The sequence below is a fragment of the Apium graveolens genome, chromosome 2 (assembly GCF_009905375.1).
Source record: "Apium graveolens cultivar Ventura chromosome 2, ASM990537v1, whole genome shotgun sequence".
In the NCBI taxonomy this organism is placed as follows: Eukaryota; Viridiplantae; Streptophyta; class Magnoliopsida; order Apiales; family Apiaceae; genus Apium; species Apium graveolens.
This window is the reverse complement of record NC_133648.1, coordinates 1,377,890-1,522,068: the sequence shown is the minus strand read 5'-3', so window position 1 is coordinate 1,522,068 and position 144,179 is coordinate 1,377,890. Positions and strand designations below refer to the sequence as shown.

Below are 144,179 nucleotides of genomic sequence, written 5' to 3'. Positions count from 1 at the left end.
AGGTTTAAGCAGTTTGCTGAAAATATTTTTATACTTGTATTTTATTTGACAACGTGTACTTGTAATTTTTTTAACATGAGAAGTGAACTCATATTACAGTATCCCCAACAGATCTTTGATCGTATTTTTTATAAGAAACTAATCATATTTAAAATACTTGTGCATATAAACTTTCACATAATATTAAAAAAATGTTAATCTATCTTTCTCCGACACAGACTCATCATATAATACTTGTGTTGGGGTCTAAATCTGACATTAGAATAAGTTGGATGTTTATTTTTTGGTGTTAAAAATATAGAATATGTATGATGTGTTGAAATACTATTATAATGAATTATTGTCATTATGAATATGACTTACCGGCTATAAAATATATAAATATACCTATTAAATAAATCTTTAACTTTCATCTCATTTATTTATGTAATTTCTAAAATTAAATGGTAGGAACTAGGAAGTGAGTTCTTGGAGGAAACTATTATCTTGAAATGATTGATTGTTAAAGTCGTATTTCGTACATTTATATTTGAGAAAATGCCCAGAATACCCACATCAACGACCCAAAATACCAGATCTGAATTATATGGCTCTAAATACGGACGGGATATGCATTTTGAAAAGGAGTATTCAATTTTATAAAATACACACATTTATCAAATGCGCATCCCGGGATATGCATTTCAGATGTGCGTGTTTGGACTTACCTTTTTTATATTTTAACAAAAGTTAAGCATTACACAAATGCGTATCGTGTTTTAATTATTATTTTTTTAACTTTTTTCAATTTTTGGTTATTGAAATAAAAGGAAGATGCGCATGTGAGACATGTGTATATCTGGATACGCATATACTACATGCGTGTTAGGCGGGTATTTTGGGCCATCAGTTTCAAATTTAGGCATTTTGGATCATCTGTTTTCTGTGATGGGTATTTAGGGCCATCAACCTTTATATTTTATGACCGAGAATAATACAATACTCAAGATCATATTAATTCATGGTATGCATTGTTCTAAAAAGCGGAAATCGGCATTGTTCGGTAGAGTAACCTTTCAGTGATTAATCGGATAATCGGTGATTAATCGAATTGATTAATCGGAGCGTTAATCGGGTGTGTTTTGATAAAATATAAAAATGATTAATTTATTAAACTAAAAATATTAATTTAAGAAAAAAGTGGAGTGATTAATCGGATAATAAAATCGAATCGGCAGAGCATGTTGAAACGATTAATCGGGTGATTATCGGTAAAATCGGTGATTTTTAGAACAGAGATGGTATACGGTCATTATTCTATTTTTTTCAATCCTGGTTCCTCGATAAAGTTAACAATAAAAGTAAAAGTTATCCGATCCGAGCCGTTGCTTTTTGCATGTACTTCTGCTGGACAATATCATCTACATTTTATGAACTTTTAACCTTAAAAAATCATTGTAACCTAAAGGATTTCACAAGATAAGTAGGTCACTGAGAGATAGACAGTTCGGTGAAGTTTTTGTGTGAAAGGCCAGAAACAAACAATTTTTTTACAAATGCATGTTGAAGCCTTCAACTCAACAGTGATGATGCACAGGACTTTTAATTTATTCTCCCTTCACATAGTAATGTATATCTTAATGTTGTTCATTATTGATCTCTCTCACAACTCTTTAACCGGTTATTTGTCTGTGGATTACGTTAAGATTTGGAACGCAATGTAAGTCTGGCAGCCAAATATTGAACTATATATGAACACATAAGTCAAATTTGAAACCCAGAGTGCACAGTGGACCGAGTCATATGAGAGTTCGATAATACTTAAAAACAAAGATGTAAAGAAGGAGTACAATAAGAGTAACAAATTCACAGTATAGATTTCAGAACATTTTGGAAGTTTACAGGCTCTTCAGTTGCTTGACCTTTCAAACAATGAACTTACAGAACCAATCCCTCCTTCCCTAGGTAACCTAATACAGCTTGAATCATTGGACCTTTCACATAACCGGCTCTTAGGTTTCATCCCTCAACAGTTAGCAGCACAACTTAATTTTCTCGAATTCTTCAATGTATCTTACAACCTCCTTAGTGGTGCCATACCACAAGGCCTGCAATTCATGACATTCGACAATAGTTGTTGGAACTGTTGGAATTATTCAAAACTTACGAGGGAGACATAAGAACAGAAAGAGGTCAAAGCGGCCGATCATTCCCGACCAGAAGTTGTTGCAGGTTTGCAATTATAGGTAGCTAAAGATGTGATTATCCATTTTAGTCTATAATAGTTGCACTTTGGCAAGCATTGGTGGCTTAAGATCCTATTTGTGGATTGATAAAATAGGTTATATATATAAAATCACAATTCACAACATAACAGGAAAATACCATTTTTGTTTATGCCATGCACAAAATATCCAGAAATTATTGGTACAAGGTTCTGATTCAATGAAACTCAAATTTTCAATGAAGTAATCTATAATCTATATATAATAAAAATTGTTCAAACATTTATTTAAATCAACCAATTCTTCTGAGTACAAAAGAAATTGCTAAGCAAATACATTAGGTGTGATGTAATAGAACACTATTACAATGATTTCATTTCATTTTAAGATATGACTTGCTGCTATATAAAATCTTCATATTAAGTAGGTATTTAAATTTGATATTACCTCATTTATATATTTTTCAAAAAATTAATCTAAATAATAGTAGCAAATTATATATTGGAGTAAACTATTAAACGAAGATGGTAAGTAAGTTCCGTAGTAATTAGTATATAATTTTTATGTAGGGAAATAATCTAATTATCTTCAGGTATTGTTTTAAACCTCCTATCCAACAAGTACATCATGGCACTCTTCATTTTTGTTAACTTATATGTTATTCTCTTATCCATTTATTAAATAAAAATTTAAACAAGTAGAATTGATTATGAGACTGATATTCCTAAGTACAAACTCACGTCATTTAAATGAATACAAAATATTTTATAATATGAATGCACGATGATATCATTTTAATCACATAATTAATTTAAAAAATTACAATTCTGCCATTAAAATATATTTTGTATTCAGGAAGTGACTCTAAGTACGTATTTAGGGGTATTTTTCTAAAATATTATTTTAATTTTCTGATATTTTTCTAATTATGAAAATTTTCAAAAAAAAATTGGACAAGTAATATAAGTCAACTCCCAAAATAATTATTAAAACATTTATTATAATAATTATTAGTATTATGTGGATGGGTACAACACATAATAAGCATAAATTTTATAACTTCAACTTATTTTGATTGACTTAAAATTTTAATAGCGATGAACGGCTGCATTTACAACAACTATATAAATAAAAATATTCTAAATATGCCTATAAATAAACACTAGACAAGACCTTACTAAAAATAGGTTATGTGATTTAATAAGTATCACTAATATGTCTATATGTAAACCCTAGATAAAATCTTACTAAAAACACATTGTGTGATTTAATTAGTATTATGTATTCATGTTAAGAATAAAATCCATTCTAGTAAGAAGATTAAAAAATATCACAATGTTTTCAAAGAAGACGATATAGCGAGAGGGGAGCAGCAGGATAATATTATCAAATTTTCTCGGTAGATTGATCTTCATACATTTTTTATTTTTACGTTGATCAGGTTTTTTTTCCAAGCCATTTGCAAGAATTAGAACTACTCAATATCAAATAAAACCCGCCTACTTGATTGAACACAATTTAAGTTACTTTTTTTTTTTTGAAGAAAAATGAGAACTTTCATTAAAAAGATAGATCATACAAAAGCATCTCCTGCACACTAGATGGAGGAGTAGTAAACAAATTCTGGCAATTGAGCAAACAAGGAATTTTAGCAATTTCATGGGCTACTTTGTTTGCTTGCCTTTTAACAAAAGAGATTGAAAAACCCGCTCTAGATTGCATTATAGTTCGACAGCTTTCCAAAATGTGACCCAGCTCCAGCAAATTCTCGCAAGGCCTCCGAATTGCTTGGATCGAAAGAAGAGAATCAGACTCAACAGACACATACTGATACGACATAGATGCCAGCCACTTGAAGCCTTCCCAGATCGCAATAGTTTCTGCTTCCAAAACTGTGTGACAGTTTGTAAACGACGCGACCTTACCTGCTACAAAGCTTCCAAGATGATCTCGTAACACTAAGCCAATAGAAAAAGATGCCGAATCACTTCTAAAGGAAGCATCCGTATTCAGTTTGAAACACCCAATCTCTGGAGGAGACCAACTCGTTTGAGGGACAACCACAGACGAATTCACATTAGTTTGCGTTACCTTCCTGATGCTAACAGCGTGTTTCCAATCCAAGAACAACTTTGCACTCATATCCATAGCAGTACCATGAGTAACAGCTTTGTTCTCCCAAACTTTTTTATTCCGAACAAACCAAATTCCCCAGAGAACTCGAGCAATTCTAACCACTTCATCACTTGAACCTTCACAGATTTTATTCAGAATCCAATCTGGTGCATGCTCCACCTCTTGCGTATCATAGTTACCCCCCACATGGAGCCAACACTGACGAGCAAAATAACAATCAAAGAACAAATGCAAAACACTTTCGTCACAAGAATCACACATTGGACATGCTAAAGATAATTGAACACCTTTAGAGCTCAATCTACTACGAACAGGGAGGTTGTTTCTACATACCCGCCATAGGAGGACTTTTACCTTGTGAGGAATTGACAGTTTCCAGATCTGACCCCACCCACTAGATTGAGTGACATTGCTTGTACCTACATTCCTCTCATGCCACAAGTGATACCCTGTTTTCACACTATAATGGCCATTAGTAGCTTTAGTCCAAGCAATCCTATCTCTGACATCATTCTGAGGAATCTTGGTTTTTAAAATGCTATTGGCATCGACTTCACTAAATATATCCCTAACTTTTACAACATCCCAAACCTTCGCACCAGCAAAAAATAGAGATGAAACAGAGGTACTGTAGCTCTCGTATCTGTGGTTTTGATTCACCTTGAAGTCCGGATTCCCTCGCAGCCAAGGATCCTTATAAGCGTTAATATCAACACCATCCCCCAAGACCCATCGAAAACCTTCAGCTAAATTATTCTTGGCTGTTAAAATACCTGTCCATATAAAGCTTGCACCAGGTTTTGCAGTGGCTTTTAGCAGATGGTCATTTGGATAGTAACATGCTTTGTACAAGCGGGCTACCAGAGACAGAGGATTATGCAAAAAATTCCAACACAGTTTGCCCAGCATAGCTACATTAAAGCCATAAAGACTTCTGAAACCTAAGCCACCTTTTGTTTTTGACATAGACATCGCATCCCACGACAACCAGTGTATGCCTTTCCTATCCGTTGAACCTGAGTTCCACCAAAACTTGTTGAGCATCCTTTCAATTTCTTGGCACAGCGATTTGGGAAGTAAAAAACAAGACATGCAGTAGGAAGGTATCGACTGAGCTACATTTCTAATTAGAATAGCCTTGCCCGCACGAGAGATGGGTTTAGATTTCCACCCTTGAATCTTCTTCCAAACCTTTTCTTTCACAAAACTGAACACCCGTTTCTTTGATCTACCAACAAGAGATGGCAGCCCTAGATACTTACTATCTCTTAAGTCATTGTGAACCCCGAGAATTGCAGACAACTCCTCTCTCTTCTGATGACCCACATTGGCACTAAAGAAAATTCCAGACTTTTGCAGATTCACTGATTGACCTGACTTGTATTCATAATCTTTTAACAAAGCCACAATCCTGCTAGCTTCCTCATTCTTTGCCCGAAAAAAAAGGAAGCTATCATCTGCGAAAAGTAAGTGGGTAACTATAGGCGCTAAGTGACAAATTTGAGACCCATGGATATCTCCTACAGCAGCAGCATTAATCAAAGCATCTGATAACCCTTCTACACATAGTAGAAACAAATACGGGGATAAGGGGTCCCCTTGTCGGAGACCTCTTGAAGGAATAATTGGCCCTACATAAGAACCGTTGAAGCAAAACTCATACGATACTGTCGTTACGCACATCATGATCCAGCTTACCCATTTGCCACAAAAACCCATTTGAAGCATCCTTGATTTCAGAAAATCCCAGTCCACCCTGTCGTAGGCCTTGCTAATATCAAGCTTTAAAGCTATTTCACCCTCGGTCCCTTTTGATTTCCTGTTCATATTGTGAATTATCTCAAACGCCACCAACACATTGTCAGTGATATTTCTCCCTGGCACAAAAGCCGACTGATGCTCAGAGATTAGACCAGGAAGGACAAGCTTTAAACGATTAGCTATGACCTTTGCTAAGATTTTATAAAGGACATTGCACAGAGCAATTGGACGTAAATCTTTCATATTACACGCATTTTCCTTCTTTGGAATTAAGACCACATTCGTATCATTAAGATGTGCAGGAAATGAGCCAACTTGCAACCACTCCTTGCAGCAAAGAAAGACCTCTTTACCAAGCATAGACCAAAATTGTTGAAAGAAAGCCGGGTTTAGACCATCCGGTCCTGATGCCTTATCAGGGTGCATCTGTTTGATAGCCAACGAAAACTCATCAAAGGAAATGTCATCCACCAAACTTCTATTCTGCTCCTCTGATATATGGGCAGTACTAGCAACATTCTGCTGAACTTCACTGTTTCTCTGATCACCTTTAAAAACCTCTGAGAAATAATCTCTAACCATATGACACATATCCTCATGATTATCCACATGCTCACCATTCTCTCTTTCAAGGAACCCGATGCGATTAGTTTTCCTCCTTGCTGAAGCATTAGCATGGAAAAACTTAGTATTTTCATCTCCCTCAGCTAGCCAAAACGTTTTTGCACGTTGCTTCCAATAAACCTCCTCAAGACGGAGTAATTCATCGAGTTTCTCCCTTTCAGCAAAATAAAGACTCAGACCAGTTGTATCTGTACGATCAACCAGCTTTGACAACGAATCTTTAAGTTTTTTAATCTTCTCTCTAACCTTGTGAAAAAAATTTCTGCCCCAGCGAGCCATGAAGGACGAAACAGAAATGAGCTTGGGCAGGATATGAATGGAAGGTAAGTCCAACCAGTGATCAACAACATCCTTTCTGAAAGCGGGTTCTTCAAGCCACGTATTTTCAAACTTGAAACGGAACTGTTTTCTCGAACAATTCACAGAAAGAAGGTCCAAATTGATTGGATCATGATCAGAGTAAGTTACATGATGGACTATTAATTTGCACAACGGGAATTTCCTCAACCAAGAACTGGAGGCAAAAGCTCTATCTAGCCTCTCTCTAACCCACCTGTCTGTGCCTCGACCTTTTTCCCAGGTATATTTTCCTCCACCCAGATTAATTTCAGATAATAGACAGTCCTCCACAGTCAGCTTAAAACCATCCAGCAAATTTTGCGGGTGAGGAACACCTCCTGTTTTATCCGACTGGTAAAGGAGATCATTGAAGTCTCCAAAGATGCACCACGGCAAATTAGATACTCCAGCTAAAGTACGAATAAAATGCCACGAATTACTGCGTCTGTGCCTTTCCGGGAAGCCATAAAAACAAGAAAGACGCCAAGAAGCTACATTATTCTCATTAAAGACAACATCAACGTGATTACGCGAAAATCCAGAAATCTCACAATTTACTTGATGCTTCCAAAAAACTGCTAAACCCCCACTATGACCAGCAGAATCAACAGAGAAACATTGAAAAAAACCAAACTTGATACGAAGAACTTCAATCCTACTTGCATTTGAGAAAGTTTCAGACAAGAATAAAAAATCGGGTTTGCGTACCTTCACAAGGTCGCTAAGAACACGAATTGCTCGAGGATTACCCAGACCTCGGCAATTCCAGCTTAGGCAATTCATAACGACTGGCTAGTCTGCTGTGCAGACTTAGCCAATAAAGTAGAAGAAGAAGTCGAACAATCCATATTAGAAAGAACAACTTCTGGGTTTATACTAACAATGTTACCATCTGTTAACATAGCTACGTCCTGAATAGGCCCATTTCTTTTTCTCTTTTTTTCCTCTACAGTAAGCCCAATCAACTCATCCTCTGAGGGCCCAATAGAATTGTTACCTTTTAAATTTGCCGCTTCAACTTTTGAATTTTCAACTAACATATTTGATCCCAAAAACTTAGCACCCACATGCATGTTATTCCTATAATCACGTCGTTGCAAGATTTCCCTATCCTTTCCTGACCCTTGTCCCTCCGAAAATTGCTGCTGATAGTTATCACTTCCTAAATTACCGCCCCAATCTTCATCCCTCTCATCCCGTAACCACTTGCTCCTCTCCTGTCCCGCCGCCCTCCGTGGCGGAGCTCGAAGCCACGATCCCCACTCCCTAAGGCTGTCATGCTGCTGCACTCCCAATTTCTTGCTACAAAATCTTTCCGTATGAGAAAGTAGGCCACACACAAAACAAAAGTCCCCCAACCTCTCATACTTGCATTGAACAACACATTCAGTACCATCTCTTTTACAGATTTTCTTCTTCCTCTTCAATGGTTTCCTCACATCCATACGAATTCTCAACCTCATGCTCTCCCTCCAAATACTCGTATTATTATTTGGATCATACAAGAGGAACGTGCCAAAGAAATTCCCCAACTGCTTACCCACTGTCTCGTTCATAAGCCCAGATGGCAATCCGTGAATTTGTATCCAGAAATTCACATCAAATAGAGGCACTTTAACAGGATCCTCACCCTTTGGAATAAAATTATGAACAAGCAAAGCACCATCAAAAGACCAAGGTCCCCCATTCACAACCCAGGCCATGTCATCTGCATGATAAAATTGAAACAGGAAAATACCAGGTTTCAAATCCTTGATGTTGATTCCCCGTGCAGGTTTCCACACATCTGCCAGCTTTGACTTCATTGCACGAGTATTAATCCCTTTCTCGGTAATAAAACGTCCCACCAAACATAGCTCAAACTTATTTGAATCCTCCTCAACACCCTCATCAAAAATGATCTGTTCGTTCTCTTCATCATCTATATTCATTCCAGACATACGTTCGTTGATTTCCTCCAATCTTGCCATTAGAAACTTTAGGACACACACAGAAAAACTCTCACAGCCTCAGAGAAGAGATGGAGAGAAAAACAGAGCTCTCACGGAAGGAGAGAAGAGATTTCAGTTAGAAATCATTTTGTTCAGCATGTGACACATGTGACATATTATTTATTTAAGTTACTTATTCATTTACAAACTCCCAAGTACTCATAAACTCATAAATATATATAAATCTAAAAGTTGATAAGTTAAATTTTAGGAAAGACCTATTTTTTTCAACTTATTTTAATTTTTCGTTTTTTATTAGTTTTAGTTTTAAATTTATATTTTAAAATGTTTTTAATTTAAAATTCTTAAATTAAGATAATTTTATTTAAAAATTATTTATCTTAGTTCATTTAAGTAAAAAAAATTATGACTTATAAATAAAATTATCCACACTTATTTAACTCATAATTATCTATCACTTATAAATTAATTATTCATTTTAAGTAATAAGTTACTAATTTTAAAATTTAACAAACAAACACTTATTTTAATAATATGACCAAGTGTATGACAAAAATACTAAGGTCACTTGTAACGTGTGACTTGTTAAAACACTATCATTATGAGGACTTACGGCTATAAAACCATTCATATTAAGTAAATCTAAATATCATTTCATTTGATTTGTAATATTTAAAAAATATAATAAAAAATGGAGAAAATGTGTTATTGGAGTAAACTATTAAATTAATAAATTACGAGAATTGATCCGTGCCGCTTTCTTCCAAATTTACCTGCTTCATCTCGGGTAATGATAGTAACACATGCATTTCGGTATATTTTCGGTATTCGCCACTTTAAAAAACCTTATACAGTTAAAGTTTAACAATGATTTAGCTTGTATGTGTTCTTTTTTATAATTAATGTTTAAGAAAATTGATGTTTATTCTAATATATTGCATGGCGTACAACTTTTCTTTATAAACAATGTTTATTATAATATATTTTTTATCAATAAAAAGATATAGAGAAATTATCAAAAATACTACTTCCTCCGTCCCTAAAAACGTTTCCTATTTGTGTTGGACAGGTTTGCCAATGCACACTTTTGATTGTTAATATCTTTAATTTCGTATTAGTATTAAATATAAAAATTTCATGATATTAAAGTACTCATAAATATGAATCCAACAAGATCACTCATGATTATATTTGATCTTATAGATCAGACGTAAATTAATAGTCAATCGCTTATCATGAATAATGTAACAAGTCAAACCGGGAAATGTAATATGGAACGGAGGGAGTATCTTTTTTCTTTGGTTGCATTTTGTCGCAGAAACTCGTTAAAGGTTGTATTCAGTTGATTCTAGTTGCCAAAAATCATATTTTTGCCAAAAAAAAGTGAAAAACAATATTTTTCAAATAAAAAAATATTTTTACAATTTTTTTTCAAAAATGACAGTATTTTTATAAAAAAAATTTAGACTTAAATTTTGTTTATAAAAAAAAATTTAGACTTAAATTTTGTTTATAAAAAAAAAATTAGACTTAAATTTAGAGCCAGTAATAGGCGGGAAATGAACAGTAAAATACTGTAGCAAAAGTAGTCGTGAATAGTAACTAATGAATAGTAAAAGGTACATGAATAGTAAAAATGAAATAAAATTTGAAGGTTAAATGAGACCTCCGACAAGAATAAATAGAGAAAGGAATAAAAGATATAAATCTAAAATAATAGCAACTCTATTAATTTTATTTATAGTAGAAAACAAAGTAACACAATAGATGTGTAAGAAAATTTTATACAGACAATTAATCTGACTTATGGAAGATTTAAGGATACTATCAATTCAGTATATAGCTGATAAAGAACCAACATATAATAGGCTAATAAATCAATATATTGAAAGTTGTAAAATAAGCATGCAAATAATAAATGAAAAATTAGATATTATAGCTATATTACAAACAATGTTGGAAGAAAGAGATGAAAAAATTAGGAGACTAGAGGAAGAAAAGTTTTTATTAAAACGAGAAAAATTTATTAAAGAAACTAATTTAGAAATCGAAATAAAAGATTTAAAAGAAGTATTAACTGAACAATATAGACTAATAGACGATTTAAGACAAAAAATTAAAAAATGAATTGGACAAATCCAAATGCAATAACTAGAAATAATTGAAAACTAAAGCAATTAATAAAAATCAAGAAAAATTACAAATAGATCTGGAAAAATTACTAGAAAGAAAAAATAAAATAACATGGACAAGAGAGAATAACGAAGAAATTATGAGAATTTACCAACAACTTGGAAATATGATAATAACATTTAGAAATGATAAACTAAGAATACAAGGACTTAAAAGAATAATTTTAACAAATAATATAACTGGATAAAATATAGATGGATAAAATGTCATTAGAAGAAATAAGTGAAAAACAAGATATATATTATCAAATGGATGAATACGAAGGAGGAACATCACAAACCCTAAGTTTTAAACCAGATATATATAATCAAATTCAAAGTGAAACAGAAGAATTAACAATAAAAAAGATATTCAAGACATCATATTTTGAAAGAAATAAGGAAGTTAGGTATATAGCCCAAAAACATGAGAATGTAATAGATATAGATACAATAAATGGAAAAACAAGAATAAATTTAATAACAGATGAATTAATAAAAAGAGAATTATCCAAATTAAAATAAAAGGAAGCAAATAAACTAAAAAATATATATATTGGAGCAATAAAATTTACAATAATAACATATTTTCAGAAAAATATCGATACTCCTATACAGATATATGTATTGGATGATAGAATAATAGGAAATATACAAGATTCATTAATAGCGGTAATAAAAGGAAACTTGATATATCAGAAATTAAAATTTATAATACAACCCGATTTCAGTATATCACTAAGGGATGAAAATAAAGAAAGATCTTTAACATTATACTATAAGTTAGATGGAATAAAAATGCAAAAAGGAAGTAAAGTTATTAGTATAGAAACCAAAATGGTCTATGCTATGACTGGAAACCATCACGTAAAGAAACAAACGGAATTAGGAATAATAGTACCAAAGTTATATAATGATATATTAGAAAAAATTGAACATAAAGAAGAATCTCAAATAACAATCCCAGAAGAAATTACAATAGATTTTAGTAATAGACAAATGATTCCAAGGCAAAGAATTAAACCAATATTAGAAGGATCTAGATTAAGTTTTAGAAAAGAACAAAATCCTATAAGATTAATTAGATCAATGAGTATGACGAGTAGAAAGATAGATTTAATAAAAATAGATACTGATAGTTTGAAAATAAAAATAATAATATTTGACGAAACAATAACAAGAGACTGTATAGCAGAAATTAATACCGGAGCTACCAAAAGTTTTATTCATATAAGCAAGGTAAATGAAGAAAATTGTAAATGGATAGAACCTCAGACTTACAGATATGCAGAAAATGATAGAGAAATATTTATTACTAAATGTACTAATTTAAAGTTTAAAATATTAGACTTGGAATACAATATAAATATAGGAGTAATAGAATATGATAGTTCGAGTGAATTATTATTAGGAAGCGATTTCTTAAAAATGATAAATTATAAAATTAATAATAATGGAATAAAGATAGTAGATCAAGGAAAAGAAAGATTTATAGAAAAACTATGAATATACAAGAAAAATTAAAGAATAAGAAAGAAAAGTTAAAGAAAATACAGAGTATGTTAGAAAGCGAAATAGATTCACAAATAAAATACTTAGAATATAAGGAAAGACAAACAAAGTTAGAAAATGATATTAAGAAATTAGAAGAACAGAGTAAAAATACTAGTAAATATTGGATAGATGTTGGAAATGGTTGGAAGAAGCGAATCAACAAATAATAAAATGTCAGACTCAGAATTTATAAAAAATTTATGGGAAGAAATAATAGTTAAGGAAAAACTAAATGCAATAATGAGATTGGTAGAAAAACAAGATAATCAAGAAAATTTGAGACAAATAATAAGAGAAGAATTAACAAGCTTATGAAATAATTCTGAAATACTACTTTAAAAATGATACTAGACAAGTTAATAAAATTAGAAGAAGGAAAACAAAAAATTATACCAGAAAAAGAAATTACAAATAAGCCAGAACTAAAAGCCATAAATGCATGGAGAAGAGTTAATGAGCCAATGATGATAGATATAAGTAAAATGAAACCTAATATATCTGAACCAATAGGAAAGGTATTAGATAATTTGGGACAACTTAGTAAAAAAGGAAAGTTCTAATGGAAACTAAAGAACAAAAAGAATATAACGTGATAACATTTTTAAAGAATCATGGAAAAGAAATTTTTGAAAGAGAAAAATATAAGTATGAACCATTAAAAAAGGAAACAACTAGTGAAAACAAAGCTGAGTTTAAGATTGATACAACTGTGATAGAATATTTAAAGTCAAAATTAGAACAACAAAAGGAATAAGTAGAAGAAATAAGGACGGAGAATAAAAAACTATGATTAAATACTAATGAAGAATGGTTAGAAAAATATAAAAAATATAAAAATAAATATAAAGAAACTAAAAAGGAACTAAAAGAGGTAAAAAGAGATTTAAGACAAACAAAAAAGGAATTAAATGAAAAAACAGAAGAAAATAAAAAAGAAATAGAAATATTGAAAAGGCAATTAAATAAGTTAAAAGACAAAAAAAAGGATACAAGTGAAGTTTCTAGTACTGTATCTACAAATAATAATACAAGCACTAGTGAATCGGAACAAGATAATTTAGGAAAAACGGTGAATATAATAGAAGAATATAACAGTAGTTATGAGGAAAATTCTGAAATGGAAATAGAAAATAAAAATATAATAGAAGTTTTAGAAAGAATGAAAAATGTAAATGCAGTAATAAAACAAGAATCGAATAGTGACCAAGAAGATAAAAATAATTATACTGATATAGAAACTGAAGGAATAAAAAATGAGGAGATGGATAACTATCCAGAAGAAGAAGTAACCGACCATAATATGGAAGTTATAACAAGATATAGGAACACGATACCAAAACACATACCAATAGGACAACATAATGAATTTAAAGAATTCATAGGATCAATGTCACAAGGCGTAAACTTAAATGGATACTTTTTAGACTTAGATAATGTATATGAAGAACAAGAAATTAGCAGGAGAATAACTGATTGGAATTTAGGAATGTATATAGCATTAATGAATTCCACTCATACAGATGAGTTAGAATATACTTATAACTTGATTCAAAAACGTTAATTGGAAAGGTAGCATATTGGATAGAATCCATAGAATATCAGTTAAAAACTGAAGTACTAAGGTATGCAACGGATTGGAAATCAATGTTACAAATATTTGATATGATATTAAAAAGAGAATTCTTAGGAGAACCTTGGATAGTAGCTAGAGACCAAGTTCTAATAGAAAGAAAAATAGAAATAATAATGAATCTAAATAACATGAAATGCTGTAAAATTAACAAGTTACCAGAATATACTATAAGTTTTACTAAATTCTTTTATGAAGCTAGATTCTTACCCGAAGAAGGACTTATATACCAACAATTATATTATGATCATTTACCAGAACCTTATAATACTGAGATAACTAAGGAATATAATAAGTTAGAACCCCGTGAGAACACTCTGGGTGAAAGAATAAGAGTACTAAGAGGATATCTAATGAGAAAATGTGAAGAATATAGGGTACAACAGAAGGTTAAAAAGGATAAAAAAACTAGGATTAAGAGAAATATGTGGATTCACTAAAAGAAGACTAGTATTTGGATGTGAAGATAAAAAACCCTATAGGAACTATAAGAAGAGGTATAATAAGAAAAAATCATATGATAAGTACAGAAGCAAACAAAATAGAAATAATTATCCCTATAAATACAACAGATATAAGAGAAAAAAATTTAGGAAATTTAGAAATACACCAGAAAATAGGAGAAGATATAAAAATAAGAGAAAGTTTAGAAGAAAACCTTTTAAAAAGAAAGATATAAGTGAATGTAAATGTTGGAATTGTAATGAAAAAGGACATTATGCTAATAAATGTCCTAAACTGAAAGAAAAGAAAGTAAAATATATAAATACATCACAATTTATAATGGAAATAGAACAAATTAAAGAAGATGACAATAGATGGTATGCATATGAAGAGTTTTATATTAGTGAAACGGATAATGAAATAAACTTTATAAATTATGAATCATCTAGTGAAAGCAATTGGGAGGAATGGTAGCAATATACATAGAAGCAGATGTAGAATATAAAAAATATAAATTCCTAAAATAAAAAATATTTATAGATAGTGGAGCAGATCTATGTCTAGTAAAAAAGGAAGTTTTAGCTTCATATAGATGGGAAAAATCTAATGCACATAGAACTAGGGTATCAGGATTTAATGAACAAAAGAAGGAATTAGATGTAATAACAAAAAACATGAGAATAAAGCTAAATAAAACATTATTCAGTCTACCTATTGTATATCAGAATAAGATGAAGCAATCTATATTATTAGGAAATAACTTCTTAGATTATTTTAAAACACATATAGTAACTTCAAATACCCTATCATTACAAACTCCGTGTAATAAGTGGATAGTATTAAAAAGAATTATGTCAATAAGTACTATAAATACTATAAGAATAAACAATCTAAGAAAAAAAGAAATAATAATCTACAAGAATTAACTGAAAAATATAATAATTTATTAAAATCCAACTTCGGAGAAAATCCTATGAGTTTATGGGATAAGGAAAAGATATATGCTGAAATAAAATTATTAAACCCTAATGATATAATAAGATCTAAACCTATAAGGTATAGCCCTTCAGACCAAAAAGAATTTGATAATCAAACCAATGAATTATTAAAACTAAAATTAATACAAGAAAGTAAAAGTCCACATAGCAGCCCGACTTTCCTTGTAAGAAAACATAATGAACAGAAAAGGGGGAAAGCCCGTATGGTAATAGACTATAGAGAATTAAATAAGAAAACTATATTTGATGGATATTTCTTACCATATAAAAGAAATCTTATAAATAGACTAGGAAATAAGAAATGGTTTAGTAAATTCGATTGTAAAAGTGGATTTTGGCAAATAAAATTAACCAAAGAATCAAGACCTTTAACAGCCTTTAGTGCTCCGCAAGGACATTATGAATGGATAGTATTACCCTTTGGATTAAAAAATGCGCCACAAATATTTCAAAGAAGAATGGACCAAATCTTTAGAAAATTAAAAGATTTCTGCATAGTATATGTAGACGATATATTAATATATAGTGAAACTCTAGAAGAGCATATAAAACATTTAGAGCAATTTATAAAAACAATAAACCAGCATGGAATATTATTGTCTGAAAAGAAATCTGAAATCTTTAAGAATAAGATAGAATATTTAGGATACAAAATAGATAAAGAAGGTATACAATTACAAGATCATATAGTAACAAAGATTGTAAATTTTAAGGATAAATTAGAAAACAAAAAAGAGGTACAACAGTTTTTAGGAATAGTAAATTATGCCTCAGATCATATTAAAGACTTACCTAAATTAAGAAAACCATTACAGGAACTAACAAAAAATAAACCTTTTGAATGGACAAAAGAACATGAAAATTGTATAAAAATTCTTAAGGAAAAGGTGAAAGATTTACCAAAACATAGAATACCCATAGAAACAGATCATTTAGAATTATATACTGATGCTAGCGATATAGGATGGGGAGCAGTCCTAATAGCATATGAGAAGGATGACATAGATAAAGAAAAGCCACATATATGTGGATATGCAGGAGGAACTTGGAAACCTAATGAATCAAACTACCACATAAATGAAAAAGAACTATTAGCTGTAAAATATGGGATTAAGAAGTTTCATTATCATTTATTGCCTGTTAAATTTGTAGTAAGAACAGATAATACTCAAGTAAAAGCCTTTATTACTAATAAAATAGAATTATTACCAGAATTAAATAAAAGAAGAAAATGGCAATCTTTTTTCTGTTGTTATGATTTTGTAATAAAAAATATATCAGGAACAAAAAATGTGTTAGCTGACTATCTTAGTAGAGAAAATAAACAATGAAAATAGAATATACTAGCAGACAAGCTCAACCATGGAAAATAATATCGGGATCTTTAATAATATGGACTACTACTTTAGAAGCTGTAGAATTCATAAAAAATTTTGCTCTCGAAGGATTAGATGAAAATAATACAGAAAAACTAGAAGAAGCATATAAAGTGTTATGCCACGTTTTGGCATGACAAATACTTTTTAATAATTTCGTAATTTGTTAATTATTAATTACGGCTAATAATTAATTGCTTAAGCCCCAAGTTATCCTCTCTCCGAAACGAGGAAAGAATCAATCTCAATAAATCAATAACGGAAAATATCTCTCAACGATATTCTTCAAATCAGGAAGATATCACAACGCTCAGATTAAATCAGATAAAATCGGTAATTACCACATTAACGAAACTTATCCCTAAAGTCTCTTAGGGATAAGCCCAAATTTCACAGAACTGCGTAGGCTTGATCCAATATAAATTGGTACGCAGACATCTTGGCAAAGGGATCCGATACAAAGAGACAAATCGAGACACCTCCCAAGTCCAGCCCCTCTTTTTCATAAACCCTAATCTCACAATTATACACAAATCGCTCAATTATTCCAGCAACCCTCCGATTTCGTGTTGTTACGAAATTCCTCCAACAACATTTGGCGCTAGAAGGAGGGGTTATTATTCGAGGAGGACGAATAATATTACAAAACTCGTGGGTTTATGGTTCATCCATACAATGGGGGATCGATAGTCAATTACCGATGGTGAAAAAAAAAAAAGGGGCTCGTGGCAGATATATCCTATATGGATGTACAATAACACACAATTCAGCGGAGTCCAGGCGGTGCAATATGGTGCAGCAAAGGCAGTCTCATGATGAATAACAAGACCCAACGGCGGCATGCAAACTTGGCGAAAAAATAATATTTAACATGGAGCGACCCGTGGCATTTAAGAAAACCCAACGATCAGGCGTTTGTAGTCACACGCGGACGGACATGTTAAGGTAATATACACGCGCGGACAAGGAGAAATAAAAAAAAAGGGAAGCAACCATGGAGTAAAAAGAATGACGAATGAACATGTCATGTTGAGATTGCGGGGCCAGCAGAAAAAAGAAAAGGACAAAAAACTTGAGGAACACTGAAACGCACCATAGAAAAATGGTGACACTCGGAAATTCACAGCATGTTAGAAGCGGAAAATAAAGATAAGATTTTTCTTCTCCTGATTTATTTCTGCAAATTTATTATTACGTGATGAATGCATAGATATTATGTTTTTCTTCTAATTTTTTATAAGAAAAATATTTAGTGATAAAATTCGTGCGAGTCACATATTTTTATGATTGTAAAATTATTGCGTCATCTTAATTTTGGACGACACACATATTTTGGGAAAAAATCGTACGAGATATTTATTTGAGAGAATTGTGGATTTTTAGAAGATCGTACGAGCTGCATCTTTTGGAAAAATAAATTATATATGCGAGATGCATAATTTTGGGAAAATATTTAAGAAAGAGCATTATTTTTGGGAAAAATAAATATCGTGACAATTTTAAATTGGCATATTTATTATGTTTGAATTGCGTTTAAAATATTTTGCATATACTGTCGCGATAATACATATATGTCGAAAAATATTTTCAAACTTGTGAATGGGAATTGCTATGTTTGGTAGCTGAGACAACCACTTGGAATGATATACACTACCGATTGTGAACTTGTATTGTTGACACCTTACGCCTAGATAGGCAGAAAGATTACAAACGGAAAGATTGAAGGTATGAGCTCACCTTATCTCAAGTATGGAAAGAGATTCAAGGTGCGAGCTCACCTTATCTTAAGTACAGAAAGAGATTGAAGGTCGGGAGTTCCGCCTTATCTTTTGCTGAAGGCATGTTTGTTGATCTTGTTACATTCATATAATACTAGCAGTTCACCTCAATAATACAATTTTACAATCGGCTGTTATATCTATCTTGAAGTGTGTACGTCAAGGTCCAACTTAACATCATTGTTCGCAATGGATTTATAAATTTGTGCTCGCACAACCACAAACAAGGGAAATATGTATCTTTTTCGGATCTTGCATGGTCTCGCACGTGCATTCACATAATTGTTTTGAGCACGAAGGTGCTCTATGTTATTTACTAAACTCCGATTTTTAGTTGTTTCAGCGATTGAAGAATATTTAGTTCTCCACTGCAGCAAGCTACACTGAAGAACTGGGGGGTAGTTGTTATGCCACGTTTTGGCATGACAAATACTTTTTAATAATTTCGTAATTTGTTAATTATTAATTACGGCTAATAATTAATTGCTTAAGCCCCAAGTTATCCTCTCTCCGAAACGAGGAAAGAATCAATCTCAATAAATCAATAACGGAAAATATCTCTCAACGATATTCTTCAAATCAGGAAGATATCACAACGCTCAGATTAAATCAGATAAAATCGGTAATTACCATATTAACGAAACTTATCCCTAAAGTCTCTTAGGGATAAGCCCAAATTTCACAGAACTGCGTAGGCTTGATCCAATATAAATTGGTACGCAGGCATCTTGGCAAAGGGATCCGATACAACGAGACAAATCGAGACACCTCCCAAGTCCAGCCCCTCTTTTTCATAAACCCTAATTTCACAATTATACACAAATCGCTCAATTATTCCAGCAACCCTCCGATTTCGTGTTGTTACGAAATTCCTCCAACAACATAAAGGATTTCTAGAAATAGAAAAACACATTGGTTATTATTTCACTCCTAATAGAAGGTATATTGATGAATTATTAATATCAATTATTAGAAAATTAAATACCATTGAATGTCATGCATTTTGTTTTTGTAAAGGGAAAATTTAATTGTTTGTTGTTCTTAGCAGAATATGGAAAATTTTGAGAAATATATCACTGATGTCACTTCTCATATATCAACCAATAATGAAAAAATCACCAAACTCCAAAAGGAGATAGAAACCCTGGTTCAGGAGAACCAACATTTTCTGAAACAAATTATGGAAGCTATAAAAGACAAAACAACTCTACAAGCTTCAGTTGCAATCCCTACAATAAAACCTATAACATTTTCATCAAAGCTTGCAACCATGCCATCACCTTCAACCAACATATCAACTACTCTGTCAAATTTATCAATGAGTGATAGGCTGAAACACTCACCTGAGATAGTGAAAACATATGAGCAAATGATGAAATATTATGATTATAAATCTAACCCTGATGTTTGCAGACTGACAAAATCTACAAAATATCCCAGATATATTTGTTGTGAAAATGCAAAACCTGACATAGTCTATAACCTGTTTATACATGGTTTTGTTGACAAAATCTTAACAAATGAAACCATGTATTGTATATCAAAACTACCAAGTATAATTGTCAAATCCATGGAAGCTATGGTACAGGAAATGGGAGCAGGCTCATACGGAATACAAGTTTTTGATGCATCAACTGATCTGGTTGGAAAACCCATAGTAATATGCCAACTATTCAAATTAGGAAGGATTATGGCAGATATTGTGGGAGAAACCAAAAGCTTGAAATTGCCAAATCCCTGTGATATTAACAAATTCCAAGAATGGTTATGTGAAAAACGAGCTATTGGTCTAGCTACCCTCAGGTCCAAAATACAAGATATACTACGAGCTCGGAAAGTTATAATCATTTCTGAAAGCCATGGTGGAGGTTTCACCGAAAGTATAATAACCTTATATTATGATAATACTATACAAAATTCAGGTACTATGACATTAGAGATAATGCTTGATAAAATAGAAAACCTGAAATATAATCATGCAAAACATACTACTGAATATTATCAAAAAATAACAGGTCCTAGAAAGAGACCTATTATCAGTCTAAAAGATAATGATAAAGGGAATTCTGATCCCTTTGCATGATACAAAAATGGTGTGATACACCAAAACACTGTAAATTGAATGACGAAAACCAAAAAATATGAAAGAGCTATATTACCAGAAGATAAAAGATTCCTTTCAACAACAAAATATCAAGGCAAAATGACAAAAATGGAAAAAGAAGAAAAGGAAAAGCAGATTTCTTGGAAAAGATGACAGATCCTGCAAGATATCATGGCAGACACAGAAGATAAAGATGAAGAAAATATGAAGAGACGACAAAAGAAGAAATGACAGACAAAGAAATGGCAGACAAAGAAAATAAAAGATTCGTGGAAAAAACCTGCAAAAGAGAATTATTAGTAATTATGTAAAAGAAACCGGTTATCCCGGTAATCTGTAACCATATAGAAGGACTACTATAAATAAGTCCATACATAAAATGTAAAGGATATCAAAAAATTTCTAAAAGTTCAATTCTCTCTTTGAATATGTCTGACTAAACTTCTTCACTCTCTATAAACTCTACTAAAAATACATCATAATAATAGAAAAGATTATTTTATATGTATCATATACAATCAGGATTAATTCAGGAAAATAATACCTTGGGAAATAGCAATATGGAAGAGACCGTGTGAGGACTCCTGCATCCATCCAAGAATATCCAAAGGAGCTTGGAGAGCGTTGAGGATAATAGGGCAAGGGTGAGTTGAGACTTCCGGTGACCAAAAAGCTATTGTAAGAGGTAAAAATTCTGATTTAAATCTTATTGTGTATGATAGTATTATAAAATAATGTTCTCTAAGATTATGATGTTTAATTAGTATGAGGTTATAGGGATGATTTCATTTAAAATAATGAATTCGTTTTTGTCTACTGCTTACTACATGCAAATATTAATCGATATGAATATGTATTTTAATGCGCCTTCCCTCTTTAGGGTTCTGTGATATATAAACGATCCAGAAATTGGTTCCCCCAAAAATTGGATATATGGCCCTCAAATATTCCACAAAATAAGTGGGCGGCTCTAAGTTCTCCGAGTTGGGTTGGGCTGTGCTGGGGGTTTGGTAATGTAAACTGCTGCATCTATTTTGTGATATCAAGGACTTGGGGGAGATATTTGCCTTTTTGTGGGCTGCTCTTTATATATCTCATTTTTTATTGGACAGTTTCACTTGCCACTTTTTTTTTCAATCATCTTTGATCACTCTTTTTATAATTTCTTTTATTGAAACCCAAAATTAATAATATCACCCCGTAAGGGTTGGCTCAGTTAGTTAAAGAGGGGATAACTATCCTCTTGGTCACAGGTTCGACAGAATCTGTCGCTTAAATGCGGTTTAACTTGGTTCATGTGGTTTGCAAGGTATTACATGAGCCCGAAGGGTTTACCCGTGCGCACCCAAAGGATAGCGGCTGCGAGTTAACTACGATAAAAATATAATAATTAATAATACCAAGATTTCATTAAAAACTGAGTGAAATCCCGTTTCTTTTATTAAAAGCCAAATCCAACCTGGATTCGAGAAATGTTAAAAAATAAATGTGAAAATCACTATTTTAATGCAAGGTAAGATATAGGAGACCATGATTTTTTCCCAGGGGATTTATATATGAACGATCGTGGAAGATTTATTTTGCAAAAATAAATCAATTGAGAAAAAAAATATAGATGTATTTAAAACATAACCAAATAGAGCAAAATAAAGACAGAACAAAAAAATGATACAATACCTAGAACAATGATCTTTCTTACCAAAACTAATCCAATAAAAAAAAAATCCCGTAAATCAATTTTTCATATAAATTTAATCCTTGAATTTGGAGAAATGATATGATTACATGGCAATTAATGATGAACTATTGCTCCGATTTATTTCAATGTCCAAAATTTAAAACAATCATTGTATTTTCGTCGCGGTTGTTAAAATAATCCAATTTCGGAGATGAACGTGATAATAGTACATATCCAACTATCCAGCTAATATTTCCGCAACATTTCCTGAAAATCTGCACCTTCTATGTTGGTGGTGATAAAATAAATGGTAAAGAAAAAATTTAGCAATTTTAAAAACCGGAACAAGTATTTTTGAGAATTGAAGTGGGTAACGTTTATGAGAACTGATAGGGTATGAACACTCCGGCAAACACCCAATCCAGTTTTAGGGTGAGACAAATTCAGTTGGAGAGCCGAGACCCTGTGACCCGGAACAAGAAAATGAACAGGTGAGGCTCATGTTGATAGATGGGTCCAGACCCACCCGAATAGTAGGATTACCTCTGAGTTAGAGTTCAACATAGTCTTTAGTGAGCCGGACTCGCGTGGGTCCCCAAACACAAGTATACCCAATAACCCACCAAAAAAGGGCACATGATAACGAATGCTATCAACAAGCAACAACTGAGACACGTATAATACGTGTGAACACGCATTTGGTGCATATTAGAGGTGGTTTTTACCTGAACACGTGTATGAAATTCATCCAAACTAGGCGTCCTCCGCCTCCAACAACGAATTACCCTAATTTAAAGGTACCAACTCCTAAATTCTACTTTTATGCTATAAATAACCAAAGAATCTCTTAAACACGTAGCTCTTTCAAACACGTAACCACCTTACACTCTTGTCTATCTTCATATTTCGCGAAGTGAGTTCTTATTCTCACACATGAACCGTGGCGGAGCTAAAACCCCCTCCAATATTATTTTACAGACACTCCACAACAATTACATCACAATTATTACGAGAGTTTCGGCGTGATGTCGGAAGGAGTAATCCCACGAATCAGAGTTATAGAATATTCAGGAAAATTAAAGTAAAATTTTGAATATCTACATATTGCATGCGGGAGCTTGTTCCTTCCCCCTAATGTACCTTATCAGCAAAAGTTTACATTAAAGTTAAGACGGATAAAGTGACATAAAGTCGTTATATTTTTATTTTAAATTTATTGGTGAAATTTTTTGACCGATAAACGATTATATGCTTAATCCTAATTTGACACTATAGACTAAAATTAATATTATTGGTTTACCAATTTTTTTAAAAATGTGAATTAAAAACTCATACGTTGAATATTTAAATATCGAAGGGCAGATATTTTAGAATTTGATCACAAAAAAGAAAAGTAGAAACTTTATTTCAAATATACATATACATACACAAAGCAAACCGTAGGGGTCCACATCAAACATCAATAATATTAAATGTAGTTGTATAATTTATTATACTAGTCTCTGGGTCCCCCTTAATTTTTATTATAGAAACTCGGTATGCCTCATTAAATGTAGTTGTATAATTTTATTTTATTTTTCTAAATTAAAAATTAAATTTTTATTTCAAAAAAAATTATTTTTCTTTGAAATTATATCGAAAGAATGTCCAAAATACACCAGTTTTTAGCTTCTAGTGCCCAAAATGCTCGTGTGCGCGAGTGCCGTCCTAAATACCCACAGATTACGCATTATCCACATGTGTATTCAGGATTTTTAAAATTTGTAAAGAACACGCATTATAAGAATACACATCTTGAAGATGTGTATTCGCTGAAAATCAAAAAAGAAACCCGCATTCTGTACATGCATGTTTTTTACAAATTTTAAAAAAATAGAATCCGCATATGACAATGCGTATTCAGTAGGTATTTAGGGTGGAACTCCCCGTCAATCAGTATTTTGGGTAAATCTCCATAAATAATGGGTATTTTGATTTTTCACCAAATTATATTTATAGTTGCAATAAAATACGTGCAGAAAAAAGAGAGTAAACAAACGAGGTTGACGGGGTCACCGGGTCAGTAGTAAGTTGCATGAAATAAAGTAAGGGAAAGTGCCAGAAAGAGGCCTTTTTTTTGCTCTTCAAAGTTGTATCTATACCAGTACAAAGAACCTCATCATCTCTCTCCCTCTCTCTCTCTCTCTCTCTCAACATCTCTCTCCCTCTCTCTCTCAAATGTGTAAAAGCAAACCCTAATCCCCAATTTATCGAAAAGGTACACTCAGTTCCCAATTCTCAATCACCCCTTCTTTCACTTCACGTTATATTTTCTTGATTTTTTATGTTTATTTAATATAACTGTAAATGCTTCTGTTTTGTCTTGTTTTTGCATTTTTCTTGTTTAAAAGCCTTAAAAATCTAATCTTGGAACTGGGTTTGGTGTGATTATACCTGTATGTATACATACAGGTGTATTTATGGCGATTGATTATTATATTTATGTAACTGTAAATGCTTCTGTTTTGTCTTGTTTTTGCATTTTTCTTGTTTAAGAGCCTTAAAAATCTAATCTTGGAACTGGGTTTGATGTGAATATATGTGTGTATCTATACTTTGTAGTGATTGATTTTTATATTGATATGATTGTAAATGCTTCTATTTTGTCTTGATTTTGCATTTTTAATTGTTTTTCATACTTAAAAATCTAATCTTGGAACTGGGTTTGGTGTGAATACTTGTGTATAAATACTTTGCAGTGATTGAATTTTTATATTGATGTAACTGAAAATGCTTCTGTTTTGTCTTGTTTTTTGCATTTTTCTTATTTTAAATTCTTAAAAATCTAATCTTGGAACTGGGTTTGTGTGATTATATGTGTGTCTATACATACAGGTGTGTTTGTAGTAAATGGTTCTGGAAATGAACAAAGATCGCCCACCTGAGCCTCTTGATTTCTTCATTTGGACTGTTGAGGTACCCCCTCATTCTACTTTTTACTTTTCTTGATCCAAGGTTTTATCTTTTGCTTATTTTATCGATCTTTTTAACAATTCAATCATTTCGGTAATTTTGCTGGCCGTGTTTCTTAGATTTTTTTTGATTTGTTGCAACCGCAATTTCGAGAATTGTATGTTTTTCTTAATTTGGGAAATATTGTTATTTGTGATAGAAGATTGTTGATATCTGATGTGGCTCTTATATGGAAAGTTTTTGCCAAACTATAGCTACATGAAGTGACTGGGGATCACTAGTTAGAGAAATTTTTTAAGATAGCTAGATTTTTAGCCAGTTGTATATAAGATATGAGGGGAGCATGCGGTTCAAGAAACCCATTGATGATTCGTATCAAAAGTTTTATGATTACTTAAGTGGTGTTAAACTTGCAATTGGTAATAAGAAGGATGAGTGACCGCGGGTTTAAGAGATGAATTCTATGCTATTTGGATAGTGTGCTGCAGTTACATAGACTCAAATACACCTGTTAATTACTGTAGTTGATCATAGTACTGTGTAGATGATGCGTTGAGTACCATTTCTATTGGCAATAGTGTAAGATGATAAGGTTAACCTTTTACTGTTTAAATGGTACCAAGAATGAGACATGTTTTTGTTCAACAAGTTGACATAGTAAACTTCAGCCATTTTATCTCAGGAGACCCTATCTTATCTGTTAAGACGGAGAGAAACTAAACAAGTGACCCTTTTCTCCATGGTTTTGTTTCTTGTTTTGTTTATTGCCTTATAGGACAACAGTAATCTATATAAGGGTCAACGTACTGGGTTACGGGCGTCATCCCCCAACTTTTCCTAATTTGTAGAATTTGTTACTTGCCAACATTTTTAACATATAAAAATGTGAAATTTCCAAATATATATCTACATATGTATGTTTAATTGATTTATTTTATTCTTAAGGAAAGAGAAGAAGAATAGAATAGAATATAAATAAAGGATTCAACTTCTTTTTCTTGTCCTGTCGATAAGTACAATTTGATCCATGAGAATAAGTGCAATTTGTCTCCCCCTGGATAATTATTCTGGGTCTACCAATCAGCCATTATATATACCAGTAGGTGGCTAATTTGTTATGAAGAGAGCATGTTGTGGGTTATACATGCATGGCAAATGGTAGCTAGAAGTTAGAGTTAGAATATTAAGATAAAGATCGTGGGAAGTAAGAGTAAACATAAAAATTTGGGAATGAGATGTGAGTAGACAAATAGACAAGTAGGTTTACCTACTCATTCCAGTCCGGTAGTTTAAGATGTTTGGACATGCAGACAAACATTAGGTTAAGATAAGTTTAGATAAGTAGATACCAAAAGAGGGATTCTGTCACAAGATTCCATACCATTAAACGGTGTATCGATTGTTTGTGTTGAATAGACTATCATAACCTTTGTTGGTGCTTTATCTGTTATTTACTTGATTTTTTTTTCAGCACCTAATAACTTACAGACAAGTACTGCAAAATAACATCTTATCAATATTTATGAAACTGTGACAGGAAGCCATAAAGGAACATCTATTAATCTTGTGCAAATAATTCAATTGTGTCGTAGTGAAACTTGGTGGTACAGAGTAGTTCTTGATGAGCATAGCACAATGTAAAATTGTAGTTTGGTGACTAGCTTAATGTGTGTCTGCTTTAGCTTAATGTGTGTCTGCTTTTGTCTTGCCAGGATGTAGGTTTGTGGCTGGAAGAGATACATCTTGGTAGTTATCGTCCAATCTTCAAGGAAAATGGTGTTAATGGAGAATATTTGGAAAGTATGTCTATGTTTACGACGGAGCAAATACTTCGGTTTATAAGACGCTGCCACATGAAATGGGGAGATTTCATAACACTTTGCAAGGAACTCAGGCGAATTAAAGGTTTCGCTCTACATCTCTTCCTCTCTTTTTACATATGTATATAATTGAAAAACTTGCTAGCAGCCCGGTGAGGGTCTTGTTTCAATATTGAGTTGGTTAGTTGTCAGTATCTTGCACAGTTCCACAGCAGGCAAATAGTGGCTGGTATATTGTGTAATCTGATATACTGGGCTGTCAGGTAACTCCAATCCTTGCAGAACTTAATCAAGAGTTTCTTTGGTTGGAAGTTGTACACATTTTGCACATTCACATGTCAGTGCTCACAAGTCACACGTGGGCGTTATTGAAAGATTTAGTAAAATAATTGGCATATTAAAATAAAAGTAATAGTAAAAATCTGGTCCCTTACCATGTTTCTGTAGGCTAGTGAACTCTCAACTGACTGAATTTTTTCTCAGTGGCTTGCTTGAAAGGGGAGCAAAAAGTTCGCCGCCCTTGGTGGGCTCCTTCCTGCCTCTCTATAGTTTTCATTAAGGCTGCAAAACGCAACAGGCAAGCTCGAGTCGTCTCCTTGAAACTGGAAGCGTGACTTAATATCTGCCTATTTGTGCTTACTTTTTTTATATATATATTATATTAGAGGCAAAACAGACGAGTAGGATATAGCCTCTTTATATTTTTACCTCTCCTCTCTCCTGTAATTGTATGTAGAGTGTCAGGTTGGTGCTGTTTTTCTTCTTCTATAGAGAACTTTCATTTTGTGCAAGCCCTTGTATATGTTTTTGTTTGTTAAACATGTAATTCCGTTAGCCTCGAACTTTCATGAAAAAAGGATATAATAGAATGTTGCGCAATTCTTCTCTTCCTTTGATTACGGTATTGTTTCAGTTAAAATTGTGTTTATCTCAATAATTGTTAAAGAATATTCGATTACAATTTCGTGAAGAAGCTTGCTAGGGCAACTTTACGGATATTCATATCTATTGTCCATCTTTAATATTCATACATAAATTCAGCTAGAAGTGAACAAGGGGATCATTACAAGTTTTAATTTGCATCAAGGGTCCACATTTCCTCTAAAGTGAGAGCAACCTGTGTATAATTCAACTAACACTGGGTATGTTTGGCTCTTAGGTTGTCATTATGTGAATGGTCTGCAATCTAATAGATCATTTTCTTATCCTGTTTAGTTATCAGGTATGTAACTTCCAAACAAGCCAGACACATGGAACTATAATCGAGTGAAGAACGGTTGGCACCGCCTGCTCGTGTTCTGGTTCCGGAACCTTCCTACGGTTCGGATCCGGAAGTACACTAACTCATCACGGACGTCCACGCGTCCTACAGTCCAGAACACACCTACGGTCCAGATCAAAGTACAAACCCCTAAACCTTAATGGGAAGCCTATAAAAGGCTGAACAAAAGGTGTATTGAGTTACTTGATCTTTACTGCATACACATATATACACACACCACACCCGTATAATTCCTATTTTACCTCTTTCTTCTCCAAAATCCGATCTCATTCTCACACCGGAGGTGTCGCGGGGACGCCACCTCTCTCCGGTTCTATTTTGCAGGAACCCATCCCACAGCTGCATCACACGACGCCGTCATTTCTGTCCAAATGGAGTTTGAGTCCGTGTAGAATAAGGAGAGGACCCTGGGTGATCTGGAATTATCATGTATATACAGACACTATCGTCATTATCGTCGGAGATTTCAACTGAACTTAAGCTATGTAGAACAGTCATTATCGGACGCAGAGAGGCGTAAAGCTCTGGCCACTGTTGTTTCTCCGGTAGCCTGACATGGTTGTGTTCAGGATCATATATTTTTGAAATTCAAGATGTGTTTTTACGCAGATTTATTCAAGATGTATGCGTCCTCTCAAGATTTGTGCATTTATGAGATAAAATCAAATTAGGGAAATTATAAAAATCAATAAAAATCACCAAATTATAAAATCTTCTAAAATCTATAATAATTTGTGAGAATCGTAGGAAAATGCTAAAACTCTAAAAATATCTCAATTTTTTTAAATACTAATGTGTCAGGTGAATAATCATTAACTTTTTTAATAATACAATGTGATTTTGTGTCCATATATTTACTTTCACTAATTAGAAATTGTCATGTTTTAAAAGTGAATCCGGACACACTACTCAAAATTTGTTTTTTAATCTAAATCATACTAATAAGTTTTAATGATTTTTTTTTTCAAAATCTTAAATAAATGCGAAAAGACCCTTAATCTCACAATTCTTGAGTAAATGGTCCAAAATATCACAAACAAGAAAAATGACCTTTATTATCACAGAGAAACACAATTAAAATTTGCGTTTATCAAAAACAACTAAAAGTATTAGTTTTGTTAATGGGCCTTAAAATGGGACCGAACAAATTTGAAGGGAACATATACTACATTTTATGCGTTATTTATTTTGAAAATACCATAAACGCATCTTTTATATGCGTTTTCAAAATTTTATTTTTTTAAAATTTATTTTGTATTCTAAAAATAGTATTAACGTAAATAAAAAATGCGTTTTACAAAAACGTGAATAAAACATGCGTTTTCAAGTAATAAAAAGGACCATTTTTTCTGATTGTGAGATTTTAGGCCATTTTTTCTAAAATTATGATAGAAAGGGCCAATACCCAATAAATGCATTCAGACTTTTTTAAAATCTGAGTCAAAAATCTTGAAAATTAAATTCATTTTCAAATTCTTACAAATACATCCCAAATTTAAATAAAATTCAAAATTTTGAATTATAAGCACTTTTTCTTTCCGACAATATGTCATCGCACAAAAACAAAAATGTTCTAAGAAATTTTCGAGATTTGAAATCCAAGCGGTCCCGGTATAAAAACATCGCATCTTGGTTTCATTTAAACACTTTGACTTAACTTGACTACAAATCTCACATCCCCAAATTCAAAAATTCTAAAACCCCCAAAATTTCTAAAACCCTAATTAGAAATCACCCCCAAATGTTTTCTCCAGGAACAAAGCGATCCAAATTGATTGCTCGCAAAGATGAAGCGCGTCCAGCTTCACCAATCACACCTGTAGCTCCTCCTCATCGTAATCAAACAGATTCTCCTTTGATTCCTAATCGCCCTGCTACTGGCACTCCTGCTCCTTGGGCCTCTCGTCTCTCCGTTCTCGCTAGGTACATTACGTTCCGTTCCGTTACGTACGTTCCTCGATAAATTAATAATCTCGATAAATCAATAACGGAGTCGGTGTATGTATTTTTAATCTCGATAAATGAATAATCTCTGTGCTCACTAGGTACATTACGTTGCATTCTCAGTAAATGAATAATCTCGATATATCAATAATGGATTCTGTGTGTTTTTAATCTCGATAATTTAATAAACTCTGTTCCGAAGCTAGTGAAATATGGAGGTTTAGTTGTATACTTGTATTACATCTGCTTTGTTTATACATTATACATTACAATCTAGATTAATGAAAATTTGATAAATTAATAACAGATGCCGTGTATATTTTATTTCGATAAATTGAATAATCTATGTTTCGAGGCTAGTAAATTATCGAGGTTTGGTCGTGTCAGTTACTTTTTTTTTAATATATTTATATATATATTACAATCTCGATAAATGAATACAGTATTTGATAAATCAGTAACAGAGTCTGTGTGTTTTTAATTTCGATAAATGAATAATCTCTGTTCCGAGGCTAGTACATTATTGAGGTTTAGTTGTATTACATTTGCTTTGTTTATAAATTACAATCTAGATTAATGAATATTTGATAAATTAATAACAGACAACGTGTGTTTTTAACCTCGATAAATGAAAAAACTGAAATTATTGAGGTTTTGATTGTATCGCATCTGCTTTAAATACACATTTTTAAACTACTATATATCTATGCATCTTCTGTGTACGCTTTCTATCTTTGTCTCTGTAGTTACTGTTTTTTTGTACTCGTGATTTGTTGCAAGTAAGATTTATGTTTAAGTAGACTCAATGTAAAATGTTCTTGTGTTACTGTTGTTCTAAATTTTGATTATAATTACTGTAACTTGTTTAGAATGCACTAGGACAGAAATACGAAACTTATTTTTGAAATTCCTTATTGTTGAAATTGACTTGCTATTCTCGAGGGATGTGTAATTAATAAAAATGGGTACCTCCGTGAGAGCTAGATGGACAGACTTAGTTTTGATCTGAAATGCTTTATAGTAGTCAAGCAGGCACAGACACGATAGTTTTTAGAGGATACTCTATTTTTTTTTAATTTTTCGTTTGTATAATAATACGAGGGGATAATTCTGGATATATTAGAGGAGGATATAACTGATGGACCTGCTGTGTAATCCTTTTTGATAAATATTGTGGCTCATTTACGCAGGATTTCTCCCGGGAAGAATAGTGAAAAAGATGAGGATTCAAATAAGCCTATATATGTCGGAGAGTTTCCTGAAGTAGTTCGCAATGAGCAAGCCAACCTAATGCACAGGCAGTTACATGGTTTTTACACTCGACTCCACCTTTTCTTCAAATTCCTAAACTGTTACAGTGGGCTAACATTTTGTCTTCACTGTCAGGTGATGCATTTAACTCTGGCGGGATTCACAAGGCATCCTCCCTGGCATGGATTATTTGTGGAAGTAAAGTTTTTTTATGGGAGTACTTGCCATCTGCAAAATCAAGAAAATGTGTTGTGCTTGATATTCCCTCAACTGTAGCAGATGTTGGAGGTTCAAGCATAAATTCGCGGCACGGAAATAACTGGTCGCTTCATATTGTTCCTAGGGATAGCACTTCTAAGCGTTCAAGTAAAGGTCTGAAACAGTGTAGCTCCATTGGTGTTATTTTGTGTAATCTGAAAACTCGAGCCATAGTGTATTGGGTAGACATCTATTCTGAAGGAAATAACCCTCCAGTCACAAGTATTGATAATCTAGAAGCAACTATTTCTTCTGGTCAACAGAAAACGGGTTCAAACTCTTTCAATTCTTTTATTGCTTCCGCTGCCTCATATCCATCTAATATCTGTCTGGCTCTTGCATGTAGCTCTAGTGGTGATATCTGGCAATTTATCTGTAGCTCTACTGGTATTGAGCGTAAGCTGGCTATTAGTGATGTCTTAGACTTATCCTTTCAAGGAAGTGATGTTAACCAAGTTAATAGAAATAAGGGATATCCGAGGTCTTTAACTTGGCACTTTTCTGGTCATTCTTTGGAGGACTCCGATAGACAATTTCTTCTGTTAACAGACCATGAGCTACAATGTTTCACTGTTAAACTTAATAATAGTTATGAAGTTTCCAAGCGCTGGTCGCATGAAATAATAAGCCCTGATGGTGATCTTGGTATTAAGAAGGGTCTGGCTGGTCAGAAGCGAATTTGGCCTTTGGACCTGCAAATCGACAATTCTGGAAAGATAATTACTGTTCTAATTGCCACTTTTTGCAAGGATCGGATCACAAGTTCAAGTTTCATAGAGTACTCTCTTCTGACTATGCAATATAAATCTGGGCCAAGGATTTTGTCAGAATGCATTGAACAAACAGATGAGAAGGTCTTGGAGAAAAAAGCTCCTCTTCAAGTAATTATACCAAAAGCAAGAGTGGAGGATGAGGATTTCTTATTTTTAATGAGATTAAAGGTTGGTGGTAAACCCTCTGGATCTGCAATTATACTTTCTGGTGACGGTACTGCTACAGTCTCACATTACTGGAGAGATTCGACAAGACTTTATCAGTTTGATCTACCCTACGATGCTGGGAAAGTTCTCGATGCTTCAGTATTGCCTTCAGATGATGGTGATGATGGACCATGGGTCGTGCTCACTCAGAAAGCTGGATTGTGGGCAATTCCTGAGAAGGCGGTTTTACTTGGAGGTGTTGAACCACCCGAACGAAGTTTGTCACGCAAAGGAAGTTCTAATGAAGGATCTGCACAAGTGGAAAGGAGAAACTTTCCCTTTTCTGGGAATATTGTTCCCAGAAGGTCTAGTTCTGAAGCATGGGATGCCGGAGACAAACAAAAAGCAGTTTTTACAGGAATTACTCATAGAACTGCTCAAGATGAAGAATCAGAAGCTTTACTAAATATTCTTTTCAATGATTTTCTTCTATCGGGTCAGGTTACCGGTGCGTTTGACAAGCTAAACAGTTCCAGGGCATTTGAAAGGGATGGGGAAACAAGTGTTTTCACTAGGCTCAGCAAATCAATTGTTGACACGTTAGCTAAGCATTGGACAACTACTAGAGGTGCTGAGATTGTGGCTCTATCTGTTGTTTCCAACCAACTCAATGATAAGCAGCAGAAGCATCAAAAGTTCCTGCAATTCCTTGCTTTATCAAAATGCCACCAGGAGCTGTGTTCTAAACAGAGTATAATTTTTTCCTACTTATTATTTAATATTATGTCAGTATCTTGTTTTCTTATTTTCCTCGATATCAAACACTGATTGTTGCTCATACTATCATGTTATACTAAAACAGAATCTATTTTTATGTTCTTTTTTCATGCAAATTATGAGAACTAAATGTGTCCTTATTTACTGTTCTCAGATTATAATTGCTTTTTAAACTCCGTTCTTGGGGTCTATCCTGTTACACCCTTTTTACTCCAAAAAGAATGTGGGCAATGCCCATGCGAGTTGGCATCAGTATATTTACAATCAACTTACAGCAGCTAACTTGTATGGAAGATCTACACGCAGATTAGATGATATATGCACACTTTTCATCGTTGAATTGCACTTACTAATTTGAACCTGAATTCTAATATGATCGGTGTTATGTATTTACTCAAAAAAACTTTCCTGTGTTTGTTCTGACGGTTTCTGATATTCTGGTACTGATACTGAGGTGGTAAGATAGATGCATTATATTTCAATTAATTTCACGTAGTTAAGATATAAAAGCTGCACTCGTCTAATATGAAAAAATATGGCCTGTTAATACTTATTGAAATCTGCATCAGAATCTGTAGGTGAAAAAAACAGCTTAGCTATCCTGCTATTTCCATACATGGTTTATTGTTACGTAGAATTCTATAATTTTCTCCTATTTACAGGACAATCATTGCAATTCATAATGGAACATGGTGAAAAACTTTCTGCTGTGATTAAACTGAAGGAGTTCCAGAACAACCTTAATCACCATTCAAGTGGACTTGGTGGTACCTACTCTACAGAAAATAAAGTTTCTGGCCCGCTTTGGGATCTGATTCAGTTGGTTGGTGAGAAATTGCGAAGGAATACGGTCCTTCTGATGGATAGGGACAATACTGAAGTTTTCTACAGTAAGGTTTCTGACCTTGAAGAAATATTTATTTGCTTGGATAGACATCTGGAGTATATAATTACTGAGGAGATGCAACTACCTATTCAGTTTCAACGAGCTTGCGAATTGTCAAATGCATGTGTACTCTTAGTTCGCACTGCACTGCATTACAGAAATGAGCATCATGTGTGGTACCCGTCTCCTGAGGGTTTGACACCATGGTATTGTCGAATTGTTGTACGAAGTGGGCTTTGGAGCATTGCATCTTTCATGCTTCAGCTTTCAAAAGAATCAAATCGCCTTGACAGGCCCAAAAGATTGGAGTTCTATTCTAACTTAGAAGTTCTAGCTGAAGTGCTACTTGAGGCATATTCTGGCGCAATAACAGCTAAAAATGAGCTGAAAGAAGACAACACAGGTCTACTAAGTGAGTACTGGAATAGAAGAGACACACTTTTAAGCGCACTTTATCAGCAAGCAAAAAGTTTTGTCGAACCCATTTACCAGGTTAATTTTGACATTCAGTCTTCTTCTTTGTCGAGTTAATTTATAAAAGCATTTTTTTGTCTGTACAATGGATAAATGGGCAGTGATGTTTAAAATTTAATTTCTATAACTTTAGAAAATATTGATTGATACTGCACTCGGCTCTTCCCTTTCTAGAATACGAAATAACAATAGTGAGTTTCATTTGCATCTTTTAGTGGCCAGAGTTGACGCATTTCTAGTGCTTAGTGGGTGAGTTATGAAAACAATTTCTGTACCTTAGGCAAAGATCATTGATGCTCTCCTGGAATGTGTCACATTCAAGGTTACTAAATAGTAAATATTAATAATCTCCATTCATCTCATCACTTGCCTAGACACAATATTGAAACATAGTTGTATAGTTGTCTGCCGTCACATTTTGTTATAACATTTGATTATTTTGTGGACCGATGTTTGCATCTCCTATGTACTAGCATCCAAGTCTTCTAATGAGAGTAGCAGACATTTCTAGCCAATTATTTATTTTATCACATATGTAGCAACTCGTATTTTAGTCTATTCCTACTGTGGTCTTCTTAAAGTTACTGTTGAGGCATCGTATTTTAGTCTATCTCTACTGTGGTCTTCTTAAAGTTACTGTTGAGATATCCATGGGCTGGTCAATGAGCTCCAGATATATGTAGTGGTGTGGTTGCTTCTCGTGACAGATTTGTGATTTTAATCCCTGAAAAATTTTATCAGTCTGTTTGGTTTCTGTTAGAAATATGATGCCAAGTGAAAACACACAATTTGTAAAGTACTTGTTTATTGTTAAGCATATATTTTCAGACATTAAATCGAGGCAGTTGTCTTTTGCACCAGAGATTAGGATTTGGCAGATACAGAGTACATTTCTTGGATTAAATATAGAGAAATTGGGTTGATCTAAGAAGAGGGTTGGTACTAATGCGGAGATTGTGAAACTGTTTTAATTTTACTGTTACATAACTTGAATATATGAATGTCAGGATGACATAAGAAATGAGCTGCCGACAACTCCACAGCCCCATATACCTAATTATTTCTTTTTGCTCTCAATGTCCAACTCCATTTTTCTCTGCCTTGAAGTGCTCTCTTAGTATTGTAGAAAAACATAACTAAGTCTTTGTGGCATGGTCATAATTTCAGGGCATAATTTAATCTTATAAACATGTTCTTCCTTTTGCAGGATTTAAGTGAAGGAGATGAAGAGCAGGGTGAGGAGATATTCAGAAATCTTTCTTCTCGTTTATTGTCAATTGCCAATCGCCATGAGGGTTATCAAACACTATGGACTATATGCTGTGATCTCAATGATTCAGACCTTCTTAGAAGTTTTATGGTAGAATCCGTAAAACTATTGCTTCAGCTTGCATATTGGTTTTCCTCTAACCTTATCACTTTTACTCAATAATCTCTTAATTTGCAGCATGAGAGCGTGGGGCCAAAGGGAGGGTTCAGCTACTATGTTTTTGAGCAACTGTACAATAATAAACAATTTTCCAAGCTAATTAAACTTGGGGAAGAGTTTCCAGAAGAGTTACTTACTTTCTTAAAGCTACACAATGACCTCCTCTGGCTTCATCAGTTGTTCGTTCATCAATTTTCCGCTGCCTCCGAAACTCTTCATAAACTGGCTTTTTCTCAAAATGCTGGGTTTTTTCAAGAAAGTGAGGTGCTCGATTCTCAGCATCCCATTAGTGAACCTACACTGGCAGACAGAAAACGTTTTCTGAATCTCTCAAAGATAGCTGCACTGGCAGGTTTTTACTTCTGAAACTTAAGCTTTTCTCATTTTTGATGTCTTTTCTTCTCATCTAAGATCTAAGACCTCCTTTCTGGATTGGCCATATAAGGATTTTTCCTGGAATGAAATTTAAAAGGATTAGTCGGTTTAGTTACATTGAAGTTGCATTCTATATTTGAGAATAATTTAGTGCTCTTTCTGCTTCTTTATACTGAAACATATAGTTTTCTCTTATTGTTATGTTGATAAATTATCACTAGAGTAATAAATATCTGTCATTTAGATACTCTATTGTTACTTCTCTGCTCAAAACTGTTGATAAATACCTAAAATCTCTCAGGCAAGACTGCTGATTATGACACAAAGTTAAAGCGGATCGAAGCTGATTTGAAGCTTCTGAAATTGCAGGTATGTTGCATATAAAAACTGAGTCTGTTCTTAAATACATTTTAAAGTGTACAGCTGTTTTTAAATTTTGTAAAAGTTTGCACAATATTACGCCTATTCTGTGTATTACAATTTTTGGCCAGGGAATCGTAGTCTCATGGTTAAAAAGATGCTAGGCTATGTGTTTTAACTATTTATGGTCATTTTGCAGAACAATAGAACTGGAAAATAATACGTGGTTAACGAAGGACATCAATTTCCCATGAAACATATTTACTTTGTAATTTTTATATAACAAACCTTTATCTTAAAAAAAATCAATGTGAACAATGCATACATTATTATTATCTTTTAAATGCATAAATGCTCTATATTGCAGGTCATGTCCAATTATTGTATAATATACTCTATATTCGCAGCCAATAATCTTATGAGTATTTGTTTACTTGTATTTCTCTCTTTAAGAACCTTGTTGAAAACTGTTTTTGACAACATGGTGTTCCTCCCTTTTGCATTTATATCCTATATATCCTATTAAATTTGTAGAGGGACCTTTTTGACAATGTTTGCTTATATTCTACTATATTAGGAAGAAACATTGAAACTCCTTCCTGAGAACGAAGAAACGCTAAAGATTGGAGAGCGTCTTCTCCCTTCACTTGAGCTTATTCAACTGTGCCTTGGAAGTCAGCACAGAGAGCTCTCTATTTTGGTTTTTGATGTGTTTGCTTGGTCATCTACATCTTTCATTAAATCCAACGCAAGCCTATTGGAAGAGTGCTGGAGAAATGCTGCTAATCAGGATGAATGGGGGAAAATTTATCAAACTTCTATGATTGAAGGCTGGAGCGAGGAAGAAACCCACGGGTATCTGAAGGAAACCGTTCTTTTCCAGGCATCTCGTAGGTGCTATGGACCCAATGCTGCAACCCTTGAAGGAGGTTTTGAAGAAGTGCTTCCTGTGAGACAAGAACATTCCGATCTTTTATCTTTAAAAGAAACAGGCTCTGTTGAAGCAATCCTTATGCAGCACAAGGATTTTCCCGAAGCAGGGAAGTTAATGTTGACTGCTATCGTGCTGGGAACTGTCCAGGCTGATTCGACAGTGGAAGGGAGTCCTTCCCCAATGGAGGCATAATGAATTAGTGATGATTAAATTTTTTGTAATTGTGTTTGAATGAATTACGGTATTGTCCATCTTTGTAACTATAGTGGTTTCCAATCATGAGTTGAGTTCCAAAAAAGAAAAAAAAGGAATTCTCAAAGATTTAGCCTGTATTCATATTACTTCTCCTGGACCTGGAGTTTGACAAAGTTATTGATAAATTTTTATGTACAGGAATGGTAATGTCAAACGAATGTGTAAAAAGAGTGAATGTGTTGCAACTAGCAACTGGCTGGGAATCTGGGTTTGTTTTTCTCAACTGTAGCCGGTGTGGTAAAAATCGAGAGGAAAATCGGTCGAGCTACCGATTTGGGAATAATTGAAATCGGGGATTAATTGGAGTATAAATTGGATGTATTATAATATTAAATTATATTTAATATATTATTATGATTATATTAGTTATTTATTGACAAATATATATTTATTATATCATAATTTCTATAATAATTCATATTTAAATTAATATAGTATTTTAATTTTAATAAATGATTATACATACTCCAATAAAAAAATTCGTAAGAATTAATCGGATTTCAAAAATCTAATCGGTCAGGTACTTTGCGGGGAATAATAGGAGATTAATCAATTGAATCGAGGATTTTTAAAACATTTTTGTAGTTGGAATTTTTTTTATAATTGCGTGTGATTTATTATGTAAACAAGTTCTCGTTATGTAAACAAGTATTTATTCGGTCCCAACTTCCAACATATTGTTAACACTTTTGTTTTTAATAAATTTGATCGTTAACATTTCGTTAGTTTTCACCAACTTCCCGTCCAAATGTCAAACATAATGTTGACACTTTCATTTTTTGGGATTTTTGATTTTCAACATTAACTAAAAATATCATTATTAATTTCGGTAGTTCTCACCAACTCCCATTCAAATGTTAACAATCGGGCGGGACGGACTGAGAGAGTAACAAATATGTGGGTAATATAGGGGATAAAGTCACAGAGATACCTGACCTACTGCAAAGCAACAAGTCAAGAAGAACCACAAGTTCTTGAAGAGCCACCAGCCACATGGCACCACAGCTACCTCAACTCAAGATGAAGAGAATCACACTGGAAATCCAACTTCACCAAATGACCAATCACATGTTGCCTACATGGATATTTTCTAAATCCTAATCCACATTGTATGCTATAAGACCCCTTCTTCAACATCCTGCTAAACCATCCCTGCACTAAGCTTCTTCCTCACACTAAGAAAGCCTTTTGTATATCTAAAATTAAAAAAATAAGAACCATGGCAACTTCTGCTATCCAAAACTCCGCTTTCGCCGGCCAAACAGCTCTCAGGTCACAGAATGAGCTTGTTAGGAAGATCGGCAACTTGGGCGGTGGCCGCATCACCATGAGACGTACTGTTAAAAGTGCACCAGAAAGCATTTGGTAACATTTTTTTTTTAACTACCATCTTCTTATATTTTTATTGTCGTGCGTTCAAATACAAACTAATTTAGCCTATATATCGTAAACCGATGATTTTTAATACTTTAAATATGCACTTTTTTTTGTCTGAAGCTGCATTATAGTGATAAATCTTGACCGTGAATGTTGAGTAACTAGTCGTTCTACATCCCTAAGGTATTAGACGAAGGCCAAAACGGATCTTTATATTGTATTTTAACCGTTAAATATATTTTCAACTTATGATTAAGAGGTACGGACCTGACCGTCCTAAGTACTTGGCCTCATTCTTTTTTTTTCTGAAGCTACATTATAATGATAAATTTTGACAGTTAACGTTGAGTAACTGGTCGTTTTAAAATTTAAGGTATTAGACGAAGACCAAAACGGATCTTTATATTGTATTTTTACCGTTAACAGGTATGGCCCCGACCGTCCCAAGTACTTGGGCCCATTCTCTGAGCAAACTCCATCATACCTTACTGGTGAATTCCCCGGGGACTATGGATGGGACACCGCAGGGCTATCAGCTGACCCCGAGACCTTTGCCAAGAACCGTGAGCTCGAGGTGATCCACTGCAGATGGGCAATGTTGGGTGCACTAGGCTGTGTTTTCCCTGAAATTCTTTCCAAGAACGGTGTCACATTTGGCGAGGCTGTGTGGTTTAAGGCCGGATCACAAATCTTCTCCGAAGGCGGCCTTGATTACCTTGGCAACCCGAACCTTGTCCATGCTCAGAGCATTCTTGCCATCTGGGCTACCCAAGTTGTGCTCATGGGACTTATTGAGGGATACAGAGTTGGAGGAGGTCCTCTAGGTGAAGGACTTGACGCGCTTTACCCAGGAGGGGCATTTGACCCTCTAGGTTTGGCTGATGATCCTGAAGCCTTTGCGGAGTTGAAGGTAAAAGAGGTCAAGAATGGAAGACTAGCAATGTTTTCAATGTTTGGATTCTTTGTCCAAGCCATTGTCACCGGAAAGGGTCCAATTGAGAACCTTTACGACCATGTAGCCGACCCTGTTGCCAACAATGCCTGGGCTTTTGCCACCAACTTTGTTCCCGGAAAGTGAAAATATGTAATTTCTATTACTCAGCTGTAAATGTGTGCTTGTTTCATTTGACATTCAAGTCCTGTAATTCATGTTTTTGATCCTCAAGGTCATTGCTAATATAGCTGAGTGGCATATCTGTTTCTGGTATAGTTTTTTGTCGCTTAAATTATCAGTTTTGCATCATGATATTACATCATTAAGTAACTCAGACAATCTATATGCTTTGACATCACCAATGCCTGGAGATTGGATACTAAGAACCTATGCTGTTTGGACTCGGCTAGAAGTGTCCGACATGGACACATGTGAGTATCGGACTTGGCAATCTTTTGAAAATATGCATGTTTTTGGCTTAAAATTAGTGTCCAAGTCCTAGTGTTCATTTCCGAGTGTCGAGTGTCCGACACCGATACTCGAAGGTAAATTGAAGAGTCCGAGTAACATATTTCATTTATTAGCATCTTCAATATACCTGATGAACACATAGTCATCCACATTATTAGCTCTGTCACAAGTTAGATCCTGAAAGGAGAGCCAGGACAAGTTCTTGGTGCCTAAACTATGAAAACCTTAAACCTCTCTAAGAAATTCTGGCATTAATGTCATGCACAAACAACATGTTTTTCCAGAATAAATAATACTCCCTCAGTCCCGTTTTTTTTGTCCATCAATCAAAATCCACCTTTTATTCAATCAAACCAAATAAATTAATAGTTGTCATAATATAGACCTTGAAGAACCATATTTACCTTGTTTTTACCTTTTATTCATCTTTATTTACCATAATTATTAAAAGTGAACAATTTTTTTGGGACAAGCGATAATGGAAATAGTGGACAAGAAAATCAAGACGGGGAATAGCTATGGTCCCTGTATTTACATAGAATACATATTATAGAATGCAACTTGATAATGCAAAGATTGATGCAATCACAAATTAAAGGAAACAACTATGACAGAATCATAGCACAATTAAAACAAAGAAGCTACCATTCTCTAAACCAAAAGCCTAACTATCTCAAGAGATCTGAGATTTGAGTTCTCTCAAACAATAACCAAACTATCTCTCAGGGGATTGTAGCTTTCGCTGTTAATCTGATAATTTGTTTGATTAACTATGAATCTTCACAATGTCGTGGCACGTAACATATTTATATCACACTCATGTAGTCATGTATAATGGTATAGATTTGTAGTTTTAATTTGATATGGTACAACGATTTAACTGATTTTATGTGATTGAATACAGACTTATGTTGTGAAAGTGGACGCGAATATGAGGTCAGAGGCATGCAGAAGGAAGCTGATGGAAGTTCCAAGTTCTGTTTGCGGTGTGTATAGTAGGGTTCAGTAAATTTTTAATTTTTGAAGATAAATTGATAATTGTATATGATGAGTTGTGAGTTTAGAAAGGATCACCACCATTGCAGACATTAAGAATGCACCGGTTCATAATAAGAGCAGGATATGAATGAAGAACTTCCCAAGTTTATGATCTGCATAGAACTATATCTAATTAGCTTCTGGTCTATTCAATTTAATATGAACTAATTTGGACAATACTACATTAGTTTATCATTTTTTCTTAGTTGATGATTGATTAAAATTTTGGGTCTATTACTATGTTTGCATTGCTTCTTTTCTGTTATTTGTGTTTTTTTTATTATAATTTGAGCTACTAAACATAGTGCTGGTTGGAACTAAAGTATGTTGTAGTTCTTTCTAATGCGGTTTGTGATGGACTATTTAACTAGGACGGAAAATGACAATGCAGTCGCAGACATTATGTTTTGCATAATTGCGTGTTAATGCCAACTGGTCGGGATTTGCTACTGATTGCGCAGGCATCCAATCCTGTTATTTATGGAGCTGGGTTCTTGGCATCAGTTCAGATGCTTGCTTGAGGCAGCGAATAAAACATATTAGATGTTTAGATGTCATCGTCAACTCAGTTATCTTTTCTCACTGGTGTGGAATTCTCAGACCCAACTCTATATCGCAGTACCATGGGGGCATTGCAAATTTGCAATACCTTTCTATCACCCGACCTGATGTGGCTTTTGCAGAGTCAACAAAGTGTTTCAATTTATGCATCGTCCTACTGATATTCACTGGAGTGCAGTCAAGCGTATTCTTTGTTACCGTTAAAAAGGACAGGCCTTCATCTCCACTTATATCTTACCGTTACCTGGCTGTATATTTTATGTGGTACACAATCAGCTGAAGATCACAGCCAAAAGATGTCTTAAAAACATGCACCAGAGTGGTCTCTACTCCTGACCATGCAAATCAGAGAGAAAATTCACAACAAGCACACTAACCAATGAGAATGTGCTGAGCTGCACACTATCCTAATCAACATATCTTGATTAGTTACCTATAAAAAGGCCTTCCTAGTCTTCTTTAATTTCATCAGCTTCTCAAATCATATACAACCTCATTACAAAAGGCAGCCAGCAGAGTTCAAGTAGCTTCAAACAACTTATGGCTGCTTCGAGTATCCAGCAGTCTACCTTTGCAGGCCAAACAGGTTTGAAGTTCAAGAATGATCTTGTCAAGAAGGTTGGCAGCCTTGGAGATGGACGCATTACTATGCGAAGGACTGTGAAGAGTGCTCCAGAGAGTATTTGGTAAATGTTGCAAAATCTTCATTTTCTTATAGTTTGATTTACTAGCAGCTATAATAGAAGTACTCATAAACATGTCAATAAGTAGATAAAATTGAATGGCTGGAGTATAAATCTTTACCAGTCTTTGCATGCTCATAAACTCGCAAAAGTAGGCAGTAGTAAACAATGCACAATTATATACTAACCCTGATACAGGTTCCTGGACTCTGTTTGTATATTGATTACCCGAATTTGATCAGCTAGTGCTTTGTTTATCAACAGGTATGGACCTGACCGTCCCAAGTACTTGGGCCCATTCTCTGAGCAAACTCCATCATATCTCACTGGTGAATTCCCAGGTGACTATGGGTGGGACACTGCTGGGCTATCAGCTGACCCTGAGACCTTTTCCAAGAACCGTGAACTCGAGGTGATCCACTGCAGATGGGCCATGTTGGGTGCACTGGGCTGTGTTTTCCCTGAAATCCTTTCCAAGAACGGTGTCACATTTGGCGAGGCTGTGTGGTTCAAGGCCGGTTCCCAAATCTTCTCTGAAGGTGGCCTTGACTATCTTGGCAACCCAAACCTTGTTCATGCTCAGAGCATTCTTGCTATATGGGCTAGTCAAGTTGTGCTCATGGGACTAATAGAAGGATACAGAGTTGGTGGAGGCCCTCTTGGTGAAGGACTTGATGCAATTTACCCTGGAGGGGCATTTGACCCACTTGGATTAGCTGACGATCCAGAAGCATTTGCAGAGTTGAAGGTGAAGGAGATCAAGAACGGAAGGTTGGCTATGTTCTCTATGTTTGGATTCTTTGTCCAGGCTATTGTTACAGGAAAGGGCCCAATCGAGAACCTCTATGACCATGTTGCTGATCCTGTAGCCAACAATGCATGGGCCTTTGCCACCAACTTTGTTCCCGGAAAGTGAAAAAACATGTAGTCTGTAATCTTTTTACACTTCTTTGATTACATAGAAGTTCTGTATTTGTACATTAAAGCTTTCATATTATCATATAACCAAAAGCATCCTAATGTTTCCAAATGAGAGATCTGCAATTTCACAACATTCTTGGTCATATTATTTTGTGTCAGATATATAATCCCATTAATCCCCTCAACAAACATCTTAAGGTTTTGAGAGAGTTAGTAATTTAACATTGTGATCAAACTTCACGTGGAAGCCCGAAGCCTTGACACAAATTCTAACTCAGTCTTCAATGTCCAACAGCTCAACATAACTATGAATTGCAGAACTCCAGAAGACTCAAAACTTGTCAAGCAATCTAGCAAACAATCAAAGGAGACAATCTATTCTAATAGGTTTGTTACTATTTTATCACCATTTTATGTTATACAATGTGTCTTTTGCCTTCATTGTAACTGTCCATAAAAGTATCGAGTATATTCAAGCAATTCGACTGGGGGCAAAACATGTTCGAGGCTATAATCCTACCTAGCGGCTGTTATTAAGTTAATGCTATTGTAAAGATCGAGCTACAATGAATCCTTCATCCCACCAAGAGTATCTAGAGACAGACTATCCAATCGGTCCATGTCCTAAATGTTCCCTTCTTTAATCATCGACACTTCAGGAAGAACTATCAGAGAAAAACTTTTATTCTGCTAATTTGGTTGTTTGTTCTAGTCTTCCAGTGCATTAAGAATCTATTAGTACTACAATTTTTAGTATATGGAGAGTGGTATATGTTAAGTGTTGAGTCAATCAGTCTATCAAAACAAAAGGGTGGTGCCACAAAAGCTGTCTGATGGTTCCCTCTACATAAAGCTATCAGCAGAAAAAATAAAAGATTTTTAAACTTATTAGGAAACAGCTTTCTTGAGCTCTATGTTGAGCTTCTAGGCTTTACATAAGATGTTCTGTCCTTCTCTTTGATACTGGAGGCTCATAAAATTCTGCGACTCGTGCTTTGTTGGTCATTGCATATACTCCTATAGAAAATGAAGGGGAGAATTTAGAAGTCAATTTACATCCTCCAAATGTAAAAAACAAAAGGGCTGTATGATCATCATCAACGAATCATCGTTACTAACTACTAGACAAATCGTGCATGGAAGGCTTGATTACATTGTTAGAATATACACCCACCTGGCCTCATGTATAATCAGATTATGAAGCATTTAACACAGTTTCAAGTTTCACCAGATACATTGAAACCTTTCCACAGTTCCACCAAGCTTACAGTTTATCGATTATTGATGTGTTGCAGGTTAGGTATGAGGGATCCATGTGTGTCTAGAAATAATAATGTTTTTCACATTCATATACCAAGTATGAACACAGTTGTTTGGAGAACATGTTAATCTAAACGCAACAAACAAAGCTCAGGTAGATGACTCTATATTGATAGTATAAACAAAAGCTTGCTTCCATTATAGTTTGTAACAATCTGCATTGCACTGATCACAAACTAACATCTCATGCTCAGCATTTTCCTCGAATCAACTAGCCAGTTATCTAATAGAACATCTTTCGAGTTAGTAATCTCAAAACATAAAACGGCGAAGGAGAAAAAAACAGCAAGTAAATATTGAGGAACAGCTTCAAGTTTATTAGGCTTTTCTGTCTTTTTCCACTACCACAAAGTGAACCTCCAAATATTCACTACAAACTTTTTTTGTCAAGTTCTTTGCACCAATTTATCTCATGTCCGAACCATGCTCAAAAGGACAAATGGATAAATTAACTCAAAAGCACATAGACATATAATAATGGTATTGGTTTTCAAGAAATTTGCCCTCGGCTTCTAGTTGCTAGGACTTGCATGAAACGAACTACATTGTCATACTAACACATGATTTGTAATAAGCGTTGTACCCATTGCACAAGACTCCATCATCAGCACGGGATCTGTGAAAGTCGTGATGCATGCAACCTTGCCTGAAACAAGTAGACACTTGACCATGGTTATCTTTGTTATACAATTGCAGGTCCTCTGCAGGAAAGATGAACAGACATTAAAGTAATGAAATAAAATTAAATCAAAAAGTTCATGAAAACCCAAAACATGATAGTTATTGTGCAGCAGTTTTGTTCAAAGATTAGCATAATTATGCACTAAAAACAAACAAGTTTTGCAAGGCATGACCTAACCACATATTCTATCAAAAATCAACAGCCGACAATCTTCCAAATGCTATTCTCCACTTTGATTTGTTGTTATATTCTCAACAGTTTGCTTCCTTTATTAAAATCCCTGCTATTGCTTTCATGTATACCAACTCATGTTAAACAATTTAACTTTTCTTCTTGTATTTAGTTTCAGAGTAGCCGATTCTTCAACTGCATCCACAGAAAGGACCAGAATCACTCACAAGCAAGAAATCAGAAGGTAAAACCGATAGAAAAACATTTTCTTCCCCTATAAAAGCACATAGTAGGAGGCTAGCTGTTCAAATTCTCAACTGAATATACAATTAGTACTCTAACCAATCAAACACGCGAATTATCTGCAGGCACAGCCACAGAGTCCATGGCAGGGCAAAGGGGTGATAAAATCTCAGGCACTTCGTCGATCGCTCTACTTCAAGAAAGATTCAGACAGTTACAGAAGATGAGGGAGAGAAGAGAGGAAAAGGAGCATCACAGGCTAATATATCCGGAACCTGAACAAACATGCATTATGCCAGCATCAGTACCTTCTGATCATGCAAACATGAATTTCCAGAAAGACTCGATTTTTCCATCTAAAACACCTCAGCAAGAATCACCGCCACTTCATCTTGGACTTGAATTGCACAACAAACACGGAAATTTACAATCCTTCAACAACACTACCTCTTCAAACTTATGGTCCAACAATGCAACACTACCAGCATCAACAACAGCAATAAGCCCATCATATAATTATGATAAATGGGATGTTGATACTTCATTACATTTGTAAACAATCTACCTTATAGCAATAATATTGTTTATAAAACCCCCCCTGTATCAGTTTGTCACTGAATAATGTACTATTGGTCACATCTGAAGCACACATGCCTAGGCAACTGCTATGAGCAGGTTTTTCAGGATAATTATAAGCTTGTTAATTTGTATCTTAAACTTCTTATTATGTAATTAAAACAACTTAACACATTCCAAAAAACGGCAGCCTCAAATGCAGAAGTGCTGCAGTGGCTTACCCCGAGATTTGTCACAACAGATAACGACTTGTAATGCACATAGCCTAATTATTAAAAAACAGGTCAGTGTAATTTTTTGTGTTTTTTTGACGTATATCAAAAAATTACATCTTTATATGAAAGAACTGAAGAAGTCAAATTGTTTTTTTGAAATGCCAAATTCATTAAAAAGAACCTCCAATTATAATAGGATTTCAAAGCATTACAACGAAGACATGAGAAGAAAAACACTACAACAACTAAGACAAGCAAGAACTAGAAGTAGTCGAATTCTATTGCACAAATTTTGGTTTGGCTAAAATAGATTAAAGGTTGGCCTTGCCAATGTGATCACAAATTTTGAACTTGAAGTGTCAGTGATCTCTTCATCAATAACCACCGCGTGCTGAGGCATTGTATCAGCAGGAAGTAAAGAAGATCCCAGTACATCCCTGATGTATGATTCCTGTGAATTTAATATCTGTTGAGACTTTGATGCATCTTCATCTAATGATCTGAAGAACACCTCTACCATGTCTGTAGGGTCTAAGCCTGCCTTCTTCCGTAACTTCTGGATCCTATTTACAACCTCACCAGCGAATCCAGCCTCAAAAAGTGATTCATCTTGCCTTAAATCCAATATTACCAAAACATCACCATCTCGGGCTGCATCCATCTCTGCTTCTGTCCTATCAGAGGGTCTTTTGAATTCCCGAACGATCTTGATATCACTCAGTTTCAGGCAATGGGTGCCCAAAGTTATTTCACCAGAATTTTCAAATGCTAATATGTCTTCTTGTGACATTGCCTTAACTTCTTTGGAGACCATTGTCATTGATTTTCCCAGCCTCTTACCTAACACACTAAAGTCGGGTTCTGCACGCAGAGAAGCATACTTCAGAGGATCATTACATGTCACAACTGACTGCACATTAAGCTCCTCCAGCACATACTCTTTAAGTTTTCCTGCAATGTCATCAAGGAACTCAGCATCAGGATGCACAACAATCATCTCTTTGAGCGGTGTTTTGAGAGGTTTACTGTTTCGCTCACGGATATTTCGGGCTAGATCAATAATTGTCATCATCCTGTTGACACTTTGTTCAAGGCGTTCCCCTCTCTTTCCTTCTACCTGGGGAAAAGTGCAATAGTGAATGCTTTCTTCTGCCCCACTGGAAACTTTTCGCAAGTTCTGGTACAGAAGTTCAGTAAAGAAGGGTGTAAATGGAGCCATCACTTTGCAAAATGTTAGAAGCACATAGTAAAGAGTAGAAAGTGCTGTTCTGCAGTCCTCTTCTGGTGTTCCTCTTTGGCCTTTCAATCTCCTCCGGTTGAAACGTACATAAATATTCGTCAAATTGTCTAAATATTTCAGGAGATATGGAACGACAGTGTACAGACGATAAGCATCCATCTCTTGGCGAACAAAATGAACTAGACTTTGAGTTGCTGAATTGATCCACTGGTCAAGAACATTGGAAGACTTTTGAAGGGTGGCTTGATCCAAAGGTGCAAATAACGCAAGGCCCTCGAGTTCAAGTCTTTTTACATTCTGAACCAGAAATCTATAGGCATTGTACCATGGCAAGAACACATCTTTGACAACACCATAAACTCCTTCCCTTTTGAACCGTAAGGGCTCAGCACGTACAAGTGGGGAGTTTATAACGTATAATCTCAAAGCATCAGCACCATAGTCATTAATAACTTCCATAGGTGATGGATAATTCTTCGATCTTTTACTTATCTTTTTTCCATTGTCGTCTAGGACTAGACCATTACATATAAGATTTCTGAAAGCAGGTTTGCCAAATAATGCAGTAGATAGGACCATAAGAGTATAGAACCACCCTCGAGTTTGATCCAACCCCTCGGCCACAAAGTGACCAGGAAAATTGTTCTCAAATAGCTCAACATTTTCAAATGGATAGTGAAGATAAGCATAAGGCATGGAACCACTTTCAAACCAACAATCAAAAACCTCTTCCACACGTCGAAGTACACCATGGTTCTTAGATGGAATTGTAATATGATCAATGTTGTGACGATGCAAATCTTTAACCTCTGTGCCAGAGAGTTTTTCAAGTTCCTCAACAGAACCTACAACTACGATTTCCTGACCATCCTCACTAGCCCAAACCGGGAGTGGTGTGCCCCAAAATCTACTTCGACTTATAGCCCAATCTCTTGCAATTTCTAGCCAATTGTGAAAGCGTTTTTCCTTCACAAATTCAGGAACCCAGTATGTTCCTTTCCTATTTTCTAGCACTTGATCTTTGAATTTCTCCACTGCAACGAACCAGCTAGGAACGGCTCTGTGTACAAGTGGAGTATCCGATCTCCAACAGAACGGATATGAATGAGTAAAGCTTCCAGATTTAACAAGTCTGCCCTTCTCCTTCACAGCTAAAATAATATCTTTCTCTGCCTCCTTGACATAGCGGCCCTTGAAGTCTGTAATTCTATCCGTAAAGAGACCATTGTCATCAACTGCCACAACCAGAGACTCCCCCTTGGTTATAATTTGATTACTAAGACAAACTAGGTAATCGTCTTCCCCAAATGCTGGAGCACAGTGTACAATCCCAGTGTCACTGTCTGACATAACATAATCACCTGCAACAACCTTGAATACCACATCCGAAAAATCCTTGAAGTAATCAAACAATGGGTACATACTTGGTTCCTACAAGTAAAGCCCCTGAAAATTTGTCCAACACCTCACAACTCACAAGTATCTGTACCATTTTTACTCTTTGCTCCAGATGATCCTTCATTTTCACCCTCTTTATCGGCCTTGTCAACCGGAAGCTCTGACAGTCGCGTATCAGCCACAACATAGATTTTCCCAGTGACCTTGTTTCGGACCTTGACATACACAAAATTAGCATTTACGCAGAGGGCAAGATTACTGGGAAGCGTCCATGGTGTAGTCGTCCATGCCACAAAGGCGGCACCATCTGAATCATCAACAATTGGGAAACTAACCATCATCTCGTAATCAGACACTTCCTTATAATTCAAATTTGCTTCAAAGTTGGAAAGATGCGTTTTGCAGCCAGTACTGTATGGCATAACCTGCAATTTAATCAACAACACTCTTAGAGTAACACATTAATAATAACAATAACAAGGCCAAATTACGCAATTTTAAAAACACAAACTAATCCTAAAAACAATTTCATATCATTCATCGGTTTTTCTAGTCTGTGCACAATAAAAGATGAGTTGAAATTTGATTGCTTATTAATGATAATGGACCTCTCCACTAAAAAAAGAAGCCACCATGTAAGAAAAATAGCATGAAAGTGAGTGATTAATCATAACCGAAACTAACAAAACACACCATTACATATTATTCATCGGTTTTTCTAGTACGTTCACAATAAAAGATAAGTTGTCAAATTTTGATTGCTTTAGATTATAGACCCCCCACCCCACCAATAATAAGAAGCCAGCTCGTAATAAAAATAGCACGAAAGTAAGTGACTAATCATAACCGAAACCAAAAAAACACACCTTAAACCCGCGATAAACGAGTCCTTTCTGATGCAACTGCGAGAAAGCCCACCACACCGACTCCATGAACTTCAAGTCCATAGTCTTGTAATCATTCTTAAAATCAATTCACCGTCCGGTCCTCGTAACAACCTTCTGCCATTCTCCCACGTACTGCGTAACAAACTTCATGCATGCCTCATTATACTTGGCAATCCCAATTTCCAACGCATCTTCTTTAGTCTTAATATCCAACTCCGAATCGACCAGTTGTTCTACGGGTAATCCATGACAATCCCAGCCGAAGCGACGCGTAACGTGATATCCAGTCATGGACTTGTAGCGTGTCACAATGTCCTTGATAGTGCCGGCTAGAATGTGGCCATAATGAGGCAAGCCAGTGGCGAATGGAGGCCCGTCGTAGAAGATGTATTCGGGTGATTAGGGTTTTGATGATCTTGGAGCAAGCTTGTAGTTTTCTCTGCAGTTGTTTTCTCTGCAGTTCAAACGTGAGCTAGTTGTGAATTATGAACCAGCGGGAGGAAATATTTATAGGCGTGGTAAGAGCATTTCCAACTGGAGTAGCTACATTCATTAGCTATATTAGTAGAAAATAGATATTATGTAAATTCATTATATAGTAGAAAATAGATATTATGTAAAAAATGATGAACCTGTAAGAAATTCTGCTTCAGTGGTATTAGCTATAATGATTAGCTATATTCAAAAAACAGTTTTTATTGTTATTTTCAAATTTTAATAGTTATGTTTTATCAAAAAGGGTTGGTAAGAAATTATTAAAAAAAAATATTTTTTTAACTTAAATATAAGTGGAAATAATATATATATATATATGTATAAAATAAAAATATTTACTGATGTTATTATAATATTTAAATCATGAAAAAAATTAGTTAACAAACATTACTTTTTTATATTATAAAATATTTAACTAATTTTTTATCCAAGTAATTTTTAATAGTTTTTTATATAAAAATGTAGAATAAAAAATAATATAAGTAATTAATAAAATTGGTTAACATGATTTTTTTACAGCTTTTTGATATTAAATTTTTACAATTAATATTACATAAAGTTAAAATATTAAATTAAATTAATAATTATATATATATTAAATGTAATTATTATATATATAAATGTAATTTTTTGTAAAAATTCACTCAATTCTAAAATCCCAAACCTTAATTATATATATTTGATGAAGCCCAGATGTTCTAGCAGGAAGTTGTACCCTGGAGGGAAAATTAGCAGCCGGAGAAAAATTGTAGAGAGGTAAATTAGCAGCCGGAGAAAAATTGTAGAGAGGTTAACAGGTGCTTTCCCTTGGAGAGGTTAAATTTTATATTTGATTTGGGATATGAAAATTTTAGCGGCCCATATTTGAAGTCTGATATTCTAATTCTAATTTATATTGAAGTTCGGCATATTTAAATTCTAATTTATATTCAACTTTGTATTATACTAATTGATATTTAAGTTAACATTTTCTATTAATTTAAATTTTAATTCATATTAAGTTATAGAGAAAATTGCACTTTGCACCCTCTTATTTTGTTTCAAAAACAAATGTGTATCAATAGTATTGGAAACTCAATTTGCACCCCTCAACTTCAACCCGCCAATTCAGAAAGCACCTCTTCGACGGTTATTATTAAAAAAATAAGGGGTAGAATGGGAATTTCAGTAAAATATTAACTAAACTAAATTTTTTATTTTTCAGATTATATTAAAAATTGAATTTATTATTATAGCTATAAAATAATATCTTTAAATTTTTTGAATAATATTATATGGTTGAGTTTTGAATTTTAGTAATATTATTAATGCCAAAAATTATATAATTCTACCAAAATTAAATTCAAAATAATTATATATATATATATATATATATTATATATATTTAATTTAATGTAATTATTTCATTTTAAAGTCTTTGACGTCGTTATGATTTTAAAGTGCATTTAATGAAAATTTTCTGATCAATATTAATATTTAATATACAAGAAATCATTTTTATACATATTTTAACTTATTTTTGAAATTCTGACTAAAATTTATTTTACATTTTAAAATAAAGTTCCCTTTTTACCCCTTATTATTTTAATTATAATCTGCAAAAGGGTGCATACTGAATTAGTAAGTTGAAGTTGAGGGGTGCAAGTTGTATTTTCGAAAGTTCTGGTACAAAATTGTTTTTTCAACTTTGTTTGAGGGTGCAAAGTGCAATTTTCTCTAAGTTATATATTACTAACTTATAACCCGTGTCATGCACTGTTTTTTAAATTTTAAATTTTTACTTTTTTAAAATTTTTTAAGACACATATTGATAGGGTACTAGTAACCCGGATCTAGGATGAGACATGCTCAGTTGAAGGACCAAGGCCCTGCTCACCCAAAACAGACAAGTGGAGAGATCCAGGGCCAACCCAGGACCAGGATCACCTCCCAGCTAGGATCTAACCCAGCTAGAGCAAACCCAAGGGGGTCCCACCAAGCACAGGCAGACCCCACAGCCCGCCAAGGAAGGGCATGTGGGCACGTGACGGTAATAGCTATCAACAACTAACACCCGAGACTAGCATGAAGAATGTCAACATACCTTTGGTGCATCCTAAAGGTGGTCTTTACCTAGACACGTGTATGTGATCCATCCAAGTCAGGCGTCATCCGCCTCCAACAACGAACGACCCTGATCTAGAGGTACCAACCTCTAAACCCTACCTCTGGCTTATAAATACACAAAAGAGAAAGGGTTTAGGGGTTAGACACATTTTTACACACACTCTCCCTTGTACACAAGTATACACACACAGCCACCTTCCTTTCCTGTCGATCTTCATCTTCCCCAAGCAAGTTCTCATTCTCACACCGGAGGCGTCGCGGGGCTCAAACCCCCCTCCGGTGTTGTTTTGCAGATACCCTACTGCAGCTACACCTCGTCCACCGCAAGAAGGTCCAGGCACGGCGTCGGAAGGAGCCGCCCCGCTCACCGGAGTTATCACATATATATCGTTATCTCCGATGTTGTTGCAATATCTTTTTATTTTTGATAGTTTGTTATGATATTGTTGCAACAAATATGTGTTCCCTCTGTCCCTCCCATTTGTTTACACTTTTATTTTTGAGATGTCCCTTCCAATTGTTTACATTTCAAAATTTTCTAAAAATAGTAAAGTTTTTATAATTTTTAATATAATTACATCCACTAATTCTCTCCATGACTCCATTATACCCGCTTTATATATATAATATTAATCGGTCCCACTACTTTACTTATTTTTTTAACTTTCCTCCACTATTTTATCATTTTTCTTAAACTACGTCTCTAACCCAAATGTAAACATTTAGGAGGGACGGAGGGAGTATATATTAAGAAATATACGGATATATAGTAAAATATTTAATCATATTCAATCTACTGTTGTATAATTGTATCATATTTTGGTGTTTGAATAGTATTAATATAATGTAATTCTTTTATATTTATGATTGGTAAAAAAAAATTATCATATTTTATTCAACATTATATTGGGACATTTTATCGCAATTGGTGTTTGAATAGGATTAAAACAACGTAATCATTTTCTATTTATGGTTGTATTAGAAATATAATTATTTTAATAAGATATAATCTTAACCGTATATTTTTAATTATATCAGATCAACGGTTGAGATTGTTTTGGTAGTAAAAGACCAAAGTTTTGGATAAGAAGTCGATTACGCTTATTATATATAAAGAATATAATTTTAATTGATATTGAAGTCAACTTAGTCAAATATAAATTTTATTTAATTAAATTCTAACACAATCTTTATTATAACAACCAATTTAATTAATATTAATTAAAGTATAAAATAGATATTAAATCTATTAGATATTATAAATATTTATATCCATACAGTCAGAATATAACTACTACCTTGAGATAAAACAAAATAATTTGCGGTTTTCATTCAAGTTAAAATTAAATTATATTATTGAATTTGTTGGATATTAATATATATCGGGTCAAGACAAAATAATAAACACTACTAATCGGGCTAAAAAAATATAAAATATTTTGAACTGAGTTTAAACAAAATGTTCCATTCATATTCGACATTTATTTCAAATTCTCCACCGTTTCATGACAAGGCAGGAAAAGTTGATGCTACAAGTCAAAACGATACAAGTGATAAGGCTCTTGAAGAATCACCTGAACCCAAAATAATATATATCGAAAAATTCATAATTGCTTGTTATAAAGCTAAAAAATAAAAGAACCATGGAAGAATTCTTTCTTAAAAAAGCATAAGAGAAGAATGTTGATAATTCTTTAAATAATGCCAAATTTTCAATTGAATATTACCCCTTCGCTAACTTGTTTTTTGACCATGTCTGTTATTGTTTATCTGTGTCCCCCAGGAGTTTCCAATATACGTGTAGTACATATTATCGTAGGGATGTACAGACGAACTCCTCAACCGCATCCAACCGCTCAAACGCTTGGAACCGAACCGCATTTTACGGATAATCGCGAAACGCGGGTTGGTTGTGAATATAAATTTTAAAAACCGCTCATTCGCGGGTTGGATGCGGTTTTAAATTCTTGAAAATCGCAAAATCGCAACCGCAACTCGCAACATATATTTATAATAAATTATATTTCCAAAAATGTAGTTGATATCATATAAATTAATAAATATACACATTTATTAATTAATTTTAAGTTAATGTTAAGACTTTGTTTTGTTCATAAAATTCACAATCATTATAAAATATATAACCAAACAAATGGAAAATATAATCGACATGTATTATTTTTTATCCTTTTCTTTTTTGTATGTTTTTAATATACTTGCTTCACACAGAGCATTAGTTGTATTTTATTTTTGAATAAATTTATCACATAGATTAAACATGAATTTATTAATATTCCGAATTTTTTTTTTTGCAAATTATTAATTATTTTAAAATAAGTGGTTAAACCGCAAATCTATCCGCAATAACCGCAAATTCGCAACCGCAATTGATGCGGTTAACCGCAACTGCGGTAGCGAACGACAATCTTTAAAAACCGTTCTTCGCCGTTTGGTTCGACTTTTGCCCCAAAACCGATCTGATCCAAACCGCGTACACCCCTATATTATCGTAATAATTTGGTAATAACAAAACTTGAGCATCGTCGCGGGGATCAAAATCTATAATGGTGGTTTTTCGCAGAAAAATTTAACGAAGTGTGATGTTTGTGTCTAATTAGTGGTTGAGATTGATTAGGATTAGTGGTCCTTTCTGCTCTCAACTTCTAAACCTTTACGATTGGCATATGTTTCTCTATGGGAATCAAGCTAACATAGAATGCAGTGGGCTTAGATTTCGCAGTACAATACCTGACAGGAAAACCTAATAGACCGTCTTCGAATATCTTTAGAAATGTTCGTTGATTAGGTCTAACCACGAAAGCCAAGGCTCGACCACAAATTTGGAAATTCACGTACAAGATATCTCCCCGATCAAGGATAACATTTCTCCATACCCTGACCGCATGTATAGCCATAATTTATCCCAAATGTTGGACGCATCTATGTCCCTCGAATGAGAAACACCGACTAGTGAACATGACAAGTGATCTCAAAATTTTAGGTGCAATACGCAAGATAGCACAAAGTTTCCCAACAAGCACACCCGTTGATAGTAAAAACGGAGCTCTTAAAGCACACACTAAATTCAACACACATCTCCTATTGAGTATATTCCATTGACTACACCAAATTCATTTAAGGCATATTCCTGGAGATCTTTTATCACGGACAACAGTTTCCTAAAATTACATCTTGTGAAGGAGTTATATGTGCAAAAATTACATTCATATTTGAGTTTAGTCTACCCAACTTTGACCTCGATGATTTCATGGAAAAAGGGCGCGCTCTTATGTATTCCACCAAAATCTAATTCTTCTATTGTCTCCTAATTTGAGTACGTTTAGTCGACCCGACTTTGACCCGAAAATATCCATTTGACTATACAATTTCAGGGCGACTTATGCTTTTAGACTAGCCGTCTATGAGCCATATTATTTTCCCAGAACATGTTGATCATCCCATCTATAGAAATTATAATTTTAACAACTTAAAATTTTAGGATTTTTTATTCATGTTTTTTCAATCTTATCAAAAATTAATAAAAATGATATTCCTTACACTTGAAAGTTCGACCAATAAAATTACGAAACTAAGTAATTCGAAGGTAGATTTCAGATAAGTTTTTTTATTTACTTTGTATATATAATCAATTTGTTGAAAAATGCACAATAACATAAAAAAGTAATTCATAATTTTCCCCGCCTCCCCTAAATATAATTTTTGCTCCGACACTAATCATATATACAAGTGGGACCATACTTGCATATCTGGTATATTGTGTAATATGAAGGGTGATATTTAAAAATATTCATTTTTTGGGTATAATGGCCGAAAATACCCATTTTTTAAACACATGGCTGAAAATACCGTTTTGGTTACACATTTTGTAATTGGGTAAGTGTAATACGCATTTAAGAATTGGGTATCTAAGAAAATTACTAGAGATAGACATTTGTAGTTTGGGTATTACCATTGATATACGCATTTGTCAAATGTGTATCTTTAAAAAAATTGAATACCCATTTGACAAATGCGTATCTATATCTAATACAAAACAGGATACCCAAATGATAAATGCGTATCCAAATTGGTATTTTCAGCCATCCACTTCTAAAATGAGTATTTTCAACAATTTACACCAAAAAATTGTTATTTTTAACATTTTTTCTAATATGAACATATGGCTTGGCCCTCCAATTTGCTCAGATGGAACTAGTTCTATTCAGGGCGAAGAAAATCTTTGAAACTGGTTTATAGAAAAACGAACTCGTAAAGCTACGAAAAGTACTCAAGTCAGTTGCTTTAATAACAACTTACAGGTGTTAAAAGAAGACTAGGGCTGTTCACGAATAGCGTTGTTTGCGAACAAGCTCGAGCTCAGCTCGGTACGAGCTCAGCTCGGTAAGAGCTCGAGCTCGAACACAAAAATGTGTTCGTTAATAAAAACGAGCTCGAGCCGAACTTTTGTATGTTCGGCTCGAACTCGGCTCGAACTTGTTCGACTCGAGTTCGGCTCGTTAAAACTCGAAAAAAATATAACATTTTCAGAATATTTTTCATACGAGAAGATCTACAGAGCTTAGCCGTGATGAAGAAATGTAGAACAGAAGGACATTAATGCTATTAAGGATGAAACAAAGCTATATATATATATACACTTTCCCTGACCTTTATTCATTTCATTGATGAACATTGCCTTCAATTTCATTGGATGGCTTAAAACTCACCAAGAACGTCACAAACCTCACTGAGATTGAAATCACCAGAATCTAAAATCAAGTCTCCAAATCAAGTCTTTCACAAAAATATACATACAAAACTCAGCACACAATATACATGCAAAACTCACCAAGAAAATTATACAAAGAAAACAAATAAACATAACAAAAGAAATATTAGAAATTCTATCTTACTAAATAAAATGGGAATTAGGAATTTGGGGATTTAGGGATTTAGGTGTAAGGTCAAATTAGGAGAGAATGAGATTAAAGATTTCAGCCGATATTGATAAGTGGGTTGGACTTTAATTAGTTGGTTTGGGCAAAAAAAAAAAAAATTAATCTCTTAGTGAGCTGCTCGGTTATCGCTCGGCTCGGTTCGGCTCGTTTTTGTTCGCGAACAAACTCGTGTTCGGCTCGTTAGTTAACGAGCTCGAGCTCGAACACGATTTTTTGTTCGATAAGAAGGCTCGGCTCGGCTCGATTCGTCAGAAAAAAATAAAGCTCGGCTCGATTCGGTCAAAACTCGACTCGGCTCGGTTCGTGAACAACCCTAAAGAAGACCAAAGGGGCTCAAGGAACCGGCTGCCACCTGTTCTTTTCTCTTGTGTAATTGTACTTGCAATCTGCCACCTGAAATGCGAAAAATAAAAATTAGACCAAGTATGGAGATTGAGGAATTACCTTGCTCAGGAGGAGGAAACTTTGCAACTTACATGAGCCAACAAAAGGTCGGTGCGGTGGTTGAGTTAGAGTTGTTTCGTTAGCGGAAGTAGTAGCCAACAAAAGGTTGGTGCAGTGGTTGAGTTAGAGTTGTTTCGTTAGCGGAAGTAGTAGTGTCATACGAAAAACAAATGAAAAGTGTTAGCTAGACTATGAGACAGGCGAGGCGATGATTTATGAATCTCTGCTCAGTTTTAAACCCTAGGAGAGAGCTATATATATATATATATCTTTCACCTAACACGCGTGTTCATGCGTGTTCATCTAGTCAAGGAGACTGGAAAACAAATATTCTTGTTCAATCAAGACATCTAATAGCATCCACAGTGCTGCTAACAACTTCAAAGTTGTTTACATCCTCCACTCCAGACAAAAAAAACCCTATTTTATATTATATCTCATCCCCTCATTTCTAATAACATTTAATTATGCTAAACGACCTGTACAAGGTTGTTACAATTCATACATGTAATTCAATAATATGAAAGCAGTACAGAAGTGTGAGTTTGTGGGACTACATGTTAATATACTATTGCCAAAAACCAGTAAACAAGCGTTGTTCAATTTTGTCTCTCGAAATCAAAGTTGACTGCAAGCAACTGCTAATGACTAATAACTTCAAAGGTGGAATATGTTGTCTACCACTGGAAAACAAATAAGGACTATGTCAAAGACCCCACGGTGATCGGGAAGGCGAGAGCGATCCAGCATGTTCAAGTGATTCTTCAGTCGTGCAGCCTGACAACTTGTTTCCTTTTGGCTTGGAGCATCAACTTTCCCTGCCTAGTGAGGACCTCCTCACGGGAGGTCCAGAGTTTGACTCCTGGTGTGTGCGGCAGCTTTAAACAGTGTTTCTGCCTGGGTTAAGAAGTAGAGCATCATAACTCATAAGCTTTGGTCTTTGTTTATTAGAATTTTGTGTGACTCTTGGTAAAATGATACAACCATTGCTGGAACCCAGATTTAAAAATGCAGACATGCATTTTTAAATATTTGATCTGAAATATTTGATTATCTCAGAACAGTCTACTGTTTACAAAGTCATCAAAAGAAGCCACAAAAGTTCTAACCTAGAAGTTAGAACAAGGTTTTTCTCTGCTATATCAACAAAATATTTCCCATTATGACCTTTTAGGTATAGTACTGCATCTTCATCAATCAGAAAAAGCTTTTGTATCACTCTGTTAACAACCAGAATACAGGATAAATATTGAGCTTAAATAGCATTAAACATGCAAAACCTGAAACACTTCAACATAGCACGTGTAAGCAAACCTTAAAGTTCGGAAAACGCCAGAAACAATTAGTAATAAATAGTGACATATCTCGGATTGAACAAAAGAGACCAATTAGTATACTGTAGTTGCAAAACCTGATCTGTTGAGGCAAACATGACCATAAATATTTAGCAAAAAAAAAAAAAAAAAAACATGACCATAAACAACTTTAAAGTTTTCATATAATGGAGCTCGGGGCATTTAAAATTTTATGTTTTGTTATTATGTATGGAAATGAGATTAATGCATAATAGATATATACAAATTAAACAAGACTAGTAGAAACAGCAAACAGAGGACAAAATATCATCCGATTCCCGAGTTTTACAACACTGTTCCTGGAAATAGGCTTCTCAATGAGTGGTAGGAGTATTAACGGAGATGATAGAAAAACCAAATAAAATGAGGTAAAATATTAGGACGAGTCAGCTTCGTTTATCCTTTTTCTCACCTTCCATTATTATTTTTCAAATCTGAATATGAATAAATAACAGTTATGGTCCTTGTATTCACAAAATAGATATATATTTACATAGAAATATATAAAGAATGCCTGAATGCGTATCACAGAATACAACTTGATACATGAAAGAATTGGTGCAAAAGAAAAAAAAAACAGATGACAGAAAAGAAGCAATGCAAACATAGTAATAGACCCAAAATTTTAATCAATCATCAACTAAGAAAAAATCATAAACTAATGTAGTATTGTCCAAATTAGTTCATATTAAATTGAATAGACCAAAAGCTAATTAGATATAGTTCTATGCAGATCATTAACTTGGGAAGTTCTTCATTCATATCCTGCTCTTATTATGAACCAGTGCATTCTTAATGTCTGCAATGGTGGTGGTGGTGAAGTGCACATCCATATCCCCCATGGCATTGATGGTGGTTGGCGCATCCAATTCCCTCATGGTATCGATTGTCGTGGCGACAGTGGTTTATACCATGTTGGTGGCGGAGGGCACATACATTTCTACCATGGCAGCAGTGATGGTGGTGGGTGCATTCGAGTCGATTGTCCTGGTGGCAGGGTGGCAGTGGCCGGTGACAGTGGTTTGTATGCAGAGGGTAGTGAAGGGCACCTTCATATCTATCAGTGTAACTGATTTGACTGTCTTGCTGGCCGCGAGACAATCCATATCCATAGTAGTCACTTGAAACAAATAAAATGGCAAATTAGATATGTAATACTAATTACTGAATACTAAATTTTGTAAATTAACCAAAGTTATGAACAATGTCAACTGATGTAACATACCCTACATACGAAGAATCATCGTAAGCAACGTTACCGGGTTGTGGCCTCCTCTGACGATAAAAAGTAGGATGTAGAAGCCCTACGGCCGGAGAAATTGTACGAACCAGCTTTACTCTGTAACCGGACTTGGCTAAAGTATGCAGCACCAAGTCTATGTCCAGTGAATCTGTTATATGTATTATTCCTGTTTCCGGATCTAGATTTATGGAAGTTTCTGCATGTAATGTAACATTGTGTTATTATGGCAAACAAATCCTGTGATCCTTTATAAACTCACAACTCATGGTATATATTAAACCAAACTAAACATAGTCAGAGACCCAGACTTAGTGCAAGATAAGATACATGTGTATATGTGCGATACAAGGCTTAATAACCTTTCGGCCCCTAGCTGTTATACCTATCAGCCCTAAAAGTATGAAGTCTCCGATATTACCGATACGTTGTTTTATTGCCGAAAAGGGCTAAAGGAACTATATCTACTACTACAAGGGTTAAAAGGTATGACTTCATACTTTTGGAGCTGATAGATATAACGGTTCATATTTCAGGGACCGAAAGGTTATTAAGCCGCGATACAATCATTGAAGATCTTCCTCACAACTCATCATATACAACTACCAAAAGTTATCTTCAAAAATTAAAAATTTACGGAACCCTACTATACAAACGCACCGGAAACGGAAACAGAAGATAGAACTTCCAGCAACTTATTTCTGCTTGCCTCCGACCTCAGATCCGCGTACACTCTCAACACATATATCTGTACTCAATCACATAAAATCAGTTAAATAGGCATACCATATCTTAAACAAATTCAAATTGAAACTACAGAAAATTCAAGTTGAAACAACAAATCTTTAGCATTATACATGAGCGTGATACAAGTTATATGTTTCGTACCATGACCTTGTGAAGATTCATCATTAATCGAACAAATTCCCGGAGAAAGAGTTTGGTTCTGCGTCTCAGAGAACTTGAATCACAATTTCTTGAGATGTTAGATTTTTGGTTTGGAGAATGTGAATCACAATTTATAGGGAATTATGTAACTATATGTATGGTAACTTCTTTGTTTTAATCCTTTCATGTATCAAGTTGTATTCTGTGATACGCAATCAGGCATTCTACATATCTATGTAAATATATCTATTTAGTAATTACAAGGACCATAACTATTATTTATTCATATTCAGATTTGAAAACTAATAATGGAAAGTGGGAAAAATATCACAACTATAGCATAAGATTTCCTTTTGAAGTTAATTTGGGAGTAATTGGCAGTTCGTAACCCACTTTTATTTTCATTTTTATGATTTGGGTCTACATTATTTTCTCTGTCAACATGCACCCCATAAAAATTAATTTCGCTTCTATTTGCACCCCAATGACGACTTTCGATCCAAGATAACTGTTAACCTTAACGGAAGCGGGGGCGTTTCAGTAAATTACTAATTAAAATAGACGAAAATAAGAGTAATTGACACTTTTTAACTCATTTCTTAGGAAATTTTTTCAATTCAGGTCTATATTATGTTCCCTTGCAAGTTATATCATGAAAGATTCGATCATGGATTCAATCTGATAAAAAAATCTAATTATAAATGGAGCGAATATTTAATAGGTCGGTCCATATTCGCTAAAATAAAAAATTCAACTCGATTCTAGGATTCTTATTTCGAATTGGGGGTTTGATTTTTTGGCATTTTTCATGAAATTTGATATTACAAATAACTTTTGCTTGTTATTTGCAAATGGGGCTGAGCATTCGGTCGGTTCGGTCCAAAACCGGACCGAATCGAATAGACCGAAAAATTGAATTATCATTTTTTCTTGGATCGAACCGGACCGAAATTTTATTATGGACCGGACCCAAATAATTCGATTCGGTCCAGTTTTGGACCAAACGGACCGATTTTTTTTTAAAAAGAAAATTTTATTAAAAATTTCAAACCAAAACGTAAAAAATCTAAAATATAATTAAAGTAAGGAGATATGTAGAGTTCTAAGAGTGTAACAGTATAATTAAAAATTAAAAACTATGATTATAATTTTTAGATATATGTAAATATATAATATAAAATTATAATATTTATGATTTGGTCTATTCGGTCAATTCGGTCTGGACCGAAATATTTTTTAAAAGAATCGGACCAAACCGAATTTTGAAAAATCAGGACCGAACTGAATTAGTACGGTTCAGTTCGGTTTTTCAGTTTCGGTTCAATTTTCTCAGCCCTATTTACAATCGATTTATGTATTTTTTTTGTTGGTTTTGACCGGGAAATCTAAGGATCCGACGATTGGCTCTTGGAAACCAGAAATTTTCGATTTTACCCATGATATAAAAGTTAAAAATGGTCCAGGTGGTGCAAAACAAAGCGAAATTCAAAGTTAAATGTGCAACTTGCAAGGAAATATAATATAGACCCAAATTGAAAAACGCCCAAAGAAATGGGTTACAAAGTGCCAAATACTCTTATTTTCTTTTGGTTTAATTAGTGATTTACTGAAATGCCCCCGATTCCATTAAAGTTAACGGTCAACTTGGGTGGAAAGTCGTCAATGGGGTACAAATAGAAGCGAAATTAATTTTATGGGGTGTAAGTTGACATAAAAAATAATGTAAACCCAAATCACAAAAATGAAAATAAAAGTAGGTTACAAACTGCCAATTACTCTTAATTTGGGGTGCTCCTTTACTAGGAAAAAAGACAAAAACTACTCATTGAAAAGCCTATTTTTACGAACAGTGTTTAAAACTCGGGAATCGGACGATATTTTGTCCTATGTTTGCTGTTTTTACTATTTCATCAAGTATTCAGTTTATTAAGTATAATCATGCTGTCTAGTTTAATTTATATATATCTATATTGCATTAATCTCATTTCCATACATAATAACAAAACATAAAATTTTAAATACCCCCGAGCTCGATTATATGATAACTTTAAAGTTGTTTATGGTCAAGTTTGCCTCAATAGATCAGGTTTTACAACTACAGTATACTAATTGGTCTCTTTTGTTGATATGTCACTATTTATTACTAATTGTTTCTGGTGTGTTCCGAACTCTGCAGATATAACAACATATCTAAATGTGACGAATAACACTCGGCTCAGAGCTGCTCAACTCGTCGAAAGGTTCATGTTCGCAACAAGGGACTCACTCTGCAGGAATTCTGCAATGTAATTGTTGCAATAGTATCTGTACAGCTCCAAGTTACTTGGCGAAACTCGAATTAATGAATTCGATTTACTAGGTGAAGCTCGAATAATGAACTCGATTTATTCACTCTGTGCCAGGATTGTTGATCAAGTTTCAAGTCTGACTAATTTTTATCCAAAACTCTAAAAAGTCATCAGTTCAGTATTTTTATGATCTCCATATAAGTTCTCTCCATAAAAACTATCGGAAAACATTTATCTAAAATACAGGTTTCATAACGAAAACTGAAATACTATTGGGGATTCATCCCTTAGTTTTCTACTCCTTGAGATTGGGTATCGGTCCATTGAATCAATGTTTGGGTCATAAGGAATCCCATTATTACGCGACCGGCTTCTTGGTTTTGTGACTGAAAGTTGTGGTACTTCAATGATGGAAGCGACAACTTGAGTTGTAGATGGTAGATCTTGATCGCTTTATGATTCCGGATCTTTTTGGGGTTTTGGGATGTGTGCTTCATGAGCACGGATCTTCTTCTTTATGATTTGGGCATTCGCCCTTTCACGTCTTCGGGACTAAAAACACCATTTGACAACAAATTCATTGCTCGGCTATACCCTTCTTGGGGTGATCTCCTCTTCATATGAACAATCACTATCCTCGATGTGGGGATCATATAAATCGTAACGTCTCCCTTCAATAAAGTTTAACCCTTACAAATACCAAGGTTCGTACTTCTCATGTACTCGACGTTGCGTTCCTCCTCAAAATTTTATATCCCATAAGGTGTGTGATCTTTCACCCTTGAAGGAGGCTCAATTATTAACATCTGAAATTTAGGTGTTCATTAATGAGAGCATCATCTATAGTTTGGGACTCTTCCCTTAATTATGCATCCCTTGAGGTTAGAGACTATTCTTTGGATCAGCTATTGGGTAATGGGGATCTCCGTCCCTGAGAGATCAGCCCCCTAAGCATGAGGATTGACTGTGGTAGTATATCAACGGTGGATATGAAGTTGTGCATCGCAACAAGTGGTTTCTCGGTATTTCTTCGTGCTTTCATGTTTGTCATCTTCTTCCCACAGACGGCGCCAAATATTATGGATAAAAACGTGGATGTATTAATTACGCGTATTTAATGTTAGAGTTTGATAAGCTTCGAGCTTTAATGGTTGCGCTTGTGTTTCGTGACTTGAATATGCCCTTACAAGATGCCTACGTACCTTGGCGTATGCCAACCATCAAGCCAAAACATAGTTCTTGGTGATGTTTGACCTCGGACCTATGGCAGCGAGAGCTCACGAAGGACGTATTGAATTTCATGTTCTTCAAGGGCTGAATCTAAAACGTCGTTCCAGGTAATGGCCTAGTGGTTTATAGGGTGTTCTCACGGAATCGTGACGTGTGGAGCTCTTGTCCAAAAAAACCTTCTTTCGAAATTGAAGGGGTAAGACCCTTTATATAGACGTTGAGAGTCTAGGAATTAGGGTATAATTGGTGACTTGGTGGGCAAGTCTCCACCTCTGATTGGACTTTGGAGTCCTAGAAAGCATGAATTAGTTTTCTTCTAAATTTAGGTTGCTTGGAGGATACTTCTTATAGAAGTAGTTACTTATTTGAACACATTTATTGGGTTGTTTAATTGCCCCCTTATTAATTATGAAATTAATAAATAATTAGGGTTTGGGCCTCATTAATTGGGCTTTTCCCTTGGACCAAATCAGGTCTAACTAATGCGACATTAATTATTTTGATTATCCAACGGATGATTTTCATCATTTGTCGAGTCCACATCTGTCAACAATCCTTCAACCAAATTGGACTCAAGCTTCTCTTTACTTTTCTTCCAGGCTGTATCGTAAAATGACTCAATACCTTGAACTTTAGTGCTTTGAGCAAGAACATCTCTAGATGATTTACATGCCTTAATCACTTCCTGTTCTCGTTCAAGCTGTTTCTTTAAAATCTCTTCTTTCTTCAAGGACTCAGTTAATTCATCATTGGCAATCTTACACTCAATTCTCAATTTCTCAAATTCAATAAATTGAGACTCTAACACATTATTCCTCTCACTTAAAAATAAATTGTTTTCTTTAATTTTAGCATTTCCTTAGTGAGGGACTTAAGTGTAACACGCAGGTGATATAATTTTGTGGACATGTCATTTATTACATCATTACACTCAGCTTTAGATAAATGTGAGGATGTTGGTTTCAGAGGGGTGGTGGGGGTATTATCTGCTGCCTGGTTTCTGCAAAGCAGCAAAGGAAAAAATTTCAGACTTATATATGCTTCCTGGACCATTTTAACCTATTTTTGTCTTACACTACAAAAATATATATAAGTACTGATAAATTAAGGGGTCATTTGGCAAATCTGAATGCTAATTTCTGAATGATTGAGATATTTGAATAATTAATGAATAATTTTGTTTGGTAGAAAAAATCTGAAAACTTCTGAAGGACATTAATATTTTATTTTAGTTTGAAATAACTAACATTGTATGTTGAAAAATTAATCTAAACTTGTTTCATTATTTTATTATTATTATTTTTGTGAAATTATTATTTTAGTTAGTTATTTTTAAATTAAATAAATTGTCATCCTAGTCTACAGGAGATGACTTAGTCATGAGTTTGTTTTGAGCATTATTAGGAGGGTTCAGTGTAGTGGAGAGTTTTTAGGAGTAGTGGTTAGCAGCACTACGTCTGCTATATATGCATGTATCCCTTCCAGTTTTAAGTATGAAAGTAATAGATAGTTTGTTTTGTTTTATTCTCTCTACGTAATACATATAGTACTATACACAGGATCAGGCTCATCACATATATCAGTTTTTTTTCGCATTTGGTATCAGAGCTCCAGGTGGTGTATGCCCGAATATCAACCCAAACACACAAACGTAACCATGGAGATAACCAAGATAAAAGAAGGCTCTGTGGGTTTAAGCTATCAAATGTTAACGAAAAGTAACTATACAACATCGTCCCTGAAAATGAAGATTTTCATGAAGGCGCAAGGTGTTTGGGTGCGATCGAAGGAGACCCAAAGATTGTTGTTGATGAGAGGACGGTACAGATAGCTCTTGCAGCTATATACCAAGGCGTGCCAGAAGAAGTGTTGCTGACTATTGCTGAGAAAGAAACCGCAAAGGAAGCTTGGGAAGCTATTAAAATGATGTGTGTATGAGCAGAGCGAGTGAAGGAGGCTAAGTACAAACGTTAAAGGGAGAGTTTGAGTCTCTTACCATGAAGGAGACAGATAACATCGACGATTTTTGTATGAAGCTGAGCGGGATAGCAACCAACATACAGGTTCTTGGAGAAGTGATGGAGGAATCAAGCATTGTGAGGAAGATCCTACGTTCAGTCCCTGATAAATTTTTCCATATAGCTTCAAATATCGAACAGTTCGGAGATATGAAAGCTATGGCGGTTGAAAAGTTAGTGGGTCGTCTTAAAGCTCCCAAGGAGAGGATGAAGGGCAGGTCTGAGAGCGCAGACAGACAACAACTTCTCTTGGCATCTCAGAATCAAAGAACTAGAGGTGGTTATTTCCGTGACCAGAGTAGGATCAGGTGCTACAACTGTAACACCTTGGGACACTATGCGTCAGAATGTAGCAAATCATGACGGGAAAGAGAGAAGAGGCGGGAAGTAAACATGGCAGTCGTCAAGGATGATGAACAAATTTTGTTATAGTCATAAGTTTAGCCAAACGGGCTCAGATTATTAGCCATACGGGCTCAGTTCAATAGTCATGTGGGCTAGAAGGATTGCATGAGATAAGTTTAGATTAAGGGAGAGATTGTTGTAAAATTAATCTAAACTTGTTTCATTATTTTATTATTTTAGTTAGTTGTTTTAAATTAAATACATTGTCATCCTAGTCTACAGGAGATGACTTAGTCGTGAGTTTATTTTCAGCATTATTAGGAGAGTACAGTGTAGTGGAGAGTTTTTAGGAGTAGTGGTTAGCAGCACTACGTTTGCTACATATGCATGTATCCCTTCAGTTTTAAGTATGGGAGTAATAGATAGTTTGTTTTGTTTTATTCTCTCTACGTAATACATACAGTACTATACACAGGACCAGGCCCATCATATATATCAGTTTTTTTCCACATTGTATATTACCTTTCAATGTTAATCTAATATGATATTAAAAAATAATTTTAATAATTTAAATGTTTATTCTGTCTATAATACAATAACTAAGTATATATCATTTTATAATTAAATTATTTGTCATACATATAATAATTGATTTAGAAATTTATTTTATGTTCTTTTCAAATATTTGAATAAAAAAAATTAAATTACAATAGTAAGATTGCAACCTATGTTAAAGAATCATAATACCTTACCTATTTTTTTATGTTTAGGCTGCACACAACGAAAGTCAGGATATTGATATTTATTTACTTACGTTTTATACTCATGAATCATTCTGCTGTAGTTTTTGACAGGAATCGCTCAGCATCTTTTGAATGGTTCAGACCCTTATAATTTATGGCCAAATAATCTGAATATATGAGCGATTTATATCACCGTTCATTCAGCTTCATTAAGTTAAAAACAAATGGCCTCTAAGTGTATATATTAGAAACTGAGAAACAAGAACACCAGTAATGCAATGTCAAAGACTTGCTTTTTTTATTAATGACCTACAAGGTACATATAAAGGACTATTGCAACACAAACATCTAAAAATTAGGAAAGAAATAAGGAAAACTCCTACTAAACTTCTATCATTGATTTGTGGATCCAAAAATCACTCAACTGATTGTCACGATCAAGCTGTATGTAATCTCTTCCAACACTTATTACTCAAAAAAATAAAATCAATTCGCAAGCAATCAAATATCAAATTAAAACTCAACAATCTCCCCCCTTAATCTGAGATTTGCTTGCCTAAATTCTTGACCTCCAACAATGCGCGCATCCTCTCGAACTTAACTGTTGTCAAGGCCTTTGTCAATATATCCGCCTTCGGTCCTTCACTGTTAACATGTGTGATAACAACTTTATTACATTCCACACATTGCCTAATGAAGTGATAACGGATGTTGATATGTTTGTTACGCCCATGAAAAACCGGACTCTTGGCCAAATCTAAGGTTGATTTGTTATCAATGTGAATGATGACCGGTCCAATAACTTTACTTGTTATTAGTTGCAGCACATTTCTAAGCCAAATCCCTTGGCAGGCTGTAGGTGTAGCTGCCATGAACTCGGCCTCACATGAAAACAACGCCACACAGCGTTGTTTGTAAGAAATCCACGTAATCATCTCTCATTGAGATAAAATACCATGCCCCCCGTACTTTTCCTGTCGTCTATCTAACATGTTAGATCACTATCCGAGTATCCCAAGAGCAGATGGTTTTTACTGTTCCTTGAATACACCGGGCCATAATGTGTTGTTCCCTTTATGTATCTGAGAACTCGTTTGACAGCTTCCAAGTGCAGTATTGTTGGTTGTTCCATATAACGACTAACAACTCCCACATCAAAAGATATGTCAGGTCTTGTGTGAACCAGATATCGTAGGCAACCAACCAAGCTTCTGTAGTCTATAGCATTCACATTTTTCCCACCTTCATCTTTGTTAATTTGCACACTTGGATCCATGGGATATTTCGAATGATGGTGGCTTGACATTCCAGCTTTCTCAAGCACTTTTTCGCATACCCTGTATGTTTCAGCTCGATAAAGTCGTATCCTCGGTGTACTTCAATTCCCAGATAGTAGCTCAACTCCCCCATATCTATCATTTCAAAAATTCTCCCCATCTGGATTTTAAATTTTTGATCGCAGGACTATTTGATCCCGTAATTAGAAGGTCGTCCACATAGACACCTATAATCAATGAGACATCACATTCCTTCCTCATATACACAGCGTTTTCATAAGGGCACCTAGTGAAACCAAGATTATCGAGGCACTTGTTTAATTTAGCATATCATGCTCGAGGAGTCTGCCTCAAACCATACAATGCTTTGGCCAATTTGTATGCACACTGTTCCTTTCCTTCACTTCAAAACCTTCTGCTGGCATACATAGACCTCCTCATTGATTTCACCATTCAAGAATATCGTCTAGACGTCCAAGTGATGCACTCTCCATCCATTTTTAGCTGCAAAACTAATAAAAGTCTCACAATTTCTATACGTGTCACCGGAGCGAATATTTCGTTGAAGTCCACCCCTTTCTCTTGGACATAACCCTTAGCAACGATTCTGGCCTTGTATTTCACTATGTTCCCATCAACATCTCTTTTAAGCTTGTAAATATATTTCAAACCAATAGCCCTTTGTCCCTCCGGGAGTTTAGTCAGATGTCAGGTGTTATTTTTCTCTATGGAATCCATTTCTCGAACCATAGGCTCCTTCCATTCCTTTGTCTTAGTTGCTTGTTTGTAACAAGTTGGTTCTTCAACACACATCACCAATAGCTTCTCGTCTGTCTCAACAGGGTCTGTATGATTGTATATGTCTGATAGTACTCTAAACTTTCTTGGTGGTTCACTAGCGTCGTAGCTGTCACTGTTTAGCTGAGAGCTCTATGTCTGTGCAGATGATGGACTCTGATTATTATTGGTTGTTCCTTCTTTATTACTATGCTCGTGCACATTTCCACCATCAGATTCCTCATAGTACATTTCCCTTCTCTGACTTCATCAATAACCGAGAACCAATTATCTGATTCATTGTTCCTTTCTTGTTTGTCCCACATCCAATATTTGTCCTCCTCGAATACCACATCTCTACTAACGCAAACACTTTTCTTCACCAGATCATAAAGTCGATAGGCTTTTGTTCCTGGTTCTTTTCCAAGGTTCAAAATATTAATACTTCTGTCATCTAGCTTCCCAGTTTTGCAACTTGGTACCTTCATGTGTGCAAGACACCCAAAAACACGCACATGACCTACATCGGGTTTCTTTCCATACCAGGCCTCGTAGGGAGTCTATCCCGTTAAAGCTCTCGTTGGAAATTTATTCAATATATAAATGGAGTGTCGAACGGCCTCACCCCAGAATTTCGAAGGTAGTTCAGTCTCTTTTAAACAACTACGTGCCATTTCCATCACCGTTCGATTTCATCTTTCTACTATGTTGTTCTGTTGAGGTGAATAAGGTGCAGTGTAATGCCTCTCTATCCCTTTACTCTCAAAATAAGTTTTAAATTCCTGCGAGCAAAATTTCCCCACCTCGATCCGTTCTGAACACCTTGACTTTCTTTCCTGATTTATTTTCGACCAAGGTACAGAAGCTCTTAAAAGCACTCAGTGCTTCATCTTTACTTTTCAACAGAAAGACCCACATAAACCTGTTGTAATTGTTGACAAGTAAGAAAAAAATACGTGTATGTAATTTACTAATTATTTGTATGTAATTTAGTGATGGCCACTAAATTGTTAAATATAATTTATTTTTATATTTTTTGGTTTTCAGTATGTAAATTAGTGAATTTGTGGAGGTTTCTAGTTTGTATTTTAATTTATATTATAAAATTTACTGATGAGAAATTGAATTATAGCTAAATATAGTACAATATTTAATCATACTTAATCTAATGATTGTATCATTATATCATATTTTGGTGTATGGATGTAATCCTTTAAAATTTACGATTGGTTAAATCTCTAATAATATTTTGTTTAGGATTGTATTGCAACCGGTGTTTGAATAGTATTACAATAATGTAATCATTTTTTATTTATGATACTATTATGAATACATTTATTCTAAATATATATTATCTTAACCGTCTATTTTTAAGTATATCAGATTAACGGTTGAAATTATTTTGGCGGTACATGACCAAAATTTTTAATAAGAAGTACCTCCCGCTTGTTATATATAAATGATATAATTTGTAATAAATATATGATTTGAGAGTTTGTAAGATAACCGTCACAAATAGGTAATTTCGTGCTTGAAACCTCTTATGCGGTATATTTAAATTGTCTGGCCATGTCACGAGCATTAGGGGACACTTGTAATCATGACTATTGTGTTAATGATTTGGTCATTTTGGAAGATTTTGCTTATTGCATTGCGATGAGCCCTTTATAAGATATTGAGATTTTGCTTATTGCATTGCAATAAACCCTTTACAAAGATTAAATGATAAGTTGAAGAACATAACTTGATATTTAAATAAATAATAATAATAATAATAATTGTGAATGAGACCATATAAAAAATGGGTACTAACTCAACTGACAAAACGAAAATAAATGCTACCGCCAAAAATTTATCGAACTCTAAAAATTATCAAAAAGCATAATCGGTAAACTTTTACTTTGAGTTATTTGAGTTCAATTAAATTATGACTTTCATTATTATATTTTCTATGTGCCAATTTACTTGTTTTATTTAAACTTTTATGAACAAATTTTTAAATAAAAATCAAATCATTTCTTCATAATTTTAAGAAACCGGAAATTATATTTTAAATTAGATTAAATATAATTTCCGATGATATAACTTTTATAATTTTCTGGTAAACTAATATATTTAAATTATAGTCAAAATTAAGTTAATTTGATCACAAAAATTAAATAAGACGGATAAATTGAAACACGGGAAGTAATTCTTTTTGGATTAGTAAATTTAATTCATGTAATTTGTTAAGACTTACAAACGAGATAAAATGTTTGATGAGAGAGAATAACCACAAACAAGGTTGCAAAGTCCATCAATTTTATCATAAAGCCCAACATGCAATATTGAAGACTTGAAGCCCAATATCCATGCATGTTCTCTTTCAATCTCGATTCTCTCTTATAGTAGTCGCTTTTGTGAAGCATTTTAATTTTATTTTTCTCTTTTTTCAAGCTTCGAGGGTTCTAAAAATCCCTGATTAATCCCCGATTAATCGCCTACAAAGTATCCGACCGATTCGATCTTTAAAATCCGATTTATTTTTACGAATTTTTCTTTATTGGAGTATATATAATTATTTATTAAAATTAAAATACTATATTAATTTAAATATGAATAATTATAGAAATTATGATATAATAAATATATATTTGTTAATAAATAAATAATATAATTATAATAATATATTAAATATAATTTAATAATATAATATATCCGATTTTTACCCCGATTGATTCTTTCGATTAATCCCCGATTTTCAGTTAATCCTAAATCGGTAGCTCGACCGATCTTCCCCGATTCCCGATTTTTACAACACTGAGTGCTTCCCAAAAACAACTATTATAATCGAGGGTCGCATATAAACTATTAAAATAAAAATTATTATATTTTTGAAGAATCACGTTAACATTGTTGTAATGTATTGAATTTTCTTATGTGTATATAAGACACACAATAAAAGATAAGTTATCAAATTTTTATTGGCTCCAACTTAATGATAATTGTTCCGTCAGAAGAAAACTTAATGATAATGGAGTATGTTTGTATGCACAAAAAACACAATTAATAATAATAATTCCTCTCAACAAAATTACATGAAACTAAGGAATTAATATGTGTACATGAACATATATCGGACAAAGCCATAATATATTATTTTATTAATATGTAAAATATTATAAATAATATGATAAAAGAACTGAACATGTGATTTATCGAATAAAGAAAGCTTCATCCTTGTCGGGAGGATCTAGTAAGGGGCACCGGAAAACACGTGTCTCCTATAAAATCAAATTTTATGTTTTTTTATTATTAAATTTTTTAAAAATATATGAAATTATTTCTTAAAAATTCAAAAATATAAAAAAATACTGTCAAAATTTATCCGATATCCCTTTAAACTAAAATTTCTAGATCCGCCGATTCTCGCCGTTGTTGCTCGCATATTTCAGCTTGTCTATCATACAAAAAGGGGGACCCCATGACATACAAAATGACACATACATGTTTCGACATTATTTCTTGATTTTCTTGACTGAGGTTGATGTTTGTTTACTTGTCGCTTAACTAAAAATTACATACACACACTCTTCTTAATTTATAGTATTATTATATTTACAACAATAAGAATTTTTATATGTGAAGCCAGTTTGGTTTATTGACTTGAAAAAAATCAACTTCTGATTTCCTCAGCTCGTTGTCATCTTTGCGTCACTGCCTCAATAATACTACTTGTTTAAGGAAAGCAGGCGCTTAGCTGGATTTTGATTAATAATAATATTCAGGGCGGCATATATAAATTATTTCGGAAAATTTAAAATTTTGCACTAAATTTTTTATGATTTTGGACGGTTAATGAACTCACCTCTGTTTTGTATTTGCGTTCACATCATATTTCAGAAATATTTTTGTAGAGAAAAAAAGGGTGATTTCCCTAAATGTCCACCGCAAAAACAGATGACCCAAAATGTTCATATTCAAAATTGATGTCTTAAAATACTCACATGACGCGTACATAGTACATGCATATCCAGAAACACACATTTTTAGAATGCGGGGATACACATGTCACACATGTACATCTTTCTTTTTATTTCAGTAATCAAAAATTGAAAATGTAAAAAAAAATAATTAAAATTAAATGCATATTTGTGTAATGCGTATCTTCAATAAATATTTTTTTTAAAATAAATGAAGACACACATGTTTGAAATGCGTGTCATGGGATGTGCATTTAAAAAATGCGTGTTTTTTTAAAGTTGGATACTCCTTTTCAAAATACGTATTCTGTCGATGTTTATGGTCATGCACTCCGAATCTAAGTATTTTGGCTGGTTGATGCTGAAATATGGGTATTTGAGCATTTTCTCGAAAAAAATGTAAATAATTAATTTCTTCATCTTGTTCTCAAATATTTTTTTGGAATAGGGAAATAAAATTGTAGATTTAGGAAGATTTTTTTTTGTCTTCAAATTCTTCGTTCCACTTTTGAAAGAATTAGAAGAGAAAGAAAATTAAGTCATTTTATATATAAAAAAATTAGAGAATTTACCAAAAATACTAATTTTTCTAAGTTTTTTTGCAAAAAATACTATCTTTTCAAATTTATTGCAAATATACTATCTTAATTGCAAATATACTATTTTAATTATTTAATAATTATACTATGTTGACTGTACCTATGCTGACTGTGCGCTGACTGTACCTACGCCGATTGTGCGTTGACTATACCAAAGCTGACGTGGCACTTGGGTCCCCACCCAATGTTGACGTGGCACTTGGGTCCCACCCTAACGCTGACATGGCAGCTGACATGGCACTTGGGTCCCCTCAACGCTGACGTGGCAGCTGACTGTGCAAGTTGTGTGACTGCAGATGTGGCAGGAGGCCCCGCAGGCGCAGCAGCAATCAAAAGCAACCTTAAAAAAATATTTTTGCAATTTTTTTAAAAAGTGACAAAATATTTTTGTAAAAATATTTTTAGCCTTGGGTATTTTCCAAAAAATCCCAAAAATTTATCCTAAGCTCGGGAACACATTATTCAGGATTTAATTATTCTTGATCTTTGTTTAATTTTTCATCATTTAATAATGACTATGCGATTTTCATCTATATTATAAGTAGTTATAGATTATATGAAAATAATTAATATTCGAATCATAATTCTTGATCTTATAATTTAAGTCGGTAATATAGCACTCTATTTATTTCAAGACGATGCTGTATAATAAAGTGAAATTAAAATTAATTAAGGTTTAATTATGTCAAAACGGCACCAACCAAGTTTCTAGTGGTTATACCTTCTTACCATAATATATATTTTTTAAAAATCTGTTTGACTAATCAACATTTTGGTGTTAAAATAGGGATTAATCAATCAGCCCATAATTCTAAATCCGGTTCATCTAAAATTTTAAGTTTGCAGAGAAAATCCTCAACAAGATATTTTGCATTTCAAGACGTGAAAAGCCCTAACATGATCTCCCCCGTACGATACGGGCCGTCACGATTGATAACAACAAATATACAAATTATAAATTCAATATTTAAATTAAATAAATGGAGGTGGGAGTACTCGAATCTGAGTCCTTCCGTAATAGGATCTTATACAGTACTCCTCAAGACGAGAAATGCCCTAACAGGATCTTCCCCCGTATTTAATAAAGCATTAAAATTTTAAGATTTTAGAATAAGTTCCGAACATGATTTATATTTTTAATACTTTTTAACAAAACAGAGAGCGTATATTAATCAGCATTCATCTTTGATACTCATTTTTAACGGCATTACTCCAAATAAAATAATATTATATTAGTAAGATAAAATAATGAATGTGACCAATGGATTTGCTTTAGTACGTGGAAAATTATTCAATAAAAAATATTATCACATGTGAAAAAGCGACATGTAATAATCGTACCTTTTTTAACTTTACACTTGTAGGTATCTTACACGTATTGTAAAATTAAAATATAAATAAATACTTAGAGTTAGAATAAGAAAAAAGAATCTATAAAGGCGAGCAAGAATGTTTTGTTTAGATGATGATAATAAAATGACACCTGGCCCTACATGGCTAGTTGGCCGCAGCTGATTGGCTATCAAAATATTTAGATTATTTGTTTAATTATTTTTTCTTTTAGACTTATTGTGTTAAAATAATCTCTCATGGCATGATTACAATTTACAAATGTTCTAAAATTGAAACATTTTTTTAGTATTTGGTAAGTCATTATTTAAACTCGGTGAAATTGAGTTTTTCATCCAAATATACTTGACATTTATAAATGAGTAGTGTTAGGTTCTCCAAATATCGTTCCCCAAAATTTTTATTAAATGATGTGGCTGACACATGATTTATTTTAATTCATGGGCGCATAATGCACGCATGTCCCATTTTATTATTAAGAAGATACCAACTATTCATGTGACACATCAGTTTTGAGGAAATTTTTGGGATAAAAATTTGAGGTATTTAGTATTTTCCTTTATAAATACGATAGATAGATTAACAATAATTCGATCATATGTTTTTCATGATTAAATAATAATTTTTGATAAATAATCCAATTTTTAAAAAATTGTCCCATAAATTACAGTATGTTGCTAGAGTTCATAAAAATGTGGATAAGAATTTAGATTAATTACTGATTTAAATTTAAAATTTTGGATCAAAACAGTTGAAGATAGACCGGACGTATTGACGTATTTAAGGATACGAGTAGTTGTTTTTTGTAAATTTATACAAGTAATAAAGGGCTTGATTTGCCATAATATTCTCTATCACCTGATCTGATTGCATATATCCGCTGATTTTATAATTAAATAAATTTAAATCGGCTTATTAAAAACTCATATAGGATTGGGTAGTGAATAGTGATAGGTTCAATTATAACAACGTGTTCCAGTTTCATATCAGAATCTTTTCAATTTACAGGCGTTAAACTTTGATGATTGAAAAATAATTTGGAAATTGTAACATAATCTTTATTACTATATATATATAATTTTTTTTGATTTTGCAGTTTAAAACAATAATAAGAATATCTTCAACGGTATTGTTAAAACTGTTAGGTAAAATAATTTAAAATTGAAATTATTTAAAAATTTACCGGAACTATAAGATTATTTACTATTTTTAAAAAGTAGTATGTTGTTATTATTTCAGATTATTATAAATAGAATGTATTATTTGAATATGATAACATATTATGTGTGATTTAAGTACAAGTTGTTAGACATTCGATAAATATAACCAACGCAGAAAGATGAACTAAATTTTTAACTAAAGGGACGGTATCATTGGCGTGGATAATTTTTTACAGAATATATTTATGATATATTTGACACATTTTAGTTAAGAACTCATTTCCATTGGAAATGCTTTAACATATATATATATATATATATATATATATATTTTAACTTGGTGTTAAGTGCTAACCAACCATTAAAAGTGAATTAGGGAAAGATAAATGGTTAAACATCAATGTAATCATCACACCAATTTAAGTGATTAGTTAAACTTTCTTCATCTCAAGTTCCATAAACATACTTGGGTTTTACAAAATTTAAATTAAATGGTAGTAATGGGAAGAGTTAGCCGACACACATTAGTTCGTCATTGGGGCCCACAATCCACATCATAAAGCAGTACAAGTAAACATATACGAGTACTAATTTTGTTCACCATTTTTATCTTCGGTTAATTTCCACTAACAGAGTACTCCCTCCATCCCGTATAACATTTCCTATTTTGACTTCGTATACTGTTCATGATAAGCGATTGACTACTAATTTACGTCTAATCTATAAGAGGAAATGTAGTCTATGTGATTTTGTTGGATTCGTATTTATGAGTAATTTAATATAATGAAATTTTTATATTTAATACTAATAAGAAATTAAATATATTAATAATTAAAAGTGTGTATTGGTAAACGTGTCCAACACAAATAGGAAACATTTAAGGGACGGAGGGAGTAGTATTAAAATTCCCAATACTTTTTGTATGAATTTGAGAGAATTAGAAATATCAATTTTTTTTTCGGTCTTTCTAATGTGAGCCATTGGGCACACATTAGTCACTAACTCTAATAAAAATAAGTTCTTTTTATTGATGGAATTGATGTGAATGCAGGGGCCATTAACATTTATTATTCAACCACCAATAAGAAGAGCCCATTTATATGAGAGTTAGTGACTATTGTGTAGCGTCGGCCACAATCCTAGGTGCATGTTAGCAAGAAACCCAATTTTCCAAATGATACAATCCTTTTTCTTGAGTATTCTTAAAAGCATTGCATAGATGCCCCTCTTTCACATTTTTAATTTTTTACTGATTCCTCTGAACTCAACACTCTGCTTTCTTACAACTTAGGTACTAGTACTACTTTTTACTACCATGCCTCTCTCTCTCTCTAATCTCTCTCACATTCTCTCATAAAAATCTCTATCCCTCCCCCCGCTCTCTCTCTCATTCTCTCTTAAATCTCTCTCTCTCTCTGTCATTCTCTAATAAAAAAATCTCTATCTCTCTCTGTACCTACTTTATGTATAGCACTGCATGTCTATATATCTCTATATCTGCCAAGAGGCAGAAAACCAAATACCCCAAATCTTTTACACGCTGGATGCTTCTGTCTTTTTCAACCCAACCCCTCTCTCTCTCCCAAAAGCAAAAGATAGCTAGTGTAGAGAAAATAACAGTTCTTATCTTTTTCTACAGACACACATTTTCATATACATACAAACATACTTACATCTAAAATCTTGCATTATTATCCAAGTGTGTCATTTTGTTTCTTGTTACATTTTTTTAAATCAAAAATAAAATCTTCCCCACTAGATGATGAGATAATGATATACTTGTACTCAAGGCCTTAACAACATAAGCTCAAAACCAAGAATATGAGAGAGAGATAGAGAGAGTTGGAGAGAGAGAGTGAGAAAGAGAGATAAAGAGGAAAATAAAAGTACTATCTTTTGAACCCATCATTGTTTCCAGTTGGGTTTTATAGTGAAACCAACAAGGTATCATTCAATTTTTATTAATCATCATTTTCTAGGAAATAAAGTTTTGATCTTGATACTTCTTTGGTCCATATTGAGCTGTAATAGATAAGTCCATGTTTTTATTTCTATCTTTTTTTCACTTGTGTTGTCATAAATGATTCTTTTACAGCTTGCTAAAATAGTACCTGGTTTTAACCAGCTTATTTGCTTTAGCATGATTGCTTCTTGTTGTATTATGTGTGCTTATTTTTAGACAAGTTTTTTAAGTCTTTACTGATTGGAAAAGTAAAGAGGAGGATAATAGATGAAATAGGAAAGAGATTTGTGTATATGTATGTAGATGCTGAGAAGTGTAATTGTACCCAAGATTCTTTTCTGGGTTTTTTGTAATTGGGCTTTCTTGGTCATTTTATCCTTGTATCTTATCTAAAAGATCCATCTTTTTGAGTTCTTGGAGGTTTTGTTGGAGCTAGTCTTGTTGTTAAGTCACTTTTTGGGTTGAATGAGTAGAGGATGTTTCGAAAGGTTTGATTTTGATGAGTTCTCTTGAATTGTTTGGAGTTCCTCTTAAGCTTTCCAGGATCTTTTTGAAGATATGTAAGTGGATTTTGTTGAAAATGTCTTTGAATTGTAAGGTTGTTGGTTCGAATAGCAAGTTACCTGCTAATTTTAAGCTTAAAAAGGCAAATGAACCTCAACATAGGTTTAGTTATGGCTATGTATGGAAGGCACTGCTTTCCTCTGTGTTTCTTGTTGTTCTAGTTGGGGTAGTTTGGTTCTTGTTCTGCCCGAATGATGGGAGATTTCAGATGAAGATGGAGACTACAGATTATTGTGATAGGAAATCTGGTGTCTTGCATGAACATTTTAATGTTAGCAAAGAAGAATTTGAAGTGTTGACCTCTTCTTTCTATGAATTGGATCAGGTATTGTTTCAATTTGTTTCTTCAAGTTTAGTTTTCTAATACTCAGGATGTTGAGGAAAAAAATTATCTTCTGAACATTTGTTGGATTACGAAGCACATTTTCGATGATTTACTTATCCAAGTTCAAATACAATTCCTAATTTTTTGTGACTAAAGCATTTATGTTGTCCGCGAGGAGTTTTCATTCGTCTCTTAAATTTAATTTCTTTAGTGATTGAGAGTCACACGTTAAAAAAAATTATAGCTGCCTTTTATAATTGTAGTCGTAGTTTACATTACTTGCACATAGGGATTTTGTTCCTTACTTGTTAACTATTGTATTGCAGATGGCATGCTTGAAATGCACCAAACAGTCAAAACATGAAAGTTACCATCGTAGTAGTGGCATCAACTGTGAATTTGTTATGCCAACTTTAGATCACCAAAGATTTGAGAAACAACAAGAGGGGGAAGTAACAAATGTAGGGTTGCAAGAGCAATGCCCTGTCCCAGCTGAGAACACCTACTCATTATTGAAGGAGGGCAAGTCGGTGTCAGAGGTTTTACATTCCACATTTTCATCTATCAAGTCAAAGTTTCAGAGTAATGAAGAGGTATGGACATCAAAAACAACTATTGCTCTTTCTTTTGTCATGTATTTGTGTAAGTTGTCGTGTTACATTAATGTAGATGGCCAGTAAAATTAACAGTTTCATGTTTATGAACTTCAAGAACTACCAGGTGCATGACCATAGTAAAAGTCCTTGTCAACATTGTCAAATCATTTTTTAGGACGTCTTCTATTGTTGGCAAAGAAAAAGCTGTCCTCTTTTTGCTTCCTCCTGTTCCTTTCAGCACTAAAAATATAGAGATTTTGAGGGTTGTGAGTTAAATGCTTGTAATCCAGACTTCTGACTTTGGATGAGTAGTCCATAGATTTGAAAATTAATTGGCCTTTTCTTAAAATCTAAAGATTGCATTCGAAATTATTATATACCTCAGTATTATTTCTTATAGAATCCGAATTCCCCATGGATCACTTTTATTTACATTTTACTCTTAACCGACTGAGAAGATTTTCGACCTTATCGCTATAGGTTATTAGGTGAGCAGTTCAGCAATGCAGCAGGTCCAGAGGAAAATGTGCATATCTAGATCATTTTCTGGTTCCCTCTTTGGTTAGTCAGTTCTGGCTGAACTGACGGGGACCAAATAAAGTTTAAACGGGCAATTGTGAATCTCTGTCTTTAGTTTAGTTACTACATGCCTGGATTGGAGCTGATTTTTTTATATTTTATATACTAGGATTTATGCACAGGGCTGGGACCTGACTATGGTTTTCTTATGTCAATTCAGATTTAATTTTCCAATCTATGCTTTGGTGGTAGAGCTAGTATATTATATTTACTCATGTCATTGTTTTGACTTTGATCAGTATATGCAAATAAGGGAACCGGAGAATTCAGCAACAGAGGATTGCAAGAGTTTTTCTTTTTGTTCAGCAAATTTACTCTTGTGTGCTCTTGTTGGATTAGCAGTCTGCTGTCAGATATCTGGCTTTAATTTTAAATTTTGGAGGAGTCAGGAGGTGATTCCCCCTCAGCAACATCCAGTGCATCTCCAAAAGGTCCAGCAAAAGCAACAACAACAATCCCAAATTTCTTCCAGAAGTGCTGGGAAGTGGAGGATGAAGCTCCTGTGGGCTTTTGTCTTTGCAGGGGTAACAGGGTCTATTTGGTTATTCTGGCACCTGAATGAAGATATTGTTTTCAGAAGAAAAGAAACGCTGGCAAATATGTGTGACGAAAGAGCACGTATGCTACAGGATCAATTCAATGTGAGCATGAACCATGTTCATGCGTTAGCTATTCTTATCTCCACGTTTCACCATGGAAAACAGCCTTCTGCCATTGACCAGGTAATGCTCTTACTATTATACAGTGACTTAAATCATAGACATCATTAATACAATAAATCTGATGAACTGTACATTTTCATCGATTATGTTTAAACTTGACAATTATTTCTTTAATCTCCAGAAAACATTTGGAGAATATACTGAGAGAACTGCTTTTGAAAGGCCTCTTACTAGTGGGGTTGCTTATGCTTTGAGAGTTCCACACTCTCAGAGAGAGCAATTTGAGAAGCAACATGGATGGAAGATTAAAAAAATGGAAACCGAGGACCAAACATTAGTCCAAGACTGTATACCGGAGAATTTGGATCCTGCACCAGTTCAAGATGAATATGCACCAGTCGTATTTTCTCAAGAAACAGTCTCACATATTGTTTCTATAGACATGATGTCTGGAAAGGTATGCTATACATGTCTTATTTTTCCACATTAAACAAATTCTAACATGTAATGCTCCAGATGATGATCTAATCTTATGTTCTACGTTTCTGTATATGATTTTGACATTAGAGTTGTTAGAGAATAACCTCGCCTTAGTATGTCCAGCTGTAGGCACAGTGGCGGATACAAAGAAAGAAGGGATTGTGTGTGTGGGTGGAGGGGGGGGGTTAAACTTCTGCTCAGCACATTACCAAGTGGTGATAATAGTTATTTATTCTTGTCACTAACAGTTTGTATATAGGAAATTTTCTGCAATGGTATACAGTTTGTATAGCAGGATGTTTGCAAGAAATAAAAATCATACGAACTACTAGAAGAATCGTGCTCGGAATTAAGTATAATAGACTGATGGTCATTGACCCAGTTCGGTAAAAAAAAAATACATATAGAAAATAAATTAATGATGGTAGTGCTAAACCATGTGTTCCCTGTGCGTTCCATAAATAAATAGCCATCATAAGAAAACATATTTTTTCATTGATAAGAAGGTACTCAAGAACTTGAAGATTCTAATCTGAGAAAAGCGATACAAGTACCCATGTAGATAAAGTAAACCAAAAAAGAGAGGTGACATTGTAATTTAAAACTATAAAAAAAAACTTGTGCAGTTCTATTTATGTTTGTAACAAATTCTTTTTTCATTGATATACAGGAAGATCGGGAGAACATATTGCGAGCAAGGGCATCAGGAAAGGGTGTCCTGACTTCTCCCTTTAAATTATTGAAATCCAATCACCTGGGTGTGGTACTTACTTTTGCCGTCTACAACACTCATCTTCCTCCTGATGCTACTGCTGAGCAATTTATTAATGCTGCTGTTGGGTAGGTTTATATCATTGCCTTTCATAAGTTTTTTGGTGGTTTTACTCATTCAGGACCTAAATGAAATATAAGTAGATATTTTTAAATTTTAAAACTGGAATTTCCATTTGTAACAGGTATCTAGGTGCATCCTATGACGTCCCTTCACTAGTGGAGAAGCTTCTGCATCAACTTGCTAGCAAACAAACCATTGTCGTGAATGTTTATGATACAACAAATAAAGCGGCTCCAATAAATATGTATGGTACCAATGTCACCGACACAGGACTGTTGCACATAAGCACACTTGATTTCGGCGATCCAACTAGGAGACATGAAATGCATTGCAGGTCAGATATTTCTGCAGTCACGTATCAGTATACACAATAGGAGAATGCTCGTCTTTCACTCGTAAAAGACAATTTTTTTTCCGGTTTTTCTCTCAGGTTTAAGCAGAGGGCCCCTCCACCTTGGACAGCAATAACAGCATCTGTTGGTGTTCTTGTAATAACTTTGCTTCTGGGTCATATATTCCATGCAGCCATAACTCGAATCGCTGAAGCTGAGCTAGGGTATCAAAATATGAAGGTACTTATGCATCGTGCTGAAGCTGCAGATAAAGCCAAATCTCAGGTGCGTTCATACTCGATTGCTGGTTTACGAAAGTATTTAATCTGTAGCACTGTATTTAAGGCAATATGCAAAACCTTTATGTCATTATAGATTATACGGGACCCGCTAGTTATTAAGTGTGCCTTCTTCTTTGGGATTTAAATGCATTTTCACTAGATCCTCTAACTAAAATGTTGGCTATTGCAGTTTTTGGCAACAGTGTCGCATGAAATCAGGACTCCAATGAATGGTGTTTTAGGTGAATGAAATTCATAACATACCTGAATCATCTATATTAGGAAATTTGGAATGGTAGTTGATGTACTAGTTTTTCTGATTGACTTCAGGCATGCTTCAGATGCTCATGGACACAAATCTTGATGCAAACCAACTAGATTATGCACAGACTGCCCATGCTAGTGGTAGAGATCTAATATCACTTATTAATGAGGTTCTTGATCAGGCTAAAATTGAATCTGGCAGACTTGAGCTGGAGGCTGTTCCTTTTGATCTTCGGGCTGTTCTTGATAATGTTTTATCACTTTTCTCCAGCAAATCTCATGACAAAGGAATTGAGGTAAGAAGTGTGTTACCAGTTCACTTCATGACAGAAATGGAACTTTCCAAAGCAGATTAAATTTTAGCTGCTGATCAGTTTATTCAAACAATAAAATTCCATGTTAAAGTTTACATGTATCACCAAAGCCTCAGGGTTATGACTTCTAATACAGTGCCCTTTATTATAATTTACTATTATTATTTTTGTGAAGTTATTTTATTAGAAAATATATTGAAGATTATTGAATAATTTCAAAGGAACAAATATACCAACCATCTTTAGGTAACTGACAAATTGTTAGAAATTTAGGATGAACCAATTTTTTTACACTCATAATTTAATAATAGTAAAAATATTTTGGAATACAATTTTTGATATAAATAGTATTATTTATAGTTGTAGTTATGTTAGTTGTGCTTGTTCATGATATGAATTATTAAAACAGATATTGTGATTAAAATTTAGAGTTTTGTTTTTTAAGGTGTTGAAGTACAGTATTTGTTATAAATTCAACCAAATTGACAAGATGAAATCAAAACAAATTTAAACATAAAGGTGGTACATTATTTTAATATACCCAAGTATAATATACCCAAGTATAATATATGTAAAATAATAATTATAAGTACCTTTAACTACAAGTTGCCTCATGCTCAACTCATAGATGAATCTAGGTTGATTAAATAATTGATCAGCGGCTTAGATTCAGTTTGCTGTAAAATGATCCAAGCAAATAGTTTCTGTAACTAGGACCCATACATTTGTTATATCGATTCTTACAACCTTTTGTTTTTTATGGAAAAGTTGGCCGTCTATGTTTCTAATCAAGTTCCTGAAGTTGTCATTGGAGACCCTGGACGGTTGCGGCAAATAATCACAAATCTTGTTGGAAATTCAATTAAGGTTTGTTGAGCTTATTAGATATTGGGTTTCAGTCTTCTGGAAAATGCATGCGCTAGAGATTCATTAGTATGCATGTTTTTGGATATTTTTAAAAACAAATTGAATGCTGCAGAGCTTGCGGGTGAATGCTGGTAAAAACTTAGGATTTCTTTTAGTGTTGAACCTTAATGTTTTAGACAAAGTTCACCTTTTTTAGTTTGTTTCTTATTCTAATGTAAATCTATCACTCAAATATAATAACCTCTTAATTGGTAAATTGTCATTCTCTTTCATCATTTCACCGGTCACTTGATTTTATGTCATTTCTCCCAGTGGTTTATGTTGTGAGTTTAGGGTGTGGAGTTCAACGTTTTCAGGATTTGTCGTTGAATCAATATATGATTCACGTGTACAAAAGATCCATGATTAATTACTCAACATCTTATAAATGTTTTTCTTTTGAATTTGTTTTGTTTGCAGCATTTTAGAATTTAATGTGTTTGAAATGCAGTTTACACAAGACAGAGGCCACATTTTTGTCTCGGTGCATCTAGCAGATGAAGTTGGGCACCCACTTGAGGAGCAGGATGAAGTGCTGAAACCAAATTTTACTCTAGTTCAAGATCGTCTAAACAAATCTTGTAACACACTGAGCGGGTTCTCTGTGGTTAATAGATGGAAAAGTTGGGCGGATTTTAAAAATTTGAGTGTTGGTGAATCGTCAAAGGAGACGGAAATTGTCAAAATATTGGTTACTGTTGAAGATACAGGGGTTGGAATCCCAAAAGAGGCACAAGATCGCATATTCATGCCCTTTATGCAGGCCGACAGTTCTACATCACGAACATATGGTGGAACTGGGATAGGATTGAGCATCAGCAAGAGGCTGGTGGACCTAATGGGCGGAGAAATTGGCTTTGGCAGCGAGCCTGGAACAGGCAGCACCTTTTCATTCAGTGTAGCTTTTAAGAAAGGAGAAAAAAGAACTCCTGATTTAAAGTCTCCACAGTACCATCCAACTGTTTCAGAATTTGCGGGATTGAGAGCATTGGTAGTTGACGGGAAAATCATTCGAGCGGAAGTCACAAGGTATCATCTTCGGAGATTGGGAATTTCAGTAGAAAAAGCTTTGACTCTGGATTCTGCTTACTCTTATCTCTCTAGTAACTCCAAGACAAGGTATATTTCATTTACTTGGCAGAATTTTCCGATATATTTTTAATGGCTTGAAGGGGCAATATTTATTGGCCTTTCTATAATCTTATTAGGTGGTTGAACTTATCTGCATTAAAGGAAGAGAAAGATACGAAAAGTTGGTCATGATTGAAGAACAAAGGATAACCTTTGAGAAATTTCGAAACCTGCTTGCATAGAGATATTCTTTAATTAAGAAACTAAAGCATATACCACGATTTACTGTATATAAAGATCTTGTTAATCTTAACACACAATCACATCTTGTTCCAAATACATGTTAGAAGCTGATCAATCTTTTCCACCTGAGCTTGTTCGCATTAAAATTTCATGTATCTTCTAAATATGCTTTCCTCTAATGTGAAAATGCTAATATCAATAATTAAAATCCCGTATTAGATTATAAAAGTTTGCATGACTAGACTGTTTCATATATTGTACTCTTAATCATTACTGTGAAAATTGGTTTATTTCTGCAGCATATCAGGTCAGTTGGCCATGATTCTTGTTGACCAGGATGAGTTATATGAGAGGACTGATATTTCCCACAACAATATTCTTAAAGAATTGAGACCAACTAGCAGTTCAAGCATCCTAGAATTTGGTCCAAAAATTCTTCTGTTGGCAAACTCCAGTTCCTACGAAAAGTGCAACGAGCTCAAGTCGGCTGGGTTAGTGGATGCTGTTCTAACAAAGCCACTTCGGCTAAGTGTATTAATTCTCTCATTCCAAGAAACCCTTACTACTGGAAAGAAGAGGCTGCCTTCAAAAAGTAAACCATCAACTCTCGGGAATCTGCTCAGAGACAAGCGTATCTTGGTGGTAGATGATAACGCTGTTAACAGACGAGTTGCTGAAGGTGCCTTGAAGAAGTATGGAGCAGTTGTTACCTGTGTAGATAGTGGGAGAGCTTCTCTACAGATGCTTAACCCACCCCACAATTTTGATGCTTGCTTTATGGATCTCCAAATGCCAGAAATGGATGGGTAATTTACCTTCTTTTTGTCTTGATAGCTTTTAAACATATTTATCTATTAATATATTTTTTTCCTTTGAGATTTAAATGTACAAGAAGCTTGGACAGCATATAAGATAAACATAGTTTCATAGCTTATAAATGCTTATAGAGCTTTATTGTTTCAATTATTTTCAATCTTTTTGTATAACTACAATCCAACGTGAAATTTGTACTATCCATTTTTTCTTTAAATTTTTTTAGATGAATGCTTTCTTACTTTACCCAATTTCTACACAAGCCTCATCTTAAAAATTGCATTCTTGTTTGTTACTCTTTCACCTTTATGTTTCTTCAAAGTTTTCGTTCCAATTCCGATTCTATTAAAGCGAGCATTTGTTGTCTTTGAGTTCTCTAATCTAGTTTACCCAGTGACGCCTCTGATCTTTAATAGCGACCCGTGACAATGATATGCTAGAACTGTGTTATTTATAACCATAGATTCACTTGAGTGTTTAGAGGACGATCGAGAATAAGATTAATTATTGGCGGTCTTGATGCTTTTGAGATCTCATTTTGGATTGTCTCTTGGTACTTCTAAAGATACTTTTTGACATTTTGTTTGTGACATCATAGCTATATTAACATTTGTCAACTGTACAGGTTTGAAGCTACACGGCAGATCCGCTGTTTAGAGAGCGAGGTAAATAAAAGAATTACTTCGGGCGAAGCATCGATTGAGATGTTTGGTAATGTGGCTCACTGGCATACACCAATATTAGCAATGACTGCTGATGTAATTCAAGCAACAAACGAGGAGTGCACGAAATGCGGGATGGATGGTTATGTGTCAAAACCATTTGAGGAAGAAGAACTATATTCAGCTGCAGCACGCTTCTTTGATTCGGGTTAATAGATTTGAAACCAGCACTGACCTGGAAACCGCAAGACTGTATTAAAAAATATAGCCTGCTAATTAACTTGACATTTTATTAAAATTCAAGCCTGAAGCAGTCTGGTTTTCTGATGAGTGAGACTGATGCCAGCCACTGCTACAGATTGCTTGATAACCCCATCAAACACGTTCTTCTTTCTGACAAGGTATTTTTTAAGATCATTTATTTACATATTTTATAAAATTTCATCATGTAGCACATCAAAATTCTTATTAAAGCCACTGAACAATTTGTGCACTGCTGTTATTTACAGGAGTTTCTCTTGTAAATGTTTGTGACATTCTAACCACGTGATCTGATCTTGACCTATAATTGATTTTAGTTTTCAGGTGTGTTGGGAGTACAATTTATGAATGGTTAGTATTTCGTTGTCACAATGAGCTCGATACCAAGGTTACTTGCCTGCAGAGACCATTCAACATTAACTGATCTTTGTCTTTATTAATCAAATAGTAGCATAGAATCCTGCTTGTACAAAAACCTAGCTATATTATTTAGTATTACACCCAATGACTATCTTCAGTGTGAAAAGCATGAAGCCTTGCCAATATTATACAGTTGCATTGTGGACTTTAGCTGCCCCAGGTTGATTGATCACATTCTTGAAACAGGGTGAGATTTAGTTAGTATAGATATGAAGCTCCACGGAAATGTATATCGTAGCAGCCCGTGGAACTAAGCATTATTCTCGCAAGAGTTTTGTAGTAATATTGGTCTGCTGTTAGTCTGTACTTTCTTGATCACAGTATTTGTAAAAGTTTAAGAATAGGAGGTGCTTGTTTGAAGTGTATATGCTTGTTAATTTGTGAAACAAGGTTTGTACCATAACATTTGAGGCATGTAATGAAAATTATTTATCTTCCACTCTTGCAAGTAGTTATTAAGGCTGATGGGAATTGAGGTGCACTTTCATTCTTGGAATTCATTGTGTTAGCAGGCTATTGCATGAGCCCGTAGAGCCCGTAGGGTTTAGGCTATTGCGTGAGCCCGTAGAGCCTGTAGGGTTTACCCAGTGCGCACCCGAAGGCTAGCGGCTGCGGGTTACCTACGATAAAAAAAATAAATTACAGTACAGTAAATAAGCTTTTTATATACATGCAATCAAACTGTATTCAATTAGATTTTAAAAAACCGAAAAAATATTAAACGGATTTCAGAATCTCCAGAATTTTGGTGAAATTTCAAAATTTTTGGAGCACATTTTAAAATTCATGAATTTAAAAGATCCTCAAAGTGAAATGCCCAAGTCTCCGAAATCGTTCCCAAAACGGTTTCGAATGTCATTTTATTATTCGTCAATCGTGGAACAAAAAAATGTCACGTGCGATTTGTGAGTAAATTTGGGATCAATTTCGGATTAGATAGCATTGCTTGTAACTTCTTTAATATCACCAAATTTGATATTTTTTATAATCCATAATGAATTTTTTCAGATTTCAAAAGATAACTTAAAAATCTGATCTGAACCACCGAATTTCATTAAATTGTTTATAATCCATAGTATATCTCTAAATTTTAAAAGATTATTTTGAATATTAAATTGATACCGGAATTCAATGACATCGTTTTTTATAATTTTTATCGAACACATGCAAATTTTAGTAATTTTTTAAAATCCAAAATAAATATACCGACGACTTTTTGATATTACAAATATCCAAATTAAATACACGGTGTATCCAAAACAATCCAATATAATCCATATCTAATATACAGCTTTTAAAAAATAATAAAAAGACGGGAGTTCTTGAACTCTCCGTCTACATGATGTTAACAACTTTGTTCTTATACAAGACTTTTGATGTTTATCCTACCAACTAATATTATCAGTTTTTACCAGCTCTTCTTGTTCTACACAGCCTAATAATTCAACATTTTAGTTATGAATTTTATCATGGAGAAACCAAGCAAGAAAAGAGATTGCAAATCACAAGAAAATAAGCAAACAAATGAGCTTGCCAGTTTGCCTACTGATATTGCACTTGATATATTTTCAAGACTTTCCATCACATCTGTAATTCAGTCCAGGTTTGTCTGCAGATCATGGCAAAACTTGTCACTAGACCGAAATCTCGTTAGCATGCATTTTTCTCAGGTTGCGAAACGTGATCCTTTGCTCATCTTTCACAGTGATTTTCCTATTCGAAACCAGCTCTCTTTTGCAGAATTTTGTGGTGCTGATAATGATACTAAAGGAGTTGTTAAAAAGATTAGTATTCCTTTTTCTGCTTCCATGTCGGAATTTACTGTTGTTGGATCTTGCAATGGCTTACTATGTTTATGTGATTCCTTGTTTAATGATACTATTTATATTTACAATCCTTTCACTAATTACTACAAGGAGCTGCCAAAAACCATGCAATTTGATGATGAAATTGTGATGTGTGGATTTGGATATCATCCGGAGACTAAGCAGTACAAGGTTGTTAAGATAGTTTATTACTGGATTACAAATATTGATCATCGTGGTGTTCGTAGGATCAGGACTCCACGTACATCAAAATCAGAAGTTTTTGTACTAGGATCAGAGGATAACAAATGGAGAAATATAGGACAAGTATCTTACTATATTGAAAGGAGGTCAAAAGTAGCTCTTTTTACAAATGGAAGGCTTCACTGGCTGACTAGAGGAGTGAGCAACAGTGTTCGTGGTTTAATAATCATTTCATTTGATCTAGCAGATGAAAAGTTTAAAGAGGTTCCAAGACCTGAGTTTAGTTGTGCTGCTGATGGTCGCAAGTATTTCTTAGCTAGTTTAAGAGGATGCCTTTGTGCGGTGGTTTATAAATATGGATTAAGCAGAGACTTGGAGATATGGATCATGAAAGAATATAATGTGAAGGAGTCTTGGGTCAAGGAGTTCAAAATTGGAGGTAATGTACCAGAGTCACCCTCTACCAGGTTGCAGGCACCATTACGGATTTGGAGAAACACATATAATAGGGAATTTGTTCGAGTTCTATGCATATTAGAAAATGGTGAGATCTTGATAGAGTATAAGGTTGGAAATTTGGCTTTGTATGATGTGGCAAGCGGAAGATATAAAGACATAAAATTTAAGGGGATGCCAAGTATTTTTCAGACAATCGTGCATTTTGGAAGCCTGAATGAGATCGATCTCCCAGCTAAGAATTAGGATATTGCCCTCTGCTGCAGACTCCTGTTTTGTTTAAGGTTTTGTAACAATAAGCTTATGTTCCGTAAGATACTTGTTTTTTCAGTAATGTTTTGTTGTTGCTTCCTCAATGTGTAGAACTAGAATGCTTTTAAATGGATTGTAATTACTTCTGCACATTTTGTTATATGCTCCCTTTAGAAGATTCACCAATGTTAGTACAAGTATGTTCTACATGATCACTATTACACTTACAGATGGAAACTAGTGTGGAAGTCATCTATATAACTTGATCTAAAAGCATATGCTACAATATCAAATTCTACATGATCTGCAGAATATATGAGTTCATTTCAGTGACTAGTGAAAACGAAGAATTTATTTACTTAAACTCTAAAAGATATTGGATACATAAACGTTGTACATTCTAATTGCTTGTTGGTAACTTGACAAAATATATGAAAAAAATTACCGGAAAGAAGGTATACTGACACATAAGATTAGGCCAACATTCAATTTATCATGACTTCTTGAAATCTCCGTCATTTTGATGTTAACAACTTTGTTGTTTTGTCTATCTTGTAAGCCTAAATTTATCAGTTTAAACCAAGTCTCACTGTTTTATATTGCCTTGCAGTTCTACATCGGGTTAATGGATTTTAACATGGAGAAGCCAAGCAAGAAAAGAGATCGCAAACTGCAAAAAAAAAAACGAGTATATGGGATTTGATAGTTTGCCTCACGAAATTGCACTAGGTATATTTTCAAGGCTTTCCATCACTTCTTTGATGCAGTCCAGGTTTGTATGCAGATCATGGCAAAACTTGTCACTTGACCGAAATCTTGTTAGCTTGCATCTTTCTCGTGTTGCAGAACGCGATCCTTTGCTCATATTTCACAGTGATTTTCCTATTCGAAACCAGCTCTGTTTTGCAGAACTTTCAGATACTGATGATGGTGTCAATGCAATTGTGAAGAAGATTAATATTCCTTTTTCTGCTTCCATGCCAGAGTTCATTGTTGTAGGTTCTTGCAATGGATTATTATGTTTACGTGATTCATTGTATATGGGTTCTGTTTATATTTACAATCCTTTCACTAATGAGTACAAGGAGCTGCCAAAAACAAAGCTATGATGAAAACGAAGTGGTGTGTGGATTCGGATATCATTCAGAGACTGACCAGTACAAGGTTGTTTAAATTGTCTACTACTGGAGAGTAAATTTTGGCAAAAGTAGTTTTTGTAGGTTCAAGAGCCCACAAAATTCAAAATCAGAAGTTTCTGTACTCGGTCTGGGAGGCAATACATGGAGAAATCTTGGACTAGTACCTTATTATATTGAGAGGAGGTCACAGGGAGCTCTGTTTACACGCGGAAGGCTTCACTGGCAGACTCGATGTATGTACAATGATCGTGGCCTGATTAAAATTTCATTTGATCTTTCTGATGAGAAGTTTTATAGGATAAAAGGACCAGATTTTAGTAGTGTTGCTGATGACCGCACCTATCATTTAGCTAATCTAAAAGGATGTCTTTCTGCAGTAGTTTATAAATTTGGATATGAAGAGTTGGAGATATGGGTTCTGAAAGAATATAATGTGAAAGAATCTTGGGTCCGAGATTTCAAAATTGGAGCTAATATACCTGAGTCACCCTCTACCAAGTTGCACTTGCAACAACCATTACGGATTTGGAGAAACACATATAATAGGGTATTAGTTCGAGTTCTATGCATTTTAAGGAATGGTGAGATCTTGATAGAGTATAAGGTTGGAAAGTTGGCGTTGTATGATGTGGCGAGTGGAAGATATAAAGACCTAAATTTTAAGGGGATGCCAAGTATTTTTCAGACCGTCGTGCATTTTGGAAGCCTGAATCAGATCGATCTCCCAGCTAAAAACTAAGATATTGCCCTCTGCTGCAGACTTACTTTTTGTAACATTAAGCTTATGTTCTGTAAACTATATTTCTCATTGATGTTTTGTTGCTTTCTCAATATGCAGAACTAGAAATCTTACAAATGGATTGTAATTACTTCTGCACATTTGTTTTTACGATTAGCATTTTAAAATGCATCCAATCTATTATTTTAGAGAAAAGAAAGATACATTGGCTGACTAGAGGTGTGTACAACAATGTTCGCGGATCAATAATTGTTTCATTTGATTTTGCAGATGAAAAGTTTCATGAGGTTCCTAGACCTGATTTTGCGATTAAATAATTATGAAGAGTTCTTGAACTCTCCGTCATTTTGATGTTAACAACTTTGTTGTTCTCCAAAACTTTTATTCGCGATTAAATTATTATCAAGTGTTCTTGAACTCTCCGTCATTTGATGTTAACAACTTTGTTGTTTTCCAAGACTTTTGTTTATATTGCATTCTTGCCAACCAAGATTTATCAGTTTATACTGGACTAATTGTTCCACTTTGAGTAATGGATTCTAGCATTGAGGATCAAAGCAAAGATCGCAACCTGCAAGAAAATAAGCAGATATATGGGATTGATATCTTGCCTCATGAAATTGCACTTGATATATTTTCAAGGCTTTCCATCACATCTGTAATGCAGTCCAGGTTTGTATGCAGATCTTGGCAAAAGCTGTCACTTCACCAAAATCTTGTTAGCTTGCATTTTTCTCGGGTTGCAGAACGCGATCCTTTGCTAATCTTTCGTTGTGATTTTCCTACTCGAAAGCAGCTTTCTTTTGCAGAACTTTCTGGTACTAATGATGATGTTAAAGGGATTGTGAAGAAGATTGAGATTCCCTTTTCTGCTTCCATGCCAGAGTTTACTGTTGAATGTTCTTGTAAAGGATTACTCTGTTTATGCGATTCATTGTACAAGGATTCTGTTTATATTTACAATCCTTTCACTAATGACTACAAGGAGCTGCCAAAAACCAGGCAATATAAGGAAGAAAGAGTGGTGTGTGGATTCGGGTACTATCCTGAGACTAACCAGTACAAGGTTGTCAAGATAATCTACTACAATATTACAAGTACTGGAGGTGGTCCTTTACGTAGAATCAGGACGGTAGATAACTTAAAATCAGAAGTTTTAGTATTTAGTTCAGGAGGCAACACATGGAGAAATATTGGACAAGTACCTTATTGTGTGTACAGGTTACAGGATGCTCCTTTAATTCATGGAAGGCTTCACTGGATGGCTCTAGGCGTGTATCAAAATATTCGCGGCTTAATAATCATTTCATTCGATCTTGCAGATGAAAAGTTTGAGGAGGTTCCCAGACCTGATTTTATCAGTCCTTTTGATTGTACCAACTACGGGTTACTTAGTCTTAAAGGATGTCTCTCTGCAGTAGCTTATGAGTATGGACAATATAAAGACTTGGAGATATGGTTTATGAAAGAATACAATGTAAAAGAGTCTTGGATCGGAATGTACAGAATTGGAGGTAGAATACCAGAGTCACCCTCCACGAACGTGCAGCGACCGTCTGAGATGTGGAGAAATAGTGCTATTAGGCCATTAGTTACAGTCCTATGCATTTTGAACAATGGTGAGCTCTTGATAGAGTATAAAGTGGGAAGGCTGGCGTTGTATAATGCGAGAAGTGGAAGATATAAGGACATTACTTTTGAGGGTATGCCAAGTATTTTTGAGACATTTGTGCTTCAGGGAAGCCTGAACCAGATTGATCTGCCAGTTGAATTGTAAAATGTACTGTTTAGTTAGCTGTATGAATATCAAATGCTCATTTTAGTTGTAATTTGTGGAAGTTGCTCTTATAACTTGATAACCAGCTACAATATCAAATTCTCACTACTTCGTGTTCTTGTTTTCAAGTATTCAATCACACTATCACGAGTTCTTGAACTCTCCATCATTTTACGTCGGCTAAAACCGATGTCTAAAAAAATTGTGACCGATGTCTTCGCATGTGTATGACTATCTGAAATTGACGGCAAAAGACAAAACAAAGAAGGAAACTCAATTATTCATCCATAAATTCCGAACTTGCCTTCGTTTTGGTTTTCAACTGATGGTTGATATACTAAATGAGTAATATGCTAGTCATTGGTTGTCATTGGATGTATTATTTAGCACTGGATAGAGAATTGATCAGATGTGTAAACCAAGCATGGCACACCAGTATAGCATCTTAATATGGTAGGTGTGTACCAGAAGGCTATTATATCAGGAAGAAACTACACACTGTCAAAAAAAGACTCAGAATATTTCTTATAAATTAAAATTTGCCAAGATTATAACACATTAACAATTGCAAAATAATTCTCAAAGATTGCAATCCAAAAAATTAAATCCACTCACTCTGGCTACCTACCAATGTTTCGGTATAGACATAAAATACCTAGTAACTCAACATAAAAAAGTATAATTTATTCAATAAAATTTCCTCATGGAGAGCATTTTTTGGGCTTCTCATTGTCGACATCATCATTCACAAACCTTTTCCAGAATGCATGTGACTTCCATACCATTGTCATATCTTCGATAGGAATACCTTTAGTCTCAGGCAACAAGTAGTGCACGAACACGGTCATTACTACGACGAAGAATGCAAAGAACACGAAAAGGCCAAATTTCATCCGACATAGCATCATCAAAAAGAGTTGAGCAATGACAAATGTGAAAAACATGTTCACTGAAACTGTGATACTTTGTGCGGCAGATCGAATTTCGAGCGGAAAAATCTCACTCGGTACTAACCAGCCCAGTGGCCCCCAAGACCAGGCAAATCCAGCTACATATATGCATATGAAAGCCACAATAGCAATAACATACCCCTTGGATAAGTTATCAATGTCCCCGGATATTCCAAATTCTTTGCCAATAAGAATTGCAACAATAATCTGTAAAAAAAATACATACACAATAAAGTAAGAGCTTGCATCTCAAAATAGGTAGAGCTAAGTCCATGACATATAAAAAAATAGCATCGTTTATGGAATTGAATATGTATACCTGGCATATAATCATCTGAATACCTCCTTCGTAGAAAAAAACTTTCCGAAGGTGTGATTATGATATGACAATGGTTTATACACTAGAGATGAGCAGCATGAGCCAGTGATTGCAGAATCATATAAGAATTTATAACATCATAATATTCAAAAGTAGACCACCTGTTAATTTGATTAGGAAAAAAAAAATATTACCTTCCACCACATGTAACAATATCCCATTGCTCCAAGGGCCGCCGCTGGCATTAAATATGAAGAACAGCTTCCTGTGAGAAGAATTGAGAAGTTCAAACGCAAGTGCAAATTGCTCCCAAGTCCTAACCTAACAACCTCAATATCTACACAAACGCTGCAACAAATCTCGTATACTATAATCATCAAACTAAACCACAAAATCTAACCACAAGTAATAAAGCAACATCAATTACACGAAACTCAACAGTTCACTCCTTTCAAGAGGAAAATGAGAGTTTGCCTCAACGAGTGCAACACAAAGGCAGACCTCAAGTACTGAAGCTGAAGGTAAACTAACAAATATATTAGTTTTCTTGGTAATCAGATACATATATTTAGCACGCTATAGTAGCAATGCAGAACAAATCAATTTCTATAGACAATTAAAGGCAGCATACACAATTGATTATTAGTTAGCAATTAGCAGAGAAATTAGAAGTGCAGACCTGCCGCCTGAATCAAATAATGAACCAATCACCATTCCCAATTGTGTAGCTTTACCATTCTATTTTATCTGAGATACTCAATACTGCCATCTTGCAGGAGGACTGGGATGATAGAACCGTAAGCAGCAATATATCAAAGCTGAGAAAGCAAAACAGATTGGAAGCAACAACAAGGCGTGAAAGAGCATTATAATATGCCTTCTCGCAACAGGTAAATTGTCAAAATATACCACTAAATAAAATATAAATAATTTGTGACAAAAAGAATCAAATCAAGTTCATAAATCATAACTGGTGTTTGATCTTTTAGCTGAGAGTCTGTTCTAAGAAGAAACACACTAGATCTGAATCAAATGTGGAACTAACATGGGCTGGAATTGGCTCGAACGTTGGATGGCAACCCGCCAGCAAGAAAATTGCTTAACAGAAATAACTAAGCAATATGAGCCACATAACAGAAACCAAAAATCAGCTACAAGGAAGAGGTTTGATGTAGCGGGAGAAGAGGAAAGTTGTGGATTAAACGAAGTATCTATACAACATGATAATATTTCTGTCTCAGCATTCTCAAAAGAAAAGGAAGATTACACAAAGCCCCTGCAGGATAGGCGAAAGCCCACAAGTGTTTCAAGATGCAAGACTTTGCCAAGCTACCACTATTCAAAGGAGACTGTTAATCTAGATGCTCAAACAAATAATTCAAAGGACAAGGTTAAAGTAGATTCTCAAACAAATATATAATACTAACTAGAACAGTGCAGTAATTTCTGTCTGAAACAGATAATTTTCTGCTCAAATTTCTCAGACATAATGAAATGGACAGTACTAGATCAGCATTCAGCAGCATTAACATAACTATGTCATCTGATACAGGTCTTCAAGAAATATTCTGAAGGGGAGGATGAAATGGACAAAAAACATAACAAGCCAAAACAGCCTTCGGAATTAAAGAGAGAAGCATAATGTAAAGATGCTACCACTAAAGCATCGCCAGAGCTCTGAGATTTCACATAACTACTCCAAGTATTTCAGTAGCAGAATGTGCGTATGATTTGCATAATAGTGTTGTGGCTTCTTACTATATATAAGTCGAGGTTGACTTGGTGTAATAGGGTCATACCTTTCTAGAATATGTAGTGTTTTGTTATCTGCCTACATGTACAGGTTATAACTTTCAAGGGAAAATAAGTTAAGAGTGCTACATTGGATGTTTTGAGATGTGTAAACCAAGCATGGCACACCAGTGTAGAAAGAATCTTAATATGGTAGGTGTATACCAGAAGGCTATTATATCAGGAAGAAATTACACACTGTCAAAAAAAGACTCAGAATATTTCTAATAAATTAAAATTTGCCAAGATTATAACACATTAACAATTGCAAAATAATTCTCAAAGACTGAAATCCAAAAAATTAAATCCACTCACTCTGGCTACCTACCAATATTTCGGTATAGACATAAAATACCTAGCAACTTAACATAAAAAAGTATAATCTATTCAATAAAATTTCCTCACGGAGAGCATTTTTTGGGCTTCTCATCATCAACATCATCATTCACGAACCTTTTCCAAAATGCATGTGACTTCCATACCATTGCCATATCTTCGATAGGAATACCTTTAGTCTCAGGCAACAAGTAGTGCACGAACACGGTCATTACTACGACGAAGAATGCAAAGAACACAAAAAGACCAAATTTCATCCGACATAGCATCATCAAAAAAAGTTGAGCAATGACAAATGTGAAAAACATGTTCACTGAAACTGTGATACTTTGTGCGGCCGATCGAATTTCGAGTGGAAAAATCTCACTTGGTACTAACCAGCCTAGAGGCCCCCAAGACCAGGCAAATCCAGCCACATATATGCATATGAAAGCCACAATAGCAATAGCATACCCCTTGGATAAATCATCACTGTCGCCGGATATTCCAAATTCTTTGCCAATAAGAATTGCAACAATAATATGTCAAAAAAAAAATCACATACACAACAAAGTAAGAGCTTGCATCTCAAAATACGAAGGGATAAGTCCACAACATATAAAATATAGCATCGTTTATGAAATTGAATATGTATACCTGGCATATAATCATCTGAATACCTCCTTCATAGAAAAAAACTTTCCGGCCGAACTTATCAACAACATATATAGCCACAAAAGTTGCAATCACGTTTACTAAACCAGTGATCACAGCAGATGTAAGAGAGGCGCTACTCCCGAAACCAATAGTTCTAAACAGAACCGGGGCATAGAACATGATAACATTAATGCCAGTAATTTGCTGAAAGAATGGAATAAGTATAGCCATTACAAGGTGTGGCCTATACTTCCGTTGCAAGAGGTTTCTCCAAGGATGCTCCACTTTCTTAGATGCTTCACTCGCTGCAACAAGATCTTCAAACTCCTCGTCAACATTATCGACACCACGAATTTTCAGTAATTCTGCTTTAGCCTGATCTTGCTTCCCCATTTCAATCAATGAGTTAGGAGTTTCAGGGAGAAACAATGATCCAACAATCATGAAGAGAGCAGGAACAATCGCTCCTCCTAAACTCAAACGCCATCCCCAACCTCCTTCAATCTGTGCAAACCAATAGTTCACAAGATTTGCGATGAGGATACCTAGAGTGATTGATAATTGAAAGCAAAAATTGAGGGCTCGTCTGTACTTGGACGGTGCCATTTCAGAGAGGTAGAGTGGCACTGCCTGTAGTTACAAAATAACATAATAACATTAATATGACTGATTTAAAGCAAATAGCAGAGAACAAGACAAACAAACAAAAAGTATAAACATAACAAAGTATTTGACAAATTAAAGTGTGTATTTATCATGAACATTATATATACCAGATACACCAAGATCATAACCGAAGATCATTCCGTCCATAGCAGCAACAATGCATGCTACCACAACACGTGTGGTGAGCTTTCCTGGATAAACTTTCCCGTTGCTAGAGCTTACACCACCACCGCCGGCCATATTCACCGTAAAGTATATTTAGATTTAAGATTTTAGATGAACTGGTTTCGTGTATAAGACATGGGTATATATAGAGATTTTTTATGTTGATCTTCTATTCCTTGTCGAACACTTTTTTACATATTCACGGTAGAAGTCCAGTTCAATTTTTCTATTTTGGATAATAACATTTATCTTGTGTCCTATCCGGAGAAGGAAGCTTGTTGTCTGTATGTCTGTCTTCTTTTTCTACTCGGAGTACAATTACAGTTATAACCGTTTATTAGTTTGATTATTATATTTTTGGCATTTGCAGTTTAACTTATAACTAGCTTTATTACCCGTGCCTTGCACGGGCAAACTTTATTTTAAAAATTATTGCTATTTTTTTGAGTATTTTTACGATATTTATATATTTTATATACAAATATTTAATATTTATTTATATTTTATATATTTAATAGAATAAATTCGAGTATAATCTATCATATTTCAATTTTTTGTCAATTGGTAAAATTGATTCAACCTTTCAAGTCGATCTCGAGGCTATTGGACTATTTACGACCTGAGTTTCAAGCTTGATTTACCTATCGAACTTTTTACGACACGAGTTTCGAGTTTGAAATTTAAGGTTCGGTTGAACTGGAGTTGTGCTCGAATCCGAACATTTTTAATCGAGTTCAAGCCTTACAGTTTTCGACTCGACTCGAATTGATTATACTCCTAATTGTTACACGAGTATAAAGTTAGTATCTATACTATATTCCCCACAAAAGTAATTTTAAATTAAATGTTCCCCACAAAAGTCATGTTGCAGGATTATAATAAATAAAAAAGAGACGCATAAATAATATAAATCAACATTTTATTTACTCAAAAATGAAAGTAATAAAAAAAGAATTTGATAAAAAAGAGGGTGTAACTTATCTAATAAAATTTTTAATTAAACTCGAGAAGTTATGTAGCACAATAGTAGTGATATAAAGTATTTGAGTATAAAGTTTGGTGTTTGATACCTATTTTTAACAAAAATTACGTGAGGAATGGTATTTTAAAAAAAATTCAGCATTAAAGGGCAAAATTGTAATTTTATTACCGTCAAAATAGCTTAATTTGCCCCTAATCCTCTTTTATATAGAAGGAGATATAATTATACGGAAACTAAAAAAACCGAGTTACATAAATATTATAAAGCAACATCTTATTTACTTAAAAAATTAAAATAATAGAAAAAGATTATAATAGAATGAAATGATATGTTTTATCTAATAAGATTTTTAATGGGTACTATATCAGTATCATAATGGTAGTGACATGTATTTACACAACGGATGACATCAATAAATAATATAAGTCAGTGTTTATTTACTCAAAAAATAAATTTGTAAAGGGAGAATTTGATAAAAAGAGAGAGAGAATATGACTTATTTGATAAGAATTTTAAAATGAATCAACATATTACGTAGCACATATGTTAGCGACATATAATTAAAGAGTATGAGATAAGGGGTTTGATTCCTAGTGAATACATGAATTCTATTTATTTTTAATTAAAATTGCTTAAGGATGACATTTCTATAATTTTATAAAAAAAGGACAAAAACGTAATTTCACGGCGATTAAAATGGCTCAATTTGCCCCTAATTCTCTTATAATATATATAGAAAATAAAAAAGATAGATAGATATATAGATATATTAAAATAATCATCAAATTAAAATATAGAGTAAGACACTCTGCGTAATTTAGTAAATTGTACCTTAATATTTGATGTTATCAATATTTAAACAAATGTGTCTCTAGCTTAAGTGGTTGATGTGATAAATGTGTAAATGTTTGATATGGGTTTGATTCTTATCCAAAACGACAATTTTTAACATTTAATAAAATTTAATAAAATACAGGGGCAAAATAGTAACTATGAATTAAATGTTTCCCAAAAACTTGATGTTGCAGTATTATAAAGATAATAGATGAGCATATTCATGTTACTATATTTTCGTAAGATGCTTATATAACAAAATTGGCAATACCCCTAATGTCATTATTTTGGGGAGAATGACCCTCAATGTCACTTTATGCAAATATGGCCCTAAATGTCATTTCAAAACGGAAAATCGGGTTTCGTTAATTTTTTTGGCCAAAAACGCGAATGCGTTTTCCGTTTCTTCCTTTTTTTAATTTTTCCAAAATAAGAAAACGCAACTTCAGAGGGGGTTTTGGTAAAAAAACTCAACTTCGTCTTTCGTATTTCAGTCAAATTTTTTTTAGAAAAAATGCAAAACGGCACTTGAATTCTTGTTTTGGACATTAACTACAATTCAACCTACGTTTTACACTTTTTTAAAACTGTTTTGTTTATCCATATGTTATATTATTTTATTTTTAAGCTAAAAACGTAATTCTAAGGGGTGTTTTGTTCGTTATTTTTTTTTATCGTAGATAACCCGCAGCCGCTACCCTTCGAGTGCGCACTAGGTAAACCCTACGGGCTCACGCAATAGACTGCAAACCACGTGAACTAAGGTAAACCGCATTTAAGCGACAGGTTCTGGCTCAGGAAGCATAATCATAAATTCTCCTCCCAAAGGATTCGAACCTCTGACCAAGATGATAGTTATCCCCTCTTTAACCAACTGAGTCAACCCTTGCGGATTTGTTCGTATTTTATTCATATATATAAAAAATTCAATATTTTTAAAACCCAAATTGAGAATCGGTGAACTCTAAAATATTAAAAACGGTTAATAATTAGAATTTAGGCTCTAGGGTCTAGGGTTTATTTATCATCTAAACATTTCTAAAACCCAAATGAGGGATTATTAAACCCTAAAGTATTAGAAATTGTTCAATTACGGTCCACGCTTACATTTTAAAAAATTAATTTAAAACTTTATATTTTTGAAATCCGATAAAAAAATATGAAAATATAAAATATTAATTAAAAAGGAATGAAAACGTATTTTTAAGTTGTGTTTTATTATAAAAAATGTAACATCAAATATTGTTTAGGGTTTCAAAAGGTAACTTAAGTGAAATAATAATTAAAAAAAAAACAAAAAACGGCAACCGAAGTTGCGTTTTGAGTATATACAAATACATTTTTTCAAACCTTGTTTTCAAGTGTCATTCAGGGCCATCTTTGGCCTTTATTCAGGCAAATTAAGCCATTTTAATGGCTGTGAACTTACAATTTTATCCTGTTATGTTAAAAAGTTATAAAAATGTCATCTTTACACAATTTTAGTTAAAAAAAATTAGAATTAGTGTATCCACTAAAAATCGAACCCCTTGCCTCGTTTATGACATTCTAAAATAATTGTACTGAAATAAGAAAATTTCGTGGATACTAAGAATCGAACACCTAGCATCCTACAAAGAAACCGATCTCATAACCATTATGCTATAAAGATCTTTGTCTTTAATTTAACTTTATTATTAAATAAAGCACATTCTCTATTTCTGTCCTAATTTCTTATATTATTTTAACTTTGAGCAAATAAAATGTTGATTATATTTTTATATAATTCCATTTTTTCAGTTTTCATAGTTTTATATATTATTATAAATTCAATCATCTCTTATAAATTTTAGTACCCTTAAATTGTTTTTGATTAAATAATGCTAAATATATTTTAAATTATTATAACATTATTTTATGTACTTTATTTAAATTAGTCAAATTACTGATACTTATTAGTCAATCTCACTAATTCAATGACTTTTTAAAAAAAACGTTCACACTTCTCAACTTTTTAACTTTCCATATTCACCATATTCACCCTAAATGTGAATAACTAGGTTGAGATTCTGAAACAAAAGATATCGCAAACACAAGAAATTATCATCGATAAAACATTCTACGGTCTTTTTGTAAATTTAATAAGCAAAAACTTATAGAATTGGAATGAAAAAAATGTGCGTCTTTCATAACAGATTTTCATAAGTTATATTAAACTGAAGCGCAAAGTTATATCAATCAATTTGCTAAATCAAATACTAAATACATAGACAATCAGTGAACTTTTTTTATTTATATTACATATACATTATTTTTTAAAAATATTTATGAATGATCCAACTATACGGATGTTAAGATCTATATACATTTTAGCGATATGACAAAATTTTTAGAAAAAAATAAATGTACAGTTGAACCTCGATGAAGTAATAATCAATAAAGTAATAATCTCGCTAAAATAATATTTTTATCCGGTACCAACATAATGGATACCATGTATATTTACTCCCGATATAGTAATAAACTCGTTAAATTAATATATTTTCTTGGTCCCAACCATATTAGTTTAAAGATGTTTAACTGTATTTGGTTTGTTATTTTAAAAGTCAACCGATATTTTGGCTTGTACGTGTAACTACTGTTGAGTCTCGTATTAATGTTCTGATTTTTTCTTATAATATTTATGAATGATCCAACCGTACGGATGTTAAGATATATATATTTTATACATATGACAAAATTTTTAGAAAATAAATAAATTTGGTTTGGTATTTTAACAGTCAACCTATATTTTGACTTGTACTTGTAATTAGTGTTTAGTCTCGTATTAATGTTTTGATTTTTTAATATTTTTTTTTATAAATGATCCAACCGTACGGATGTTAAGATTTATATATTTTAGTGATATGACAAATTGTTTAGAAAAAAATAAATGTCTTTAGTTTATTATTTTAACAGTCAACTAATGGTTTGAAGAGTACTTATAACTAATGTTTAATCTTATAATAATATTTCAATTTTTTTAAAAATATTTATTAATGATCCAACCATACGAATGTTAAGATCTATATATTTTAGTGATATAACAAAATTTTTAGAAAAAAATAAAAGTATTTGGTTTGTTATTTTATTAGTCAACCGGTGTTTTGGCATGTACTTCTAACTAGTGTTTAGTCTCGTATTAATGTTTTGTTTTTTTAAAATATTTATGAATGATCCAACCGTATGAATGTTAAGATCTATATATTTTAGTGATATGACAATTTTTTTAGGAAAAAATAAATGTATTTGGTTTGTTATTTTAACAGTCAACCGGTGATTTGACTAGTATTTGTAACTTGTGTTTAGTCTCATATTAATGTTTTGATTTTTTATAAAATATTTATAAATGATCCAACCGTACGAATATTAAGATCTATATATTTCAGTGATATGACAAAAATTGTAGAAAAAAATAAATTTATTTTGTTTGTTATTTTGACAATCAATCAATGGTTTGAACAGTAGTTGTAACTAGTGTTTAGTCTTATATTAATATTTCAATTTTTTTAAAATATTTAATAATGATTCAACCTTACGGATGTTAAGATCTATATATTTTAGTGATATGACAAAAATATTAGAAAAAAATAAAAGTATTTGGTTTGTTATTTTATCAGTTAACCGGTGTTTTGACCATAATTTTTCACTTCGGCTCGGCTCGTTTTGATGGAGAAAACTCGTGTTCGGTTCGATTCTGTTCGATAAAAGCTCATGTTAGGCTCATTTGTTAACGAGTTCGAGCTTGAACACGGTTTTCTGTTCGTTAAGAAAGCTCGACTCGGCTCAGTTCGTCAAAAAAAAATAAAACTCGGCTCGGTTCGATCAAAACTCGGTTCGGCTCGTGAGCAACTTTATACTCACTGAGATCAGCACGAAGAGGTTTTTAATATCAATGCACGAGGAGTATTGTTGTAATTACATATTTTCTTTAAAAATTTACAACTATGTCATTAAAATACACGATGTACTTAGGTAAGCTCCCTAGATACGTACTTAGGGACATTTTTCTCTAGAATAATTGAGGAAGAGATGAGATATGTTGAAGTTTGTTCTTTAGTAGTGGAAAATTTAGGAAGAAATGTAATTTCCCATTGACTTGTTTATGTTTATTTCAGATGTATTTTAAGGAGGGTGCAAAATGCAAATCACCAGTTTTCAAGGATATGATGGAATATGTATTAATTTATAACTGAATTAATTAATTATAATTAATAGGTTTAAGGAGACAGATCCGATTGTATTCGAATTTTAATATTGCAGTACATATGCACTAGTTAAATAGGTTTTAAGGAGATATATCCGATTATACTCGAATTTTAAGGGTTAATTATCAAATCGACTCACTTAGTACGCACTGATGTATCAAGTGGGTCACGAGATTTTGTTTGGTATCATTTAAACCATTCAACTGACAACACCGTTAACTCTGAAAAAGTCAAACATTAAATTAAACGATTTCCGTTAATTTGATCTATGTGGACTTGCTTTGACCCCGTGTTGGATGATATGTGGACTACTGACATGTTATCAGACAAATTAAAAAGAAATAAAAATAAGAGTTATTTTCACTTTGTATCCCTTCGGTTTCAGCATAATGCGGATTTGGTTAAGAACTTTAATTATATGCAATATGCATCCCTTAGGTTTTAATACCTAATGACCACCCTCTGGCCGATTTTTGTTAATTTTGGTCGTTAAGTAACGGTTGACTAGGGGTAAAATGGAGATATTAAGTATAAATATTTAAAAAATATATAAAAAATTTGAAAAAACTACAAAATAATATGTAAAAAAATATAGTTATTTTTTATAGTGCGAGTATCTATATAAAAATTTTATAGTGTGCGTAATAATTTTAAATATATCAAAAACTATTATTTAACTTGAATATTTTAAAAAATGAAGTAATTAAATCGAAAAACAATTTTTTTTTTTAAAAAAGGCTTAAATCAGTTTAACACTTGATTCAATTTTTTTTTAAAAAAATAATTATAAATTTTTACTATTTTAACCAATATTTTAAATTTATTAATGTTTTATTTAAATATTTTATATGTATTTTCTCCGTTTTACCCCTACTTAACTGAAACTTAACTGTCAAAATTGACAGAAAATTGGCTATAGGATGGGTATTTTAAAAATATAAAAACCTAAGGGATGAATATTACATATGATTAAAAAAGTTTTTGACCCAATTCGTATTACATCTAAAAGTGAACTCAATGGACACAAATAAACCCTAAGCCCTCATTTTTGGCGATCAAGAACAGCAATCGACGATCATCGGCAGTAAAGGTACTATCGAAGAACCCTAAACCCCATTTTTACTGTTCATATTGTTAGATTTAAGTGACTGTATGTATATTTAAGGGTTTGTGTTTATATATGTAAATTTAAGTTTTTGTGTTCGTATATGTATAAATTTGTGTTCATATATGTTTAAATTTCTGAATTCTTGTATGCTAATGTACAGTATGGTTCGGATTGATGTTTATGTTCATCATCGTGGGTATTTCGCAAATCCACCTAAAGGAAATATACAGTATGTAGGAGGAGTGGTGGATTTGGTATATGAGGATACTGAAAATATGCGTTTTAGTGATTTGGAAGATTATTCAGTTGCTTTTGATTACGACAGACAAAACTCGTTAGTATATTTTCAGTGTGATGGTCATAGTTTTGAAAAAAATGTTAGGGTGTTGTATAATGATGATTCCATGAAAATTAATCACATGTTTTCGGAATTGAAGAAAATTAAAAGATGCACACCTTTCCTGTGCCACATGTAAGGAAACGTCTTCCGGGATTTTTTTGTGTCCAGCTTGTTCGCAACCGTACTCGTTCTCCAAAGAAACAATGACGATGTGACTTAGGGAGAAAATTCACGCTGCTACTTGAATCTGTACATATAGGTGGGTGTATCTGTACATATAGGTGGGTAGAGGTTTATGTGGATAGCCACGTTGCAGAACTAGCCGTTAGCATTCCACATCAGCTTTTTCCGTCTGCAGTTTTTAAACAAATTAACGGAGTGTCACGTGTTGCCAGTTGAGTGGTTTAAATGATACCAAACGAAACCTGGTGACCCGCTTGATACATTAGTGCGTACTAAGTGAGTCACTTGATAAGTGTCACGTGTTGCCAGTTGAGTGGTTTAAATGATACCAAACGAAACCTGGTGACCCGCTTGATACATTAGTGCGTACTAAGTGAGTCACTTGATAATTAACCCCGAATGTTAATATTGAAGTAAGCATGCACTGGGTAAATAGGTTTTAAGATTATACTCGAATTTTAATATTGAAGTACGTATGCACTTGCTTATTAGCACATTGTCCAACGGTTTATTCAATCTTTTACATTGACTAACAGTTTTACACTGAGTAATGGAGTTTAACATGGAGAAACCAAGCAAGAAAAGAGATTGCAAATTACTAGAAGAGAAGCAAACAAATGGTATTGAAAGTTTTCCTACTGAACTTGCACTTGATATATTTTCAAGGCTTTCCATCACATCTTTGATGCAGTCCAGGTTTGCATGCAGATCATGGCAAAACTTGTCACTTGACCGAAATCTCGTTAGCTTGCATTTTTCTCAGGTTGTGAAACACGATCCTTTGCTCATCTTTCACAGTGATTTTCCTATTCGAAACCAGCTCTGTTTTGCAGAACTCTCTGGTACTAATGATGGTGTCAATGCAGTTGTGAAGAAGATTAAAATTCCTTTTTCTGCTTTCATGCCGGAGTTCATTGTTGTAGGTTCTTGTAATGGATTACTATGTTTACGTGATTCATTGTATAAAGATTCTGTATTTATTTACAATCCTTTCACTAATGAGTACAAGGAGCTGCCAAAAACAATGCAACATCAAGATGAAACGGTGCTGTATGGACTTGGATATCATCAGGAGACTAAGCGGTACAAGGTTGTTAAGATAGTTTACTACTGGACTGCAGGTATTGATGATCATCGTGCTCGTATGATCAGGACACCCCGCACATCAAAATCACAAGTTTTTGTACTTGGTTCGGGGTATTACACATGGAGAAATATCGGAAAAGTACCTTATTATTTTGATAGGCCGTCACCAGGAGGTCTTTTTACAAATGGAAGGCTTCACTGGCAGACTCGAGGGGTAAGCAAAAGTGCTTGCGGTTTAATAATCATTTCATTTGATCTCACAGATGAAAAGTTTAAAGAGGTTCCGAGACCTGATTTTAGTTCTGCTGATGATGGCTGCAAGTATTTGTTAGCTAGTTTAAGAGGATGCCTTTGTGCGGTGGTTTATAAATATGGATTAAGCAGAGACTTAGACATCTGGATCATGAAAGAATATAATGTGAAGGAGTCTTGGATCAAGGAGTTCAAAATTCAAGGTAATGTACCAGAGTCACCCTCTACCAAGGTGCTGCAATTATCACGGATTTGGAGAAACACTTGTTATAGGGAATCAGTTCGAGTTCTATGTATTTTATGTAATGGTGAGATCTTGTTAGAGTATAAGGAAGGAAAGTTGGCTTTGTATAATCCGGCTAGTGGAAGATATAAAGACATAACTTTTAAGGGGATGCCAAGTATTTTTCACTCAATCGTGCATTTTGGAAGCCTGAATCAGATCGATCTCCCAGCTAAGAACTAAGATATTGCCCACTTTCGAGGACTTACTTTTTATTAAAAAATTTGAAACTTTAAGCTTATGTTCCGTAAACTACTTGTTTGTCAATAATTTTTTGCCGTTGCTTTCTCCATATGTAGAACTAGAAAGATTTTAAGTGGATTGCAATTACTTCTGCACATTTTAGTATTTTCGAGCATAATTCTCCCTTTTCATGATTCACTAATGTCAGTTCAAGTATGTTCTACATTACTATCACTTTAGAGGGAATATTATAGATCACTGATACACCTCATCCAGCTACTTATCATCAGGAGACCTGATTTTAGTAGTGTTGCTCTTGGCAACAACTATCACTTGGCTAATTTAAAAGGATGTCTTTCTGCAGTAGTTTTTAAATTTGCAGATAAAGAGTTGGAGCTATGGGTTATGAAATAATATAATGTGAAAGAATCTTGGGTCCGATAGTTCAAAATTGGAGCTAATTACCAGAGTCCTGCATCGAAACTCTTGAAAGAAATGGAGCAAAAGATTACATCTTTGTATGCCATCCCTGTTTTCATAACAAGTAGATGAAGTCAAGAAGATTTCTTGTACTCTTCACCACTTACGATATTCACGACTTTGTCATTTTCCCACACTTCTTATCTTCCAAAACTTCAGTTTTCTAGCCTTATTGCTGTCCATTGTCTTGCTCTTAGATTGAGTAATGAATCTTAACCAGGACGAGTTGAGAAAGAAAAGGAAATGCAAACCGAAAGAAGAAGATAATCAAAGAAATGGGCTTGATAGATTCCCTCGAGAGATTCTCCTTGACATAGTTTCAAGGCTTCCCATCACATCGGTAATGCAGTCCTGGTTTGTATGCAGATCTTGGCACAATTTGTCACTTGATCAAAATCTTTCCAGCTTGCATTTTTCTAAGGCTGCAACTCGTAATCCTTTTCTCATCTTTCACAGTGATGATCCTATTCGAAATGAGCTCTCTTTTGCAGAAATTCCAGGCAGTAATGATGATGGAAAAGGAATTGTGAAAAAATTTAGCACCCCGTTTTCTGTTTTAATGCCAAAGTTTACTGTTGTAGGATCTTGTAATGGATTACTATGTTTATGTGATTCCTTGTACAAGGATGCTGTGTATATTTACAATCCTTTTACTAGAGACTACAAAGAGCTGCCAAAAACAAGGCAATATGCAGAAGAAACGGTTTTGTGTGGATTCGGATATCTTCGAGGGACTAATGAATACAAGGTTGTTAAGATAGTCCATCACAGGATTGTGAGTACAGGAGTTGATTATGTTCAAAGGACTATGATGTTAGGTAAGTCTATATCAGAAGTTTTTGTTTTCACTTTGGGAAGTAATACATGGAGAAATGTTGGACTAGCACCTCGCTATCTTGAAAGAAGGTCACAGGAAGCTCTCTGTACTAATGGAAGGCTTCACTGGGTGACTCTAGGTGTACGCAATGCAGTACGTGGCTTGATAATCATTTCTTTTGATCTTGCAGAAGAAAAGTTCTACGAGATACCAAGACCTGATTTCAATGACCTTATTGATAGCGAAAATTATCATTTAGCTATTCTGAGAGGATGTCTTTCTGCAGCAGTCTCTGGTCATGGTTTACGCAGAGACTTGGAGATATGGGTCATGAGAGAATATAGCGTGAAAGAGTCTTGGGTCAAAGAGTTCAAAATTAGAGCTTATGTGCCACAGTCACCCTTAAGAAAGTTGCAGCGAGCAGTTCCTATATGGAGAAACAGCATCATTAGGGCAACGCTTCGCGCTTCATGCTTATTAGAGAATGGCGAGATCTTGATAGAGTACAGACTTGGAAAATTTGCTGTGTATGATCCAGAGCGCGAAAGATATAAAGACATAACCTTCAAGGGGATGCCGAGTATGCCTCAAACAGTTGTACATATGGGAAGTCTGACTCAAAGTACATGCTATGACTAATTATAGACCCTGCCAAGTACTATATGCATTTGATCACTCTCTCGAATGATGCCAATATGAGCTTGTTCATTATATCAGTTGTATAAAAAAAAATCTTTTTTCATTCGTTTGTTTCTACATTAAGCCATGAAATCTGCTGCTTGTTCATTAGGCATGTTGCGTGAACCAAATTATATAGACATGCCCGATATCAACTAAAAGACTCAACTTTCATTGCTAACCTTGCTAAATCAACATTTCTCAAAGTGTCCTTCAGTACTTGTATCCCTGGACCATGCTCCACAAGAAAGATACACTGGCACAATTGGCTTCATATTCGCGTAAAATGACAGATTGAAAGACTTAGAGTGATAAATTACTGCCGTTCTTGTTTTTAGGATCTTGAGAAGTTTTTGTAAGGTATATTTTAAGCCTCTGATCCACTACATTCTACAGATTATTAAATCACTAGATGTCGGAAACATCAATTAATTAAACAAATTACCAACAAGACTTCTTGTACTCTCCGTCGCTTGTAATATTCATAACTTTGTTGTTTCTCCAGACTTGTTCTTTATCTGCCAAACCGAAATTCTTACTCATTCCAATATTTGTTGCTTTACAGTTTTATACAGATCAGTAATGGATCTTGAACTGGAGAAGCCAATCAGGAGAAAATGCAAGGCAGAAGAAGATGATCGAAGAATTGGGCTAGATAGATTACCTAATGACATCGCCCTAGATATATTTTAAGGCTTCCTGTCATATCTGTAATGCAGTCCAGGTTTGTATGCAGATATTGGCATAACCTGTCACTTGATCAAAATCTTGCGACCTTGCATCTTTCTCAGGCTGTGAATCGCAATCCTTTGCTTATTTTTCACAGTGACTATCCCATTCGAAATGAGCTTTGTTTTGCAAAAATTCCTGCTAGTGATGATAATGAAAAAGGTATTGTGAAAAAAATAAGCACTCCTTTTTCTGCTTCCATGCCAGAGTTTACTATTGAAGGATCTTGTAATGGATTACTTTGTTTGTCTGATACCTTGTATAAGGATGCATTGTTTTTATACAATCCTTTAACTAGAGACTACAAAGAGCTGCCAAAAACGAGGCAATACGAAGAACAAACCGTGGTGTATGGATTCGGATATCATCCGAGGACTAAAGAGTACAAGGCCGTTAAGATAGTCCATCACTGGATTGTGAATTTTGCTGATCAGTACGTTCGGAGGAGGCCTATTTCAGGTACATCGAAATCAGAAGTTCTCGTATTCACTCTGGGAGGCAGTACATGGAGAAATGTAGGAGCTGCACCTTACCCTCTTGAAAGAAGGTCACATGAACCTATCTTTACAAATGGAAGGCTACATTGGGTGCATTTTGGTGTTTACGACAATGTACGTGGCCTAATAATCGTTTCATTTGATCTGGCTAAGGAGAAGTTCTACGACGTTCCAAGGCCTGATCTTAGTCCTATTGATGGCCGCAACTATCATTTAGCCATTCTAAATGGATGTCTTTCGGCAGTAGTTTACGGACATGGTTTACGCAGAGACTTGGAGATATGGGTTATGAAAGAATATAATGTGAAAGAGTCTTGGATCAAAGAGTTCAAATTTAGATCTTATGTGCCAGAGTCACCCTGTAGAAAGTTGCAGAGGCCAGTTCGGATCCTTAGAAGCAATTTTCCACACAAAACGCTTCGAGTTCTATGCACTCTGGAGAATGGTGGGATCTTGATAGAGTACAAAACTGGAAGGCTAGTGGTGTTTGATCCAGAGACTGGAAAATATGAAGAGATAACTTTTAAGGGAATGCCAAGTTTGTTTCAGACAGTGGTACATTTTGGAAGCCTGAATCGAATTGATCTCCCAATTCAAATGTAAAATGTATTGATGTTTCGATTGCTTGGAAATTAATTTTATGTTCGACTTAAAAACGGATCAATAATAGGCCAGCGGAAGATGAAAGATAGTCAGGGACAAACGATTGTTGCAGTATATCATACGCATATCAAAAATTGTACGGTAAAGATATGGAAATTTTTCACGGTAAGATATGCTGCAACAATCGTTTGCTCCTGATAATATTAGCTAGGTCGATCCCATGTTGTATTTCTTCAGAAAAAACAGAACAAAAATCTCGAAAATCTAACGGCTAGATGCACCATATAAATAGAGTTTCAGCCTTTCTGAAATGTCAACTGCAGCTAGCCATTAGGCAAAGCTAGCTGGTCCTGTAAACTCCGTGTGTATCTTCTGACAAACACAACATTTTACTCTTGTTCTTATGTGTTTGTATATCATGTCTCTTCTCTCCATGCTGAAATATACTCCTTCAAGCTTTAAGTACAAAATATATTGTTTTCATTTAACTTATACAACCTTGGTTTATGATAAACTAATTTTACTTAATTATGTTTCTAGCGCACCTTAAAATATCAAAATTTGCCCGCAAAGGTTGGCTCAGTTGGTTAAAAAGGGATAATTATAATCTTGGTCAAATGTTCGAATTTCACGGGAGTAGAATTTATAATTATGCCTCCTGTATTAGAATATGTCGCTTAAGTACGGTTTTACGTGAGCCCATGAGTTTATCTGGTGCGCACCTGAAGGGTAGCGGCGACAGATTTTCTATTATAAAATATATATATATATATATATAAATCTTAAGTGATTGATCATAAATATAAAAAAAAGAATTTCATTTATCATCCTATGTTCTAGATTTGATTCTCGCTCACTCGAAAATTTATAAGAACAAATACTCATTTGTTACGTTATCGTCCATATTTGTCAAAAAAAAAAAACTTCACACATCATACATATATTTCGGAATTCTAACATTTCTCTTTAGTCCGTAAATTCGTAAATTACAATGAGAGGTAAAATAGCATGCACATCACAAATTATTTCTAATTAAAGAATGAAAAAATTATCTTTATAGTACATTATAATAATCAAAATTATTTCAAATCATTTAATGAGAATGAGAATGAGATTTATCTAACGTCAAACATTCACGGCCTTGAACAAGAACATCAACGAAGACGGAGCCACATCACCACCACCACCTTTTACTACACCACCACCAACCATCAACCTCTCATAATAATCCACACAAAACAAAGACAATGCCAGCTCAACTTCATGACGTGTCCAAACTCTCCTCCGGCCAAGTCGAGTCAGCACCGGCCTTAAACACACCATGTAGAGCTTCCTATAGCCACCTAAAGCCACCACAATGGGCCGCACACTTAACGGCGGAGGAGACACGTGGCGAAAGCAGAGGTGTTCCCATAACGAGTCGTTTCGAGTCACTGAGCACCATAGACGGCACACTGAGGCCGCCACACCGAGTGAACGGCCGTCAAGGCGTTTTAGTATCTCGATGAGCACGTCAATGTGGTCGTTTATGCAGAACTTGGGCCTCTTTTCTTTGTCTAGCGAACTTACTATGATGCTCAACATTTTTTTTTTGTAAATAAAAATGTTGCAATGTGTGTGAAGTATGTGTAATGTGGAGAGTGTAGAGGTAGCACAATATTTATAGAGACAGGGTTTTGGAGAGATTCAGAGGTTTTGACTTAGGGAGAGAGTGTGAATTATATAGAGGGCGAGAGAGAGAGACAGAGAGAGAAGGGGAGAGAGAGAGAGGAGAGAGATGGAGAGAGAGAAGGGGAGAGAGAGAGAGGAGAGAGATGGAGAGAGATTAGAGAGAGAGAGAAGGGGAGAGAGAGGAGAGAGAGAGAGAGGAGAGAGATGGAGAGAGATGAGAGAGAGAGTATCTTGGATAGAGAAGGGGCCAAGGAAAAGAGTCCAAGGAGAAAAGAACTGGAACCAAGGTTTTGCATGGTGAGGTGCAAAAAAATGGATGTACATGTAAGTAAAAACTGTATTAAATTTTTTGGGTGAAGAGAAAACTTGTTTGTTGTAGGTATAGTTGTTGCGTTCACTTTGTGTAGGTGAATGCTCTTGTAGTAATTTATTTAATTACATGTCCGTTGAGAAAATAAGCAGAATTTTAGTTTGTCAAAGTGGACGTTGAAGCTCACCTGATTGATCATGAAACAAAAACATTTGAGTTTTGTTCTTTTTCTAAAACTAATTTCAATTAAAACCTCCTAAATTTACCGACCCTATAATCTAGACACTGATGACGGGGCTTGACACACATTTTAACATTTTTTAAATTATAATTTCGTAAATAATTTTTAAAACTTTTTCTTCTTAATAAATTTTTTTTATTTAAAAATTTAATAAAAAAAATTAAAAATTAAAAGTAAAATTATATTTTATATTCACATTAAAATACAATGAAAAAAACTCTATACAATTATATGGGATCGAAGGAGTAATATTCAGACTCACAACTCCATGGCTAATCTGTATACAAAAAATGTGGAATACAACATTATTATATTTATGGTTAATTTCGTCACTGGACTAGAAACACCATAGCACCCACTAGGGCTGTATAGATAATCCGCTCAATCGTATAAATCATTCGCACCGCTCACCATTTTTTGTGGATAATTGCAAAATACGATCGAATACGAATTGAAATTATAGGAACCGCATATACGTGAATTAACTGGATTTAGTTTTTAAATAATCGCAAAACTCGAAAAGCAACCGCAAACCGCTATATATAATATATAATATATAATATATATCATTAAATGCAGAAACATCCATATATAAGAATTAAAAGATAAAAAGTTTGGGGTTTTGGGATATAATATATATCATCAAACACATAAACAACCATATATAATTTGCATGGTTCATATACTCTTGTAGTACATTTTATTTTTACAAATTTCTAAGATTTGATAAATATAATGAACTATTTTTATTTGTCATTTATCTTAAAAGTTGATGGTCGATCCGCAAGTCGATCGGCACGATCCGCACCAATCGTAAAAAGTCGCCGCTTAACCGCAACCGCAAATACGACTAAAGTTGGGGATTTAAGAAAACCGATATATGTGATTTTGTACGATTTTGACCTCCCAACCGCACCAAACCTAACCGCATACACTCCTGGCACCCATCAGTTGGGGATTTAAGAAAACCGATATATGTGATTTTGTACGATTTTGACCTCCCTACCGCACCAAAACTAACCGCATACACTCCTAGCACCCATCGTGTATATTGAGTATAATTGAAGGTTTGTAGCTATGCATGGAAGAGTTTCTAACCTGCAACATTACGTTTTACGTGTGTTAATCACTTATCAAAACGCAATATGTATTTTTTTAATTATAACTTAAGTTGATTGTGGAACATGCGTTTAGTGTCTAACACACGGTAGTGCCCTTTATGTAGGTTTTGTGAAAATAGGCAGAAAAGAGAAAGTGCCTTGTTATTTAAGCAATAATCATTACCACTAATCCAACATTTCTCTAATCTAAGCTTCACTTTTCGGGCGTGGGACTTTTTAGTCACTAAAGTTATGGGCATTTCCTTCATTAGTTTTTCATAATTTTACTTTATTTAAAAAGTTAATTTCGAATTCACTTAAATAAGTTAAAAGCCAATTGTTGTTCCACAAAGTTGTGCTAGTGCAAAATTCAATTGCGCGTTATGTTGAACTTTACTTTTTATGTCACGAGATACCACTATCGATCTTCATTTTCCTTATAGCTGTTTTCACTCTTTTTTCGTGAAAAAGGGACGGACGCAGAAAAAAAATTTAGGGGCCGATTTTATACCATAATTTTATGAAAAATGAATAATATAATTTTGAGTGTAAGATTCGTTACAAAATAAAAAACTAGTTGAATTTAACACATATATCTGTGTTTTAAGCGTTTTAAGCAATCAAATTCACTGAAAAGTTGTTGTAGTGGCTCGAACCTTGGTCTTCAGGGATGGGAAGACTACACAAAACCAGCTGAACTAAGAAAACAGCATGTTAAATATTGACACTACTAGGATTCTATTCTGAATCTTAGGAGGGGCCGAGAACCCCTCTGGACCCCCTAGATCCGCCACCGACTATAACCCGAATTCTCTTTAAATCGGACTTTAATACTGGGTAACTAATCACTTCAGATTAAATTATCGATCGGTCTCTTAAAATATCATAAAAAAATCCCATTTATTTAATACTCGATAGCCTAACTTTTACCATTAAGAGTATTAAAATTATATTCAACTTCACATTGAAATCAAGATCATGAAACTCAAAAAATCGATTATATTTGGTTACGTTTTTGAATTCACGTAATCGGTTGATTTTTCCGAATGTTCGAGTACTAGGAAAATTGCCGGCTTAAATCTGAGTCAGTTGATTTTCAATTTTCGAGTATTCGACCGAGTTAACCGATATTATAAAAAGAAAAAAAATAATGCTACATCAATGCAGGACACATTTTCAATTTTCTCCTCTTCAATAATTTAGAAATGTGTACATGATCAATAGTACTGGATCACCTGGGTCCTTGTTTAATTCTTGCATATCCATTTGTTGCATAAGTTTGGATCTACACTCTAAAATAAGCCCCATCCGAGTAGCTCCGCTGTTTGTCGTTTGAGATCGAGATTTTAAGGACTTATCATCGCAAGATTCTAAATTTGATTTTAGGCGCATATAATTGAGGTGCGCATAAGTCGTAAGCTGATCCGAACACATGTTTTTCGTACAACTGCTACAACACATAGTGCCCGTTTGGGAAATCTTAAAATAAGTAACTTATGACTTAAAATGATTAAGTGCGAAATAAGTGATAAGTTCATAAATACTTATAAGTTCTATAAGTGTTTGGATAAATTTACTTATAAGTCAGATTTTTTTTTACTTAAATGAATTAAAACAAATAATTATTAAATATAATTATTTTAGTTCATGAATCTTAAATTAGAAAATATTTAAAAATTTATATTTTAAAATCAAAACTTTAGAAAAAAATGAAAAAATGAAAATAAGTTGGAAAAAAGTACGTCACTGCCAACTTTCAACTTATCAGCTTATAAGTTGTAAATTCAGCTTATAAGTTGGGTCGACAAACACTCGTCGATAAGCTGTTAAGGGCTTATAAGCCATAAGTGGCTTATAAGTTGGCCGCCAAACAGGCCCATAATGTTTTTTTACTGTTCTTGCAATATAATTGGGGGATGTGAAATTGACATTAGTTAGAACTTTACAAATAAGACCAAGTTCCTATAGTAAAAAGTAGAAACCCTACCTCTCATAGTGTGTCGATATATGAATTGTTGGGTAATGAGTTGGAGTTGTGTGTTGGAAGTATATAAAAAACAAGAGAGAAGTTAAACAGAGAAAAGGGGTAAGGCTAATTTAGCCAGAAAGTCAGGCAAAACAGTTCAATTGGGTGTGGAATTTCATACCCTTCTTGCAAGATTACAACAACATGATATCCGTGATGTCCGCTCTTCTTTTCTTGACATTTCACTCTCACCCTTTTATCATGTATTCACTGTGTAGCCCAAGGCTACACAGTTTATCATGCCTTTGTGGTAACCGGTTTCAGTCTCGGTTTTTAATTTTTCGTTTTCGACTCGGTTTGATTTTAACACTAATCAATTTTTATCAATTTCGGTTTCCATTTCAGTTTCATTTTGCTTTTTTATATATATATACACATTCCTCGTTTTATTTACGCTCGGTTCGGCTTTACGCAGATCGATTTTTATCAATTTCGGTTTTGGTTTCGGTTTCGGTTTCATTTTGACTTCTCGCTAAGCCTACTCTCTTATTTAAATTTTTTTCTTAGCCCCTGTTTATTGGTTTCATTTCGACTTTTTGTTCACTTCTATCTCCGCGTACCTCATTATAGTTTCGGTTGACCTTTGGAACACGGTATAAATATAGTATTTTACATTAAATATTTTAATATTGTTTAAAGTGTTCGTACAACCTTATCTCCAAGTGGTAATTTATTATTTGAAATATCTTTTTTATAATATAGCAAATTTTTTTGAAAATACATAAAAATTACTTTTATTTGAAAAAATTTCGCGAGTATAAAGACTAAATATCAAGTTTAGCATAATTGACATTTTGTCATCACTAAACTGAAATGTCAAGTTGATTAACCACTAATCACCATAAACTAAACAACCATTACTTGACAGTCATTGGAAGCCAAGAGTATGCTTATAAAAAAAGAAATTAAAATAAATAATTATTAAAACCAGTCCAAGCATATGTATGATGAAAACTGCAATACAAGTTAGACATGGTAACAAGCTGAAGAAACAAAAGATAAAAGGTAAACAGAAGGTTTTTTTAAGGGATGAGAGCCAAATTTTATTCAATATTGTAATTTTATTTAGTGAGAGGACAAATAGCTTAAGTTCAACAGCTAGCTCTTTAAAAATATGAAAATGTACTTAACATCAGATTCTGGTTGGTTTTTAGAGTTTGTCTGTTGATAATGAAAGAGAAGAGCTGCACAATCTGTTGTTTTGAGTGCATAGATTTTTCTATGCTGGGATTTTTCTATGCTGGGATTCTGATATTGTAAGCCGAATTTACGTGCAGTTTTCGTCCCTAGACTCTGAACCAAAATTTGCAGGAACTTGAGATGCACTGCTGTTCAGGTATGTTGGCAGATATGATGCAAGGATCTATTTCCCAAGATTTATCGGGCTCACGAGTTTCGTGGTGGAGAAGATTTAAGCATTTCAATTCTCAAATTCAGTTTCATTCAGCAATGATTGTAAAATTAATCTTAAATCCTGTTCTCAGTAAGCAGTTGCAGGTTTTTTGATAAATGTTGCTGAGCAGGTCTGGGTCTGTTTGCCTGACAACTTATAAGTCCGGTTATGGACGAGTGTTTATAAGTCGAATGATAAGTTGAATGTTTAGAATGACGTACTTTTTCTCACCTTATTTTGAGTTTTCCTTTTTTTATTAACTTAATTGTAAAATATATGTTTATAAATGTTGCAGTGCAGGTCTTTTTAAGTATGTCACAGACAAAATGTCGCCAAGAAAAATCTTAAACGAATCGAATGAATACAACGGACTTTCTTATTTAAGTACAAGATAACTGCATTCCGAAATAACATAAAACAATAGTACTTTACCAGACAAGGCAACAACTGAAAACTCACATCTATAGTTATGGAACAAGAACAAACTTAATTAAAAAGCTTATCATCATGGACACTGTTATCTTCAACGGTATAAGAGACTGCAAAATCACATCCTTGAGCACCAACGGTAGCAAGCCTGCAACATCGTTTCATATGATTAGGTCATCAGAATTTCAATGTGTTTTATGTAACTGCATAAACCAAAATATAGAAAAACAATTGCAGAGACATTTCCGGTAAAAGAGACTGCAAAAATCATTTCCAAGTACCGTTATGGCAGACCTGTTTCCTAAGCCCGAATGATCTGCCTCTTTTGCATCCTTGGTTTCTTTTGTGTCCTTCCAAACTTGTGAACAATCTTCCGAATCAGCCAGGGGTGTCTATCTGTTATGATGTCTCCCATAACATATCCGATAACAAGCCCACTTCCAAGTCCTACTAATATGAATAACCAATCAAATCCACTTGGAAACGTGTCTTCATCAGAATCATCCTCGTCATCATCAGGCGGTGACAGCTGAGTTCCACAATCCTTAGATATCGGGAATCCACAAAGTCCCGAGTTTTCCATGTAAGAACTACTGTCAAATGTTTTGAACTGGGGGCCTTCTGGTATGTGACCGTGTAGGAGGTTGTGAGACACATTGAAGAAAGCGAGAAAATTGAGTTGTGTTGCTAACTGCTGAGGGATGACTCCTGAAAGCTTGTTCTGTGAAAGGTCCAAAGATTCAAGCTGTGTCAGGTTCCCGAGTGACGGAGGAATTGGGCCTGTGAGATAATTGTTTGAAAGATCAAGCAACTGGAGAGCCTGTAGACTTCCAAGAGATTCTGGAATCTGCCCTGTGAATTTGTTAGTTGAAAGTACAACAGCAGTGAAAATATTGGAAATCTTTTCATACTCCGTCTCTACACCTTTGTTGTTAAGAACCATTGAGCTGGAATATGGGAGCTTGTAAAGGTACACAAAGTTGCCTCTGTGCATTTCGAAGCTCACGATTGTCTCTATATATTGTTCCTTATCTGTACGGAAAACTTTCATTGCATTCCAAATCTCGATGTAATTCACAGGCAAAGCACCAGTGAAAAAGTTATTAGAGAGATTAATAATGCACATCATCGGAAACTCTGAAGGAATCTTTGGACTTCCAACTGCCCCATGAAACATGTTGGAATGCAGAAGCAGAACTTGTAGTTGTGGAAGAGTCCCCAACCAAGTAGGGAAAGTTTGTTTGATTTGGTTGTTTGATAGGTCCAAAATCTTTAACATTTTACAATTTGACAACGAGTTTGGAACTTCCCCTGTTAACTGGTTTTGGCTCAAGTCCATCACCTTCAAGTCGCATTCTTTTGGGTACATTTGAGGAATTGTACCAGTAAAGTTGTTGTCTTGGAAAACAAGGGCTTCCAGAGAATTGGCAAGACACTGTGGAATTGTTCCACTCATGCTGTTATTTGACAAATCTAGTACTTTGAGAGACATGACAGCACATATCATGGGTGAAATATCTCCAGTTAATCTGTTGTTATACGCCGAGTATATATTTGTATTTGGTGGTGGAACTGGGAGATTCCCTTGTAGCATATTATTGCTTATGTCTATGTATCTCAAACTCTTACTTGCAATCGCAAATGGATTCCTTTCTAAAGCTGTTAGGTAGTTATGAGAAAGGTCAATTGCCTCCAAATTATTACTTGCATTCCAAATCCAGTGTGGTATATGACCATCAATATTGTTTCCATTCAGTCCAAGCATTCTTAAGTTACTCTGGAATTGCAAGAAGTACGGGAACTCTGTTAAGTTACAGCTATTCAAAAATATAACTTCAAGCTTTGGAAGAGTGAAGTTAATGTGATGGGAGTCAATTAACGTTATGCGGGATAGATCAAGAAAGGTAAGGTTTCTATAACTCTGAAAAATGTCAACCTCTACTGCACCAGTAAAGTTATTATAACCCAGACAAAGATATTCTAGATTTTTGAGCTGAGAAAATGATCGAGGAATTCGACCTGTTAGTTCATTATACCTCAAATCTAAACTGATTAATTGGGTCATGTTCATCAGCCACAACGGGATTTCACCCACAAAGTAATTATGATTAAGGTTAAATTGAGTAAGTCGGGTTAGGCTTGCAAGAGATGGTGTGATCTCACCGACAAAGTAATTATATTTTAGGTTAAGATGAAAAAGTTGTGTTAAATTTGCTAGAGATGGTGGGATATCACCATATAAGTTTGTATCCTCGAGGTTTAACAGAGTCAGTTTAGTTAGCTTGTGAAGCCAAGAAAGATCACCTGAATTATTGAACATGTTAGTTCCTACTGATAAAAAAGTGAGTTGGGTCAAGTTACCAATTGAGGCCGGAATTGATCCAGAAAAAAAGCAATTACGGAGTCGCAACCTAGTCAGTGACTGCAGATTTCCGATTGAGGCCGGAATGTTACCAGAGAAATTTGTGTAAGCAGTATCCAGTTCCCTCAAGAGGTTTGTGTTGTTGAACTCTGGAAGGTAACCACTGAGATTTTGATTGTCACTCACATAAAGAAAAAGCAGGCCTGGTAGACTGAAAATGGCAACCGGAAAGTCTCCATACAAATTGTTCTCAGACAAATCAAGGAAAGTCAATTCGGACATTTCTGAAAACTCAAGTGGAATTTGGCCAGAAAATGAAGAGTGGGAGAGATTTAGAGAGGATAAACTTGAAAGACGGGAGATCTCGGGTGGGATAAAAGAGTTCATAAAGTCATTATCTGCAAGGTTTAAGTTCTGGAGATGAACAAGGCTAAACAAGGTGCTGTTGGAGTGAAGAGTAGCAGTTATTAGACTGCTACTGAGGTCAAGACCGATAACGTAACCGGTTGCGTCATCACACTCAACCCCATCCCACAAGCAGCAATCACTGCTGCCATTTCCTCTAGACTTCCAAGATGAAGTCTTCGAGTAAGCAGGCGAACTAGAAGAAGTAAAAAGGCTTTGCTTAAAATGTAAAAGAGCAGACCTCTCGTGATCGTGGCATGACTTGGCAGTATCAATAGTATGAGATATAGTAATGAAATGAAAAAAGTGCAGGAGAAACAATAATATTAAGAGGGTAAAGCTGTGTGACGCGGCCATGGCAGATAATCAAGTAGCTCTGTGTGAACTCTTTTGATATGGGCAGTATGAAATGTACTAGTATATATACACAAGGTGAGTCTTCTGGGGACCAAGTAAATTCGAACTATTTTAAAATTTTGATTCTGTCAAAGAACTTACGACAATGTAGTGGACCTCACTGTAACCATGGAATCTACATACACACAGATTTAGGGGAAGAAAAAATAAGAAAGAAGTTAGATTTTGCAAAGCTATCTGAAAATCTACCATGTGAAAGGCGAGGACTTGGTCTTGTTGATCATTTGCTTCCGGTCACTGATATGTCACACTGTCTACCTCTGGTGTGGAAATTTTTATCAATGTATTCCACATAAAAGGACAAAGAAATGTGTGATGAAAACAAATATGGAAATGCTTGATTCTGATTGATATGCATGACTGGTAGCTTGGCCTTGCCTGACATAGGATCGAGAAATAGAACATCATCGAGATGACAAAGTTCCAAAACAGGAAGACTTGCTTATATGACTCGATGCAGGTCTCCTGTACTTGCTTTTCTTTCTCACTAGAACATCATCGAGATGACACAAAATATAAACTTCCAAAAGAGGAAGACTTGGTTATACGGTGATTAATGCTTTTCAGTAATCACTGGAAATGTTCAATCTGATCTCATAGACTTCATTTGCTTCCAGTCACTGAAACATCGCACTGGCCTACATACCTTTTCGAAGAAGCTAAGGGATTGCATCTCACTGGTGTATGTACCTCAAGGAATCACTTTCAAGCTACAACGTAAGGGATTGCCTCATCAGTACATCCTGTAGTCGCTAGACAAGGTGGATGATATCAGAAATAATCTTAAAACCTCGTCCTCTTATTTCCAATATTTCACTTGTAAGTTAACCTTTTCCTTTATGTACAATCTTCCTGCTTCGGTGTTGATAAGCTCCAGGAGAAACTTAAAATACAACAAAACAGAAGTATCTAAGGCATTTCGATCAGTTAACCTATTATTCCATTAAAATTTTTAATCGAATCTCAGTACAACATAATAAATTTCTTCCAAGTTTCATCCTTTACAATCCAGAACCTGCAATTCATAAAACTTCAGTTCAGCTACAGCTCCGGCAGAAACATATTCATAGAAATATATTCTACTTTATTGCTTTCGGAATCATAAGAAATACATTTGAAGCAGTTACTTCACCAATGCCAATTTTAATGTTTTTAAGATTTAAGTAGGGCTGTTCACGAACCAAGCCGAGCCGAGTTTTGATCGAAGAGAGCCAGGCTTTAATAATTTTTTGTGACGAAACGAGCTTTCTTATCGAACAAAAATTGTGTTCAAGCTCGAGCTCATTAACTAACGAGCCGAACACGAGCTTGTCCGCGAACATAAACGAGCCGAGCCGAGCCAGAAAAAATCCGAGTCAACCGCTATTTAACTGTGAAAATAACTTATCAAATATATTTTATTTTTTGAAACTTTTGTTATATCACTAAAATATATATATCTTGACATCCATACGGTTGGATCGATGGAAAATATTTTTTAAAAATCGAAACACCAATTCAAGACTAAACACTAGTTAGCGGTAATAGTCAAACTAATGCTTGACTGTTAAAATATAAAACCAAATAAAATTATCTTGATTTGAAACTTTGGTTATATCAATAAAATATATTTATTTTGACATTCATACGCTTGAATCAATTAGAAATAATTTTAAATAAGTCGAGACACCAATACATGACTAAACACTAGTCACTGGTACTGTGTTTGACTGTTAAAATAGAAAAATGGCTCTTTATCTCACAATTTTTAGAGTAAAATGCCCAAAATATCATAACATGACTTAATGGCCCTTTGTATCACAGTGGAACGGATATAAAAATTGCATTTATAGTTTTACATGGATCGTGGTGTCGGTCCAGTGGTTATGCGGTGCAATTATGAACTTAGCCCGCAGAAGGTTGCAGGTTGAAATCCAACATACTCCAGTTTCTATTTTTTTAACACTATAAACGCATTATTTCTATGCGTTGCTGTCTAAACCCAAGCATCCAAATCATGCATTTCCTTACTAACGCATTCTTTACATGCATTTCATTTTTTTAATTTATTTTTTTCAATTTTTTGTTCTGTTTTGGTATTGTTAATTTATTGAAACGCAATTCAGAAATGCGTTTTGTAAAAACGCAAATTAAAAATGCGTTTTTTCGTGATATAAAGGGTTATTTTTCCTTATTGTGAGATGTTGGGTCATTTTGTTTCAAATTGTAATATAAAGGGTCAACACTTGTTAAAATAGCAAACCAAATAAAATTATTTTGATCTGTAACTTTGGTTATATCAATAAAAAATATATATTATGACATCCATACGGTTGGACCGATATAAATTATTTTTAGAATAATCAAAACAACAAATCAGGACTAAACACTAGCTAGCGGTAATAGTCAAACTAATACTTGACTTTTAAAATGACAAATCAAATAAAATTATATTGATTTGAAATTTTGGTTATATCATTAAAATATATTTATTTTGACATCCATACGGTTGGATCAATTAGAAATAATTTTAAATAAGTCGAGACACCAATACAGGACTAAATACTAGTTACCAGTACTAGTCAAACTAATTTTTGACTATTAAAATAACAAATCAAATAAAATTATTTTGATTTGAAACTTTGATTATATCAATAAAATATATATTTTATGACATCTATACGGTTGGACCGATATAAAGAATTTTTAAAATAATTGAAACAACAAATTCGGACTAAACACTAGTTAGCGTTACTAGTCAAACTAATGCACGACCGTTAAAATAGAAAATCAAATAAAATTATTTTGATATGTAACTTTGGTTATATCAATAAAAAATATATATTATGACATCCATACGGTTGGACCGATATAAATTATTTTTAGAATAATCAAAATAACAAATCAGGACTAAACACTAGCTAGCGGTAATAGTCAAACTAATACTTGACTTTTAAAATGACAAATCAAATAAAATTATATTGATTTGAAATTTTGGTTATATCATTAAAATATATTTATTTTGACATCCATACGGTTGGATCAATTAGAAATAATTTTAAATAAGTCGAGACACCAATACAGGACTAAACACTAGTTACTAGTACTAGTCAAACTAATTTTTTACTTTTAAAATAACAAATCAAATAAAATTATTTTGATCTGAAACTTTGGTTATATCAATAAAATATATATTTTATGACATCTATACGGTTGGACCGATATAAAGAATTTTTAAAATAATTGAAACAACAAATTCGGACTAAACACTTGTTAGCGTTACTAGTCAAACTAATGCACGACCGTTAAAATAGAAAATCAAATAAAATTATTTTGATCTGTAACTTTGGTTATATTAATAAAAAAATATATATTATGACATCCATACGGTTGGACCGATATAAAGTATTTTTAGAATAATCAAAACAACAAATCAGGACTAAACACTAGCTAGCGGTAATAGTCAAACTAATACTTGACTATTAAAATGACAAATCAAATAAAATTATATTGATTTGAAATTTTGGTTATATCATTAAAATATATTTATTTTGACATCCATACGGTTGGATCAATTAGAAATAATTTTAAATAAGTCGAGACACCAATACAGGACTAAACACTAGTTACTAGTACTAGTCAAACTAATGTTTGACTGTTAAAATAACAAATCAAATAAAATTATTTTGATCTGAAACTTTGGTTATATCAATAAAATATATATTTTATGACATCTATATGGTTGGACCGATATAAAGAATTTTTTAAATAATCGAAACAACAAATTCGGACTAAACACTAGTTAGCGTTACTAGTCAAACTAATGCACGACCGTTAAAATAGAAAATCAAATAAAATTGTTTTGATTTGAAACTTTGATTATATCATTAAAATATATATTTTATGACATCCATACAGTTGGATCGATAAAAAATATTTTTAAAAAAAACTTAACTAAAATATATTTATGAAAGCTGGATTTTAAAATTAGAAACTAAAATAAAAAATTTCTAAATAATGTCAAAATATAGCGCATATGGTATGCAAAATGATCGTTGGAAGATGAAAAAAATACCGTGAAGTCGGATTTTGTTTTTAAAAATCATACCTATATAAAAATATTCAGGATATATTTTAATTTTTTTGAGTTTTAACGAGCGAGTTCGAACCGAGCCGAACCAAGCCGAGCTCGAGCCGAACAACCCAAAACTCGGCTCGAGCTCGTTTTGCTTAATAAACACATTTGTCTGTTCAAGGTCGAGCTCGAGTTCGTTAACGAGCCGAACCGAACGAGCTCTGAACAAGCCGAGCTCGAGCTTGTTCACGAACAGCTCGGTTCGTGAACAACCCTAGATTTAAGTACTAGACACTTATAAGAGCATCTCCAACCATGTAGAACCCTTAGCTAAAAATCATTAATACATACTATAAATAAAAAAATATAGAGATTATGTAAAAAAATCCATCTCCAATGGTACATTCCCCTTGTCTATAAATACATTCAACCTCGTGATGTTGACTATATTTGTTGAACCACTACAAACCTGTAAGAAATCTGTAAAAAAAATGTAATCATTTATTACCATATTGAAGATATATATTTTATTTATAACAACATAAAATTTTAATAACATACTATTTTTAAAATATAGCTAACCAATATAGCCAATACCATCGAAGAATAATGTTTTATGGATTCAACAAATTTTACATATTATCTTACAGTTCCGGTTTAGCCAACCAATTATAATCAACATTATCGGACATGCTCTAACTTTTTCTCACATAAAATAAGCAAATATATAATCTAATTGAAAGAAGATGTCAGACAAACAAATTTTTGCAGCAAAAATCCCTTGATTAACGGATAAAAGTTTTTTTTCCCTTTCGGTACAAATTTTATCAGCACATGTGGTTCTAAAAATTTTCCGCTGAGTGTTTTACGTCATGAATATCTATCACATTACCCGCCTCTTTTACAACTAACTTCTTGGCTCTTTCATAGTCTGTTGACATTTTCTTAAGGTGATGAATGTCTAGTTCCATGCTTAAGTTCATATGAATAAAATGCTTAAGTTCATATGAATAAAATGCTCGATCTTACTGTTCTCGAATAACTTCTTATGTGCAATTTGAATGGTTGCATCCTCTTTAGCTCTGAAGAAGAAGAAATATAAACAGAGATAATAGAATAGAAATACAGATTATATAATGTATCATGCAATCGTTCAGAAACTGAGAAGTATTGTAAACAGATTAAAGACGTTTCAAAATACCAAACAGAATAGTAGGATACATATTATAATTACTAGTAGATACCCGTGCGAAGCACGGACAGAGATCAAAATATCAATATTTAATAATGATTAGAACAAATTATTTTAATTTTTTTATTAAAATATATAATAAATAAAATTGTACGATTAGTGCAATTTTCATTTTTTAATTATATATAGTTTTCATTAATTCAAATCTTATTATAACAACAAACTGAACGGTATTATGTATCTATTGTTCAAAAAGACATAACTAATATTTTACATCAAAACTTTAGTCGCGACACGATTGATGGATAATTTAACAAAAAATTAAATTAATAGCACTAAATAATTGCATATTAAATTTCTTATTGTTAGCTGAATTTGTGTTTTTATATAGTTTGTGATTGCATAATTTTTTTAATAAAATATTCATTATGTATGTATAAATTTGCAATTGGTGCTAAAATAGCATTCTGTAGGTATGAATCTAAAAATTACAATGTGTTATGGGTAAAAAACTAAGGTTATTATTTGCTGTATTTTTTACTAAGGTTCGGGAGTTCAAGACCTATAATGGCTGCTCTCGTGTTTCGTAGCATAATTCTGCCTTTACGAGATGCCTACGTATCTCTGTGAATTAAAGAATCAAGCCAAAAACGTAGTTTTGATCTGTGGGGTGAGACCCCTTATATAGATGTGGGAGTCCTTGAATTAGACTTGGTATAGGAGACTTGGTGGTCAAGTCTCTGAATTAGGATGGACTTAGGAGTCCTAGGAAGTAGGAAGTTGATTCTTTATCCTATGAGGTTCCTTGGAGACCAATCTGCAAGGATTTATATCCCCACTAGGACTTATCTTAATAGTTGTTTTTCTCCCTTATTAATTAATTACGAAATTAATAAATAATCAAGGTTTTGGGCCTTCTTTGTTCCATCATGCCCGATCTGGTCCATCAGGCCTGATCAACATGTTAACATTTCTGGTCTGAATATCATACATCTTCTTATTAGGCCTAGCAGCCCACACCTTGTATAATCAATGTAATATTTAATTACACAATCAGGATTTATTTATCCCTGTCATTTGCCCCCCAACTTTTGGGAAACAGAGACTAGGTTTCACAAAAGTTAAGTTCATTTGTTCCCTTACAGGGTATCGTTTTTGCGTAAAGTGTGGAGCGACCTACACATTTACTACGATTTACTTTTATCCCTTTTTATTTAGAAATTATCTTAATTTCCAGGATTTTTTTTTCTTTATTCGGGGATTTTTCCTCAATTTTCTGGAATTTTTCCCTTTATTCTGGGATTTTTTCTCAATTTTCTGGAATTTTTCCCTTTATTCTGGGATTTTTCCTTAATTTTCTGGTTTCTGGAATTTTTCCCTTTATTCTGGGATTTTTCCTCAATTTTATGGCTTAAAATTGATCAGGATTTATACCAAATCGATCAGGATTCATGCCGAATCGATCAGCAATCCTGGTCGAAATCGATCAGGATCCTGATCGATATTACTGTGATATTGCCATTTTGGTCGATTATATATTCGATCAGGATTCCTGATCGATTTCGATCAGGATCCTAATCGAACTAACTCAGAAAGTAACACTCTAGTCGATGGAATCTTCGACCAGGATTTATGCAGAACCGATCAGGATTCCTGATCGATTTCGATCAGGATTCTGATCGAACTAGCCTTCAAAGTAACACTCTAGTCGACGGTATCTTCGACCAGGATCTATGCAAAATCGATCAGGATTCCTGATCGATTTCGATCAGGATTCTGATCGAATTATCCCTCAAAGTAACACTCTAGTCGATGGTACCTTCAATCAGGATTCTTCCTTTTGTCGATCAGGACTCTGATCGAACTAAGTGAATTTCTACCCTCCTGATCGAATAAAATATCGATCAAGATTCTTTTCTCTGTCGATCAGGACTCTGATCGAACTAAGTGAATTTCTACCCTTTTGATCGAATGAAGTATCAATCAGGATTCCTTTCTCTGTCGATCAGGACTCTGATTGAATCATTTCTTTAAAATTCTGGTCCTTCAGTTTCCATCGGTGCTTCTAGATTATTCCTGACACTTCTTGATAATGGGCTTTTTTAAGTTAGGCCTGGCTACATGGGCCTAAAAACGCATCGTATTCCGAGCTTTTCGCTTATATAAGAGAAGCGCGAAGTGAGAATCCTCACTTCACTCCTCATTTCTCAAACTTCCTCTCAAAATTCTATTTAGAGTTCTCTCTTAAGAAGGCGATTTCCGGCGACTTCAGCCACCGCAGCTCCACCTTTCTCAAATTTTTTCTGGGTTTCAAGCATTCATCCGAAGCATATCAATGGCGGATCGTGACTTGGCTCGTTTGGGGAAGATGAATGTTTCTAAGAGAGGTACAAATATTCAAATTCAATCTCCGTATACTTCCTTAATTGATATGATAAACTCTAGAGGTGATGAATATCCTTCTCTATCTGAATTAGATTCGTATAACCATGGTAACACCTTTCATGAGTTAGAGGATAGAATTGAGTCCCTGAATACCCTGTATAAACTTCCACCTTATCTTAGGATTACCCCAGCTACCCTTGGGGATAGCACATGTAACTGGGAGGGGGATACCTTGTTTATTTATCGAGGAGCCCTGAACGCGGGTCTTAGGTTTCCGTTTCACGAATTTATTCCTCGTCTGCTTGCAGATTTAAAAATTAACCCTTGCCAACTTCCCCCTAATGCATGGAGGAATATTCTCTAGTTTATGGTTCTTTGTCTTAAAAATAATTTTCCTCTTTCTGTAGCTGTCTTTAGGAAAGTTTTTCAATTTTATAATAGTTCCATGAGTCAACCGGGCTGGGTTTTAATTCGTCAACGGCCCAAAATTCCTCATATTTTCGATAGCAACTCCATAGTAGAGAACAACCCTAAATGGAGGGATGAGTTTGTTAGGCTGACTTGGGCCGGGGGTGATTGGGCCACACTCTTCCGTAGGCCCTTCCCTTTTGCAAAGTATCAGATGGTAGTCCTGGTAGCATCAGGTTAACTGATGAGGAGGAGGTGGCCTATCAAGCCTTAATTTCAGATGATGGGAAAACAGACACCTGGACCCTTTTAGAGTAGTTTTCCTTGAAGAAAGTTGGTCTCTCTCAGGCCAGTGATAAGGGTAAATTTATACCTGCGTAGCTATTTTTCCTTCCCTTTAATTACAATTTTATTATCTTCTGAAATTTAATATTCCTCCTACTTTTTCTTTCAGCTTGTGAGGCTATTAATAACGTCAACAGGCCCAAGGAGGGGGAATCTGGCCGCCAAAAGAGGGCCAAGCTAAACAGGGACCCCAGGGGCAAGCTTGATGCTCCTGCTTTCCTTAAGCCCCACGTCCCTGTTGTGGAGCTTGGGGATGACGTGGATCCTCCACTTAAGGCACACTCCTTCAGGCCTAACTGGGGCTTTAGGAGAAGTGACACGGTGGTTGGATCCACCAAATAGGCTAAGGATTGGTCGTACCATTCCATCACTCCCCATGACTTCACTGACATCGTTACGGGGAGTGACATCGAGACTATTGAGCTTCTGGGTTCTCAGGCCCAAGATGCGGTAACTTTCTACTCTTTCTTTCTTTTTTAAATTCCAACTTTCTCGTATTTCAATGAACTTGTGTTAAATCATATTTCTTTGTAGAGTAACACCTATTTCCAGGCGGCCCTCCATCAGGCTAAGTCCTAGAAGGGTAGCTCTGATGAGTTTGAGAAGGAGATGAAGAAATGGGAGGAGAGAGCTAAAGTCCTGGAGAAGAAGTTGGACACGAAGAAGGAGGAGCTGGCTAAGGCTCATTCCGAGCTGGTGAAACTTAGGAGCGATAAATAAAAACTCATCGATGACTACATGGATTCTAATAAGTTTAAGAATCTCATGGAGATTCATGATGAGGGTCTTTACTCCCTTCAGTTTACTCAGGGATGGGATGCGGCCGTAAAGGCGGTTTCTGAGAGGCATCCAGGCTTAGTCGACCCTAAGGACTTTATAAGTCCTGAGCAGGCTGAAACGGAAGACAGCATATATGCCCTCTTCAACTCCCCTCAGCCAGATGATCGCATCTTGGATCCCAACACTGCTTCTCATCCCGCTTCTCCTCCCGCTTCTCCTGCGAAGGATGCTGAATGTGCTGATAAGGAGCAAGGGAATGAAGGCTCTCGCATGGAGGAGTAGTTTTTCTATTTTGTAATTTTACCCTTAACTTATGTCTGAACTTTGTTTATATCAGAACTTATTACCCTTCGGGGTTATTTCATATGCTGCTTTCCTTATATGTTGCTTTCCTTATTCGCATCTTTCTCCTTTATCTTTCCAATACTTAATATGCATTTAAACTTGAACTAATTGGCCCTTTGAGTTGTGCAACATGCACTCTTATAAAAGAATCCTTGAAGTCTTCTTCTTTCAATGATCAAAGCATGATTCTTTTGTTAAAACCACACAAGGTATTATCATACTTAAACATCCATAGGTCGAAATAATTTCAAACTTATTAATATGAAGTATAGTTTTCCAAAACCTTACATAGTATGGGTTCGACCCTTAACAATAATGACTCGACAATGTAAATTCTACTAGAATATAAAATCCTACGCAAGCAAAGCTTCAAGGTGCTTTTCAACCTACTTGTCATCTTGACAAGTGAGAATCGTATTCAGTTGCCCTACACATAGTAAACCTTCAGGTTTTGTTCATGCCAGGTTCTTGGGACTTCAAAACCATCCATAGTCTCCAGCTTGTAGGTTCCTCTACCTTGAACACTCTTGACTTTGTATGGCCCTTCCCAATTCGGGGCAAGCTTCCCTTTCTGTCCTACACTAGAAGCTTCTATCTTCCTCAAGACTAGGTCGCCTTTTTTGAAAAATCTTTCTTTAACCCTTAGGTTGTAGTAGAATGAAGTCTTTTTCTGATATTCTACTATCTTTGCATGTGCCTCATCTCGCACTTCATCAATTAAGTCCAGAGCCAACCTTTGTCCTTCCTCATTTTCCTCAGCATTGAAAGCTTGAATCCTGGGAGAGGAATGTGATATCTCCACGGGAACAACTGCTTCTGCTCCATATGCCAACATGAAGGGAGTTGCTCCAGTCGTGACTCTACAGGTAGTCCTATAGGCCCATAATATTGGAAGTATCTCATCCACCCAATTATTTCTTGATTTCTTGATCCTCTTCTTTAGTCCATCCAGGATTATTCGATTTGCTACCTCCGCTTTCCCATTGGCTTGCGGGTGAGCCACAGAGGTGAACCGTAACTCAATTTCATTTTCTTCACAGTACTTCTTGAATTCCTCGTTGTTGAATTGTGTTCCGTTTTCGGTGACTAGGATACGGGGAATTCCATACCGGCACATAATATTTTCCCACTGGAATTGTGCAACCTGCTTAGTTGTGATCTTGGCCAAGGGTTTGGCTTCAATCCACTTGGTGAAATAATCAATGGCTACAATCAGAAACTTCCTTTGTGTCGTGGCCATGGGGAAAGGCCCAAGTATATCCATTCCCCACATAGCAAAGGGGATGGGTGAGTTGATGGAGGTCAGCATCTCAGGGGGTTGTCTAACAATAGGTGCATGCTTCTGACAACGGTCAGACTTCTTCACATATTCTTTGGCATCAGCCATCATTTCTGGCCAATAAAAGCCTAAACGGGTTATTTTATGAGCTAATGCTCTGTCCCCCCAAGTGTTGTCCACATATGCCTTCATGTACTTCTTCAAGAGCCAAACGTGCCTCATTAGGCCTGAGACACCTTAAGTAAGGAACTACAAAAGATCTTTTATACAAAATCCCATCTATTAAAGAGTATCTTAGTGCTCGAACAGCCAATTTTCGTGCTTCAGTAGCATCGTTTGGTAACCAGCCGGTTTGAATGTGAGCCTTAATGGGATCAATCCATGATGTCCCCAGACCTATAGGAGCCACAAGCTTAACATCTATGCTCCGTGTCTTCAAAACGCGGAAGTACACACTTCCTGAACTTTCTTCTATCTCAGATGAAGCAAACTTTGATAATGCATCTGCCTTAGCATTTTCCTCCCTTGGAATATGCTCAACATAGCATTCATTGAATTGGGTCATCACAGCCCTTACTAGGCGGACATACTTAGCCATCGTATCATCCCTCGCCTCAAATTATCCCTTCACTACAAGAATAATGTCAATAGACATCACACATTAGACATCGGTTAACTTTGCCACTGATGTTAAAAGAGGTATTGACATCATCCCGTATTTTTGTGATGTCTTTGTTCTTTGTAGACATCGGTTATAATTAAACCGATGTCTAAACTTCACCAACAAAAAAAAAATCGCGCCCACCTTTTCTTCCCCCTAGTCAAAATTTCATTCAGTTTTAGTTCTAAAATTCCCCCTTCCCAAAATTTCCCCCCCCTTAACCAAATTTTTATTCCCCTCATTCTGAATCTCAAACTCCTCTCTCTCTCTCACGAACCCCTCCCTCTCTCGAACCTCTCTCCGCTCACAATCTCCATTTCATCATCTCAACTCCTCTCACGTCTCTCTCGAACCTCTCTCTCTCCCTCGCATCTGTGCTCACATCTTCCCTCTCTCGACTTTGTGCTCAACCTCTCACCTACCTCTGGTAAGCTTATTTGATTAGAAACTCTAATTGGTAACGTGGAATGAAACTAGTGTTGATGTTTTGATCGAAACAAACTTTGTAAATTAGGCAGTTTTTAAATCAAACTCCTAATTTTGTAAATTGGAATTTTTTCAAATCGAAACCCTAATTTACTTTTAAACATAAGTGAATATATATATAACCATTTTATCTCTTATAAAACACTCTTTTGGTTTACTATCTCATCCAGAGTCGCCGTTAAAAGCGAAAGCACAGGAAGGATGGTTCAGGGATTTACTCATCACAAACGCCACAATTATGCCACCAAATCCAACCAATACCGAATTGTCAAAACCCCTGGTACTCTTTTCAAAAACCCCTTTTCTATTTCTGATTTTTTTGTTACTTACTAGTTATTGATTTTTAAGAATATGTATGTTGTTTGATTTTATGTTATATACTTTATTGTTATGTATATGTCTTTATTAATTATTTTTGTAATTAGTTCTAAAAGTGATTGTTTAGATTTGGAAAATGTTAAGGTTAAGATTATGTAAACGGTGATATTTAAAATTTGATGAAACTTTAGGAGGTAAGCTGGTTTATCAGACAACTAAGAAGAGAGCTTGTGGACCTAAATGCCCTGTTACCTGAAAGCGAATCTATGGGGTATGTTTTTCTTGCATTTATTTTTGATTTTTTTGCTATTTACATTGTCTATTTGTCGATTTTTTGCTATTAATTTGTGTTTTAGTTGTTACAAGGCTAAATAGTTATTACATTTGGGCTTGTAGCAATGTAAGATTCTATATTTTTTTTTGAATAATTAGGCTTAATGCCTTATAGTTGAGTATTGAACGATAAAAGATCATTATTCTGGGAATATGAGCCTATAAAAGGTTTTTTGGGGAATATCTACAGTAGTACCGATTGAACAGAACTGCGAAAGTTGTTGGACTTAAATATTCTTCCGCTACTGAGGTGGGAGTTGGAGTTGATGTTCTATGTAGATTGCTATATGATGTGTGCTATAATATTGCATACTATCAACATTTCTGTTGGAGATACTTGGAAATAATCCACCTGTTGCTGCTTCTGTAGTTGGTAAGGGAATCTACCTTTTTTGTTTCCTCTTTGGATCTATGATTTCATATAAATGGTAATTTAATAGCAGGCTAATTAATTTAAGAAAATATCTTAAGCTGATGTGGTTTGTATATTAAGTGGCATTGCACTATGTTGCAGGAGATTGTATCATCTCAGATGGTTTGTTTTATGTCCAATTCTTTATTTGAGCATTGTTCAAGAAAGATAAATTTATTGCTAGTCTGACTTTAAGTTTCTTTTTGTAGGATTAGGAGCTCTCTTTGGCTACAATTTAAACCTCATCAGATTGCTGTCGGAGGTGCATATCTTGCTGCAAAGTCTATGAATATGGATCTCACTTCATCGCAGCATGTGTGGCAGGAGTTCCAGACACCGTCCTCTGTACTTAAAGGTATGTGTGTAGAGTGTTGAATGTGCCAATTTATTGTCCAGATATATTTTTTAAGGTCTGCTTACGATCATTATGCTGTTTTGAAGGGTGGTGAAATATACCATGGGGACATAATATAACTTGCGAAGTTTTACTATGCTGCTACTACTATAATCTTTTCACTCTATATGGTTTTAGTTTGCGGAGATAGCTCTGGGTACAGTATGGGGTTTTGTTCCTTTTCAAAAATACATGTCGTCATGTTGATGTTACTTATTAGAGTTAGGTGCACCATGTTGAAAATAGTACACTACTATTTGACATTGGAAGTTGTTTAACATTAGTATTTGCTTGCAATAGTTTAGGTCTGAACATAATGACTTCCATTAAGTGAGGCTCGGAAAATAAAGTAGAACTAATAAGAAAGTCAATCTATTTTTTAGTTTTACAAATCAAAGGAGCTAATAAATTTTTGGATGAGTACCAAATTTATGTGTTTGTGAACTAACTTCCTTCGCCATGATATATGTGCAATTCCATTTTAATAAACTATATACACTAAGAACTGTTTCAACTCCTTAATTGAGATGTTTCCATTCTGTGTTTGTTGATAAATTACAGTATATTGGACAGTTTGCTTCGGTGTTTAGTTAACAATGTTTCAATGCAATATTGTTAGGTATGTCATTAAAGTTCACTAACTTGCAAAGACAGCTTCTGTAAAGACAATAACTATAACATGCATTGTAAATTCCATTTTATCTTAAGTTGACCCACATTATCTGTATTTTAAACCGTAATGTTCACTTTTATTATTGACACAGGTTTGGTAACACAGCATACTTGCATATATCTGTGGCTTTCATTCAGATGCTTAAAGCCCTGAGTATGTGATTTGAACAAAATTTACACTCCTTGCTATACAGTGAAGATTTGCTTACACAGTTTTTGAATTATGCAGTGCCTGTGGCAACATTCCTCATGGCTGTTGTATGTGGCACTGACAAATTAAGATGGGATATTTTCTTAAATATGTTGCTGGTCAGTGTTGGGGTGGTTGCTTCCCCATATGGGGAGATCCATTTTAATGTAATTGGTACAACTTAACAAGTCACGGGTCTATTTGCAGAAGCTTTGAGGCTAGTCTTGACTCAGGTCCTTCTTCAAAAGAAAGGATTGACTCTGAATCCTATCACAAGCTTATATTACATCGCTCCATGCAGGTTTAAGTTCATTTCTTTTTTAGTATTTTTTTGGTACTGTGTGTGGACAACTTGTGCACCTGTTGCTGAAAGTTCAGAATCAGCATATGAATTCTATTACACGAATGTTCTCGTTCCATCATTATATGATCCTACTTTGTGATGGGGTGATATTTTCTCCTATATCATTGTATCCAACTCTGTGATGGGGTGATATTTCCTGTAAATTACCATTTTTTACTTTTAGAAGAAAGCATTGTTCAGTTCATGAAGCTACCATGTTTCCGTTAGGTAACTTCTGTATTGCAATATTTCTCACTTGCAGTTTCGCATTTCTGTTTGTACCTTGGTACTTCTCTGAGCAGCCTGGAATGGAAGTCTCTCAGATTAAGTTCAACTTCTGGATTTTTTTTCCAATGCCATTTGTGCGCTAGCATTGAACTTCTCAATTTTCTTAGTGATTGGTTGAACCGGAGCAGTGACCATTCGAGTTGCTGGTGTTCTGAAAGATTGGATATTGATTGCTCTTCCAACTGTAATATTTCCGGAGTCTATTATTACTGGACTAAACATTACTGGCTATGCAATAGGTATCTAACTTACGTTCATTATACTTTTGGATAAACTTTGCTTGTATAAAGTTAATAACATGCAGTGTTTACTTTCCTTGATCATCAGATGTTGTCCAGCAGTTAATGGAGCTCTTTTAGAAGATAATATGAAAGACGAGTACAGAATGACTCAGTGGCATCTGAGTTTTATCTATAAATGTTAGGCAGCTAATCGTTCATATACATCATGTCTTACTTTTATGGTCATTAGTGTTTAGGTTTATGTATAGTAAACCTGCTATGCAGGAGAGAGTTTAAGAGATATTACTACTGATTGAAGAAATTTTCAATATACTGGCTACCCGTTTACATGGTCTTACATAAATCTTATTTATTTCTTTTTGTGTTAGCAGTGTTTAGCACTTGACATGTATATAAGAAAAGCTGATGTCAAAAAAAGATAATGTACATCACTTTAAGGTAAAAAAACTGATGTCAAAGAAATCCAGGTTCAAGTCTAAATGAAACATAGAAATCACTTTGTTTAAGATAAAACTGATGTCAAGTGACATTATAAACATCATTTTTAACCAAACAAAACTGATGTCAAAAAACGCAATGTACCTCAGTTTTAGACAAATAACTGATGTGAAAGACTAACATGTTCAAGTCTAAATGATACATAGACATCACTTCATTCTAGAAAAAAGTGATGTCTATACGCTAAATTAGACATCACCTTTCATTAAAGAAACAGATGTTTAATATGCCATTTTACATCACCTCTGTCAAAATTATCGATGTTTTTGTGACAAAAAACATAGCTCAATATATGTTTAATATGTTTTAATAGGTGTAATTTAGTTATTAAATAATTTTGTTATAGCATTTTTTGAAAAAATCATCACATAGACATCAGTATTTTTCACTAAAATCGATGTTTTTGTGACAAAAAACATAGCTCATGATGTGTTTAACATGTTTAATAAGGTGTAATTTATTTATTAAATAATTTATTTATAGCATTTTTTATAAATAATCAACACATAGACATCTGTTTTTTTAACTGAAATCGATTTCTAATCGAGTATAGACATCTGGTATCCACCGATGTCTAGAATAGACATCACCGACATCAACATCGGTTGTGAAACAACATAGACATCGGTCAAAAAACGATGTCTATGGACTTTTTTCTTGTAGTGCTTTACCTGGGATATGACCAGCTTCGAGTCTCCACGGACTTTTAAGTTTTTGACTCTAAATGTCCCTGCTAGGCCGAGGCCAGCTATCAGGGCTTCATATTCTGCCTCATTATTTGTGGTTGGGAAGTCTAATTTCATGGCATACTCAATCAAGAACCCATCAGGGCTTTATAAAACCAATCCTGCTCCACTTGAGTTTGTTTTTGATGCTCCATCAAAATAGAGAACCCAATATTATTTCTCCTTATCACCCTTCTTTTTATCCCCATTATCAACTTTCTTGTCTTGGGGTATGGTATCTTCCTGCCCCCCGACTTCTTGGTTGGCTATGGTACATTCCACCACGAAGTCAGCTAATGCCTGGGCTTTTATTGCCGTCTGTGGCTTGTACTTAATGTCGAACTCTCCCAACTCTATTGCCCACTTGATCAACCTCCCACTAGCCTTGGGACTATGAATGATATTTCTCAGGGGCTAATTTGTCAGCACCTCAATCTGATGAGCCTGAAAGTTGGGACGTAACTTTCTTGAAACCATCACCAAGGCTAGAGTAAATTTCTCAATAGTTGAATAATTCAACTCAGCACCATGTAGAATTTTGCTGACATAGTATACGGGTTTCTGGACTTTCAGTTCCTCCTTAACCAATACAGCGCTCAAGGCACTCTCTGAAACAGCTAAGTACAAGAATAAAACTTCATTCAAAACTGGCTTGGCCAACAACGGGGCCTGGGCCATATATTTCTTTAACTCCTCGAAGGCGTTCTGGTTTTCCTCACTCCATACAAAGTCCTTAATGTTTTTTAGTGAATTGAAGAATGACAAGCACTTATCTCCTGACTTGGAGATGAATCGTCCCAGCACAGCAACCCTTCCTGTGAGCTTCTGAACATCCTTGACAGTTTTTGGTGGCTCCATGTCCAGGATCGCCTTTATTTTATCGGGGTTAGCCTCGATCCCTCTCTTGGAGACCATCAATCCCAAAAAATTTCCAAATCCTACTCCGAAAGCACACTTTGTAGGATTTAACATCATCTTGTGGTACCTCAAGACCTCAAAAGCTTCCCTCAAATGGGTTATATGATCAGTCTTTGCTAGACTCTTGACTAACATGTCATCAACATAGACTTCCATAGTCTTACCAATAAGATCCTTAAAAATTTTATTTACCAACCTTTGATAGGTGGCTCCTACATTCTTAAGACCAAATGCCATAACAAGATAACAATAAACACCAAAGTCAGTGATGAACGATACCTTTGGAATGTCATCCTTGTGCATCTTAATCTGATTGTATCCGCTAAATCCGTCCATGAAGCTCAGCATCTCATGCCCAACAGTGACATCAATCAATGTATCAATTCTCGGCAACGGAAAACAGTCTATGGGACATGCATCATTCAGATCAGTGAAGTCTATACACATCCTCCACTTTCCATTGGCCTTCTTCACCATTACAAGGTTTTCTAACCATTCCGTAAATTGAATCTCCTCAATGAATCCAACCTCGAAGAGCTTCTCTACTTCTTGTCTTATAGCCTCTTGTCTTTCCGGGGCAATGTTTCTTTTCTTTTGTTTCACTGTCTTCCGGCTTGGGTCCACGTTTAATTTGTGAGTAATCAGCTCCGGGTCTATGCCTGGCATATCAGCTGTTGACCACGCAAACACATCACTATTTTCTTACAAAAATCTCACCAACTTCCCTCTAAGGGGCTCCTCAAGTGTGGCTCCAATAAAAGTCATCCTCTCAGGATTCCCGGGGTCTAAAGGAATCGAAATTAAGTCTTCTGCCGGCTTTCCTCTCTTCTCATCATTCTCTCGGACATCCATATCTTCAATAGGAAGAACCTGCCCCCAACTCCATCTGCCCTCAAAGAGGCTACATAACAGCTTCTAGCCATTTTTTGATCTCCTCTCTCTTCTCCAATCCCGTTCCGAGTGGGAAACTTCATAACTGAATGGTAAGAAGAAGGGACTGCCTTGAAGGCATGTATCCCTGTTATTCCTATGATAGCATTATAAGTTGAACTAGCCTTTACCACCACAAAGTCCAACATCTGTGTTGCTTGCCTTGGTTCCTGATCTATGGTGGTTGGCAATTTGATTATCCCTTCTACAGGACATTCTACTCCCGCAAATCCATATCGGCATGTCGGTTGGGGTCAATTGAGAATCGTTATACCCCATCTTTAGAAAGGCATCATGGAGTAAGATATCCACTGAAGCACCATTATCCACAAGGACCCTCTTAACCGGGCTATTTCTTATTATCGGTGTTATGACCAGCGGGTCGTCATGAGGAAATTTTACACCTTCTAGGTCAGAATCGTCAAAAGCCAATGTTACTTCTGTACTGGACCTCTTCGGGGCTTCTCCAACAATATGCATAACTTCTCGAGCATATGCTTTCCTAGAGTTCTTGGATAACCCAGCAACAGTTGGCCCTCCAAAAATTGTGTTGATCACAGGTCCTTGGGGGCGAGGTCCTCCGAAGATTGTATTTATAACCGGTCCTCTAGGCTGGGGATTTCGCCCCTGATCTTCTTGATCTCTCCTTCGGTCATCAAACTTTCTTCTCGCGTTGTTGCTCCTATCCCCTCCTTCTCCAGTGTATTTGTTCAATCTTCCTTTTCAAATGAGGAACTCAATTTCATCTTTCAGCTGTCTACACTCATCGATGTCATGACAAACATCTTTGTGAAATCTGCAATACTTGCTCTTATCTAGCTTGGCAGGATCAGCCTTCAAGGGCTTAGGCCAACGAATATCTCGATCTTTTTCGATTTCCATCAGGATCTGGCTTCTAGGAGCATTTATCTTAGCGTATTCG

At 34.4% G+C, this 144,179-nt stretch overlaps 14 protein-coding genes, 1 long non-coding RNA gene and 2 pseudogenes across 19 annotated transcripts; 11 read left to right on the top strand and 6 right to left on the bottom strand.

The window, feature by feature from the left end:
• The first annotated feature begins 24,826 nt into the window (after window positions 1-24,826).
• Window positions 24,827-28,412, top strand: LOC141706632 (uncharacterized). The gene is made up of 4 exons (XM_074509412.1): window positions 24,827-25,006; window positions 25,624-25,704; window positions 27,414-27,606; window positions 28,005-28,412. The coding sequence occupies exons 2-4, from the start codon at window positions 25,639-25,641 to the stop codon at window positions 28,133-28,135; spliced, it is 390 nt and encodes a 129-aa protein (XP_074365513.1). The 5' UTR covers window positions 24,827-25,006; window positions 25,624-25,638; the 3' UTR covers window positions 28,136-28,412.
• Window positions 28,413-30,462: 2,050 nt separating this feature from the next.
• On the top strand, window positions 30,463-38,801 carry LOC141706631 (nuclear pore complex protein NUP133). Its single transcript, XM_074509411.1, has 8 exons — window positions 30,463-30,726; window positions 31,938-32,056; window positions 32,134-33,927; window positions 34,616-35,331; window positions 36,521-36,673; window positions 36,761-37,094; window positions 37,419-37,486; window positions 38,055-38,801. The coding sequence occupies exons 1-8, from the start codon at window positions 30,545-30,547 to the stop codon at window positions 38,601-38,603; spliced, it is 3,915 nt and encodes a 1,304-aa protein (XP_074365512.1). The 5' UTR covers window positions 30,463-30,544; the 3' UTR covers window positions 38,604-38,801.
• Window positions 38,802-39,804: 1,003 nt separating this feature from the next.
• LOC141706629 (chlorophyll a-b binding protein 37, chloroplastic) lies at window positions 39,805-41,250 on the top strand. Its single transcript, XM_074509408.1, has 2 exons — window positions 39,805-40,031; window positions 40,470-41,250. The coding sequence occupies exons 1-2, from the start codon at window positions 39,886-39,888 to the stop codon at window positions 41,119-41,121; spliced, it is 798 nt and encodes a 265-aa protein (XP_074365509.1). The 5' UTR covers window positions 39,805-39,885; the 3' UTR covers window positions 41,122-41,250.
• Window positions 41,251-43,507: 2,257 nt separating this feature from the next.
• On the top strand, window positions 43,508-44,784 carry LOC141706630 (chlorophyll a-b binding protein 5, chloroplastic-like). Its single transcript, XM_074509410.1, has 2 exons — window positions 43,508-43,733; window positions 43,995-44,784. Exons 1-2 carry the CDS (start codon window positions 43,588-43,590, stop codon window positions 44,644-44,646), a joined length of 798 nt encoding a protein of 265 aa, XP_074365511.1. The 5' UTR covers window positions 43,508-43,587; the 3' UTR covers window positions 44,647-44,784.
• Window positions 44,785-48,078: 3,294 nt separating this feature from the next.
• On the bottom strand, window positions 48,079-56,899 carry LOC141706690 (isoleucine--tRNA ligase, cytoplasmic-like; annotated as a pseudogene).
• A 4,454-nt stretch (window positions 56,900-61,353) lies between these two features.
• LOC141705353 (uncharacterized) lies at window positions 61,354-63,090 on the bottom strand. Its single transcript, XM_074508357.1, has 4 exons — window positions 62,870-63,090; window positions 62,642-62,729; window positions 61,967-62,180; window positions 61,354-61,861 (listed from the first exon to the last, which is right to left on the bottom strand). Exons 1-4 carry the CDS (start codon window positions 62,891-62,893, stop codon window positions 61,534-61,536), a joined length of 654 nt encoding a protein of 217 aa, XP_074364458.1. The 5' UTR covers window positions 62,894-63,090; the 3' UTR covers window positions 61,354-61,533.
• Window positions 63,091-80,151: 17,061 nt separating this feature from the next.
• On the top strand, window positions 80,152-90,628 carry LOC141706628 (histidine kinase 2). Of its 2 annotated transcripts, none has more exons than XM_074509407.1 (14): window positions 80,152-81,470; window positions 81,797-82,063; window positions 82,885-83,367; window positions 83,489-83,764; window positions 84,458-84,627; window positions 84,744-84,956; window positions 85,053-85,239; window positions 85,426-85,477; window positions 85,566-85,795; window positions 86,582-86,680; window positions 87,171-87,838; window positions 88,333-88,839; window positions 89,472-89,909; window positions 90,094-90,628. In XM_074509407.1, the coding sequence occupies exons 1-13, from the start codon at window positions 81,081-81,083 to the stop codon at window positions 89,719-89,721; spliced, it is 3,792 nt and encodes a 1,263-aa protein (XP_074365508.1). In that variant the 5' UTR covers window positions 80,152-81,080; the 3' UTR covers window positions 89,722-89,909; window positions 90,094-90,628. The 2 variants fall into 2 exon arrangements, with proteins under 2 accessions (XP_074365508.1, XP_074365507.1); XM_074509406.1 differs by having other exon boundaries at window positions 90,087-90,628.
• A 900-nt stretch (window positions 90,629-91,528) lies between these two features.
• Window positions 91,529-95,019, top strand: LOC141706626 (F-box protein At3g07870-like). Its single transcript, XM_074509405.1, has 2 exons — window positions 91,529-92,938; window positions 93,517-95,019. The coding sequence occupies exon 1, from the start codon at window positions 91,647-91,649 to the stop codon at window positions 92,898-92,900; it is 1,254 nt and encodes a 417-aa protein (XP_074365506.1). The 5' UTR covers window positions 91,529-91,646; the 3' UTR covers window positions 92,901-92,938; window positions 93,517-95,019.
• Window positions 93,599-94,784, top strand: LOC141706522 (F-box protein At3g07870-like). The gene is made up of 2 exons (XM_074509252.1): window positions 93,599-93,942; window positions 94,127-94,784. Exons 1-2 carry the CDS (start codon window positions 93,599-93,601, stop codon window positions 94,782-94,784), a joined length of 1,002 nt encoding a protein of 333 aa, XP_074365353.1.
• A 297-nt stretch (window positions 95,020-95,316) lies between the features above and the next one.
• On the top strand, window positions 95,317-96,561 carry LOC141706521 (F-box protein At3g07870-like). Its single transcript, XM_074509251.1, has one exon. It carries the CDS (start codon window positions 95,317-95,319, stop codon window positions 96,559-96,561), a length of 1,245 nt encoding a protein of 414 aa, XP_074365352.1.
• Window positions 96,562-97,184: 623 nt separating this feature from the next.
• Window positions 97,185-101,499, bottom strand: LOC141706520 (sugar carrier protein C-like). The gene is made up of 3 exons (XM_074509250.1): window positions 101,356-101,499; window positions 100,594-101,223; window positions 97,185-97,718 (listed from the first exon to the last, which is right to left on the bottom strand). Exons 1-3 carry the CDS (start codon window positions 101,497-101,499, stop codon window positions 97,263-97,265), a joined length of 1,230 nt encoding a protein of 409 aa, XP_074365351.1. The 3' UTR covers window positions 97,185-97,262.
• Window positions 101,500-108,429: 6,930 nt separating this feature from the next.
• LOC141706623 (F-box protein At3g07870-like) lies at window positions 108,430-115,132 on the top strand. 3 transcript variants are annotated; one of them, XM_074509402.1, is made up of 3 exons: window positions 108,481-108,556; window positions 109,634-109,717; window positions 109,789-110,959. In XM_074509402.1, exons 2-3 carry the CDS (start codon window positions 109,715-109,717, stop codon window positions 110,899-110,901), a joined length of 1,116 nt encoding a protein of 371 aa, XP_074365503.1. In that variant the 5' UTR covers window positions 108,481-108,556; window positions 109,634-109,714; the 3' UTR covers window positions 110,902-110,959. The 3 variants fall into 3 exon arrangements, with proteins under 3 accessions (XP_074365502.1, XP_074365504.1, XP_074365503.1); XM_074509401.1 differs by having other exon boundaries at window positions 108,430-108,556; window positions 109,634-110,959; XM_074509403.1 differs by lacking the exons at window positions 109,634-109,717; window positions 109,789-110,959 and adding an exon at window positions 113,442-115,132 and having other exon boundaries at window positions 108,458-108,556.
• On the bottom strand, window positions 108,885-109,518 carry LOC141706625 (uncharacterized). The gene is made up of 2 exons (XR_012568867.1): window positions 109,437-109,518; window positions 108,885-109,339 (listed from the first exon to the last, which is right to left on the bottom strand). It is a non-coding gene; the product is annotated as an uncharacterized LOC141706625 (long non-coding RNA).
• On the top strand, window positions 111,248-113,395 carry LOC141706624 (F-box protein At3g07870-like). The gene has a single exon (XM_074509404.1). The coding sequence runs from the start codon at window positions 111,587-111,589 to the stop codon at window positions 112,835-112,837; it is 1,251 nt and encodes a 416-aa protein (XP_074365505.1). The 5' UTR covers window positions 111,248-111,586; the 3' UTR covers window positions 112,838-113,395.
• Window positions 115,133-115,620: 488 nt separating the features above from the next.
• Window positions 115,621-116,577, bottom strand: LOC141705348 (F-box protein SNE). The gene has a single exon (XM_074508352.1). The coding sequence runs from the start codon at window positions 116,287-116,289 to the stop codon at window positions 115,831-115,833; it is 459 nt and encodes a 152-aa protein (XP_074364453.1). The 5' UTR covers window positions 116,290-116,577; the 3' UTR covers window positions 115,621-115,830.
• A 5,227-nt stretch (window positions 116,578-121,804) lies between these two features.
• LOC141706622 (receptor-like protein 6) lies at window positions 121,805-125,057 on the bottom strand. 2 transcript variants are annotated; one of them, XM_074509400.1, is made up of 2 exons: window positions 122,157-125,057; window positions 121,805-122,023 (listed from the first exon to the last, which is right to left on the bottom strand). In XM_074509400.1, exon 1 carries the CDS (start codon window positions 124,997-124,999, stop codon window positions 122,177-122,179), a length of 2,823 nt encoding a protein of 940 aa, XP_074365501.1. In that variant the 5' UTR covers window positions 125,000-125,057; the 3' UTR covers window positions 121,805-122,023; window positions 122,157-122,176. The 2 variants fall into 2 exon arrangements, with proteins under 2 accessions (XP_074365501.1, XP_074365500.1); XM_074509399.1 differs by having other exon boundaries at window positions 122,170-125,056.
• Window positions 125,058-137,578: 12,521 nt separating this feature from the next.
• LOC141706519 (putative sugar phosphate/phosphate translocator At3g17430) lies at window positions 137,579-140,368 on the top strand (annotated as a pseudogene).
• The last annotated feature ends 3,811 nt before the right edge of the window (window positions 140,369-144,179 follow it).

Coding starts and splice junctions, on each gene's coding strand:
- LOC141706632 (XM_074509412.1), top strand. CDS start 25,639: ATGGTTCTGGAAATGAACAAAGATCGCCCACCTGAGCCTCTTGATTTC. Junction 25,705..27,413: donor TCTTCATTTGGACTGTTGAG/GTACCCCCTCAT, acceptor TTGTCTTGCCAG/GATGTAGGTTTGTGGCTGGA. Junction 27,607..28,004: donor GGAACTCAGGCGAATTAAAG/GTTTCGCTCTAC, acceptor ATTTTTTCTCAG/TGGCTTGCTTGAAAGGGGAG.
- LOC141706631 (XM_074509411.1), top strand. CDS start 30,545: ATGTTTTCTCCAGGAACAAAGCGATCCAAATTGATTGCTCGCAAAGAT. Junction 30,727..31,937: donor CGTCTCTCCGTTCTCGCTAG/GTACATTACGTT, acceptor TCATTTACGCAG/GATTTCTCCCGGGAAGAATA. Junction 36,674..36,760: donor ACCTTCTTAGAAGTTTTATG/GTAGAATCCGTA, acceptor CTTAATTTGCAG/CATGAGAGCGTGGGGCCAAA.
- LOC141706629 (XM_074509408.1), top strand. CDS start 39,886: ATGGCAACTTCTGCTATCCAAAACTCCGCTTTCGCCGGCCAAACAGCT. Junction 40,032..40,469: donor AGTGCACCAGAAAGCATTTG/GTAACATTTTTT, acceptor TACCGTTAACAG/GTATGGCCCCGACCGTCCCA.
- LOC141706630 (XM_074509410.1), top strand. CDS start 43,588: ATGGCTGCTTCGAGTATCCAGCAGTCTACCTTTGCAGGCCAAACAGGT. Junction 43,734..43,994: donor AGTGCTCCAGAGAGTATTTG/GTAAATGTTGCA, acceptor GTTTATCAACAG/GTATGGACCTGACCGTCCCA.
- LOC141705353 (XM_074508357.1), bottom strand. CDS start 62,893: ATGATGAATCTTCACAAGGTCATG. Junction 62,730..62,869: donor TGAATCTTCACAAGGTCATG/GTACGAAACATA, acceptor GATTGAGTACAG/ATATATGTGTTGAGAGTGTA. Junction 62,181..62,641: donor ATCTTCTGTTTCCGTTTCCG/GTGCGTTTGTAT, acceptor CATTACATGCAG/AAACTTCCATAAATCTAGAT.
- LOC141706628 (XM_074509407.1), top strand. CDS start 81,081: ATGAGTTCTCTTGAATTGTTTGGAGTTCCTCTTAAGCTTTCCAGGATC. Junction 85,478..85,565: donor TCCAATGAATGGTGTTTTAG/GTGAATGAAATT, acceptor GATTGACTTCAG/GCATGCTTCAGATGCTCATG. Junction 87,839..88,332: donor TCTAGTAACTCCAAGACAAG/GTATATTTCATT, acceptor TTATTTCTGCAG/CATATCAGGTCAGTTGGCCA.
- LOC141706626 (XM_074509405.1), top strand. CDS start 91,647: ATGAATTTTATCATGGAGAAACCAAGCAAGAAAAGAGATTGCAAATCA.
- LOC141706522 (XM_074509252.1), top strand. CDS start 93,599: ATGGGATTTGATAGTTTGCCTCACGAAATTGCACTAGGTATATTTTCA. Junction 93,943..94,126: donor TTATGTTTACGTGATTCATT/GTATATGGGTTC, acceptor TAGTTTTTGTAG/GTTCAAGAGCCCACAAAATT.
- LOC141706521 (XM_074509251.1), top strand. CDS start 95,317: ATGGATTCTAGCATTGAGGATCAAAGCAAAGATCGCAACCTGCAAGAA.
- LOC141706520 (XM_074509250.1), bottom strand. CDS start 101,499: ATGGCCGGCGGTGGTGGTGTAAGCTCTAGCAACGGGAAAGTTTATCCA. Junction 101,224..101,355: donor GTGTATCTGGTATATATAAT/GTTCATGATAAA, acceptor TTGTAACTACAG/GCAGTGCCACTCTACCTCTC. Junction 97,719..100,593: donor TTCAGATGATTATATGCCAG/GTATACATATTC, acceptor TTTTTTTTACAG/ATTATTGTTGCAATTCTTAT.
- LOC141706623 (XM_074509401.1), top strand. CDS start 109,648: ATGGAGTTTAACATGGAGAAACCAAGCAAGAAAAGAGATTGCAAATTA.
- LOC141706624 (XM_074509404.1), top strand. CDS start 111,587: ATGAATCTTAACCAGGACGAGTTGAGAAAGAAAAGGAAATGCAAACCG.
- LOC141705348 (XM_074508352.1), bottom strand. CDS start 116,289: ATGTTGAGCATCATAGTAAGTTCGCTAGACAAAGAAAAGAGGCCCAAG.
- LOC141706622 (XM_074509400.1), bottom strand. CDS start 124,999: ATGGCCGCGTCACACAGCTTTACCCTCTTAATATTATTGTTTCTCCTG.